The sequence below is a fragment of the Mirounga leonina genome, unplaced genomic scaffold (genome assembly GCF_011800145.1).
Source record: "Mirounga leonina isolate KUSES-001 unplaced genomic scaffold, KU_Mleo_1.0 Mir_94, whole genome shotgun sequence".
Lineage (NCBI taxonomy): Eukaryota > Metazoa > Chordata > Mammalia > Carnivora > Phocidae > Mirounga > Mirounga leonina.
This window is the reverse complement of record NW_023270855.1, coordinates 4445682-4586252: the sequence shown is the minus strand read 5'-3', so window position 1 is coordinate 4586252 and position 140571 is coordinate 4445682. Positions and strand designations below refer to the sequence as shown.

General features: G+C 53.7%; 2 protein-coding genes across 6 annotated transcripts; one reads left to right on the top strand and one right to left on the bottom strand.

The window, feature by feature from the left end:
* Positions 1–4097: 4097 nt before the first annotated feature.
* On the top strand, positions 4098–46770 carry GRIP2 (glutamate receptor interacting protein 2). Of its 3 annotated transcripts, XM_034996861.1 has the most exons (24): positions 4098–4180; positions 17786–17866; positions 18137–18272; positions 19124–19269; positions 19908–19994; positions 20497–20572; positions 21754–21899; positions 22774–22921; positions 23035–23204; positions 25334–25459; positions 25814–25963; positions 28382–28568; positions 29060–29205; positions 30005–30085; positions 31271–31337; positions 31430–31575; positions 32452–32596; positions 34423–34562; positions 35245–35424; positions 36448–36622; positions 38279–38384; positions 42172–42315; positions 43079–43225; positions 44252–46770. In XM_034996861.1, the coding sequence occupies exons 1-24, from the start codon at positions 4141–4143 to the stop codon at positions 44408–44410; spliced, it is 3129 nt and encodes a 1042-aa protein (XP_034852752.1). In that variant the 5' UTR covers positions 4098–4140; the 3' UTR covers positions 44411–46770. The 3 variants fall into 3 exon arrangements, with proteins under 3 accessions (XP_034852752.1, XP_034852753.1, XP_034852754.1); XM_034996862.1 differs by lacking the exon at positions 25334–25459; XM_034996863.1 differs by lacking the exons at positions 38279–38384; positions 42172–42315; positions 43079–43225; positions 44252–46770 and adding an exon at positions 37981–38155.
* A 2100-nt stretch (positions 46771–48870) lies between these two features.
* SLC6A6 (solute carrier family 6 member 6) lies at positions 48871–133016 on the bottom strand. 3 transcript variants are annotated; one of them, XM_034997607.1, is made up of 15 exons: positions 132739–133016; positions 120781–120818; positions 92217–92459; positions 90386–90520; positions 89051–89285; positions 79078–79210; positions 71433–71567; positions 70144–70247; positions 69890–70014; positions 65964–66076; positions 61367–61504; positions 59957–60059; positions 59291–59391; positions 56565–56735; positions 48871–53376 (listed from the first exon to the last, which is right to left on the bottom strand). In XM_034997607.1, exons 3-15 carry the CDS (start codon positions 92443–92445, stop codon positions 53236–53238), a joined length of 1863 nt encoding a protein of 620 aa, XP_034853498.1. In that variant the 5' UTR covers positions 92446–92459; positions 120781–120818; positions 132739–133016; the 3' UTR covers positions 48871–53235. The 3 variants fall into 3 exon arrangements, with proteins under 3 accessions (XP_034853498.1, XP_034853499.1, XP_034853500.1); XM_034997608.1 differs by lacking the exon at positions 132739–133016 and adding an exon at positions 132607–132709; XM_034997609.1 differs by lacking the exon at positions 120781–120818.
* Positions 133017–140571: the final 7555 nt, after the last annotated feature.

Here is a 140571-nt window from a genome sequence, read left to right as displayed (position 1 = left end):
GGCTCTGGGAACTGGCAGGTGTCTGGGGCCGCAGCCTGGGAGCAGCCCGCTGAGGTGGCACTGCCCCTGAAGCTCTACCCAGCCCTCCCTGAAGTCAGGTGAAGGACAATGGGGTGCGTGTGGAACAGCTTGGCTGGAGTGGGGGCTGCAGCCAAACAGCACCTCCTAAGAGAGGGTCGGCTAGTGCCTCCCCTGCGGCTGCTGGAATCACAGACCGGGTCTCAGTTTCCCTATCTGTAAAATGGGGACCCACCTTGTGGAAATGTTTACCAACCAGGCAGGGGGCAGCAATTGTCCTGGCCTGGCCTCTGGGGTGGTGTGAGGAGAGAGGCAGGAAGAAGCAACAGAACAGCAGTAAAGGGTTTCTCTGTCTTGTCTTCAGATCGCCGTCTCTGCCTCCTTCCCACCCAGACTTCATTTCCGGCTGTCAGTCAGGGGCGGGGGGGCGGGGGGCAGGATGGGGTGGGCTCACACAGCTCCCCTTTGGTTATGGTGGACTCAGCCCTGGGGTCTGAGAGAAAAGGCGGAGGCTGAGGTCCAGGCCCCGCCCCCCGTGTTGGCGGGGGTCCCCACATATGGCCCCATCTGGATTTCGGTTTTCCCATCTGTGTGGCATGGGGTCAGTTGGTTCCCAATTGTGGCTGTCACTGTCCCTGGGGGAGGAGGGGCAGGGATGCCAGGAGTCCTGCGGCGAGTCCTTCAGGGACAGCCTGGCACACCAGAGAACATGATGCCCCGTGGAGCCCCATTAAATGACACCAAGAAGGACCCCGCAGGCCTGGCTCCACGTAGGGAGGAGGTCAGGAGTACGTGCTGGACAGTCACAGTCTGCAAAGCCCTTTCAAGTCTCTGGCCCTCATGGGCGGGAAGCGGAGGCTCATGCAGAAGTGACTTGCCCAGAGTCACATAGTTTAAGGGTGGCAGAGCTGGGATTTGAGCCTGGGTGCACCTGACCTGTGTGCTCAGCCACCTTCTGGTCTGTTTCACAGTGTTGGTATGAGAGTCTTGACAGGAGGATGGATGGATACGTGCTTTCTGACTCATGAGTACGTAGCCTCCCCATCCCTAGAGCGTGGGTGCTTTTAATTATCCTGTTGTACAGCGAGGAAGCTGGGGTCCAGAGAGGGTTGGACGCATGCTCCTGGTCGCCCAGCAATCCGTCCTCCAGTTGTCTCACAAAACCTGAGGACGTGTGGGTGTCAGGGCCTCTTCTGAACATGGAGGTGTGCCCACTAGCTCAGTGGCCCTTCCACCTCCCGTACGTGGTCCAGTCTCCCTCTCGGCCCATTCACAGTGTTGGAAATGCGGGACAATCCAACGCTCTGACTGGGAGATGCTGTGGCCCGGATCCCTGGCAGGCCTGGCTTCCAGCCACCTTGCACACCCAGCAGCAATCTGTCCCCCTCTTCCTCTGCTTCCCTGAAGTTTGGCAGCGTTCGTTGGATGAGAGGGGTCGTCTTTGGAGCAGGACCAACAGCAGCTCCGCCTGCTCTCGGCTCCCAGAAGGGACCCTTGCTGCTAATTGCCAGGCCCCCCTCCTTTCTCCCTCAGGTGGTGCTGCCTGGCTGAGGTCCTCGCAGAGCCTTCTTACTCCCTGGCTGTACAACCATCCTTGGCTCCCATTGCCTGCAGGATGAAAGCCAAACTCCAAACAGAGCACTACTCAAACTTCATTTGTGTCCCCTGGGGAGCTTGTTCAGATGCAGATTCTGATTCAGGGGGCCAGGGTGGGGCCTGAGAGTCGGTAGGCATTGCTGAGGAGCTCCCAGGGAGGCTGCTGCTTGTTGGCTACCCTTGGAGGAGTGAGGCCTTACTAGGCCCTTGGTGACCTGGCTGTCCTGGGACATGTCCCTGTGTGTATGTCCCACTTGGTGTCCTCACTGCTCACACAGGACAGCGTGCCTGGGCGCACACCTACAATGCATTGTCCCTTCTTTGACTCATTCCCTCTCATCCTTCAAAGTCAGACTCAAAACACCTACCTCCTCGGTGGACCCCCGACAGAGCTAACTGCTCCTCCTCGGCACTTCCAGACCCCTTTATAACCCCTGAAATCCTGAGAGGCACACAGCAGTGCCTTTTAAAAGAGACCTCTTGGGTGTGAACCTGGCTCCACCCCATAGCCAGGTGACCTTGAGCAAGCTGCTTAACCTTTGTGCCAAATGTTTATTTAAACCCTGCCTTATTCCAAAATGGACCAACAGTTGCTTCCAAACCCACTCTTGGATAAAACCAAGTGAAAACGTGCTCCGTGGGATTACAGGGACAGAGGGCAGGGGGAAGACACTGTTTCCCACGTGTCTCCTGGTTTCTCGGTCCCCAGTGCCTGGCACAGCAGGCATTCAGAGAAACGCTGCATGGAAGCTCTCCCATAACCCATGGCGTGACCTTTCCAGGAGCTTCTCATCCACAAAAGTAAATTCCAAAGGAGCAGGAAGAGAGACAGATCACCAATCTTAATCGCTCATTTAAATGCATCTGTAGGGCGAGCAAATATTTTCTTACAAGAGGGGACGGATGTAGCTCTAAAATCTTGTGCACCAGGCAGTCCTCCACCCTGAAGGGGCTGTAAATATGGGGTGGAGGGCTGCCTGGTGCACAAGACTTTAGGGTAAGAGACTGGGGGTCTATTAAGAGCAGTTTACAGGCTGACAAGGGCCATGTCCCTTCCTGCCTGGTGTGGAGCTGAGACAACCCCGAAGTGGCCCTTCGTGTCCTGCTGATGGTCAGGGTCCTCACTGAGAGCTTCATCCTGACTATTGCTGGGCACCATAAACCACACTGAGAGCCTGCACCCCCTCCCTGCCTGCCCCCATTCTCCCAGCAAATTCCTCCCAATGCAGGTCCCCTCTCTCTGACCCAGTGCTCACCACCCCTTCCATGGCTGAGACCTTGACCTCACTGCCGGCCCAACAACTTTGCCTGGAACCTGGAGCCTGCCCCCGGGACATATGTGAAGTCACCCAAAGAAGCAGGCACCCTTGGAAAGTAGGCAACAAGAGGGAACCTAGAAGGGCACCCAGTCCCTAACCACAGTGCTGTACATTTTCATTCACTGCAGAACACGGAACAAATTTGAACCCCACTTGTTCCCATGTATCCAAGCACTCCACGGGAGCTAGGACCTCATCTGTCTTGCTCTGCCTGTATTCAGCAGGAGGGGACGTATAGTCAGGTGTATGGGCTATTGACCCTGTGTGGCTCTTACCCACCCTTCTTCCCAGCACCTACGTGGTGCCCGGCCCTCAGCTGGTGCCCACACACACTGGTGGGATGGGGAGCACAAGCAGCTGGACAGCTGGAGGAGGGGCCTTGTGTGTCCATCGGGGTTGTCAGGGTCAGTCCTGAGCTGGCGTGGAGGAATCCAGGAGTGTGCAGGGCTGAGGCCCAGCTGGGGCTGGAGTTGTGACCAGCTGCCCCTGCCCGTCAAGCCCAAGGCAGGCAGATCCTCTGCCCATCTTGCTCAGTGTTCCCCAAAGGCTGGGGGATGCTCCATGTGGCAGGCTTTGGGCTTATCCTCCCCACTCCCCACCTGACAGAAAAGGAAACTGAGGCCGGGAGGAGGTAGTTGGAATGTCAGCGGAAGAGCCCCAGGGGACTCTGAGCTCAGGGGCTTCTAACCTGAGACCTGCAGACGCTCTCTGGCATATGGCTGTACTTTATCTGGCTCATGTTCTGGCATTCTGTGCAAGATTCTGTTGGAATCTGCTACTTAAAAAAAAAAAGTTTGGAAGACACTGTTCCTCTTTTCTAGATGGAAAAACTGAGGCCTGGGGAGAGCAGTCACTTACCAAAGTCCCAGGGCCAGTTAGGAGCAGAACTGGCCCCCCGGGGTCTGTCTGCCTGGGGACCCAGCAAGAGGACCCGGGCGTGCCCTCTTCTGAGCTCCCCACCGAGACTCAGACTGTGGGCATGGGGGGGGTGTGTAGGATGACTTCCGAGAGCCAGCCACACAGTGGCCGTGTCCCCTTTAAGCAGAGAGCCGCCCGCTGCAGTGGGTGGACTCGGTGCCCAGCCAGTGGGAGCTGTGAGCTTCCCTCCCACAGCCCCTCCCTGGGGGAGGGTGAGGGAGGGTGAGGGAGGGCTGAGCAGCGTGGCTCCCTTGGGAGTTGGTGGGCAGCCGAGGAGACAATAGCGGACATGCTGTGTGGGCTCAGCCGGGAGACCCCTGGAGAGGAGGGTAAGTCTTGGGGACCTGGAGGCAGAGTGATGGGGCTGAACCCTCTGGAGCTCCTGCTCCCAGGGAGGAAACTGGGACGGCTACTCCCCAGAGACCCCAAGCCTGGAGAGAGTGCAGGGCCGCGACCCCTGAGCAAGCTGGGTGGGCGCACGAGAGGACTCTCTGTCTGACCCTGGCTGCCGTCCTGCAGTCCTGCGGCTGGACACTGAGCCCACCAGGCTGTCCCCTGTCCCGTGCGGCAGGGGCAGCAGGCAGGTCTGGGGTTGCAGAGGGCAGCGCTCAGCCCCTCCGAGGTGCCTCAGGGAGGCGCGTCCTGCCTCCGCATGGGAATGAGCTGGTGGGAGTGAGCTCCCTGCGCAGCGATGTGAGGGCAAAGGCCGAGCTCAGGCTGGGGCGGGGTGGGGGGCGGTGGGCTTCTGTAGCAGGCGGGAGGCTGGACCGGCTAGCAGACGGCAGAAGCCCTGGCCCAGCGTCTGGCTGGTGAGCCCGGGGGCGGTGGGAATGCATGCGGCAGGAGACCTCCAGCAGCCCCGTTCCTAGGTGGGCCCAGGGTTGGCCCCGCGGGAGGGGCTCTGGAGCAAACGTGGTTGCTCCATCCATCTGGCTGGCTGCCTGTCTCTCCAGCCTCATCCTGCTGGGCTGCCTTCCTCCCTTGCTCCCCCCTCCCCCAGCTTATCAAGAGCCACCAGCAGGTCACGCTGGCGCTACCCCTGTTGATCCCTTCCCACACTCAACATACTTTTGATGGTACCTCTTTGAAACAGTTCCAAGGGCAGGGGCTGTGGTCCCAATGGACAGATGAAGAAACAGGCTCCGGGGGTTGGGGGGCGTTGCCCACCCAAGGCCCCACAGCTACGGTGAAGCGGCCAAGCCAGGACTGGCACCCAGATGACTTTTATAGCCCAGTGAACTTAGTCTCCCACTCCACACCCATGGCCAGGGGCAGAGACAGGGCCACCCCCAGGTCCCCAGATAATAACACAGATAATAATAGTAGCTGACAGCTGTTGAGATCTGACTTTGTGCCAGGCTCTGTTCTAAGCTCTTTCTGTGCATTTTCTCACTTAATGTTCACAATACTGTGAGTTTGGTACTATTCTTCTCTCCATTTCACAGCTGGGGAAACTGAGGCATGGAGGTGTTAAGTGACTTGTCCAAGGCCACACAGCCAGAAGTAGCAAAGCTGGGATTTGACCCCATGTAGTCTGCCCCTGCTCCCTCCTGGGGACTACACTATTAATGGGGGCACTGCCTTCCTGGCCTGGATTTATCTGTTCTCTCGACCTAAGGCTCAGGTTAGTGGGGTGACCTTGTCCTGCAGTGGTCAGAGCCACAAGGTCAGTAGTGCCCTGGAGACTTCCTCTGGAGGACTACCGGGGAGGTGTCTTCCCCCACCTCATGGGCCTATGGCCTCCACCTGGGTTCAGACCTCAGCATTGCCTGCCTGGACCTTTGCCCCAGTCTCTTCCTTGGCCTTCTAGCCTCCACCCCACCTCCCCATGCTGCTCTGGGAGGGAGCTTGCTAAAACTCAAATCTGATCACAGCTCCTTGTCTTTTTTTTGTTTTAAAGATTTAATTTATTTATTTGTCAGAGAGAGAGAGAGAGAGCACAAGCAGGGGGAGTGGCAGGCAGAGGGAGAAGCAGGCTCCCCGCTGAGCAAGGAGCCCGATGTGGGGCTCGATCCCAGGACCCTGGAATCATGACCTGAGCCGAAGGCAGACGCCTAACTGACTGAGCCACCCAGGTGTCCCACACAGCTCCTTGTCTTGGCGTTCAAGGCCCTTCTTCATCTCCCTGGCTTTTTCTCTCTCTGTTGACTTACTTGACGCCCACCCTCACCACTGCAGTCCTCACCCTAGTCTCCTCCCCAGGCCACAGAACCTCATGATTACATCTGCCATAGTTGATGTCAGCACTGAGACTTTTTTTTTTTTAAGAAAAGTCCAAAGATGGAGCTTAGGCACAGTGGGATCCAGGTGCTCAGTTAACCTCATTAGGACTCTGGGTCTCTGCTTCTCTTTAGGTAAGCTTCATTTTCATGCAGACTCACTTCTCTCTTTGAGGTGCCCAGAGGGCCCTATAACTCTTGAGTTTAAGGTCAACCAGGTCAGTCATCTCTAAGGAAAGAGAACCTGTTTCCAATTGTTCCAGTAAACATCCCAGGGCCACTTTTTGTTGGCCCAACTTGGATCACATGCTCACCCCTGACCTGATCACTAGGCCTCTGATTGACCAGCCAGGCCTGGGGGTGGGGGGTACAAGAGCAAGGGGGACAAGAGCAGCCAACAGGTGGCCACTCCATACACTCTCCACATTTTGCAGGGAAGGCTGAGGCCCCGAGAAGTCAGGCCCCTTGCAGAGCTCCTCAGTGAGAGCCAGGCTTGGGGTTGGGGTCTGTGAAACGCACTGCTCAGTGCCCTTTCTCTGCCCCTGATGGACTCCTGCCTGCACATGTCCTGTCTTGCTTCTGGGAGCCTTGTTCACCACCCACTAACCCTAAGCCCCTGCGGAAAGGGATGTGACCAGGCTTGGGTGCACAGTAGGCCTGAATAGAGATTTTGGCAGGAAGCTCCACCCCCAGCCCCTCAGTGTTCACTCTCTGCCTCCCTGCCACAAAGTGGTCTTTGTTCTCAGGGCCTACTGGGCCTCAGTGAGCACCGGCCGCCCAGCCAGGTCCTGGGAAGGCTCAGACAGGCTGTGTATGCATGTCACGGGGGTAGGGGAGGGTAGTCCTTCCACTGTGGCCTGGGCCGCCCATCCTCTGAGGGACTCTTACCATAACTGCCTAGATCGTCAGGCAGGCCTGACCTCCTACCCCACAGCAGGGGCTGTGGCCACGGGGAAACCCCAGGCCCTTGATCACAGAGGCCGCAGTGTGGAACCAGGGAGGTCCAGCTTTGCATCCTGGCTCTGCCTCTTCCTGATTTTGTGACCTTGAACAACTTATTTCACCTCTTTGATCCCCATCCTCCTACTCTGTAAGTAGGAATTGAATTCCATATTATTTACTGAGTACTTACCGTATGCCACGCTTTCCATGCTGGACATGGTAGTGAGCAGACAGACGTAACCCAGCCTTCTGGACCTGAAACCCAGTGGGCAGAGGCGGATAGTAAATGAGATCATGACATTTTTTTAAAAAGTGAGGTCTGTTACATAGTGTTGAGTTCATGAAAAAGATAAAGCAGGAAAGGAGGGTTTGAGAGGTGCTAGAGGTATGTGTGTGTGTGGGGGGGAGGTTGTGCAACAAGTTTATTGGGGAGGACCTTCCTGAGAAGATGACATTTCCACAAATTCCTGAAGGACGTGAGGGAGGGAATTTGTGAATCCTGGGGAAGAGCCTTCTGGGCAGAGGGAATAGCCAATGCAAAGACCCTGGGGTGGGCACAAGTCTGGTGTGGGGAACAGTAGGAAGACCAGGGAACTGGAATGGAGCTGGCGAAGGGGAGAGTGTTAGGAGGTGATGTCAGGGAGGCCGAGGGACTGTCAATTGTGGTGAGAACTTTTGCTTTTATTCTTCACAGAGTGAAATGAATCTTTTTACTGCCCCAGGCAGCCACCGTCAGGAAATAAAACGGTTCCATTGATGACCCAGTTTTAAGGTCATGCTCCTCAATATTGCTGGTTTCAGGGTGAGGCGGGAGAGCCTCGGCCCAGAAGAGGCAGAAGGCCAAGGCCTGACTCGAGCCTGCACCCTCATCCCACATGATGTTGGGGTCACCGTGGGCTCTAGGGCCATGGCAGGGATGTCAGCCTGAGCGTGGCTTCAGGGCCCAGTGCCAGGCGTCCCACACACCTCATGGAGGGGGGATAGTGGGCTGGCAGGCTCTTCAGATCATGCCCACGGCCCCTGGTACTCTGCTGTGCCCAGCCTCTGGGTGCTTGACCTCGGGGCCTCCTGGAGTCTGGCCCTGGCTTCCCTGGTGCCACTCCTTTGGGGTCCCTTAGCCTTGTGTTTAGAGGGCGAGCGCACAGCCGAGGGGTAAGGATGTGGCTTGCTGGGAGGCCAGAAAGATCTGGACTCCAGTCCTTCCTCTGCAGCTCACCAGCTGAGTGACCTCTCTGGGCCTCAGTCCCTGCATCTATAAAATGAGGAAGTCGGCAAGCTTCTCTCCCGACGTTTTCGGCAGAGTTAAATGAGTTAGTGCATGGAAAGTGTGGGCCTGGCGCTCCTTTTTCATGTTCTTTTTTCTCAATCCTTGGCAGCAAGTGAATCGGGCATCTACTTTTAAAATCTCTTGGTATATTTCTTGCTTCCCTTAAAAACATGCATTGAACAGAAGGAGGGGTCATGCTGTTGCCAAGTTGATCTTTCCTTGCTTCTCTCTCCGTGGGAGGCAGCCTCTGGAGAGACTTGTCAGCTGTGGGGATCAGGGATCGGGGCTGTCACTCCGAGGTCAGCCTGTACCGGATGTGTCTCCATCCAGCTATCTGCCCTGGTCTAGCCTGCAATGGCCTGAGGGGCGTCCTTCTGTGGGCAGTGCCCAAAGGAGCTGGGCTGTTGCCTGGAGTGCAGGGATCTCAGAGCCATAGGCATGACGGCGGAGTCTCCCCAGGACTGTCATGGCGTGGGAGGAGGAGGCTGGAGGGGGCCCATGGCTCTGCCATTTAGGAGTTGTGTGACGCTGGGAAGTTCCCTTGACCTCTCTGTGCCTCCGTTTCCTCATCTATCACATGGGGATGATAATGGCACCCACTACATAGGAGTATCGTGAGGATAAAGTGGTAATCATTTTAAAGGTCATAGAACATGGCTTGGGTTCAAATCTCGACCCTGCTCCTTACCATTGGAAGTCAGTTAACCTTTGTGTGCCTCGGTTTGCCCCTCTGTAAAATGGGAATACTGATCATACCATCGCAGAAGGTAGTGAGGATGAAACGAGACAGTGCTTATGAAGCACCTAGCACAACACCCAGCGCTTAATCAGAAGGAGTTGTTACCATTATTAATCTACGAAAACCTTTCTAACAAGGTCAGCGATGGGGGCAGGGAGAGAACTCCTGAGTTTCATGGCTTCTGTGTATACCCCATGATCCCACTAATTCCTCACACCGCCCCAGGAGGTGAGCCCTCGCACTGTGCGGAGGAGAAGCCTGAGGCTCAGAGAGAAGTGACTTGTCCTGGATCCCTAGCCAGTGGGCAGCAAGGTTTAGAATCAGAATCTGAAGCTGGCCTAAGTCCAAAGTCCATCCTTCCTTTTCCCCCCCGCAATGCCTGCCGAGGTGGAACAACCAAGCTGGGACTGGCAGATCCTTTGGGGGTGTGCCGGCACAGCGAGCAGCTGCTGCCCCCGGAGGTGGCCGTGGGCCACTGGGGACAGTTGTGAAGGGTGGACCCAGGAGCCCCCTTCTTCTCCTCAGCGTGGGGCTGGGCTGGCCCTGCTGGTGGCTGGCCCTCCCTTCAGTCATTTCCTCTTCTTCTCAGGTTGAGCCTCTGGGCCTTCGTTTTCTTAGTACCACCCCCCGCCCCCCCAAGATGCGGAATGCTGCCTCCTTGAGGCCCAGAGAGCTGGGCTCAGTCACTGCTGAGTCTGTGGCCCCGCCCTCCCGTGCCCCTCTCTTGCTGAGGCAGGATCCTGGCAAAGGCAGCCTGGCCAGGGGCAGACTTCCTTTTCCCTTTGTCAAAGCTCAATAGCTTCCTGGGGCCCCAGAGAGACGGGGATAATGAAGGCAAATTAGCAAAGCTTTCAAGAGAAATAAAATAAAAAAGAAAGGCAGCCGCCCACCCCTGGCTGCAGTGTGGGGCGGGGGACCAGGTGTACCCTGTGTTCTCAGCACTGCCTCGCTCCCTTCGGCTCCCCCGACGAAGGGCCAGCCCGCATCGACGAAGGGCCAGCCCGCATCTGCCGGGCCAGGCTGGCATTGCTGTGGAAATGCATTTCCCTCGGAAGCGGGTTCTTACAGGACGGATTGACTGAAGGCAAAAGCTCATAATTGCCCATTGCTGGAAGGAGGAGACGGGGAGAAAAGAAACACGCGGATAAAAATATCTCTGTTTTTATGCACGTTTCCAGCTGAAAATTGGTGGGAAAGATGTTTTTGAAAAGCCTTCATCTCTAAGCATATAATTACCAAGTCCCAGAGCAAAAAAGAGACAGAGGGGAGAGAGCGAGCAGGTTCTGTGAGGGAGGAGGACTGGGGTCTGAACCCCCATGGGGTTTTCTATAAATAAAATAATTCCCTCAAATTCTCAAGCCTGGGCTGGCTGGAGCCTGCAGTGGGGGGGATACACCCCTATTTTATGGATGGAGAAATAGAGACTCAAATCATACAGCCAATTGGAAATTCCGGCCCTGCCTTGATTCTTGGTTTGAATGCTGCCTCAGTTTCCCCCCTCCCTGGGATGCTCATGAAAGTGGGGCAGTGTTGGTGAACAGGCATCTGCAAACAGGGTAGCATTCCTCATAGGGTGCCTTCCTGAATATGGTAGGGGGTCTTGGATATCCAGAAGCCTCTTATCTAGCAATTAGCTGTCCCGAGTGGCCTCAGTCTCCAAGAGAGCTCATCAAAGCCGCACACTAAAATGCACGTGCCTTCCCTAGAGAGGACTCTCTCCACTCCCTATTTCTCTCTGCACTCCGGCTCTTTGTCTGCACGCAGTTGTATGAATTCTGGTTTACAGCACACAGTCAGCCTGCCTGACGGCCAGGAAAAGAGATGCTCACAGCCTGCCCCCAAAGCCAGCAACAAACTGTAGAAAGGAGGGAGTTGGGGTCACTCAGTGTTGAGATGAGCACACCGGACACTTCTGACCCAGTGGAGTCATTGCAGCCCAATTCAGCACCGTGCACTTCCGTGGAGCAAAATCCGAATATTGAGGTGTAGATGGGGAGGAGAGGCAGTCTGGAAGCCAAATGTGGAGGACACCTCAGAGACACCCTGGACATGGGTCCTGTCTTTCAGAGCCAACATCCTGCAGGCTCTGGGGGTCCACATTTGGGGATCCCACTGTTCCTCACTCTAGGTTTCTGGATTTTTTTGTTTTTAATATCTGGGTTCCAAACACCACATTTAACTCACTGTTGTTTCATGCTCCATTCTTTGGGATCCTACTGCTCTGAATTTGGTGAACTTGACCCTCTGCTTTCTTGTCCTCTCCTTAGGAGATAATCTTCCCCCTCCCCCCTCTCCAGACTCAAACCTGGAGCCGGCAAGCTTATCTCTGGTCTTCCCAGGACAGCCCAGGAGAGAGGGATTTTCCAGTGGCAGAATCTCATTTGCAGGGGATAAGACAAATTTTAATTCCAGAATTGCCCACGTGAAATACCAGAGATGTTCGCTGTCACATAGCTGATAGAACCCAGTCTTTTTAATTTTATTAGCTAACATCTTGTTGAATCTAAATGAAGTGCAAATTAGGGAACCGTAATGGGAGGCATTATACTTAATGGCGTGTTGCCTGAATTGGTGGCTGGTGTGAATAAGGGGCCTGGGGGACAAGGTGGAGGGGGGCTAGTGAGCGAAGCTGCTGGGGGCCCAACTCCAGGGGCCCTGGAAATGATTCTGGGCTTAACTGCTGTCTGATTTGTTATTAACTACCTTCTGGAAAGCAAAGGGAGCCTAGCCTTGGTCTGCAGAAGCAGAGTGCTGGGGGAGCTGGGTGGTTTCTCAGTGGTTAGAGCTGCAGGTGGTGAAGGGTCTCATCTTCCTGAGATCCTGGCTGGGCCATGATCCTGACCTCATGCCAAACCTGACCCAGTCCCAGCCTGGGCCCCACCCAGACTCTAGAGCAGTGATTGTCAAGGCGGGGGGTCGGGTGGAGAAATATTGCTCCCCTAGGGGATGTTTGGCGGTGTGTGGAGTTATGTTTGGTTGTCATGATGCGGTGGGGTGCTACTGGCATCTAGTGGTTAGAGGGCAGGGATGCTGCTGACCATCCTGCAATGCAGAAGAGAGCCCCCCCCCCCCCCCCCACGACGTGGAATTATCTAGCAAAAAAGATGTCAGTAGTGCAGAGGTCGAGAAACCTGCTGTAGTTTGAACCCTGTCCCTGATTCTGACTGAGCCCTGACCCTGACCTCAAGCTGAGCCCTGACCTTGACCCAGGCTGACTCCACCCCCCACTGAAATCCAATCTGATCCTCTCTCTCCTGAAAAGGACCTGGCTGGGATGGGATACTCAGCTTCTGCCCCTGGCTGGGACTGATTCCTCTTCAGCCCTGCTTCCTCTCCAGCCCTGCTTCCTCTCCAGCCCTGCTTCCTCATGCCTCCACCGAGGAAGGAAGATAGGTCCTGCGAGTTAGGTCTCGCCATGGCCAGAGACTTGGGGAGAGGAGTGGCCTTCCCACAGCTGGTGAAGAGCTGAGCCAGGGTCTGCCCTCGGGCTGGGCTGAACCCTGAGCCCATCATCTTTACACTGGGCTAGGGTAGAGCTGCAGGGATGAGGGCAGCTGGAGAGTTCTTCTTCCAGAACAGGCGGGGGCATGTGCAGGCTCAAGTGAGGCTCAAGGAAGCTGTGGAAGGCCAAGGAGCATACCTGGTGCAGGAGGGGTGGCCCCCTGGGGCAGCACGGGAGAACCTGCCAGCCTGATGGTTTGTCACTTGTCTTTGCTCAGCTCAGTCCTGTGCTGAGAAAGGACCTGGAGAAGGAGTGTGAAAAAAATAAACTGGTCCAGAGAGTCTGGAACATGGGGTGGCATGGGCAAGGGGCCTGGGGTCGGGTCCTGGCTTTTTGCAGAAGCTGCCTTGGCTAAGGACTTTGCCCCTCTGAGTCACAAGTTTTCTCCTCTGTCAAGTGGAAGTGACGGTGGTAGCATCTGCCTCCTCCCAGGGCCACTGTGAGAAGTGAAGGAGATAGAAGGGGATAGTGTGGTTGGTTGGTGCATGACGCATGAGCCCCCTTCCCCTTACCTGTCAGGGCATTCAGGAGAATCCAGAATATGCATGGTGCCTAAGACAAGGAGGTGCTGAGGGGAGGCAGGGGCTCTGGCATTCTCACAGAGCAGGTAACCTGAAACCTTCCAGCTTCAAACTCCTTTGAGATGCACAGATGAATTCACAGGAAATGAAGAGGGTGAGCTGGAGAGGAGATAAGCATGGTCTGTATAACCACTTCTATCAATTTTGTACTGGATGTCTTGCCGGTGCAAAAAGGCAAATAACAAAAATAAAAAGTATGAAGTTTAGAAAGTAAGAAATAAAATTGTCATTTTTCACAGATGACAGAAAATCCTGAAGAACCTACAGATAAATGATTAGAATTAATATGGGGATTTTAAAGGTCAGAATACAAAATTAACTGTATTATTATATGCCAGCAACAAATGATTAGAAAATTAAATTTGAAAAACAATCCAATTTACAATAGCATTAAAACACTTCAAATATCAGGGCGCCTGGGTGGCTCAGTCGTTAAGCGTCTGCCTTCGGCTCAGGTCACGATCCCAGGGTCCTGGGATTGAGTCCCACATCGGGCTCCCTGCTCTGTGGGAAGCCTGCTTCTCCCTCTCCCATTCCCTCTGCTTGCGTTGCCTCTCTTGCTGTGTCTCTCTCTGTCAAATAAATAAATAAAATCTTTATTAAAAAAAAACTTCAGGGCGCCTGGGTGGCTCAGTTGGTTAAGCGACTGCCTTCGGCTCAGGTCGTGATCCTGGAGTCCCAGGATTGAGTCCCGCATCGGGCTCCCTGCTCAGCGGGGAGTCTGCTTCTCCCTCTGACCTTCCTCCTTCTCATGCTCTCTGTCTCTCATTCTCTCTCTCTCAAATAAATAAATAAAATCTTTAAAAAAAAAAACTTCAAATATCTAGAAATATAGTTAAAGAAAGATGTACAAGATCTTTGCCCATGAAAATACATAATATTCTTGGCAGAGATTAAAGAAGACAAAAATAAATGAAAGAATAGACCATGTTCATTGATTGGAAGACCCAGTATTGTAAAGATGTCACCTGTCCAGATTGATCTATAAATTCTATACATTTCTCATCAAAAAACAAAGAGAAAACTGAAAAATGGTAGGATGAGTGTAGGCTGACGCTGAGGCTTCCCTTTTGGGGTGGTAGCAGGAATGAGGGTGTTAGCTGGTCTCTAACCAAGGGCTTGGGTTTTAATACCTTAAGGATACAGGAGATGATGCCCCTTATACTTTCCCCAGTTGGAACTTACACCCCAGCAGAAAGCCAGGACCTTTAAAAAGATATACTCTCAGTGAAAGTGGGGATTTAGAAAATATCCGTGCATCTACCAAAGAGAGAGCCTGTCTGTCTCAACTAGGTCTTGGGTGGTCTCCTTTTGAGAATTTGTGACCTGAGATGTGCCCCTTGGTTCTGTCGAAGGTTGTAATTCACACTACGCCCCTGGTTCCAGAATCCCTGAGCCAAGGTGTTGGTAATGATGCCTTGGCAGACACTGAGGGGAAGGAATTGCAAATGCTCTCTGGACCCTGGAGGGACCTGCTCGCAACCAGGCTGAATAAGATTCCCACAGATAGGGCGCCTGGGTGGCTCAGTTGGTTAAGATTCCCACAGATAAAGCCCCACTAAAGATGAGCTCACAATCTAACAATTACCAAACACATGAGGAAATAGTTCCCTGGGAGGGAGAGTCATCAGATGTCCCAGACAGCAGAAACAGCCCTCAAGAGTCTGAGATAATAGAAGACTGAGTAACAGATGAACATTGAAAAGATTTAAAATTATTAGAGACATAAAAGGCACAATAGAAAAGGACAGAACAGCATATGAAAGCAGAATGAGAATATAAGCAAAAGGAACAAACAAAGCTTTCCAAAACCAAAAATGTACTCGTTGAAATTAAAAGCTCATTGGAATTGGGAAGATTTGAATATGGAGTGGGTATTAAATTAATAATTAAGGAATCATTTTAATTTTATAAGGTGTGATAATGGTATTTTTGTTGGATAAGAAATATGTTCCTATTTTTTTTAATGCATACTGAAATATTTAGAGGTGTAATTTCATCATGTCTGGGGTTTGTTTTAAAGTATTTCAACATAGAGGGGAGCCTGAGTGGCTCAGTGGGTCAAGCGACCAACTCTTGGTTTCAACTCAGGTCATGATCTCAGGGTATGAGATGGAGCCCTGCCTTGGGCTCTGTGCTTAGCTCAGAGTCTGCTTGAGACTCTCTCTACCTCTCCTTCTGCCCCTCTCTCCTGGTCACACAAACACACACACACACACACACACACACTCTAGCAAATAAATAAATAAATCTCTAAAAAATAATAAATGTAATAAATAAAACAAAATATTTCAACATAGATAAAATATATGGAATAAATATGACAGTGTTAATAATTGTTAAAACTAGATGTTGGGTAAATAGGACTCATTATACCAGTGGTTCTCAAACTTCAGTGTGAACAGTCACCTTTGCCAAACACAGATTATTGTATCTGACAAAGGACTTGTATCCAGAATATATAAAAATTTGATAACAAGAAAACAACCCAACTTAAAAATGGACAAAAACTTTGGATAGACACTTCACCAATGAAGATATGTATGGATGGCAAATAAGGAGAAGCATACGACATCATTAGTCATTAGGCAAGTGCACATTTAAAACCACAATAAGAGGGACGCCTGGCTGGCTTAGTCGGTGGAGCATGTGACTCTTGATCTCAGGGTTGTGAGTTCCAGCCCCATGCTGGGTGTAGAGTTTACTTAAAAAAAAAATCTTGGGGCGCCTGGGTGGCTCATTCATTAGGCATCTGCCTTCGGCTCAGGTCATGATCCCACAGTCCTGGGATCGAGCCCCGCATCGGGCTCCCTGCTCAGAGGGAAGCCTGCTTCTCCCTCTCCCACTCTCCCTGCTTGTGTTCCTTTTCTCACTTTGTCTCTCTGTCAAATAAATAAATAAAATCTTAAAAAAAATCTTAAAAAAAGCCACAATAAGAAACTTCTATATATCTATTAGAATGTCTAGAATTAAAAAAAAACCCTAACTAATATTGCCAAATGCTGGCGAGAATGTGAAGCATTCATCCATTACTGGGGGACATGCTCCCCTCTATGTTGCAGCCACTTTGAAAACCAGATGGGCAGTTTCTTACAAAGTTAACCTCTTCCTTACCATATGACCCAGAATCCCATTCCTGGATATTTACCTAGTGGAATGGAATGTGATGTTGAAACAAACACTTGTATGCAGATATTTATTACGGCTTCCTATGAAATCACCCCACACTGGAAAGAGTGGAAATGTCTTTCAACAGGTGAATGGCTAAGCACACAGTACATCATCCCTGCAATTGAACACCAGTCAGCAATAAAGTGGAACAGACTACTGATCCATGAAAAAACATGTGTGAATCTCAAATGATGATGCTAAATGAAAGAAACTAGACTCCAAAGCCCACACACTATGATTCTATTTATATGGCATTCTAGGGAAGCCAGAATTATTTAGAGAGAAAACAGACCATTGGTAGTTGAGGGTGGGGGTGAGGCAGGGACTGTCTACAGAGGGGCAGCAAGGGAGAATTTTGGGGGCGATGGAAATGTTCTAAATCCTGACTGTGGTGGTGGTCAGGACACATTTCCCAAAACCCAGAGAAAAGCACACCACAAAGAATTAATTTTAATGTCTATAAGATTTTAAAAATAGATGAAAATATAAGTTAGGGTAAAACACTAAAACATACGCACCTGCAGATTGCTGAACCCCACCCTCCAAGTTTCTAATTTACTCCGTCCTAGGTGGGGCCCAAGAATTTGCATTTCTGACAAGTGCCCAGATGATGCTGGGCTAGGGACCCTCCTTTGAGAACCTCTGCGTTGTACTAGTCTATTTTCCTTATGTTTGAAATCTGTGACAAACTTCTCCAAGCATTAAAAAGGCTAATGTTACTGCAAATGAGACATCCCCAAGAGAGACAGAAGTAGGAAATGTGATAGAGAGAGGTGATGGGTCGTGGGAGAGAAAAATGCAAAGTCCCAAGGAATATCCATTAAGCGTTTCGTAAGAGAGGGAAGGAAACAACACTTAAAGAAATAATAGGAGAGTGTTTTCTAGAATTAAAACTAAAGGAGACAGACTTATCTCTGGCTGCCTAGAATGTCTGAGAATATGAATTGTAAACTCTAAAGTTCAGTCCTCAAGAAGAAGCACTAACTGGGTCCGTTCAAGATTGAGTTCGCTCACGGTGGGCCCTGTCTCACATGTGCGGTGGGACCCGTGCGTGAGAGAGCTGCCTGTCCCAGCGGGCATGCAAGCACGCCCCAGGCAGTGGAGTCCGCAGACCTGCATTCTAATTCAAATTGCACAACTCCCCAGCTGTGTGCCTGGGGGCCTGAGTAGTCCTGCTGGGATCCTGAGCTCCTTTATTTGTACGGTGGAATAATCCTGCCCATAATTACGTTGCGGAGATGGTTACCCACAGAACAGCTGTGAAGCTCCCTGTATATCATCGCTGTTCAGAAGGTTATTCAGCCCAAGGGCAGAGATGGAGCCTCTGGTGGGGGAGGTGGCGGGGGAGGGGGGAGCCATGAGGATGCGCCAGCGGAGACTTGGTGGAGCTGGTGGCAGAAGGAACCCCCTCTTCCAGGCCACATTGGCGAACCAGAAGATTCCAAGGCTGAAAGGGTTCTCCTGCACTGAAATGAAAGTGCAACTCGGGGCTTTTTCTCTTTCTTGCCTGCAGACGATGGGCCTTACTCCAAAGGAGGCAAGGATGCGGGAGGGACGGACGTGGCCCTGGCATGCCGCAGACAGAGCATTCCAGGTAAGGAGCCTCCTCTCCTTCCTCCTTGTCTGTCCGGGAGGCACGGAGAGCTCAGAGTCGGGGTCAGACGGCATTGGCTCTGCTGCTAACTCGCTCTGTGACCTTAGACCAGTCACTTAACTTCACTGATCCTCTGGTGTAAAAGGGAGATGATCTTACTCAGCATTTTGTGGCCAGGTGCCCCATTTACCAAGTGTTGGTCTCAGTTGTATTGGAGCTGGGGGTCCGGAATTGCCCCATGCTGCCTGCTCACCCCCCATCTGTTGACAGAGGAGTTCCGCGGGGTCACCATGGTGGAGCTGATCAAGAAGGAAGGCAGCACGCTGGGCCTGACCATCTCCGGTGGCACCGACAAAGATGGGAAGCCCAGGGTCTCCAACCTGAGACCGGGGGGGCTCGCCGCCAGGTGAGGAGGGGGCTTGGTGGGGCAGTAGGAAAGGGCCAGGGGCCAGTGGAAAATGGACCAGGGCTGTAGGCAAAGCGATTAGGTGGGTGTTTCTAGGAGCACCCAAGTGCTTCTCGGAGGGAAGCGTCCAGTGGAGGCTGTAATTCTAGGCCCCAGCTTCTCTTCCCTTTACGTAAGGGGCTGACTTGGCCACAGCATCCCACTCTTGCCAGGCCCTCCAGAACTTTGCACGTGCAGTTACCTTCTCGGAAGGCCTGTTCCCCACTGGCAGACTCCTATTCACCCCCACCCACACCCACACTGCCTCTGGGAGGCCCCCCATCCCAGGGCAAGGCAGCTGCCCTGCTCTGCTCACACGGCCCTGGGTGCCACTTCTGGACACATTGCTCTGGATTTTCCTGTCATCTTACCTATGTGGCTCCCTTAGACCATGAATTCCATGAGACCTAGGGGTTAGCCTCTCTGGGCCTCGTTCAGGGCAGGCGCTGGTAAGTGTCCGGTGGAACAGAACAGATTAGTAGTCAGAAGCCAGGGTGAGTGCTTTAGGAACTAGCAAAGGGGTAGATGATCTGGCCACTCTTGCAGGCTCCTTGGGGCTGATCAGAGCCTTCATCAGGAGGGTAACACCCCAGCAGGGGAAAATGCCAGGCCTGGGTGTCAGACAGGTCCAGGTTAGAACCCACGCTCTCTTACTAACTCGCTGTGTGACCCTGGATGATGTCTGACCTCTCTGAGCCACAGCTTCCCCATCGGTAAAATGGGGATTCAGAGATCAAAATGATTCAACAGAAGAGCGGGTGTGGATGCTGGCACTTGCCACCATGCATGTGCTCTGGCCTCCTTGCTCCCAGGAGTGACCTGCTGAACGTGGGCGACTATATTCGGTCAGTGAATGGGATCCATCTGACCAGGCTCCGCCATGATGAGATCATCACCCTGCTCAAGAATGTGGGCGAGCGCGTGGTGCTGGAGGTGGAGTATGAGCTGCCCCCGCCCGGTGGGTGCCCTTGGACTGGGAACTTTCTCCATTGCCTTAGTCGTGGGTAGATACAGCCATCTCCCCACCAGCACCTGGGTGGTGGGGTCCATGCCAGCTGGGGACCTGGGTGGGTGGGACCTGAGGATTGGCCACAAACATCTAAGCCACACCTAGGGACTTTGCCTACAATTGCAGTATGCTGTCACCAGGAGGTGGCAGGGCCCTGTTTATAAACCAGTGTCATTTTGTATATTTAGTGCTCAGATGCTTTTCCTTCAGGGGGGAAGGTTTGGGGAATGTTGGCTAAAAAAATTGTTCCCTGTCCTACTGCTCTCTCCACCCTACCAGCCTGCATTGAGTACAGTGGCCTAGGGTTTAGCCTAGGTCTGAATTTTCAAAGTTGGTCTAAAGTCTTAAGATTTGAATAACTAGAATTCAACCCTGGCCTGAGCCCATAGCCACGGACTCAAGTCTGAGTTCAGCAGAACTCTTGAAGTCTTACTTGTCCTACCTGTAAATGGGTGGGGGTGGGGGGAGTTTACCCTCCCTGTAATCTCTGTGACTGGTCACCCAGCTCTCCCGGAATGAGCTTTGGGGATGTCTGTGGCTTGGTGATGTGACTGAGGGACTCAAAGGAGCCCTCCATTTCTCCCCAGCCCCTGAGAACAACCCAGGGATCATCACAAAGACAGTGGACGTCTCCCTGTACAAGGAGGGCAATAGCTTTGGCTTTGTCCTCAGAGGTCAGTGTAAGAGAGTCACACTTGGGGTCAAGGGGAGGGAAGGAGGCTATTGCCTATTCCATGTGTGTTCTGTTTTGCTTTATATGGATAGATAGATTAATAGATAGATAGCTTCTTGCTTCTGACTTTAAAAAGTGAGGACCATTAAGTCAAATGTTAAATGGAAAAATTTGCCAAGAAATGAAGTGTGCATGATTGCTGGGAGTGAGATTGAGAATAAAGTTTAGAGCTGCCTTGGAACCAGGGCAAAAAGGAAAATAGGGTGGTGTCATAGGAAGGGAAGCAAACCATTTAAGAGAGAGAGAGGATTTCAGTCATGTCCCTACTTTCTGTCACACTCTGGGGATTTATAGTTGGAATTTTATAAGAGGGCCTGTGAATAGCAAGGACAGGTCCTCAAACAGATTTAATGAAGGGAGCCTGCTTAGGGCTGAGTCAGGTCCTCTAGGTGTCAGGGAAAGAGTGGGTAGATGACTGCCACCTCCTGTTGAATTCTGTCCAGGGGGTGCCCATGAAGATGTACACAAGACCCGCCCGCTTGTCCTGACCTACGTCCGGCCTGGTGGCCCCGCTGACAGGTGAGCCTGAGCCGGAGGAAGCTGGAGGAAGCCTTTCCCTGCCCTGATTATGCCCAGATCCCCTGTGAAGAAGGCAGACCAGAAGCCATTGTGCCCATTCTCCTGATGAGCAAACTGAGGCCCAAAGAGAGGATGCCCGTTGCCCCAGAGTCACTCAGAATTGTTGGTGGAACCAGGACTCCATCCCAAATGAGAGAGACCCCAAGCTCTTTCCTCCCTGGCATCCTACTGTCTCAGGGGTGGGGAGGGAAGCAAGCCTTGGTGTTATGTTGTTCTTCCCCCATCTGTGGAATGGGTCTGATTCTGCAGCTCCTAGGAGTTACCGTGAGAGATTTGGGGCACCGTGAGCAGTACCACCGTGGCCTCTGTCTTGCAGCCTCTGAGTCCTGGCTGTGCCATCCCGCCTGGTGCTGCCTGGGCTGAGCGGACAGGGCCAAAAGGAGAGAATGTGGGAGAGGAACATGTCCAGTTCCCAGCATCCGACCCCCTGACCTCCCCAGTGGGAGATTCTTGGCCATTTTAAGAGAAGCCTGGAACAGCCTCGTCAGAAGTCTAAACCCGTTCTTGGGACGGGGCCCTGTGACGAGCTATTCATAGAACCTCCCAGAATAGCTTTGGCCACCTGTTGGAACAAGCATTCCAGGGTGGGGATTTGACCCAAACCGAGGTGAACCCCTGCTTGGCCCTTCTCCGGGGGCCCCTGCCGAATTCGTTCCCAGGCGCATTTGTCACCGGGCCAGACTCGCTGCTGAGAAACCAGTGAGAAGGGACCTCAAGATGGACAGCGCGAAGCCTCCAGGCCGCCCCACCCCTGGCGCTGTGTGGCCCTGGCAGGGCTGCTGTCCTTTCTGGGCCCTGGCAGTCCCCAGTGTCCCCGGGGCATCCCCACGCAGACATTCTTGGGTTGAGCTGGGGCTCTGACTGTATTAAGCATCGAGCAGGGTGGGAGATGTCAGAGCTGGTCCCAGCTCTGTTTGCATCCCCGCTTCATTGACTTAGCTGCTCCCCCAGAGCCTCCCCCATGCGCTCCTTCACTGCGCCACCCCTTCCTCCTTCACCCACTGCCTGCTCCTCTCCGTCCCCTGCCACCCCACCTTTCCCAGCGGCCTCTCGGCCTCTCACCAGGGCTGTGGCTGGTGCTCGCACGGGGCCGGGCTGGCTGACCGCGCCCTTCCCTGCAGGGAGGGCTCCTTGAAGGTGGGGGACAGGCTGCTCAGCGTTGACGGGATCCCGCTGCACGGGGCCAGCCATGCCACTGCCCTGGCCACGCTACGGCAATGCAGCCACGAGGCGCTCTTCCAGGTGGAGTACGACGTGGCCATCCCAGGTGAGTTGGGGGCCCGAGGACTTGGGTTGGGGCAGGACGAGACCCAGGGCTTGAGGGAGGGGGTAGCGGGCACAGATCCTCACCACTGCAAAGGCGGTGTGACCTGGGGCCAGTCACCTAGCCTCTCTGAGCCTCTCTGGGCAGTAAGCGCTATGTGCCAGTTGACTGTTGGAGGCCCTGGGGAACCAGGTGAGAACGATACAGACGAGATCTCGGTTCTAATGGAGCTCACCGTCTGGTGGGGAGAGAGGGACAGTAAACAGAATAAATCAAATACAGAGGCTGTCAGATGGCAGTAAGTGCTGTTGGGGAAAAAAAAATGAGGGAGGGAAGGGAAAGGCTGGGGGAGAGAGAGGTGATGGGGGCCCCACCAGGCTGGTTGCCGAGGAAGTACAGAAGGGTCGCATTCAGGAAATGATGAAAGTCAATGGGGTCTGATTTGCTGACATGTGGACCCGGTGGCAGGGGTTGGGGGGGTGAGGGCGGGCAAGAGCAGAAAGAGCTAGGTTTTGCTCTCAAGCCACCAGGTGTGTTCCTGGGGGTGTGGTTTCTGAGTGCAGAAAGGTGGTAGCGAACATGCAGCTCGGGGCCGGCGAACTGCAGGCTCTCCAAAACTGTGAGCATGTTAGTGTCGTCCGGCAGAGCCCTGGGGTCAGAGTCCCTCAGAGCCGAATCCCTGTCCCGCCTCTGCTGCTGAGGACTTGTGTGAACTTGGACAAGGCCTTTGCCTCCACATGCCTCAGCTTTCTGATCTGTAAAATGGGTGCAACAGTCCCTCCCCAGCAGTGAGGATAATACCGAGCTAGCAGAGTGAGGCTAGGAGGCAAGTGCTCAGTATTTGCATTTCAAACCCTTCTGTCCTTCCTTGTGCCAGATACGGTGGCCAGTGCTTCGGGGCCCTTGGTGGTGGAGATAACCAAGATGCCTGGGTCAGCCCTGGGGATCTCACTCACCACTGGCTCCCAGCGGAACAAGCCAGTCATCACCATTGACCGCATCAAGCCGGCCAGCGTGGTGGACAGGTGAGGCACACACTGGGTGCCACCACCATAGTGGGCAGGGATACAGGGGGAGAGGCAGCCCAGAGCTCCCTCTGGCTGGACCAGCCTCTCCCTTCACTCTCCCGCCTGGCCAGGAGTGGGGCCCTGCATGCTGGAGACCACATCCTGTCCATCGACGGTACCAGCACGGAACACTGCTCGCTGCTTGAGGCCTCCAAGCTCCTGGCCAGTGTGGTGGAGAGAGTGCGGCTGGAGATCCTGCCTGCACCCCAAAGTCGGCGGCCCCTGAAGCCCTCAGAGGCAGGTGGGTCCCCTTGGAAGGTCTCAGGACCCAAACCTGACAGCTGATGGGGAGGGGTGCACGAGGTCCCAGAGGCCTGGGACCGAAGCCCTGGGCAGACTAAAATGTATTAGAACAAATGTCCATTCCTGTTGGGAAGCTCAGATTGTCAAGTGCAGCAGCTGAGGGTGGGGAGGTGGGGCAGAGGAACAGCCTGAATGTTTGAGTTGACAGTCTGCTGGTGTGGATGCCCCAGAGCTAGCGCCATCACTCTTTGCTAAGTTAATAGAAGTATAAGGGCTAGCTCGAGGGAGAGGACAGTCCTATGCTCAGAGCTTAGATCTGGGGCTCAGCTCCGGGGTCCTCAGCAGGTCCAGAGGAGGCAGCCAGGGAATCAGGAAGGCCTAAGGCCCCCCCTACCTTTTGAGGAGTTGGGGTCTCCCAGACCAGAGCAGGGAGCTGGGGGCTAGGCAGTCTAAGAGCAGAGGAAGCCGGTGATCTAAGAGACCAGAGGGCAGAGCCGAACCCGGGGCAGGGTGGTCACAAGGAGGCAGCTTCCCGCTCAGAGCCTGGAAGTGCGTCCAACATTCCAAACCTTGGGCTTTGGGTACAAATGCCAGCCCTGCCCCAGCTGAACAGGTGCTTTATGCCTCTGAGCCTCAGTTGCCTCATCTGTAGATGGGAGCGCAGCCTTGGGAGGGGTCAAACAAGGTAGAGGACAGAGCACAGCCCAGGACTGTGGTCTGGGTGGTCAGGCTGTGAATTCCAGCCCTCGGGACACCGTGTATGGGCAAGGATGGAGTCAGTCCACCCCATCCTTTGCAAGCCTAATTGATCATCTGGGAGAGAAAGATATCCCCCAAATAAAATGTGGGAGACAGGCCTTGGGGACGGTCCGTCTCCGTGGCTCTGTGCAGACACATCTCTGCCGGGGTCTGCAGAGGCCCCATCAAGCCACAGCCAGGGCCTGCCACAGGAGGCTTTGGGGCTTGAACTCGAGTGACTCATTCTCGCACCATTTACAACGCACCTGCCGTGAGCTGGGCTCAATGCTGGGGCTTCCCATGGGTCACCTCTTTTCATCCTCGTGACAAGTCTGTGAGGGCGGTTTTGCTGTTACCCCACTTGACAGAGGCGACTGAGGCTCAGAGAAGCACAGTGCCTTATGAGGGCACAGGGCTGCGACAGTCTTCCTGGCCCCCATTAAGTGGCCTCAGCTAGGTGCCAGGCACTGCTCGAGGCACATCCTACATCTTAACTCACCCAGATCCTTCCCATTATCCGAGGAGGCAGCCATTATCTTAGTCCCATTACACAGATCATGACAATGAGGCACAGAGGGGCCAAGGGACCTATCTCAGGGACCAGGCAGCTGGCTCCCAGGCTGGCCAAGCCCCTCAATCCATCTATGGATACGCTGCACCAGCCTGGACCCCTCAAAAGCCCCGAAGCTGAAGGAAGAGCTAAGACGAGACCTGGGGAGCCTGGGAGAAGGTGTTGCATGGCAGGTGGTTGGGAGGATCAGGTGGGGCAGGTGGGGGAGGCAGGATCTCTGGGTCCCGCGGGAAGGGGATGGAGAAGGAGCGCAGAGAATTCATCTGGGCGGAAACCGTGTGAAAGCTTGGAGGGGAGGAAGCCAGAGCAGCCTGTCTGCAGCGTAGGTCTGAGCAAACTTCGGCCAACCCCACAGGGGCCCTGGAGCATAGGTTGCCCCGAGGGCCCCGCGGGGGGCGGGGGGCAGAACCGGCCAAGCCCTAGTGCCCCCGGTGCTTGACCCCTGGCCCCTGTGGCCAAGGCTGCCCAGGCCACAGCACTACTGCAGATCCTGAAGGTGCAGGGGCCCTATGCCCTCTGCCAACTGCACTGCTCAAAGCTGATGCGCCGGGTCTCAGGCCGGGGCTACTTTCCCTCCCGTCCCTGTTGCTGCTTGGCTGAGCACTGAGCACAGTGCCTGGCACATAGTGGGCGTCCGGGACACGCAAGCAGCATCTGAATGCCTGGCTTGGCTTGGCTTGGGGGAAACTCAGGCTGTCTGGTCCTGCTTTCCTCACTTCATCTCGCAGATGGGAGCGTGGCTCCAGGGGGCCGTGCTGAGTCCCGACTCGCTCAGTCTCTAACGCCTGCACTTCTCTCTCCTCTTCCTTGGGCCACAGTGAAGGTGCAGAGGAGTGATCAACCACACCGCTGGGACCCCTGCGTGCTCTCCTGTCACAGCCCCCGGCCCGGCCACTGCAGGACGCCCACCTGGGCCACACCTGCTGGCCAGGACCAGAGCCGATGTAATGTGTCCACCTCACTGTGGCTTGTGCATGTTTCATAGGGGAGGAAACCAAGACTCCGAGAAATTAGGAAGTCTGCCCAGCATTACCTAGCACATTAGTGATGAGATGGGCCCCTATCCCTGGCAGCTGGGTTTCACCATATCTGTGAAAACCCCGCGGTCTTTGAGGCCCAGAGCGGGCGAGACCTGTCTGAGGTCACACAGCCAGTGTTTGAGGTGAAAGGGGGAAGGCGTCCCAGTGTCTCTCTGCGTCCCAGTGTCTCTCTTCTGTGGGGTGGTTGCCTGGCACCCACTGTGTGGCAGGGTGGGGGACCCTTCTGGGGTTCACGGGGCTGTGCTCTCATCTCCCCAGCCTTGTCCTCGACTCCCTTTTCCTCGCCGACCATGAATCATGCCTTTCCCTGCACCAATCCCAGCACCCTTCCCCGTGGATCCCACCCCATGAGCCCCCGGACTACAATGGGGCGGAGGAGGCAGCGAAGAAGGGAACACAAGAGCACATGTAAGTAAGCCATGGTCTCTTCCCTCCTCTTTGGGCTGCCTGTATGGCTGAGAGATTTGCCAAAGGATGGGGGTATTTGGGACAGGGTCCCAGGTGTGTGTAGGCTCATTAAATAGCATGAGTGGCCCACCAGGCTGCCATGGACGGTTGGGCAGGTTGTGTGCTGCACAAGGATGCACCTACCTGAGGGGTGTCATTTTGTACATTTTAGTCTTAATGTACAAAATGTCATTTTGTACATTTTAGTCTTATATTTTGATTGTGGAAAACTTCCAGCAGGTGATGACAGTGTCTCAGGAAAGGATACCTTTTCAGATGTGCATAAACGTTTCACAGTAACTCCATTTCATTTTCTTTCATTCTGTGATTCATTCTGATGCATTCAAAGAGAAAGTCTGAGTGTGGTGTAGCTGTGTCTGTACCATTTCTCTGACATTTTTTAATTTCCCCTAAAACAAAGACACATAGGCCTGAGACTAGCCATCCAGGATGTAATAGTTTATAATAATTTTCACTTTTATTATACATATCTCATATATATAGTGTATATATGAACATGTATATATACACTACACTCGTGTATATATACACACATACACATACACACATATTTCTACTTCCCTTTTGTTTATAGGCATTTCTCTTTATTTATGATCACTATGTCTATAATTCCCTTTTGAAATGAAGGTATTTAAGAATTTTAAAAAGTGAATAAATGGAAAGACAAATAGTAGTGAATGATAATGTGGAGGTAGCAAAAGTCACGAGAATGCCAAGAATTTTGAAGTCTCCTGGGAAAAGTCCTTCCTTTGCTGATGTAGAGAGTCTATCCAGCTTCCTGCCATGTGAACTGCAGAGGCCTCCAGGAAGGATGAAAGGTCAAACTGGGCCATTTGGAATTGAGCCAAAAGAGGGAAACGAGGAGTACAAATCACCTGGCACCTGAAATATGGTCATGAGCTTCCTGGAAGCCAAGGTGAAAAGGGAAACAGATTTCAGAGTCAGATGAGAGGTAAAATATGCCTTTACCAACCACCTTTGTCAACCACCAAACCTGGGAGTGTGTAGGTGAAAAGATTCAGAAATGCTGTTCATAGGCAGGGGCATGTGGAGGCTGGGGGCTCTCGGGACCACTTATCTGTCCTTTTCCTAGGATGGATGACTAATAAAATGTTATCATTATTATTGTTGATGATAATTATTTAACTGAACAATTTGAACACCCCCTATGTACCAGGCACCATTCTTATTATTAGGGATGTAACTGTGAAAATATAATAAATATAAATACAATAATGCAGCATATGCAACAATATAATATATCATGTGTATTGTAATGTGTAATATAAATATAACAGAATAGTAATAAAGATATAATAGTTTAATATAATTAGTAGTAGAATTAAATATGATAATAAATTATATTTAATAAATGATATCCAATGTCCATGTTAATAATACAAATGTATTTTATATATGGAATATAAAACGATATACATTAAGTAACATATCAAATAGATAGAAAGTTTTCATATGACCCAGCAATTCCATATCTAGGTATACGCCCAGGAGAAATGAAAACATATGTCATGTTCACCCAAAAACTTACACATGAATATTCTTAGCGGCATTATTCATTTTCGCCAAAAGGTGGAAACAACCCAGATGTCCATTAAGAGATGAATGCATAAATAAAATGTGGTGTATTCATAGAATGGGATATTATTTGGCCATAAAAAGGTACGAATTCAGAGACATGCTACAATATGGAGAAACCTTGAAACATTATGCTTAGTGAGAGAAGCCAGACACAGAAGGCCACAGATTATAGGATTCCATTTATGTGGAATGCCCAGAAGAGGCAAATCTACACAGAAGCAAATAGGTTAGTGGTTGCTTAGGGCCAGGAGAGATGGGAGGATTTGGGGCAATAGCTAAAGGGACCAGGGTTTCTTTTTTGAGGTGATGAAAGTGTTCTACAATCGATTGTGCTGATGGTTGCACAACATTGTTAATATACTAAAAAACCACTGACGTGTTCACTTTAAAAATAGGTAAATTGTATCTCAATAAAGCTGTCACCAAAATTAGCATACTATGTGGTATTATGAGAGCGTTCTGACAAAGCTAACATCACGTACCAGCACAACCCTCAGAAGCTCTGTTTACAACGTGGCAGTCCCAGGAGCTGGTTTCCTTCATCCTTGTCACGGCCCTGCTGGGTGGGACTCAACCGCGGGCCAGATGGGGAGAGCACGGCTCAGAGTGCACTCTGACTCTGCACTCTGCAGGGCGAGGCAGGGCTCCCACCCACTCGCCCCTCTGACTCTAGGTCCTTGGGCCTGGGCGTGGGTTGGTGCTGGCAGGAAGGGCTCTCTGGGACTGTCCACCTGAGAGCCGTGCCCGCCTGTCCCGCAGTGTCACTGGCCTCCAGCACGGTGGGGCCTGGGGGACAGATCGTGCACACGGAGACCACAGAGGTCGTGCTCTGCGGAGACCCCCTCAGTGGCTTTGGCCTCCAGCTCCAGGGAGGCATCTTCGCCACCGAGACCCTGTCCTCCCCGCCCCTCGTGCGCTTCATCGAGCCCGACAGCCCGGCAGAGAGGTGAGCCAACTGCCCCCGCCCCCTGGGCCTGCCACTCTCCAATTCAGGGGGCTCACAGACAGCCAGGGAAACTGAGTCACATGCCAAGCCTGGCTTCACGAGGGTCTCTCACCTAACCATCCCATCCACTCCATCATCAGCCCCACTTTACAGATAAGGAAACTGAGGCACAGAGATGCTGATTCATTTGCTCAGGGTCACACAGCTCATGAGTGACCCAGGACTTGAACCCCTGTCTGTCTGAAGTCAGCGTTCTCTATACACACATCTCGTAAGGCACAGTGTCACCCCCCCTTGGACAGACAGAGAAACCGAGGCCCAGCAGGTTTACCCCCTTAGCCAGAGTCACGGGGTTAGTTGCCTGAGGCTCTAGAGCCGGCCCAGGGCTGAGCTGTGAGTCAGACCCAGGCCTGCCCACACATGGCATTCCTGTGCCCCAGGAATAGCCGTGATGGTAACGGAGCTGCTTCTTTCTGTGGGGCTGGGTTCAGGTGTGGGCTGCTGCAGGTCGGGGATCGGGTCCTGTCCATCAATGGGATTGCCACCGAGGACGGGACGATGGAGGAAGCCAACCAGCTGCTGCGGGACGCGGCGCTGGCCCACAAGGTCGTGTTGGAGGTCGAGTTTGATGTGGCAGGTGAGTGAGTGTCCCTACCCACCTCCTCATGCGTTGGGACCCTGTGCTCCCTCCTCTCTTTATCCTGCTCCTGCCCGGGGCACATGCTCTTCCAGCCCCATCCCACTCCCCGCCTGGTGACCCTCTGCCAGAGCGTTTGCGGTGTGTACCTGAGGACTAGTGGTGGCAGGGAAGGCCCTGGCAGGGGAGGCAGGAATCCCACACGCCAGTCTGAGGGTTGATGAGGGATTTTTGTGCCAAAACAGGACCTAAGGGAGGGCAGAGGGGGGCTGAAAATATCCCATGCCCCTCGGCAGGCCTTAGGTAAAGAACCCCAAACACAAACTCAGGTTAGAACTCTGGTCCTGTGATTTGGACATTCTGTGACTTTGGACAGGACTTTCTTGCCCACCACCATCCTCAGTTTCCCCAGCCGTGAAATACTGAATAGAGTCCTTCTACTACAGTGGATATTGTTTGAGTTAGATGAGATCAGTTGTGGGAAAACACCCAGCTAACGCCTGGCACATAGTAGGTGCTTAGTAAATTGTTGTTGGATCTGAACTGGGTTGGGTTTGCCTCTGAGGAACCCCTGGATGGCAGTCATGGGGTCTGGGTGCCCGCCCCAAATCTGCTCTGACCGGATTGATTGTCTGAGACAGATGTCAGCTCACCATGCCTCAGTTTCCTCCTCTGTCAGGATAGGGTTGGGATGGTGACTTCACATTCTCTCCCAGCTGGCCTAGAATGGGTGGGGAGCTGGGACTCCCTGCATCTCCTCCCTTGGGTCTCACACACGTCCACGTGTGTTTGCATGCAGAGTCCGTCATCCCGAGCAGTGGCACCTTCCACGTGAAGCTGCCCAAGAGGCGAGGCGTGGAGCTGGGCATCACCATTGGCTGTGAGTCCCTCCCCGCGGTCCAGTCCCCAACCCCAGCGAGCCACACCTCCAGCCTGGAGGAGGGGGATGCTCCTGGTGCAGCCCCTTCCTACCCCAGACTCCACAGTCAATGGAGGTGGGAGTTTAAGCAATCTGGGAGGGGAGAAGCTGCTCCTAGCCCAGGAAACTCCGGATAGGGCTGCCAGGTACAGTTGCACAAGTTGTACATGACACGAGGGTGCCCATCTGAGGTAGACTTACCATTTTATTACATCATTTCCTCAGTGGACTAATTGGAAGGGGCGCCCTTGTCTTATCTGCAAAGATGCCACATGGGCTAGAAAGGGCTCCTACCATCTGGTCACTAATGGGAAAACCCATTAGCCCAGATGGACTTTTTTTGCAAGAAAATGTAGCTACTCATGTAGCACCCATTGTCTTAGGTCACATTCCCCCAGAAAGAGCTTCTTAGACAAAGTTACATTCGGGGGGGTTTTACTGAGAAGGGCCCTTGGAATCAACACCTGTGCCAGGTGAGGGACGTGGGACTGGGTGGACGGAGAAGCTGGTTGTGATGCAGCCAGTCCCACGGAGAGCTCTAGGGCCAGGAAGGCTTTGGAAGTTGCCGTGAATGAGGCTGGGAGCCAGGCCTTTGCACCACTGCGTGGACCAGGCCACACCCAGGAGCTATGCAGCCTTGGGTGAGGCCGTTCTCTCGGCCAAAGGCAATTCCCAGAGAGGGAGCCCCCGGGAGCCATTCAGCCAGCACTCCCGGCAGCTGGGAGAAGGGAAAACTCAACTGTGGATGGGTCGCCTAGTTCTGGGGCCCACCCTGTGCTAGGTGGGGGTGCCAGCTAGACACAGCCCCTGAAGGGGCTCACAGTTTGCTGGGGGATGGGCTGAGCAGAAGGGCAAAGGGCTGATGTGGACTGAGCACCTACTATGTGCCGGGATCCACGTTAGGTTTTGCCTTGTCTAGTTTAATCTCGTGACATCTCCATGAGTTCTGTGGTGCCACCCCCATTTTGCAGTGTTCCCGGGAAAGTGAGGCAGAAGGGGGGCTGATTTACTCGTGGTCACCAGGCAGGAAGCAGTGAGAGCAGGGCATGTGGCTCAGCATTCATGCCCCAACTCCTGGGCCCTCCCAGCCCTCCTCCTCGAGGCTGAGGCCATCAAAGGTTGGATTCATGGCTTCTTTCCCCCCAGCGACCAGCAGGAAGCGAGGAGAGCCCCTGATCATCTCTGACATCAAGAAGGGCAGTGTGGCACACAGGTAGGGATGGCCCTGGACACAGGGTAAGGGGAGCCGTCCATGGGGAGTGACATGTGCCAGGCTCTTTGTGTCCCCCACCCCTGCTCCTGCAGGACCGGCACCCTCGAGCCAGGCGACAAGCTGCTGGCCATCGACAACATCCGCTTGGACAACTGCCCCATGGAGGACGCTGTGCAGATCCTGCGGCAGTGCGAGGACCTGGTGAAGCTGAAGATCCGGAAGGATGAGGACAACTCTGGTATGGCCCTCACCCGGGCCTGCCACCTCTCTCGGTCCCCCCACAGGATCAGCAGTTTCCAGCTTGCAATTCGGGGCTCCCTCTGGCCGAGGAGGGAGGGTGGCAGGCTGCTGGTGGAGACTCCTTGAATGAGCAAATGCAGGGAGGCAGCCCCGCGCTCGGATGTCTCCTGGTCCCCGGGGCTGCCTGGATCCTCCATGGCTAGCACAATGCCTAGCAGAGGAGGTCCACAGGGGGCAGCAGTGAGCAGAGGGGTTGGTGGGGCAGGGATGCCGCAGGGGGATACATGCTGCGTGGGTGATGTGTGAGTGAAGAAGTAAAGGCTGCCAACTCTGACACCTCTGAGGCCAGACAGGTGACAGAAGTGAGTGACCTGGACAGAAGGTAAGAAAAAATGATGCAGGTTGGGGAGGCAGAAGGGAGGCGTGAGGCTTGTGGCCCCTGGAGAGCCAATCCCTTATTCAGAGGGGCAGCTGCCGACTCCTGCCCTGGGAAGGATGGTCCCTTGTGGGCAGATTCTTCTTCTTCATCTTTTTTTAAAGAAAAGCTGGAAGTCTGGTTTCTTCTTATCCTCATGATTGTTATTTTGTGTCCTGGGTGAAATCTATAGTTTAGAATGTTGGTTTCACGATTCTTTTCTTTCTTCTTTTTTCCATGGGGTTTGGGTGCAAGAAAACATTTGTGGAGGCAGAAGGTAGCCTCAGGATCCCTGGGCAGTGCCATCTGAAGTCATGGCACGAGCAGATAGGTGGATTAACGAATGAGTGGATGGATGAGTTTGAGGGATAAGTACATCAGGACCCTGGGGGCTGGGGGCATCCAGCTCCCCTGGGTCCTGCCCCACTGCGCTCCACCTGATGGCTTCCACCTTTGCAGATGAGCAGGAGACCACAGGGGCGATCAGCTACACAGTGGAACTGAAACGTTACGGGGGTCCCCTGGGCATCACCATCTCGGGCACAGAGGAGCCTTTTGACCCCATTGTTATCTCAGGCCTCACCAAGCGTGGTCTCGCTGAGAGGTGAGCTGGGGTTCTGTGGGGACACACAGGGCAGGCCTGGGGACCCTCATGGGGCAGGGGTTGGGCTTTGGGAACGGTCAAAGTGGATTCTGACCTCGGTTCCAACGTCGATGTCCTGGGTGACATCAGGCCTCGCTGAGCCTCAGTTCCACAGAGGCAGACCAGCCCCCCTGGCAGACCTCCCTCCCAACCTGGAGATTCCGCGTGTCTGGAAAGTCAGCACTGTGAGCCATTTTGGATCCCCTGCTGTGTGCCTTCAATCCTGGCACAGCCTGGGGCTTTTCGGGAGGCATTAGAGGCCGCCCTTCTGTCCTCTCCTCTGGGAAAGCTGTGAGAAAGAGGGTGTCGCAGGCTGTCCAGACTGGGGGGAGCAGGTGAATCTGGGGCCCAGAGGTGGAACAGGGCCCCACAGGGGTCACAGGGATGCCAGGCCTGGGTGGGACAGGCTGGGCCCCCCGAGGAGGATGAAAGCAGGAGGGCCCACATGGTGGTGGTCTGCAGCAATAGGATGGAGGGGACTGAGGGTCGGTGGAGGGCTCCCTGTTCCTGGAGCGCCCCCTGCTGGCCCACTGCAAAGGCCAGTGTGGACGGTTCCTATCTCAAGTGTGTTCATCTACTCCCACCTTGACTGGGTACCTACCGGGTGCCAGCCCGTTCTGGGAGCTGAGGACGCAACAGACAGTGCCCTTGCCCTCACCGGGCTGATCTAGCTCAGTGCTGACCAACTGCAATGTAATGCGAGCCCCACGTTTCAGTATAAACTTTCTGGGGGCCATATTAGAAAAATAAAAGAAAAGAATAACATGAATCTTAAATACGTATTTATGTTAACATGTGTAGTCAATATACAAATTATAACGAGATGTTTTACATTCTTTTTGTCATACTGGGTCTTCAGAACCCGTTGTGTATTTTCTATAGTCAAGCCATCTCAGTTTGGGCCAGCCACGTTTCGGGACCCAGTAGCCACATGGGGCTGGTATCTCACGATCACCTTCCCCAGCCCAGTTCCCAGGGATACCATTTCATCGGCCAGGGGTCAGGGCCAGGCAGCACACATTTTTAAAAACGCTCCTCAGGTAATTCTAATGGTGTCCAGGTAGAGACCCCACTGGGCCAGAGCAAGGCTACTGCCTGGCCCTATCAGCCCCTAGCACCCCCTTGTGAGGTCAGCTGAGCACCCTGTGCTCATTCTCTGGGTAAGAAAACAGGCCCAGGGAAAGGAAAGGCTCCCCATGGATTTCTGCTGGAGGGAAACACGAATCCCTTCCACCCAGCCATCTTTCAACTACAATTAGATAAAGTAAGTTTATCACTCCCATTTTACACGTGAAGGAACTGAGACTCAGGGAAGTTGAGAAACGGGGCCCCAGATCATGCTTGACACTGATTCCAGAACCTGACTTTAGAGTCAGGCAGAATAATCCCCTCCCCCGCCCCAAATTCTAGACTTAATTTTTTTTTTATTTTTTGTTTTTTAGAGAGGAAGAGAGTGGGAGGAGGGGCAGAGCGAGAGGGAGAATCTTAAGCAGGCTCCATGCCCAGCACGGAGCCCAATGCAGAGCTCAATCTCACGACCCTGAGATCATGAGCTGAGCCAAAATCAAGAATCGGACGCTTAGCCGACTTAGCCACCATGCATCCCCCAAATTCTAGACATTATACCTTTTTTAATGCCACCTTAAATGACACTTGCTTTTTGCTACAGCTGGGTTTAACTGAGGTCAGTCAGGCTTGTGCCTTGGGGTTCCTGAGTTCCCTGAGGGCAGACCCCCTCCTGGAAGCCTTGAATGTCTCTCATTCTCTGTCCTGTGCCCTCTCCCCAGGACTGGCGCTATCCACGTTGGGGATCGTATCCTGGCCATCAACAGCGTTAGCCTCAAGGGCCGGCCTCTGAGTGAGGCCATCCACCTCCTACAGGTGGCTGGCGAGACTGTCACACTGAAGATCAAGAAGCAGCTAGACCGTGAGCCTCCCCCCCGCCCCCCGGGGCCATCCACCCATTTAGGAAGGGAAATCCCTCTGTGCCTCTGTGCCAGGTTCATGTGCCCAACCCCATGGCATCCTCACCAAATCCTATGCAGGTGGGAAGACACCTGGGACAGCTGAGGAGGCCAGACTCAGAGAGGGGAGTGGTGGTCCTAAGGTCACAGCTTGTGTAGGGCAGAGTCTGGGTCTGAACCACCCTCTCCATCGCCTCCCGCCTCTCAAGGCTGCTTGTTCTGCCTTAGGGCCGAAGTTTGTACATTCCTCAGTTCCCCTGAATTTGCACCCTGTACCTTGGCAGGGAGACCACCACCTGCAAGGGAAGGAACCTGAGCTTTTGGGTCTTCCTTCTAATCTGGGCTCCACTGTTGTTCACCATGTGACCTTGGGCGTGTTGTGCAGACCCAGAACCTCAGGGACTCCCCAGGGCCCAGCTCAGAGAACTCAGCCTCAGTTTTCCTGTCTGTGAAATGGGTTTGCCCATTAGTGTGCCCCTTCTCCTCCTATCAGATTGCTCAGTAGCAGGCTCGGGAGTGTGGAGGGGGCGCTCAGTGCCTGTGAGTTCCCAAACCAGACTGAAGTGGGGAAACTGAGGCTCACTGAGTGTCTCTGTGTCTCTGAGGTCAGAGGCCAGTGGTGGTGACACCCCTTTTCTGTCCCAGGCCCCCTCCCATGCCGCAAGTCGGGCAGCCTCAGCGAGACCAGCGATGCAGATGAGGACCCACCAGAGGCACTCAAAGGAGGCCTGATGGCAGCCCGGTTCTCATCCGCTGTGCCCAGTGTGGATAGTGCTGTGGAGTCCTGGGACAGCTCGGCCACAGAGGGTGGATTCGGGGGCCCAGGTAACGCCTCGGGGCCCTAGGCCAAGTGACATGCTCTCTCTGGGCTGCCCCAGCTGCCAGGCCTTTGCAGGGGCTGTTCCCTCGGCCTCATCCTCCCTCCTCCTCTCCCTGCTCCATCCTTCAGGGACACTTCCTGGAGGCAGACCTGCCTGGGCCCCATTAGCCATTCTCAGGGCCCCTTACTGCTCAGAGCATGGACCCCAGGCCTTCATACACCTTTTGATTAGCATCCATAGCACCATGGAGTTCCCCATCTTGAGGTTAGGGACCAAGCTGGCTTCACCTTTGTCTTTCTCATTCCTAGCCTGGTGCCCTGTACACAGCAGGCGCCCAAGCAGTGTTTATTGCATCCAGTTGAAGATAGGAAGGCAGAAAGCCCCTTCCCACCCTGTCCCGCAAGACCCTGCCTTAAGGTGGACACATCCAGGCTGCCCTCTGAGGACACAAGCTCCCCTGCCCGGGCATGTTGAGACTCATGGGTGGCCTCGGGGTTTGGGGGGCATTTGAATCTAGCAGCTGGCCTTCTGGCCTCTGTAAGGCCCGGCTCAGAGAACTAGTGGAGCGAGGCCTCTAAGTGGCCTCAGGTGGCTCCCAGCCCTGGTCCTCACTGGCTGTATATCTATCTGCCTTCCCTGGGTCTCTGCTTCCCCGTCTCTTGTACTTGATAAGCATCTCGTAGCTTACCCCTGGGGCAGGGTCTTGAGAGCTCCCAAAGGCAGGCCGAGAGGAATGGTTACAATGGTGAGCCTCCTCCCCAGGTAGGAGGCAGCCAGGCTAAGCCCATGGCATGGAGCCGAGACAGGGTCTTAGAGCCCTGGCCATGAACTCCTCTGCTGGGTGATCAGGAGTTCTGGGGGGTTCTGGGGGTAGGGACTAGGTGGCAGGGCCCTCAGGGGACTCTGGGTAGTCATGTAAGGCCAGAGGGGGCCAAGACCTATCCAGGGTCATCTAGCACAGCTGGAAAAGGGGTGGGAAGGAGGGCAAGCCGAAGTGGAAACAGACACCCACCTCTCCACCTGGCAGGCTCCTACACTCCGCAGACGGTGGCTCGGGGCGTGACCCCCCAGGAGTGGCGGCCCAGCCGGCTGAGAAGCAGCCCCCCACCCACCGAGCCCCGGAGGACGAGCTATACCCCGGCCCCCACGGACGAGAGCTTCCCCGAGGAGGAGGAAGAGGAGGATTGGGAGCCACCAACTAGGTCTGTGGTGGGAATGCCACGAGGGAGGAGGCAGTCATGGTCTCCCGGTCTCCATAGTGGTGGGGCAGCAGAGGGGTCTTGTCCAGCTCCTGAGGAGGGGCGCCTCCCAGGAGAAGGGAGGAAGCATCGGGCAGAGCTGCCTCAGCCAGGCTGAGATGGGGACAAGGGTGTGCCAGGCAGAGGGCACAGCAGTGGCAAAGGCGTGGAAGGTGTTTGCCTTTCCAGAGTCTGGTAATCTCCCATTCTCAGAACAGCTCAGAACTTGAACCTGACCCTCCTAACTTAGCCCAGATTGCTTGATGGCCTCCTGCAAGAGCCCTCAGGTCCCAGGCACCCGCCCTGGCCGTGGATGTGGTGGGTTTGGTAGCGGTTGGCTTTGAAGGACACCGCATCACTCCTGGAGGAGGCTCTCGCAGAGAGCAGGCCCTGTGGAGAAATGCTGTTCCTCACCCAGCCCTAGCCACCCCTCCTGTGTCTGTGCTTTGGATCGGGCACTTCCTTCTGCCTCCAGTGCCCTTCCCTCTCTCTCCTGGCCAAGGCCTGTGCGGCCGTGCAAACCCAGCTCACATTCTCCCGCCTCCTCCCGGAGGCTCCCCCGGCTTTCTCAGACAGAAGGCATCCCTCTCTCTGCTGGTCCCCAAGCCGCCACTGCGAGCCTCCTCGTGGCATTGGCCGCCTTGTGCCCACCTGGTTCACGACCTGGCTGCGGTCCCTTCTGCGTAGCGCCCCTCGTTGAGTGCCTGGCACCCAGTGGGGACTGCTGCACACTTTGTGACTGAATTATCAGCTCCTTGAGAACAGGGGCTACACCTTACTCACTGCCGTAGCCCCAGGCCCTGCGGAGCCCTGGCCCGGGGAATGTTCGTAGAATTGGTTTGAATGGAGAGAATATCCTTCAGCCTTAGTCTTCTCATCTATAAAATGGGAAGGACAGGAGGCAACTATTGCCCATCATCCTCCCTGAGTCTCCCTAGGAGAGAAAAGCTCGTGGGCCTTTGTAAGAAAGTGCTTTGCAAACCATCCTTTCTAAGCGGCCAGGACTTTGTAGGTGGCAGTTGGCTTTGTGAACTATGAAGTGTGCAAGTGTGACTTGTTACCATTCTAACGAGCCTCGATTTTAGAGCTGACGATGGGCCCATACAGCCTGTGATGGAACCTGTGGGGTGGCCTGGACCCTTCCCCAAGCGCAGATACACTCTCCTTTCCATCCATCTGTGTCCTCGCTGGCTCCAGCTCTGTCCCTGTCACTGTGCTATGATGCCATGTGTCTGGGTGGGGCCAGGGGCCGTCCTCTGGGGCTACACCATGGATCTCCTCTCTGTCTGTCTGTCTGTCCGTCCGTCTGTCTCTCTTCCCAGGCGTCCTGTGTCACCGCTCTCCACCCCGTCTCATCTGCCCCTGTTCTAACTGGCCACCGACAGTCCTGGTCGCCCCTAACTGCGTCTTCCCCCCATTCCGTGTCACCAACCACTGCCCCGGGGCCCCAGCACTGCCACCGAGGACGCCCGCCTGCCTGCCCGCCCGCCTGCCCGCCCACCCTATGGCCCCTCGAGCCCAACGCTGGGCCCCGGGGCCCCGAAGACTCCTCAGGCCCCAGCCCGCCTGCCCACCCACCCGCCTGCCAGGAGTTGACACTCTCTGGTTCCTACGTTACAGCCCAGCCCCTGGCCCTGCCCGTGAGGAGGGCTTCTGGCGCATGTTCGGGGAAGCGCTCGAAGACCTGGAGTCATGTGGTCAGTCAGAGCTGCTGAGGGAACTGGAGGTAGGGCCACCCACCCCACAGACCTTCCTGGGGGCCCCCGTGCATGGACACACCGACGTGCGTGCCCGTGGGAAGCAAGCATGTTGACGGGATCCTGTTCATGTGTAGTGTGTATCATGCACTCACTCGGCACCCTCCGTGTAAAGGCGTCTTTACCCACGTGCAGGTGTGATTGAGAGCACCGTGGTATGGCACGTGGAGGTATGTGCACATACGGACATGTCTGGAATCATCATGTGCGCACCGGGGGCATGCGTGTGTGCATGTGTGTGAGCATGCTCATGTATGCACAAATGCTGAGGGTATTTTCAGAACAGGTGTGTCTGAGCGCCCATTTGGATGCTGAGGGGCAGTTTTGGGGGGGGTGTGTGTGTGCAGGTGCAGTCTGGGGACGTGGTTGTGGGCATGCTCCGTGGAAGCATGTGGATGTGAGCATCAGGGACAGACAACACAGGGGATGAGGGGTCAGGGGACCTGAGAAGTGAATGCAGCTTTGTGTGAGGTCAGCATGGCCCACTTTGGAACAGGCTGCCCGGGAAGGTCTAGGAAGGATCCGACTGGTCATTTCAGAAGCTCTTTCATGCTCTGAGAGCAATAATTTAAACTTCCACTTTATCTGTGCTTTTGCCCCTAAATTGTTGATTGGTACCATTTTTTTCCTCCATCAGTCTTGCCAATTACTAGGCTCCTCAAAGAACTGATTTTTGGCTTTGTTAATTCTCATTGTTTTCTTTTTTTTTAGATTTTATTTATTTATTTGACAGAGAGATAGCAAGAGCAGGAATACAAGCAGGGGGAGTGGGGGTGGGAGAGGGAGAAGCAGGCTTCCTGCCAAGCAGGGAGCCCGATGTGGGACTCGATCCCAGGACCCTGGGATCATGACCTGAGCCAAAGGCAGACACTTAACGACTGAGCACCCAGGTGCCCAATTCTCATTGTTTTCTATCTTACTCATTTCTGTGTTTAGCTTCTACTTTATTTGTGTTATTTAAATAACACAAATGGTTTCTTAGCTCCTTCATTTTCAGTCTTCCTTGTTTTCTACCATAGTGCACCTTAAGCTATGATTTTACCCATAAGCACGGCTTTGGCTGCATTCCCCAAATTTTGATTTGTGATGCTTTCGTTGATCATTCAATTCCAAATATTTCAAAAATTTCTATTACGATTTTAGTTAAGCCCTTGAATTACACAGAAGTGGAGAGTTTTTTTTTTTAAACCCACATTTTAAAACCAATTCATATTTGCTTTTAATTCATATGTACTGTGGCCAGGAGATATGTTAAGTTTGCTATGAATTCTTTGGAGTTTGCATCCTTATGAAATGTTATATGCTTTATCTTTATAGTTTTTTTTATTAGCGGTATAATAAAATTCCCGTCATGAGTGGAGATTTGGCAAGTTTTTGACATTGTCAATTTTTGTTTTCTATCCCTTGAGGTTATATTGTTAGTTTCATATAAATTCATGCTTGCTATAAGTTCTTGGTGAATTTTTCTTTTTATTATTAATCAGTATCTCTATCCGGATCTATGTGCTTTCCACTTTAAATTCCATTTTCCCTCATAATAATATGGTTCCATCAGCTTTATTTTAGCAGTGTTTCCTGTCTTTTTTCCAATATATTTATTTACAAGCTTACTGTGTTACTAAGTGTGTACATTTATCATTTTAAATGTATCTGTTATATGCTGTATGTAGCTTATTTTTCCCCCAATCCAAGAGTCTCCTTTTTAAGCTAGTTCATTTATATTTATTGTGATTACTAATATAATTAAACTTAATTCTAGCATATAATTTATACTTTCTATGTATCCTACTTACTCTATACTTCTGATCTATCTTTCCTATTCTTGTATTGATAAATCTTTTATTCCTGTTTACTCTCTCCACCACCAAAATGGACATTTTGTAATTTTATTCTTTTAGTGATTATCCTTAATTCATTTAATACTCAGTTTTTAAATTTCAAATTTTTTATTATTACAGGAGCCATATATGTGGATGGTGCAAAATTAGATAAACAAAATAAAATCAAAACTAAAATAAGCAAAATAAAACATAAGAACACAACATTCCCACTACACATAGATCATGACTGTTACTGCTTCAGTGAGTGTATATGTATTTTTAGGATAGTGAAACCATGATGTACATGCTCTTTTGTACATTTTTTCTGTCAGCTACCCCATTTTTTCCCACATATGGAAATAACCTTCTGATACATTTTCATTTCTTCTAATACCAAGGTCATATGCAGGTTTTCACGGTTGACCCCAAATTTCCCTTTATACCTGGTCTGGCTAAGCTGGTGCCCAATCAAAGCTTGGCACCTCGTTGTTATGCTTTTTCAGTCTCTCTTAATTTTAGTCCAGTGCCTTTTTAATGATGCTAAGTTAAAATTTTTGTTTACCAAGATAAAACTCACATAACATAAAATTTACCACGTTAAAGTAAATTGAATATTAAAAGCAAAAAGAAGTAGGGGTGCCTGGTTGGCTCAGTCAGTTAAGCATCTGCCTTCAGCTCAGTCATGATCCTGAGGTCCTGGGGTCCTGGGATCGAGCCCCACATCGGGCTCCCTGCTCAGCGGGAAGCCTGCTTCTCCCTCTCCCTCTGCCTGCTGCTCCCCCTGCTTGTGCTCTCTCTCTCTGTCAAATAAATAAATAAAATCTTTAAAAAAAATAAAAGTAAAAAGAATTAATTAAGGATAATCACGAATAATTCAGGGGCTTTTAGTGTTTTCATGATGTTGCGTATACACGACCAGAACATTTCTAACATCCCAAAAAGAAACCCCACATCTCCCAACTGCTATCTGCTTTCTGTCTCTATGGATCTGCCTGTTCTGGATATTTCTTATAAATGGGGTCATGCAGTATGTGGCCTTTCGTGTCTGACTTTTTTCATTTAGCCTGATGTTGTAGAACATATCAGTACTTCATGCTTTCTATGGCCGAATAATATTCCATTCTATGGATAGACCATGTCGCTAACTTTTTGAAAAGACTAGGCGCAACTGACTTGGCCTAGAATTTTCACTATCTTCGCTTTGCTTTTTCTAGCAAAGTCGAATCAATGCCTTTGGCCCCCCTTCTGAAGGAGACAGGGCCTGTAGAATGCTTCCATTTCCCTCTAAACTCTCTCCTCTAGTCTCCCTGCTTGTTTACAAATTGCTCGAAGTTAGTTAATGTGGGATTTTAGTCAGTACTCATTAGGGTTGTAGGCAATTAATTTCTTTGCTCACTGTTGCTTTTTGCATTCTACTTTTTGCTTCTGAGTTCATCTTTAAGATCTTTTAGTGACAATCTTGGGGTGGTAAACTCTTCTAGGTTTTGTGTGTGATTTTATCTTATTTATTTTTATGATCAGCAAGATAGCAGAGTGTTAAGACCCTTGACTTTGAAACCAGATTCTGAGTTGAAATCATAATTTCTCTTAGCCTGGGTTTCCTCACCTGTAAAATGGACCCCCAAAATGGTATTTGCCTGTCTTTCTTGTAGTATCGTAGAGGACAAAATGAGTTGTGTGTGTATAGTGAGTGGAACTGAGCTCAGCACAGAGTAAGTGTTAACCATTCAGTGCCAACAATTAGTATTCTGATCGTGGGTGTGATCGAGGACCGCCCCCCCCCGCCCACGATCAGACTGGAGCCCCTGGAGAGCAGGGACCCTGTCTATGCTGTGCACCATTGTGACCTTGAAGGCTGATACATAGTAGGTGTCCACAGATGCTGATGCAAACAGCGAGCAAACAAGCATCCGAGTGAAGGGCTCTGTGTCCGCAGGCATCCATCATGACGGGCACGGTGCAGAGTGTGGCCCTCGAGGGCAGGCCCAGCCACCGGCCCTGGCGGAGGGGCCAGGAGGCACGAGCGTCCCCTGAAGAGATGCAGGAACTGCTGCTGCCGACACCCTTAGAGATGCACAAGGTGGGCGCTGGGGCTGGGCCTGGGAAGCCTGGATGCGTGGCCTGGTGTCGTGAGGACCCACCAGCGGCTCCAGATGGGCCCACCCCTCCTGGGCTTCATTTTCCTCCACCAAACACAATTTTGTACTAGGTGGAACTTGTCAAATTCTCACCATTTGGGTGATACACACACACCCCTGTGATGCACACTGGGCTGCTATGAATATTTTTCTTTAAGTAGACTTTTTCCCCACTTAAGATAGTGTGTGTGTATATAAAATAGGAACACGTTTATATATGATACATGTATATGTATGCGTGTGTGTGTGTGTGTATATATATCATATATATCAGTTATCAGTTCCTTAAAGGAGAAGCCAGCCTCCCTTGCCATCTGTAGGTTACTATATAGAAAAACAAGGGAGAAGAAACCTCTCAGCCAGTAGCCCTCAGAAGGCTCAGAGCCTCTTGCTATTTGCGAGATGAGCAAGTGTTAGAGGGGTGAAAACCCGTCGATACGCCACCGAGACTTTCTCCTGGGGGGAAGGGAGAGGACTGAAGAAGAACGGAGAAGGAACCCCTTCCCCGGCTTCCCACTGTGACTGGTGCCGGGAACGGGAAGTTGTGCTGCCAGGGAGGACGCGAGGGGGCGCTGTGTGGTAGTGGCCGGGAGCCGGCTGGGCAGTGGGCGGGGCGTGGGTCCCACACCAAGGGACGTGGGCTGCTGTGGGGAGCTGGGGACAAAGGTCAGAGCTCCAGGGACTTCCCCCTCCTTCTGTTCCCAGGTGACCCTGCACAAGGACCCCTTGCGGAATGACTTTGGTTTTAGCGTCTCTGACGGCCTCCTGGAGAAGGGTGTCTATGTCCACACTGTGCGCCCCGATGGGCCAGCCCAACGTGGGGGCCTCCGGCCCTTCGACAGGGTTCTTCAGGTAATGCTGGGCTGGGGGCACCATGATAGCGTGGCCTTTCCTTGCCTCGGGGGAAAGAGCCCCACTTCCACCCTGGCTGAGTGGCCTTAGGCCGGTCACCTTCTCTCTCTGAGCCCCGGCTTCCTCATGTGCGAAGCGAGTAACAACACCAGTCCTATGGGCCCGTTAGGCTCAGTTATGTTGCACTAACAACCCCGAATCTTAGTGGTTAACACACGAACCTTTATTTGTCCGCTGGGGGGCGGCATAGGCTTGCTCCGCCAGGCTGGTGGGGGCTCTACCCTCTGCAAAAGCCTTCGACCCTGTGACCTAGGAACCGAATCTGGAAAACCACACGTGGGTTTTTTCCTGCCTCCACCCAGAAGCAACACCGGCCACTGCCCTTTATGGCCGATTGGCCAGAACCAGTCACGTGACCTCGCCAACTGCAAGGGAGCCTGGGAAATACGGGTGAGCCCAGGGAAAGCTCTGGGACAGCCCTCGCCCGGCCACGCTGCGCTGCTCTTCCCTCGCCCCAGCTACTTTTGTTCCTTTGGTGCGATTTCTGCTATGTTCGCGCTACACTTACTGCATATGTTTCCTTTAAATTGGTGGAGTTTTTCTGACTTAAATTTATTTTGAAAAGAAGCTTTTCATGTCATTTAGGAATGAAAGACCAGCACCCCTTGCTTGACATAGAAGGTCAGTGTGAAATAAAAATAAAACAGAAACAAAGCAATGTCACCAATTCTAGGCAGGAAGCTGAGTGTGTGGTCTGCTCTTTCATGAAAAAGGGAGAGAAGTAGGTGTTAGAGGAGCAGGAAGGATGTCCTGGCACCTCCTTCGGGGTTTCTCTTTGATAAAACCTAACCAGAAGGATTGAAAGAGAGCTCGATGAAGGAGGACTTCTCTTTTGAGTGTGCTCTAGGTTTACCCTGTATGTGGGCTGGGGCCGGGCCCACACTGGAGGACATCTCAGTGATTCCTACCTTCTTCAGCCCGGGCGCAGCTGATGCCCGTCTGCCCCCTTGGCTGTGTTCCCTGCAGGTCAACCATGTTCGCACGCGGGACTTTGACTGCTGCCTGGCCGTGCCGCTCCTGGCGGAGGCAGGTGACATCCTGGCGCTGGTCATCAGCCGCAACCCACTGACCCAGAGTGGCCGAGCGCCACGAGCACCAGGCCCCAACAGCCCCCGGATGCTTTGAAGTCAGCACGTGGTCTGGACACCCACGGGCCTCGGTAGTAGGTCCTGGCCCCCAGACCTGTAACTGGGCTGGAGACCTGGCCACTCACTTATCCATCTGTCCGTCTGGCAGGCTCTGAGCCACGGACTGGAATCTGTCTCTATTCTCTGGTTCTCTGGTGCCTGAAGTACCAGGCAGTGAGGTCCCTGCCCCAACTGGAGTGACATCTAGGTCTTTCTCCATGTTGGGACTCCAAGATGTCCAGAGGAGCCCCACTCAGTTGGGGTTGAGACAGGCTGCTCAGCTGGAAGAGGGACCCTGGGGGCTAGGGAGCCCAGCTACTATAGGGAGTGCTTTCTCCCAGCAGAGCTATGGAGTTGCCAGGGAGGAGTGAGCTCCCTGTCACAGGAGGTGGGCAAGTGGGAACCGGATACCCCCAGTGCATTCATGGACTGAGGTGTGAGGCATCCGGGCAATGGGTCCACACAGGCTCAGGTAGTTAGCTTCCCCATAGGGGGAGCATTTAGGGTGCACCTGGGGGGCCACCTTTTCTGGACAGCCTCCCCCCAAGAGGGATGCCACTCAGGGTGGCAGCCTAGCCCCTTCCCTACTCCAGAATTCTGGTGTTTGGGGCTTGCTGGCATCCCCGCTTAAGAGGCTCTTGAGCTGGGATGGCTGAATCCCAGGAGACATTGGCCTGTTGATTCTGAAAGTGAGTGATTCTTTCATTTTGGCAGCTCTGGTCTGAAGCCTCCGGGATTTGAGACCCTCAGTTCTGGGCCCTTTGGGCCAGCTGGGTGTCAGGCTTTGGGCTCTCAGCCCCTCCTCCTTCTTTTGTAGGAGGGGCAGGCAGAGATCCATATGAATACACCCCTCTCAGGCCAGGCCCCTCGCAATGGGAGGGAGTCATCTGGGACAGAAGACCCAGGAGTTTTCGTTCACCATTTCGGTGGAGATGGGAAAACCATAGAAGTATCACATATAAGATGATACAGCTCCTCTTCGATCTCCAAATCCATGAAGGAGGAGAGACAGGGAGAGGGAGGCACAGAGACAGACGTAGGCAGGCAGGAAAGCGATGGGCCATTCTCTCTCCTGCCCAAAGGTGACAGTGTCCAAAGAGGTGATTTAAGAAAGTTTATTCCCACTTGAAATCTGAAAGCACCAGCATCCCTTAAAGTCATTGTCCTCATTTTCCGCAGACCAGAAACCCTTTTGATTTTGAGAAGGGCATAGGCCTTCACCTGGTGGTCTGGGCTGCAGCCCCAGGGATGGAGGTGGGCAGGCAGGATTCAGTCAGGGCTGGGGGGTTGCTTTGCTCTTAACGGGGGTCTCAGGAAAACGGGGCACCCACTCCCGCCTGCATCCTTCATGCTTCCGTCCCTTGGAGGCCCCCAAATCCTCTTCCACTCGAGGGACAAGATGGGGAGTCAAGAGGCTTGTTCTTTTTGCTCTGTGACCCCTCTCAGTCTGCCCTTCTCTGGACAGTCTAGGGGTGGATAGTCTTTCTGAGCAGGTACGGGCCTCCCTGTCAGGGCCAGAACCATGCCCACTGGGCACCCTGCTCACACTCTCCCTGAGGGCCTGCATTCCCTCTTCTCCCTCCACTTCCCCACACCCTGCTGCTCCCTGCGTTCCCTGGAGAGCCCTCCATGCCAGGGCTGGACTGCCCAATGCCTCTGCTATCTTGGATTCCTGTGTAAACACCCGCCCCAGGGTGAAAAGGTACTGCCCCCCCATCACAGGGGCACCGAGCAAAAGCCAAGAGCCCTCAGCCTGGGGGGCCAGGGGGTGCCACAGCAGAGACATGGCCACTGGCAGCCGCAGCTGTGTGAGCTTAGGCAAGTTGCCTAGCCTCTCTGGGCCTCTGTCAAGTGACAGGGCTGGACAGGCCGCACTCCCAGGGCCTCTCGGCTCAGGAGAGCTGCGTTCGACTGCCGGTGAGAAGAAGCATCCCCTCCCCGACCAGTGCCCCCTGCCTCCTCCGGCTGAGGCCTCTGCCATCTCCCAGACGTATGCAACCAGGCCCGGCAGGTGGCCCCTGGCCGTGGCCAGCCTTCTCATATGCAATATTCTGGCTTCTCATGGGGGTCATAGATCCCAGACTTGACATTTCCCGATGCCCGTCCCCGGTGAGCGTCCTGCCTGCCTATGCATTTTGGGTACAGCTCCTGTGACCTGCCCCTCCCACCCCCAAAAGCTGTATTTTTCTCTGGCTGAGATTAGAGCATATTCCTTGTAAAGTATTTTTCTACGTGGGGTTTTCTTAGGGCTCTTGGAAACACAGGCCAAGGGGCTGTGTTGCAAAGGCCATTTGGGGTCTCTTTGGGGCCCGTGTATAAATCTGTTCTGCCAGGGGTTGCAGTGACTTAGGAGCTGGGGGGGGGGGGGGGGGCTGCTGTTGGGGTGATTTTTTTAAATAAAATTATTTAAAAGCAACTAGATTGTGGTGTGTGCTTTTTTTTTTTTTTTTTTTTTTTTAATCATAGACTGGCAATAGTCAACTTCTGTTTGGATCTTATGACATCTTCCCTGCTTTTAATTAATTCATCCATTCCAAAGGTCTGCTTGGGCTCTGCATCATTCCAGCCCCTGGGATAACAACATGAACACGACGGATGAGGGAGGTCCCGCCTGCATGGGGCTTAGATTCTCCGGTTGAAGACAGACAGTGAACAAGGGAGCAAATTGTAAAGGATTATTTCAGGAGGTATGGAGTGCAGTGAAAAAAACCCAGTCATGGGGATAAAGTGGGGGACGAGAGCTTTAGCTCAGGGGTCAGGAGGGACTTCTCTGAAGAGGTGATATTTGGGCTGAGACCTTCAAGACAGGAGTCCCTTGGGAAGACTGGGAAGAACAGTGTCCCAGGCAGAGGGCACAGCAAGTGCAAAGGTTCGGAGGTGAGAATGAGCTTGGTCGGTTCAAGGAAGAGAAAGGAGGCCCAGAAGCAGAGTGGGGAGACCAGGTTGGAGGTTTGCAGGGCCCAGTGGTAAGGGTTTGGGTAGGGACTATGGATTTTGTTCTGTCAGCAGGGCGAAGTCAAGGAGGCAGGTGAGTGGTGGGTCTGCTGTATGGAGCCCCTTTAGCCTGGGTGTGGCCCCATCGATGCCCTGAGTCTTCACAGGGCAGCCAGGGCACGATGAGCCCTGAGGTCATGGCCAGGCCTCCCTGGGGGACCACAACTCTGTGTGGGCAGAGGGAGCGCTTCTTCCCATCAACCATGCAGGATGGAGTACGCGCCCCCATCTCTGGAGGTGTGCTAGCCTGGCTGGACCACGCTGGGGCAACGACGTGGCTGGGCCAGGGAAGCCAAAGGCGAGCTGTGCATGGGTCACTGCGGCTCCTCCCAGGGCTGGGCGATAGGTTCAGGGCCCTTCCTCAAGGGGGACAGAGGTGTGGGCGGGTTGTGACCAGGAGAGGCCCGTCCTACACACCGGCTTTGTGCAGGCATTGTTCTGCGTGCTTTTCAAGAATCCCCTGGGTCCTCCTGCAGCCTTCTGAGGGGGCTCTGTTATCATCCCAATGTTCTAGGTGAAGAAAGGAGGCACAGAGAGGTTAAGTAACTTGCCCTAAGTCACACGGGGAGTAAAGGATGGAGCTACAATTTGGACAAGTTATGTGGCCAAGGCACACAGGGAGGAGGAAAGTGGACAGAGGCCATCAGAAAGGCCAATAGCCAGAAACAGAGCTGGGGGAGTGGTATTTTATTCTAACATTGTCTATAAATAATGAGTTACCAAGAGACCTTTTTTTGGTCTGGGAAGTTGGGGAAAGGACCCAGCAGCCTCCCCTGAACTTGCCCACACTCATTGATCTGCCCAAAACATCGACCTGCCCTGTGACCCCAGCGAGGCTGAGCCCCTCTCCCTGCCTCAGTTTCCCCATCTATAACAGTGGGTTGGGTACATGATTCCCAAGGTGGAGGACGTCTGTGCCAACCATTTATTTTCTGGGGTCCTGCGTGTCCTCTCTTTTGAGGCCCCAGTGTCTGTGGCATGATTTCTATTTGCATCCCTCTAGGGCTTACCCCCTCCCTGCAGCCTGCCCCACTCTTGGGCTTGGCAATCAGAAAGCCCCTGCTTGGGCATCAGTAAGTGACTACTCCTGGTGCGTCACCTCTAATCAGCCCAAAGCCTCAAAAGGGGCAGTGGTTTATTCCAAGTGGGGAAACTGAGGCTCGGGAGACCGATGTGAGCGGCCCCGCAGGGCTGGGTGTGCGGCAGGTGGGCTTGTCCCAGCGTCGGTGGAACCAGCCGGAGCAGACTCAGGAGTCGGAAGACAATGCTTTCACAGACTTGCTGTGTGCCCTGGAGTTGACTGCATCCCCTCTGTGATCCTCCGCCGCTGCCTCTGTCTCCGACCATGGATGACAACACCACCTTTGGGGAGCACCCTGGGGCAGAACTGAAAGCCTCTGTAAACTGTCAGGCGCTTGCCACACAGAAGGAAAGAGAGCCTCATCAAAACTGAACCCACACGTGTTGGATTTTAAAAAGGAAATGTTTATTTTCATGTTATAAGGTGATTACAAACTCCTCTAAAAAAAAGCAAAGATGAATTTAAAATATCGATATACATATTTATCTAAAAAGCAAAAGAGGAAAAGAAAAGCCCTGCAAAATACAGGGATTCATATCATAAAACATTTATACACAAAAGCTTGTATACTGCAAGACTGAATTACACACCAAGGATCTTATTCAGATACAAATGTTCCTCCTCAGAAGAGTCTCGTTGGTTGATTTTTTTTTTTACAAAAGTTTAAAATATCTTAAAAATATTTTGAAGTTTTAAAAAAAAGTCCTGATGAGCCAGACATATTTCTGGAAGGAGGCAAGACCCACGTTCTCAGCTTTCTCTTGTGCTAAATACAGAGTCACAGTTGCTAGGGATTCGAAAATTAATTGGGGAAAAAAAAAGAAAGAAATGGAGCCAACATCTCAATTTGAAGCCAAATATATAACAAGATGCTCCATCCTTCAGGGAACTGTCAGAACACGTCTGTAGTGACACCCACAAGAGAACAATGAAACACAGCTTCCTATTAAAACAAGAGCGTTCTGAGGGCCAGGCGTCAACAGGGTGCTGGGGGCGAGGGAAATGCTGTTCTCTGGCTTCCGGGTTGCTCACGCCCCTCTCTGAGTTTTCATATCTGGGACTTGGTTTGGTTTGTGCTTGTTGGATTTTTGCACGGTGCTATGTACAGCATCCACGTGGACAGCCCAGCCTGGGGCTGCCTGACACTGGGGTCTCGGGCCGGAGGGGCCTCGATGTTTCTCTTGGATCCTTCCTGGCCTGTGTCTGAGGCTTGAGGGGAAGGAAGGCACCTCTGCCTTTAGCACTGGCTGCCCAGAGCATTGCCTGGTCCAGAAGGGCAGTGTTGGGAAGATCCCGACTGGGCCATGGACCACTACGTGGTGGCACCTGGGTGACACTGATCACCCCGTGCTAGGCTGAGGCTGGCTCACTCCCCTTGTGCTTCACCACCTTCTCTGGGGGGGGGGGGCGGTGTGTGTGCTGGGGATCTGGGGTGAGAATGAGGGAACAGAGGTACAGAGAGGGGGCTGTGCGTCACCCAGAAATCCCCCAAGGCCACTTCTTGCTCCCTGGGAATGTCCTGCATGGCCTCAGGCTAAATCTTGCCTAAGGGATTCTGCCTCTTGTACACCAACTGGCTTCACTGGGCCTCAGTTTCCTCACATGCAACCGGGATCTCAATTCCTAGCTCAGAGGGTTGTTGGGTGCAGTCACCCGTCCCACGGAGCCGCAGCGTGAGGTCCGGCGGGCCCGAGGATGGTGAGAGGGTGGGGGTGCTGCTCTCCTCGTCCCTGAATGCTGGGGGACAGAGCGCTTTCCTTTTTCATAAAGGCTCGTCTTTGGTCTTCCGGGAGAACCATGGGGAGCTGCACTCACCACTCGCCACACACCCCTTGGAGAACTGGAGCAGCTGGAACTGACTGCAGACAGTCTGGCTCCAGTCCCTGCTCTCTGTGCCCAGTCTCTTCCTCACTCCGGACCTCATTTCCCCCATTTTACAAGGGCGTTGATGGGGAGGCATTGACCATGCAGGAAGGTCCACTGCAGGGACTGACACGACCCGTGTCAGGCTCGCTGAAGCATCTCCCTGGGTGAGATTTATCCTGAGGCCCTTACCCATTTCTGAAGCCTCAGAAAGTTCTTTAACCATCTCCCTTGCATCCCTTCTCAGAGCCGGCCGACTGGGCTACGTGGGGGCACCAGAATTTCTGACCCATCCCAAGGCAGAGAGCGGGCGGAATGCCTGTTCTCCAGAGACAGGAGGACCAGAGTCATGAGCTCCAAATACAAGTTTCCTTTATGTGGAGACATATAAAAGTCACGCATCATTACACCTTGTACTCACAGAGCCAAGTTCTGCAGATACACAAGGGCTAGGGCGGGTAGACAAGAGGGTCCAACCGGAGACAGGTGCACCGGGAGATTGTCGAGGAGCGGGCTTGGGTAAAGTGGCTGACCTTCCTTCCAGGCAGGGCCTGGGGACTTGGTCTGCATGTGTCTTTGGTCTAGAATTTGGTCTGCGAATCTTATAGGAAGAAGCCTTTCTCAGGCCATTTCCAGAATGTTGCAATTTGCCTACCAACCCAAAATACTGTAGCCTTTCACCGGAGGGGAGATATTGTAGCCTGAAATGACCACAAATGCCCAGGCAGCCACAGTTTGCCAAGCCCCCCTTATCACCACCTATCGCCTGTCCCCAGTCGTCGACAGTGGTTAGTTTACTAAGTTCCATGAGACAAAGGAAAATAGGTCACATTGCTACTCAGTAAAATTAGGAAACAACAACAAAAATAAAATCAGACACAGCGGCAACCATAAATACATAGAAAAAAAGGAACACACAATTGTTAATGGTTTGGAATAGGACTGGGTATTGTTTGGCAGAGTACATGCTTTGGAAACAGTGAAATGTGAATGTTTGCCGAAGAGAAGAGGTTCAGGATTGCCTCTGCCCCGGGGGAGGGGGACACCAGAGGCTCCTCCCCTCCCGAATTTGGGGAGAGGGTTCCAGGATTCAGAGAGCCCCCGCTCTGAAAACCCGAGCTGGACTTCACTCTCCACACCCCATGAGGCAGTCACTGTCGTCTTTGAGTGACAATGTTTCGGTTTAGTTTAGACTCTGAACTTGGAAGTGACAGTTTAAATGGCACAGTTTAGGTCCAAATGGGGGCTTGGGTGGAGACACATCCGTGTCAGGATTTTAAAGGTGGAGTACCTTCCCTCCTGGTTCAGAGGGGAATGCCACTCTCAATCAGGCTCTTGGTCAAACCAGTTCTGGGGTGCCAGCCCCCCGAACAATCCCACCTTTCTAAAAAACACTCCCTCACCTCCTCTCCTCGGTCCCCATGTAGTGTGCATCTAACACCAGCTACTGCAGGGGTTGTGACGTGAAGGGCCTCACCACCTCCTGAGTCGTCACCAAGGGCTGCTTTTGTGCCCGAACGGGGAGGAGGGTTTGGGAGCACTTCACCGAATCCAAGACTCGGGGAGCCTCCAAAAGCACTCTTGGCACTCCCAGCGAGGAGCTGGGGCAGCCTGGGCGGGGAGCTTGTCAGGAGTCTCCCAGCCTCTGGGAGATGAGGACAGAGCTGAGGGGGTAGAGATGAGGAAAGAAAAGCACCCCTCCCTGACACCAGGCCTCCCTGAACGCCTGGGCCCACACCCTTTGGTCCACCGGCCCACCCCTCGTCCCTCACCGAATACATCATGCTTCTCTCCCCCACACAGCTGCAAGAGATGTCAGCTGGGGAGTGGCCAGGTTCTTTAAGGTTAAAGAACCCCATTAAAATGCAACAGCCCCATCTGTGTGAGGTTTGGAACCCCGAGACCGCAGCTCCTGCTGGGCGGGCCTCAGACCTCTACCTGGGATGCCCTGGGCGGCAGCCACGCCGGCAGCCTCCTGAGGGCTCCTGAATGTCGGGGCACCATCCTCACCAAGCCCTCCTGCGAGCTCTTGCCGGCCCCCCCCTCGGATGAATGGTTCTGACAATCTGTCGGACGGTCCTTCTGACTATCCACCCTCAATCTCAAAGTATTAGGTGGGATTTTGCTCTTGGTGCAACGGTTTATAGAGAATCAGACTTTCGCTGTCCGGCCTCATCTGTCTGCTTTAAGTCAGTCCCTTGATGTGAGGGGTGGATTCATTATTTTGGCATCTCTCTTCTTGGCTAAGACAAGTGTAATGAAGCATCTTCTCGTGGCCCTCCTTTCTCCAGCCCCTCTGGGTCTGGCCAGCTCGTGGGGCCTCCCCTTCCCCAGCTGTGTGCTTCTACGTGAACCAGGTTGGGAAGGTACTACACCTTTAAAATGGGTCTGCTGTCCAGGAAAATCCCACCCTGTGTTTTGGGGGGCAGAACTTTCTGCCAGCTACGCAAGCACCGAAGAATTGCTTTTGAAAACGAGATCTATTGCTGGCAAGAAGATCAATTCAAGTGGTAAAAGTGTATGACAATCTCTAAATGTATATATAATTATACGTAAAAAAAAATACAAAGAGAAATTTACCAAGTTCCCATAAAATACATCTAATTCAATACGAAAGCTCTGCCTTGCCCCGGACATCTGCCGGTGGGTTTTCTTTTTGTACAAAATATCCCCAAATCAAAACAAAATACACATACGCACAATACCACACGCACACACCCCCCCCAACACACACACATACGCGCGCGCACACACACACACAGAGTAACATTTTCTGTGACAATTAAAAAAAACAATCCTAGTGCAAATAGAAAGCTCTGTAAACCTGGTCCTATGAGAATCTAATGTTAGTAAACAGCAGGGAAGCAGCCCGTCCGCCCGAGAGCTCACATCATGGTCTCTACTATGATGTGGGTCGGTTTCATGAGGGCGCCGTTCACAGCCAGGCGGGAGCTGTAAGGCGCAGCCCCCTCGCGCTCCACGGCCCAGCGGTTGGGTTCCCTCGGGGTCAGCAGGTACTTGAGTCTCTGGAGAAGCAAGGGGACGGGAGCAGAGAGGAAAGTCAGGCGGCTGCTTCCCGGCTCCGCCACGACCGTCTACACCCCCTGAGTCGGGCCAGTGTGCTGTCTGGCCTTTGGCGAACTAGGACCCTCTCTGGCCCCGCCAAGGCATCCACTGGCAAACGAAGGAGTTGAACTAAGGTGCTTCTAAGGTCCCTCCGGGCCTTGAATCAGCGCAGAATTCCTGTCAGTAGTTCCCTTGGCCAACCCCTGCTTGCCCACCTCAGGGACAGGGGACTCACACCTCCCAGCTCCGACTTCTTTCTCCCATGGAGCTGAAATATGCCTCCTTGTAATTCCCATCCCCTGACTTCTCTGACTTGCAAAGCAGCCCGAGTTTCTGCAATTTGTATGCCAGAGGTTGGATAACTGTTGTGAGCCTCCTATGGCCCCCACCTTCTCCAAGGAGAAACTCCAAATTCCTCAGCTGCCTGTAAACTGCATTTCCTGCCTCTTGCACTAGGGTCCCTTCCCTTCCCCACCCCGTAGGTATCCGGTTCTCCCTGCTCGGGGCTCAGAGACCACTGTTCATGTCCGAGCTGCATCTTCTGACAGAGAGGAGCCAGAGGTTGGACTGTACGAGAATCATCCCATCACTTTTGGGCAGGGTGAGTTTTGTCCTCCTGGCTGGTTGCCGGATCATGGACTCAGTGAGGCAAAGAGCCCTTCCCAGGACACCCAGAAAGCCAACAGTGGCCAACTCAGGGCTCGTGACTCCCAGCTCCCCTCCTGCCAAGTGTCCATTCAGAGACTTCAGTAGGAAGCAGTTGTGAAGAAGAAACCTTTCTCCTTAGGCATTTACATTCCACTTAAGTCTATTACAATTTTTTTAAGGTGCTTATTAAAAGCTACAGTATTTCACTTGGAAAATCCAGATTTCCATCTGTTCTTCAAAACTTGCAAGATCTGGCAACCCCAGGGCCATACACCCCCTCTTGGTCACAGCAGGCCAGAGCTGAGGGCCTGGCTGCCTGCCGCAGCTCTGGATCACCTTCTCCAGGTCCCTCCCAGCCCTGCCTGACGGCTTCCCTCGCCTGGATTCCCTGCCTGGTCCTGGGGGAGCTGGCCTGGAGGCCCCAGGTAAAGGGCAAGGGATGGAAGGGCGGCCAGAGAGCAGGCTCAGCTCCCTTCCACCACATTGCCTCTCTACACAGGTGCACGCCCAGAAGATGGGACAAGAGGTAGACAACGCCAGGCAGCCAGCGGGGCTCCAGCTCTATGGGAGGTGCACACGGAACTGGAGTCCTCCCAGGACAGAGCTCTGGGTTTGCAAACCTGGCTCAGAGAGACGCTCATTGCTGGGAGCACAGCCGGGAGACAGGTCGAGGGGCCCACAGCAAACAGATCGATGGGGGCTCCTATGCCTTCAGAGGAGGGGGCTTCGGTTATCCACCCGGTTTGTAGGTGCAAGTTTGAGTGGAGGCCTCACCCACACCCTCTTCCTTCCCCCACACAAACCCCATTCTCATCAAACCTCTAAACTTGGGATGGAACACTATTTTAAGATTAGGCTTTGAAGGGGGGCGCCTGGGTGGCTCAGTTGGTTGAGCGGCTGCCTTCGGCTCAGGTCATGATCCTGGAGTCCTGGGATCGAGTCCCGCATCGGGCTCCCTGCTCGGCAGGGAGTCTGCTTCTCCCTCTGACCCTCCTCCCTCTCATGCTCTCTGTCTCTCATTCTCTCTCTCTCAAATAAATAAATAAAATCTTTAAAAAAAAAAAGATTAGGCTTTGAAGGGACACAGTTAGCGTTAGGTGTCCCCCCTCCACGGTTGAATCTCCAACTGCTGTGGGCACTGACCTATCGGTACAGACATTTAGGACCCTCTGCTGCGCCCCAATCACCCCTTTAGTTTCTTGGTAGTAGGGACATTCTGGAAATTGCCAGGGAGGGGCTAGGTTGGCATAGAGTGTTTGGGGGGGGGACATGTGGAGGGCTCAGGGCCGTAGCAATTGCCCATCTGTCCCCAGACCCAGTAGTTCAGGATTTTAACAAATCATAGGGCCTACCAGTATTCTGGCTGAACACTGGGGTCCTTCCCTGTATCCTGACAAATTACAATGGGTCCGCTGCTGCAGGAACCCCCAAGGGCCCCAGGGCTGTCCTGGCTCAGACAGACCCCGGCTTCATGGCCTGTTTTCCTCCCGGGCACGCCCCCGCCTACTTCCTCTGTCTAGGGCAGGCTGCTCCCTTTCTGCCCAGGGCCGCCCCTCTCCCCCTCCCACCACCACCTCCAGGCCATTCCCCTGCCCACAAGGAAACTGGCCCAGCCCGAGGGGGAGCCAGGGCCCCAGGACATCCTGGCTCCAGATTTTTAAGAGAATAACAATAAAAACAGCCCAGAACAAAACAGTGTAGTCTTGGAGCAGGCCCAAGCCCAAAGGTTAAGGGAGATTCTAAGAAAAGGGTTTCTTGGAAAGAGCCTCAGCTTTTGCCACAGCCTGGAATCTGCAGTATTGTTGGGAGAAATTTCTGAGGGGTTGGTGGTAAGGAGGGAGCCTCGGGGTGGGGGCCTGGCAGGCACAGGGACCTGGGGGCCTGAGGTTCTGTCTCCAGCAGCAGACGGGGCCACAGATGTGGGGAAGGGAGGGACACCACCATGGGTTGGGCTTATCCAAACCTTGGCTTCAGGGTAAGAGAAGGCCTCTGGGTGGAGCTCAGGCTTCCTTCCCGGCTCCTTGTCTCTTGTCTTATGGCTTCAGCAACATGGCCCCCACTGCTCCCAGGATAAAGCCCTAGCTCCGAGCTTGGCATGCAAAACCACAGTCACCTGTCCAGAGCCATCACCCACCCCCCAGAACATGTCACTGCTGCCCAAGTGCTGTCACACGTCCTTGCCTGTGAATGCACCGGGCATCACGGCCTTCCATGTCTCATTCTCTGCCTGGCAAATTCCTCCTCCTGCCCACAGCCCTGCTCCGAACCTCACCACAGAGCCTGTCCCCGTGAACTGTTCTTTTTTCCTGTTCCCCCATGTGCCTGCCCACAATCTCAACCCCTCCACAGGGCAGGCAAAGGGTGCAGGACCCAGAGAGGCCAGCGATGTGCCCAAGGTCACACAGCAAACCGACAGCCAACAGCCGGTAGCTGACTTTCACCCTTCCCCCCTCTCACCCTCCCACATCCCCCACATCCAGCCTCGGCCCCATGTGCTCACCACGAGGAACGGCCCTTCCGTCTGGCAGAGGCGGATGACCATGACCAAGGGGACACACATCATGGAGGACAGGGCCAGACTCCAGCCCAGCCCGATGGCCCAGGTGGGGTACACATAGACTTTGTTGTAGGTCAGAGGGATGTACTTGACGAGAGAGAAGATAAAACATCCCTGTGGAGAGATGGCACAGTTAGGGGGGCCCTGGGCATCAGGGGCACAGAGCTTAGGGGACCAGGGCAGCCCCCACCCGAGGGGCCTCATACCCTTCTCCACTCTGCTGCCTGAGGACCTCCCTGGGGCAAATCTGATCAAGTGGCTTCCCTGCTCAGGACCGTTCTGGGGCTTCCCATCGCTTCAGGACGCCATCTAAACTCCTCAGCCCGGCCAGCAATGTCAGCCAAGAGCTGTGCCCCTTCACCCCTTATCTACCCACTACGCCTTCTTCCATGTCCACACCCCAGCTGCCCTGAAATCCTCCCAGCTCCTCAGCCACTTGCCCCGGGGCCTTAGAACAGGCTGTTCTCTGAATAGAGCCCTTCACCCTTCATCTTCTCATCCTAATTTAGCTCTTATGGTCCTGCCTTACTTGTCCAGGCCCTGCCCAGACGCAGTCAGGTGCCCATCCTCTTCCTTCCCGGGAAGCATGTGGTTATAATTACTTCTTCAGCACACTCTCCCTCACCCAACTGAGTCAGTGAGGACAGGTGGGGAGTCGGTCTTGTTCTCCCCCGGTTCTCTAACACCTGGTGCAGGTCCCGGTGCACACAGTGGGTGCATAATAAACACTAACTGCATGGCTGAAAGTCTTTCCTCCCCTTCCCCAACTGCCACCCACACATCTCTATCCCTGAACCCCAGGCCTAGCTTCCCAGGACCTGGTGTGGACCTGGGCCTTGCCCAGTTGGGTGTCCAGCCCCAAGCCCATGCCAAAGGCCGGTGGCTATCAGCATCCATGAATGGTGGGGTGCGGTGAGCTCTGAGCCCAAAAGCCTATGCAAAGTCCGTATTTCCCTGAGAAGAGCATGTAAGGCTGGCTGGGAGGGCCCAGGACTTCTGCTTCTTGTCAGAATTCCAGCATCTCAGTGTTGTCGTAGTTCATCCACAGTGTAAACATGACTTAAATCTCCACTACCTAATATCTGGGGTTTGACGGGAAGACAAATCTACAGAAATCAGAATTAGTGATGGGGCAAGGGAGAGCATTAGGCTGCAGACGTCTCCCACTAGGCATCTACTGTATGTCTGGCCCTGTTGTTGTTCCTGTCCCTAAAGGTGGGGTGTAGCTTAGACAGGGAGAGGCCCAGAAGAGGGCTGCTCTAGGCTCTCCCAGCACCAGGAAGCTTGGGACCTGCCCATTCATATTCCTCTTTCCACCAGGGTGACCTTATCCTACCACCTGGGGATGCAGGCTACCCCTGATCTATCCAACTCCTCGGGGAGGAAAGGAGGAAGAAACTGATGGTCGGAGTGGTGAGAGGAGTTTCTCACAAACCAACGTCAAGTGAGGACGAGAACAAGGGCTTTGAACCCAACTAAATTCATCTCCAACAATAACTCGCCAATTGTGGTTCCTGGCTGCTACAATTTACTGAATTTTGTGGGGAAAATACGCACGTCAGATGAGAAGACCACAGCCATATTCAAGGGCAGCAGTAACAACCTAAGGTTGTCAGCTGCCACTCACCTCCCACCTGCTTTATGATGGGGTAAACCGGGGCCCCGGCAGGTAAGGGACTTGCTTAAGGTCCCACACAGTGAGTTAAGGGCAGTATGGATTTATTCTGGCCTGGGAGTGGGGTCACTGAGGGGAGGATCCCATTAATCTCTCAGCACCTGGTTCCTAAATGTACAGAACATTTCTGCCATTTGCACTCCCCACGGTATGAGCTGAGAATGGCATAGCAGATGTCTTCCCCTGCAGCTAGCTCCAAAGCTCACGACTGGTTTCAAACAATGACAGGGAAGCAGAAGACTTCCCTTTTGCCAGAGCCTCTGAGTGGAAGTTTGAAGTGGGGTGCCTGGGCATGCTCTAAGCTACATTCCAAGATGGCGGGCAAGGGAACCCTGGTGGGAAGAGGAATGTGGCACATCACTGCCTTTGGGTCCTGGGTGGGAACGAAGCTTCCTTGTTCTTGGGAGAGTCCATAGCATCTCTTTGTTGGGACTTCCCACAACCCCCACCCTGCCATGGAAACAGCACATTTCCAATGTCTATGACCTGTCTCCATTTGACATCCCAAAGGCCCCTCAACTTAATCAGTGACCCAAACTGAGCTCATTGAGTCCCAGAAGTGCTTGGGCAAAGGTTATGTGCTCTGTTGTGGACCCCCTGAATTTCTCAGCATGCCCCGATACACCTTCCTCTTTCAGAATGCCTTGCTTTGCCCATGCTGGTTCTTCTGCCAGGAATGCCCTTCCCTTTTTCTCTTCCTGACCAGCTCTTATCCTGTATATCCTGGGCTTGTGTATCGGGGCATGTTGAGAAATTCAGGGGGTCTACAACAGAGCACACAACCTCCTGCCCAACCTGACTCATCCGTCAAAACTCATCTCAAGGTAACTTTTGGGAGCAGCCCGTGGCCCCACCTCTCCCAGGCAGAGGTGTCGCTGGGCTTGTCAGAGGCCAGCATTTGGCAGAAGCTGAGTGAAAGATGGTTTAGCAGGTAAGAACGTCAAGCCCCGAGGAGAAAAGGCTAGCACCCACAGAAAGGCAGGGCAGAACTCACAACACAGAGAACTGGAGTGACCACGGCCCAGCTGTACTTCATCCACGGCCCAGGCCGATAGCCAATCATGTCCTCAATACCGTCATAAAGGTTATCGCTGCCTAGGAGAGACAGAGGTAGACGGATGGTGACGCAGTGTCCAACACTAGCATCTGAATTGCACAGAAGGGGCTCAAGGGCCATGAGGGGGTCCCTGGGGTCTGCTCCAGATCCCTGCTACTCGACACCACAAAGACCCAAGAGTGGCAGGAGTTTATCTGAAATTACTTGAAATTCAAATGTAACTGGGCATCCTATATTTTTCAGGCAAACTTAGACAAGCCCCAAAACCTGGTGTGGCCAATCCAAGGTCTCAAGAGGGTTGAAATGGACCATGCCTGGATCCCAGAGCAGTAAATCATAGGGAGACCCCCGCATAGCCAAATTCTGTGTTTGTCAAAACAAACAGTCATGCCCTGCATCTTCAGCAAGGGGAGAATACGCAGTGCGGCCACAATGGTATGATTTCTGTAGGGAAGGGGCAGTCCGGAGGGGAAAAGTCCAGATAGGGAAGGCCTTTGTGTTCAACTCAGAATGAATTCCCCTGAGAATTCTGTTTTGGAAGCTTCTAAATACAGAGACCCAAAGCAGAGACTTGAGGAAGGATATACAACAATCTGTACTCACCATATATCCAGGCAATAACAAAACATTCAAAGAATGCAACCCACAAAAGGCATACACCGCTAGCTGCATAGTAGTCAAAGAGTTGAAACACATACATGCCACCCTGTGAAGAAAAAAAACCAGAGAACGTTGGCTTGCTATTTGGTATCCAACTCCCTTAATATATAAAGAGCTTTGGCATATCATTAAGAAAGAAAAAACCCAAGAGAAAAATGATGACCAGATACATGTGTAAAAAGATGCTCAACTTCATGTTTGACAAATTTAATTAAAAACACACACTCAGAGGCACCTGGCTGGCTCAGTCGGTGCAACGTGTGACTTTTGATCTCAGGGTTGTAAGTTCGAGCCCCATGTTGGGCATAGAGATTCCTTAAGAAAATAAAATCTTTAAAACACACACACAGAAAAATGAAAACAAAACATGTTTTCCTTAGCAAAAATGATGGGTTTCCTGAAGCCTGCTTCCAAAGGAGGTGCTGAAAACTAACTGGGGCCAGCAGAGAATACTTCAGTGATACTGAGCTGCTCGGTGTGGACCTATGATCTGCTTTTGGCGTGTGTGTGTGTGTGTGTGTGTGTGTTCCTTAGAGGCACTCTTAGAGAAACATTTATTTGTATTTCTGGTAGGAAAAAGTGGGGATGGGAAACCCAAATTGAGTTTGGGGGCAAATGCAGCAATTTGCTGGAGAATGTGGGAAGGTGGGTGGGCAGGGGCGCATGAGACAGCAGGCTATGCCAGGCTTCCATGCTTCTATTATTTAGCACAAGAATCTCTTTCTTTTCTCGCCTGTCTCTTCTTAGACAGCTGATCCACTGTTGCCTTAGACACTTCCGGCTTCCTTCCTCTCTGCTTCTTTCTTCCCATTTAGATGGATTCTCCTTGTGGCCCCTGCCCATCCTCTGAAGAGCGCACACTCCCGGTCAACCAGACAGGCCCGGGCACTGCCTGCAGTGTTTACCAGGGGGTCTGCATTTACCCTCTCGAACGTCTCCACCACCCCCCAGGCCTGAGAAGGGCCACTGCACAGTCACAGATGAAAAGAGCTGCTATTAAAATGGATTTCAGCTCAAGTACCTCTCCCCCAGGCCTCCTGGGAAGAAGGGGGGACAGAGGGCAGGGGGTGGCCATGGTGTTGCCACGCTAACAGGAGAAAGGGCCCGGGAGTTTGGGTCAACTGCTGGGTCCTGAGCTGCCTCCTGCTGCCCACAGTGTAGGCCAGGTCCCCTGGGCAGGGTGGGATCCCTGAACTGGGTGGGGCCAGGTCCCCTGTCCTGGTCCTCCCGCCTAGCCACTGCCTTCACTGGTGGGGGTCAGGCCAACCCTGACCCGATCTTTGCAGCGTATGGAGGTCACCAAGAACCCTGCAGAGAGGATGGTCCCTCGTGCCAGGTGAGAAAGCCACCTACCTCCGTCACCATCGCCAGCCCCAGCAAGTAGCTGATGCTGCACACGAAGGCGATGAAGATTTCCCGACGGAAACCCTTCCTTAGGAAGGATGGGTAAAGATCGACCAAGGACGTGACCTGTCCTTCGACTTCAACAAACTGTGGAGGAGAAGAGAGTGGTTGAGCCCCAGGTGCCCAGCACCTCCCCTCTGCTCAGAGAGTCCCCAGCATGCGCAGAGTAGCCTGGGGGGTCAAGTCCAAATGTATAAACCTGACCTGGTAGGCTCTGCCTGGGGAGTCCTGCCTGCTGGTCAAGCCACAGTGGGCCACACACAGTTCTCCAAATATCCCACACGTCCGTCTCTTTGCTTAAGCTCCTCAGAATGCCTTTCCTTCATCCTTCAAGACTCAGCTCAAGAATGACCTCTTCTCTGAAGCCAATGTTGACCTTCCGCCTTAGCCCACTGGCTGGAAAATATGTGTTGGCACGAACACCTCCCCCCATTTCAGTCTTGGTCCTTTCTGATGCTGAGGGCAGTGTCCCCTCATTTCTGTGCCTTGAGTGCCCAGATGGGCCAGGCACGCGTGGCTGCCCAGCAGACACATGAAGAATGGGGAGGGGGCTAACTCAGGGCAAGTCTGGGCCCCACTTTCCCCAACAGATTCACACGGTGGGGTTTTAGCTCCGTGGGGATTGTGGATCCATGAAAGAATCCAAGTGCCCACATGTGTGAGCCAAGGGCTCACCGTGCCCCCGGGAACCCATTCCTGGGCTCCCAAAGGGAAAGAAGCCCATTTGAAGGGGCCCCTCCTTGGGTAATGTGCTAGGATCATTCTCAATCCCTCTAAATCTTTCCATCTTTGCAATTAACAATGTAACTTGGAGACTGATCCATATCATTACACGGAGAGCTGCCTCTGTTTTAAATGGCAACACGAAACTCTGTCCTGTGGACTCGTATCGTCATGGGTCTGACCGATGCCCAGTGGATGGGTTCCAGCCTTCTGCGGCTGCTGACCTGGGCAAGGACTCTTCCTCCCCCTCTAGCTGTGGTGCGTAGGTATCGCAGCTCAAGCCGGAAGCAAAGCTTCAGGGGTGAAGGGCACGTAGAAGCATTTTACATTTGGGTAGCCACAGCCAAACTGCTCTGCCAACCAACACACCCTCCAAGGCCTGCCCGTCAGATTCCTTTAAAAGTTGAAAAGCTAAAACCTTGACCTTTCTGTTCTTTCATCTGTGAGAGGCATTTGGGAAGGATGTTTCCCCAGCATTCCTACAAGAAAAATCCAACCACTTAACTCCTTTGGGATGCATCACAGGAGGATCAAGGAATACAAACAAGGAGCAAATCCCTTTCATGGCCGAAAGGGGCTGGAAAAATGATTCTTCATTGCCAGGAATTCAGGGAAAAGATGAGCAAGAGGCTCTTGAAAGGGGCCCAAAGAAAAGGGGCTGATGGTTTGACCTCTGATTGGTGTGTCAGCCAACGGGGTTTTGACCCTAAACTGCCACGGAATTATAGAAAACCAGCTCAAACATCAATCTTCAAAAGGAGTTTAGAAACAAAGGTCCTTTCCTTTTTGAGATGGGGAAATTAAAGACAGGAAGGAGCAGTGTCACTGTGAGTCAGGGTCAAGACCAGCACAAGCCCCTCATTTCCAAGTTCCCTGCCTTTCTGGAGAACACCGTCCCCACCCCTCAGTCCTGCTCCACCGGCCTCTTCAGACCTCCCTCACTGAACAGCTATGGGATCTGATTTCTCCAAGCGTCAGTCTTCTCCCCTGTACCATCGGGGGATCTTGCCTACTCAGTAGCAGGGATGTTGAGAAAGATGTGAAATCATGAGAGAAAAACTGGCAATAGCGTGATTGCTGTGAACCCAAGTCAGGGGCTGAGTGAAGTGCGGGGAAATGGGGCCAGCTCTCTCCTCCTCCAGTGCTGTTGGCTCTCTCGCGCAAGCGTCTGCCTCCAGGCGCATGGCATCCCTCCTCCACCTCACCAAGAAATACACAATGGTACGACGGATCCTAAGCCAAAGAGTGCTCCCCACGGATGCTAGGCATTTGGAGGGCATTTCCTTTACGTGCAAGGGTCACACTCCATCAGCGAGAGGCCTCTGCCTGAGGCTGCCTGGGGATCTCCGCGCTTCCATGGGAGGAAGCTATTTTGGGGGAACTCCAAGGTAAAGCCAGGGGGTATGAATTAACAGGTCAGGGAACGGGTGGCCCCAGGGGCAAGCCCATTCCTTAAACCAGCTCTGCATGGCCTCGGCGGAGTCCTTGTCTCCCTCAGCCTCGGTTTTCTGGGCTCGACAGGGCAACAGCTGTGCCCAGCTCTAGGAACTTGTGTTTAATGGGGACAGAGCTTAGTTTGGGAAGACGAAAAAGTTCCGGGGATGGAGGGTGGTGACGGTCACACAACAGCGTGAATGTACTTAACACCACTGCACTGCATGCTTAAAAATGGTTAAGACGGTCCATTTTATGTTATGTGCATTTTGCCACGTGCAGGTACATCAAAAGCCCGGCATGAAGCCTTGCCCACAGGAACGCCTCGCATGACAGAGCTCCGACTGTATTCACAGTGCATGAGGCAGTCACCGGCATCTGCAAAACCTTCCCCTACAGCCCCGAGTTCACACAGCAAAGAGATGCAAAGGAGGGATTCCAAAGGAGGCCATCAGACTCCTGAGACATCATGCCCTGGCTCCTGGGGTTCAAATCCCCATCATGCTCTTCTTGGTATATCAACCAGGCAGGTCATTTAAGGGCTCTGAACCTTGAGTTTCATGTTCTGAGCGGAGAGGGTACCAGCTCCCCCTGAGGCTGGCTTTGAGAACTGGCCACGATGCCCCGAGCCTGTTGGCCACCACGAGGCCTAGCTCAGAGGTGCAGATCCCCAGCCAGGCCCCCCCTACCTCCCAGGGGAAAAACCTAATGAATAAACCACCTCTGCTCACTCAGGAAGCAGCTTCCACAGCCCAAGAGGCCCATTTGGGGCCCATGGAGATGTCATGCTTTGTCATTTATTAACCTCTCTCTGTTTTTGTTTTTTGTTTTCACTTAGAGCTTTGGAAGAAGTTATAAAAGCCATTTGCTTGGGGCCTCCGAAGGCCAAACTCATTAACGAGGGATGATTAATGGAGTCCTCTTGCTGTTTATACAGCTCAAGCCCACCAACAACTGCACAAGTATTTTGTTTTCAGGCTCCCAAATGTTTCCACTCTGTCTTCTCTGCTAATCCTGATCCCCATCCTGCCAAATCCTTCGCTCTGTTCTTGACCTCGCTGGCAGACTGCCTCCTCTCCTCTGCTCGACCTTCTAAGATGCTCCTCCTACCTGCTTCTGAGTCCACAAGGACCCAACCCTGGGCCCTGGTGCGGAGGCTGCTGCCCACAGGTAGGTGGTGAACCCCTCTCCTGACCTGGCAGCAGGCCTCACCTCTCACAGGGTCCCAGCTAACCAAAGATTTCCCAGGAGGCGGCCAGAGACCCAGACAACACAGGAGATGGCAAAACGCCGCCCTTTCAGATGTTGGCCCCCCGGGTGGCACGGCTTGTAGGGTTCTGGTCTGGGCGTACCACCAGCCCGCCCTGCATACCCGAACTCCCCGGTCCTGGAGTCATGCCCGTGCTCTAAACTGTCCTCTTGAGACACCCCCAAGGTGAATACACATATCTCCAGGAGAACGTGTCCAGGAGTTCACTCTACTGTCCTCCAAGCACCACTAGCTGCTCTGTGTCAGGCACTGTGCCTGGTACGTCATACAAGGCAGTGGAGGTATAATCATACCCATTTACCAGATGAGAAAACTGAGTCTCAGACAAGGGAGGCAAAGTGCCCAATGCCACACAGCAGCGTGGGGGCTTGCAGCTGTGACTCCAAAGCCAGACTCGGCCTCTGGTTGGCTCTCACCGACATACCCACTGGAGGCCTGAGCCCTGGAGGGATGGGATGTAGGGGTTAAGACGTGCAGGGCAACAGCCACACGCAGGTGGTGGGTATACGAGAGAGTCCTGCCGTGGGAGGGCAGAAGCCAGGAGGGCCAGAGGACAGGGCGGGTCTGAGCGAGGCACCCCAGTGCTTAGTTGTTCACCGAGCACTGGAGGATCACAGTTTCACTGCATGGGGAACAACTCCCGGGCTCCAGGCCTCACTGAACACCAGGTGGGGCTTAGGCCTCTCTGGCTGCACTAGGACAACCAGGGACGGCCTGGGCCGTGACTGTCGTCCCCGGCCCGAACTGCCTATCTGCCGCGTCACTCATGGGCCCCCACGGGACCCTCCGTGGGAACACATCATCAGCACCTGGTCTTGTCCTTCTACTTCCCGTCTATGGCTTCGTTTTGACCACACCCTTCAAGTGTCCGTTTCCCCCTGGCTGGGGTCTAAGACTCGAACTCTGGGCCAGAGGTCCTCTTCCTGCTGCCCTGAGGCCTCTTCACCCCCACCCCCCGGGGTCCTAGAGGAAGCCTCGCTGGCTGCAGCTGGTGCAAGTCTGATGTGAGGGTGGGAAGGGGGTGACCACCTCACACACGGCACGCTGAAGGGGGCTTTCCCAGAACCCTGTTCCCCATGGGTGAGCCCTCCCCACAGCGTCCCCTCGACCCGTACCTACCTGGCTATCCAGTCCAAGCAAGAGAAGCATAATAAAAAAGAGAATGGACCAAAACGTGGGCAGCGGCATCATGGTCACGGCTTTTGGGTAGGCAATGAAGGCCAGGCCAGGCCCTAGAGGGAAGAGAGAATGGGGAGGGGCAGAGGGGGGGCACATTAGTGACTGAGCCCCCTGGAGCACTGGAGCTCACACAAAGACACTCGGGACTGAGGCGGTGTCCCAAACCCCAATGCAGGGAGGAGCCGGGTCTGAATTCCTGCCTGGGGGAAGCGCCCAGGCCTGCCTCCCTTTGGACGGGGCGCGCTGGGGCTCGGGCGGGGCCCCGTTTTAGCATCTGTCTCCTAGGCAGCAGCACCCGTGGCCTCACAGAATCCGGCAGGCACCGGGCATTTAGGAGAGGGAAATGGGACTGAGCCTGGGACTGGGAGTCCCAGGGAGCCTGGGTTTTGGGACTGGGACTGAAGTCTACCGGCTTGAAAAAGGAGCCCCCCTCCCCCAAACCAGAGCAACCACGCCAACGTCTGCTGGAAGGAAGCAAAGGGGGAAAGATCTGGTTATCTGAACTACTGAAGCCCCCGTTTGCAAAGAAAAGTTTTCGACTTCTGAGTTAATGACTGAAACACTGTGAAAGAGTACAGATCTCTTCAGGGGTGCATCTGCGCACCCCACCTGAGCAACGCCACAGCCAAGGCCCAAAGCTGAAGGGAGGTGTGCGCAGGGCAAGACCCCAGGCTCAGGAGACCATCCGTCATCTCCTCTTTACATCACCAAGTGCCCCTGCAGGGCCTCAGTTTCCCCACCTGGGAAGTGAGGGGCAGGATCCCAGAAATGCCTCCCAAGGAGCCTTCTTGTGCTCAGATTCTCAGATGCTGAAACCACTACCCTAGAAAAGGGCTTCTGGTTTCTAAAGAGGGGACCCTGGCAGAGGCAGGGTGTGGGAGATGGGAGCCCCGCCAGCTTAGAGGGCACCTTTCTGACTGGAAACATTCCAGAGACAGAGGGAAAAGTCTCCTCCCGTCTCCAGGGGGCCTGAGGGGAGAAGCCAGGGGGAGGAACCGTAACTGAGGCCCGCAGGTGCAAGAGGCGGTAGGAAGCAGCAAAAGAAAGGAGGCCTGAAAGGGGCTGAAAAAATAAAATCCACAACTTAAAATAAATAAATAAATAAATAAATAAATAAATAAATAAATTTTAAAAAGGTCAAGAAATGTGAAGACAAAAAAGGGCTGGAGGGCAGGATATTTAGAGCAGATATCAGAAACCCAAGGACTGGCTTAAGTATGAAAAACAAAAACAAAAACAAAAACAAAAAAACTGTAAAACAAATTGGAGCCAGAAACCACACCGTAGGGCGTGAACCACAACCGTGGCAGGCAGGGGCGAGCCCTACTGGCCCGAGTCTACCCGACTGAGGAAAACCCGACTGTGACCTGGCGTTCCCAGGCTGCGACGGTAGAAAACCCCACGAGAAGTGGGGGAAGGGGCGCTTGTACCAACCCCAAAGCCCAAGTTGGAACAGAAGCCGCGTGGGCACCTCGGCTGGGGCCCACGGGGCCCCCTCCACGCCAGCTCTGGCCCGACTGGTAGGCATCAGTGCGTGGGGATTCGAGTCCAGCCAACTGCGAGACAGATGTAAAATGGGGCCCCCCACCCCCCACCTGCCGCCCGCCACCCGCCACCCGCCGCCCACTGGGGCCTGGTGGAGGTTTTCTCAACGCGCTCGTTTCTGTATTTCAGTTTTGCCTTTGTCAAGCCAGCCTCTGGGAGAGGGTCTGAGCATCTTTCTCTAAAAGCGCACGGTGAACTATAGAGAGAGAAGTCCATGTGAAGGAACGCAGCCGCTCCGAGCACCAACGCAGGCCTCTCGGCGAGCAGAGAACGCGCCCCTGCCCGCACCGTGTGCACTCCGTTCGGCTAAATAATGATCTGGTTCAAATGCACTTCGCTCAATATGGTGCTTGTTAAAAGCTTATTAGAGAAATAATCATCCTTGATGTGTCAGCTGTTCAGACATCACCGTGGGGAATAAACGACAAGGTGTTTGAAGTGGACAGGAGGAAGAAAACAACTTAGGGTGATGATATAGACAGATATAAAAATACCTAGTTGTCCACGGAGAAAGATCTATTTTTTTATCCCACCACCAAATTCACTCCACACTCCTGGCAATCACAACTGGTTTGTAAGCCCTCGACTGAAAAAAAGGCACTGCAAAGGAGCCGCAAATCGTCTCCCCCCTCGTCCTTGGAACTGTCACACTCCCAAGTGGGTGTGGATCTTTCTGGAATTACTTTGTGTCCTCAGTCTCCGGCCAGCCTCTTGGGGTAGGAAAGCTACGTTTGACGGTCGGGTCTGGGACTGGGGGCAGTGGAGAGATGCGTGAGGCTGAGCTGTGGACTTGCCACCCTTGTCCTGCAACACTGGGCGGGGGGGGTGGAGGGTGGCAGAGAACATCTTCGCTAAGTGAGGATGAAAGCAGGGCCCCGGGCTCGGAGGTCAGAGAAGGTCAGAGGAGCTCAGGTGCATTCTCACACAGGGAAGTCCAGAGCTGTTACGTGCGTCCAGGGTGGGTGGGGAGGCAGGAGGTGGGGGGAGGTCCTCATGTCAGAGGGGCCTGTCCAGGAGACCCCAGCTCAGACCCTTACCAGCCCGAGCAAGGCCCTTGCTCTCAAGCCACTGGTCTCCTCATCTGCAGAACAGACGTCTACATGCACAAGGCTGAGGTATCCCTGACCCCCAACGCTAGGGTGCTGTGGCTGAGGAACCAGGACACCGCCCAGTTTCCCACGAGGGCAAGGGCTCCAGCTGCGTCTGACTCTGGTCCATGGTAGTCCCTGGAGTTAGGACATCAGGCTCTCCTCTGGGCCTGAGAGAAGCCTCTGCCCAGGACCCTCGCCTGCCTCCATGTGGTCCCAGAGAGGTGGTGAGAAATCAGGAGGTCGGGTGCAGCAGAGGACGTGTACAAAATAACCAAACCTTGCACGCAGCTGATGACCACCCGCCAAGTGAATGGGCAGGATAGGAGTGAGGCGGAGAAGGGGCAAAGGTGGAATCTGGGGATCCTGGGAGCCTATGGTTCTTGTTCCCATATCCAAACCACTGCAGTTATATAGCTGCGGTTCTAGGACTTAGAACATCCAGGGGCAAGTCCTAGAATACTGCGGTGCTGAGGCTCTAGGATTCTAGCAACTGAAGACCTCATCATATTCAGGTTCCAGAGCCACCTTGCTGGAGCTCCAGGATCCCAGCCTGGAATCCCAGGCTTTACAGAGTCCATCATTCTAAGACTCTTTCCTCTACTTCCAGAAGGAGCACCCCACCAACAGGGCCCACACCCTGAGGGAGTGACACTGTCCCCCCCAAACTACCCCCAAATTGGATCTGTCACCGTCCCAGAGGGCGGCCGGCATGCCCACTGTCTCTCCCCCACCCGCCGCCTACGGTGGTGACTGACACAGGGCAGACTCTGTTAATCAAGAACATCGGTGGAATGAATGAATGGGTTTGCTAGAGGGAGCGCGCTGGGAGCAAAGTGCAAAATACAGAAACCAAAGCTGAGAAGGTGGTGATGGAATGCCGACTGGTGGCTGGCTTGGGCCTGAGTTAGGAAAGTGGTTTCTGTTGCTGAAACCAGGAGTTTGCAGGGGGAAGGAGAGGGAGGGAAGACCACACAAAAGTAGCTAAATAGTCCCCAACTTAACCAACCCCCACGTTCCTGCAGCCCCTTGGGCCAAATTGCAACGAAAGTGCTTAAAGTTTAGCTCTTGTGCTCTTTGATACTTTGGGGACATCTTGGTGGGGGGGGTCCGTTTCGGAAACCAGGCTCGTCCCCCCCCCAAAGCCCCCTGGGGTCTGGCTTCATGCCTGCAGTACTCGGCTTACACACTAGGTGGCAGTGCCCACCACCACTGCCACCAATACCACCATACCTGACTCAGCCACATCAGCAATGTCCACCCCTTGCTCTTGTGCCATGAAGCCCAGGATGGAAAAAATTGCGAAGCCAGACACAAAACTGGTACCACTGTTCAGGCATCCCAGCAGCATACAGTCCCTAAGTTACACATATGTCAGGGAGCAAGTTAATTCACAACACAAGGAAGCCACGCTCCCTACTTCTTCTCTTTTTTCTTTAAACATCATCATTTCTAAGGTCCACCGGGCCCGCTGGCGTGACACTTGCCTGTACGAGTTGTACTTGTACTTGTTGTAGCTCCCCAGAGAGGTCATGGCCCCCAGGCAGATGGCATAGGAGAAGAATATTTGGGTCCCAGCATCAATCCACACCTATGGGGGTTGGGGTGGGGGTGGCAAGGAGAGAGAGAAGGGGCCAGTTAGAGCCAGCTTCCTGGAGGAGACGGTGCGGGTTCCCGGCCACCTGAAGGACTGCACCTCAAAATGTGCAGATTCTCGACGGCAATCAGAGCATTCGTGCTGGAATCCAAGGTGTCTTTCAAGGCAATATTGAGTTGCAAGGAAGCCCAGAAGTCGAAGAAACCCCTAGTCACTCAGTATCAGGATTATGAGGAAAGGCTTTTGGAGCAGATGGATCTGAATTCCAACCATGAAATGATTGTGAGCAAGAGGACTCCCGCCCAGAGCCTCGGTTTTCACATCTGTAAAATGGGCTCTGCTGCACTATTATGCAGGTTCTAAGAGTAAAGATTTAGCCCAGTGCAGACAGGTGGTAAGACCGTTAAGTCAAGGCTGCTATCAGGACTGTAATTGCTATTGTCTGGAGCGGGAAGGAATTCCCTAACGGATCATGCAGGCAAAGCTGCTCTCCAGAACCTTCATCCAGCAGCTCCGGAGGGCCACAAAGCTGCCTTCCCAGTTGTCCTCTGATGTTGGCCAAGCCCCCGCCCCGGCCCCCCCATCCTGCCCAGGGCAAGAGGGCAGTGAGGAAGAGAACCAAAGCAGCACAGGACCTTGAAGGCCACCTGAAGGCTGAGGATCCTGGAGACAAAAGGTCCTCAAATGGGTCAATAAACATCCCAGGGCTTTCTCCAACCCCTTGCGGTCACGTGGCCGAGTGCCCGGAGCTGGGCGTTCAGTATCTGCCCCTCGACCTTCCAAGAGCTCAGTACCCACTCTGAATTCCAACGTCAGCCAAGGAAGCCAGCAGCGCTCCTGGGCCAGCTCCCCCACCCCCATGATGCCGCCCTCCTGGCCGCTGCGGGCAGAGACCAGGGCCAAGGAGGAGACTAGCTCCTAAAAAGACTTCTCCCCCCTTTCCTGGCACAGCGCCTGAAGGAGACTGTGGCTGGCCTCAGCAGTCCCCCACATGGAAAGATACACACACAGCTGGAAAGGCCCACGAGCATGCTAGACAACCTGCCACAGCCCAGCGGAAAAGTACTGGGCGCTGATGGCCCGACTCGATTTGTGCCCCCAAGACCGTCGGCCTAGCTTTCCCCGCACCCTGCCCTGCCTGGCCCTGGGTGGGAGGGAGGACGGGCTGCCCTGCGGTACCTGCGGGTCCTCGAGGCGGCTGATATCGGGGTACAGATAGAACTTGATGCCTGCGCCTGCCCCGGGCAGCGTCAGTCCACGGACCAGCAGCACCAGAAGCATAGCGAACGGGAAAGTGGCCGTGAAGTAGACGACCTGTGAGGGCAGAGAGTGATTCAGGGGAACCCCGGCATCAACCGCTGCTGTCAAATTCAAGCATTCTCCCCGAGGCCAGGGGTCTGGAGCCGAGCGTGCTGTTTCCCTTGCTCTGTGACCTTGCGCATGTTGCTTAACCTCTCTGGGCCTCAGTTGCCTCCCCTGTAACCTGGGTATAATACCAGTACCTGCCTCACAGATTTACTGAGATTCAATGAAAACAATCCTGTAGATATTTACTGAATATCTAGGCCTTGGAAACAGAGTGGTGGACAAGACAGAAATCCCTGCCCTCACAGAACAGACATTTCTTTTTCTTTTTTTTTTTTTTTTAAGATTTTACCCATTTATTGGACAGAGAGAGACACAGCGAGAGAGGGAACACAAGCAGGGGGAGTGGGAGAGGGAGAAGCAGGCTTCCCGCTGAGCAGGGAGCCCTACATGGGGCTCAATCCCAGGACCCTGGGATCATGACCTGAGCCGAAGGCAGATGCTCAACGACTGAGCCACCCAGGTCCCCGGAACAGACATTTCTAATGAGTGAAGAAGGAAAATGCAAAATAAGAGTGTCAAATATCAAGTGTGTATGAAAAAGGCTTAGCCCCATGGTTGGCATGTGACACCACGTATTAGCTAACATTACAACTGTTAGTATGACTCTTAGGGTTACGAATCAGTCAGGTGAGGGTTCAAACCCCAGCTCTGTCCCCTCGCTTGCTGTGTGACCTTGGACGTGATGCTTCACCTCTCTGGGCCTATTCCCTTATGTATCAATGGAGACAACAGTAATAGAAGATCTCCATCAAGAGGGGAAGTGAGGATTCGATGAGATGGTATTTGGAACACCATCGAAACAGTGCCTGGCACGTAGGTGCTCAAGAAATGGGGCCTGTTGTCGACACTGATTTTGTAGGAAGTGCACACGGAACTCCTGGGAGGAAATGAAGCTTCTAAAGCCCCTTGGCCAGGAGACTGGGAAGGGCCCCCCCCAACTTACTTGGGGCCTTCGGGAGGCCCCACAGCCCTCCCTGGATCACACAGCACATCCCGGGCAGCCCAAGGTCAATTGGAGGTGGGGACCCAGAGATGGCCCAGGCTGGGCTGTTCCATCGCCAAGGGCCTGCCCTACTTCCTCTCCTTCTCCTCTCCCGAAAGCGCTGGTCTCCAAATATCCTGTACCCTCAGTTCTCTCGGATGGATTTTTCCCTATCTTTTCATTGACTGTGAGGCATTTCCAGGCAGGGTTCATGCCTGGGAGGAGCTCAGAGGTGCGTGGCTCTGAACGGACGGCGAGATGCTGGTGTTTCCAGCAGGGCGCTGGCCGAGCAAGGACGCCCCAGGCACAAGGCCACTTGGTGCTCACCGCAGCCCACAAACTGGCGTGCTGGCCACCGTGCTGACAGAGGAGGAACGGGAGCTCAGCAGGGCTCGGAGACTTGCCTGCGTCATTCCCAGGGCGCGGGAGCTGTAGTCAGGGCCCGTGGAGGGTAACCACCTTGTTCTGAGCAAAGGCACCAGGCATTTTCACTTCCCCAATGCAGCACATACAGAAATTGCCTGTTGACCACCTGAAATGCTAAGACTGGGTCGCAGAGCCCCTGACTCCCTCAGGGCCTTGGGGGCCAGGGGACCAGAAAGGAATGACTACACAGCCAGTGTATCCATTTTACAGGTGAGGAAACCCACACCCAGAGAGCAGGATTAACGTGTCCGTGTTGCTGGGGGCTGGGGGCAGGGCCAGGTTACTGCAGGGCACTTCTGGGGCCCACGTAGGTACCAGACACCGATGGAGGGTGACGGAGCCCTGAACCCCAACTATCTAGCACAGAAACCCTTGCTGGAGCACAATTCTTAGACAGCCAACATCCCTGTGGGTAGAAACAACTAGAAAGGGGCTTTGGAAAAGGGCAAGGAGAAAGCTCTCAGGGCCTGCCTGGCTCAGCTGCCCTTGGCCAGTACCACCAAACAGCATTTATTGAGTGCTTACTGTATGCCTGGCACTATTCCAAGTGCAGTACTTCTGTACTTAGTTGGTCCCGCCCTAACCCTTTGAGGCAGGTTTCATTACTAGCCTCATCTTGAAGGTGAGGACGCCGAAGCCCAGGGAGTCGCCAGCTTGTCCACAGGTCACACAGCACTTAAGTGCCCCAGAGCGTGCCTCCAGACAGAGGCAGAGCAGTCAAAAGCCCTTCCCCGTCTGGTACTTTATTCGACCCTTTCAACAACCAGAGGAAGGCTGGACTCCCCAAGGGTGCAGGTCGGAATTCAAGCTCGCTGTCTGGCTTGCTGTGAGACCTTGAGCAAGCTACTGTCCCTCTCTGGGCTTCATTTTCCCACCCGCGAAGCGAGAAGCTCAGACCAGATGAGCTCTGGGGTTCCGTCCAGCTCTGCCGCTCTGGGCAGAGGGAGAGAGTGGCAGGGAGAGCCCACTCGGGGTCACCCGGGCTGGGGTTTGGATCCCACCTCTGCCACCTCCCAGCTGGGTGGCTTGGCCTCAACTCCCATCTGTATGAGGAGGAAAATGAGGGTGCTTACTTCACTCGCCATCCTCAAGAAACCTGAGCAGTGAAGACTCTCCTGCTGATCCCATTAGGCTACAGGGCGGGCCCTACGCCTGCCTCTGTGGTTCCCCTCCAGCCCCCGATGCCTTTTCTCCATCTGGGCCTCAGTTTCCCCAGCCACCCCCTCTTCTTCTCCTGAGGCAGAGAACCCTCCCAATTTCCCAAGGACAAGAAGGCAGGCTTGGAGGAAGGGGGCAGGTCAGGAAGCCACAGAAGGGGTGAAAGAAAGAAAACCAGCATGCCCCCACCCCTGCCCCCCAGGCTGCTCCTCCCTTCCTGCAGACAGGCCCTCCACTGGTTCCCACCTCTGGGCCCTGCTGTGGACCACACCAGGGGCTGGTGGCTGTCCCCAAAGCCAGCCGGGCCCCACTGGGCTGGGCAACCAGGCTCTGGCCAGAGGGCTTTGTGTCAGGGACACAGGAAACCACCCCGGGATGGGGGTGGCTTCCCTTTTTTTCATGTATTAAATCTGTTTAACAAGCACTTAAGGAGCACTTACTGTGTGCCAGGCTAAGAGCTTTATGTGCGTTAACTCATTTCATCCTCACGACAACCTGAAGAGGTAGGGAAGTGAACTACCTGCATATTCTAGAGGAGAAAACAGGCCCCAAGAGGTGACGTCAGGTGCCTGGGGTCACGGCGCTAGTAGGTGGAAGAGGTGGGACGGGACCCCTGCCAGCTGGCTTCAGAGTCCCGGGTCTTTTGTGTGTGTGTGTGTGTGTGTGTTTGCGTGTGTGTGTGTGTGTTTGCACGCACTTTACCACGGTTCGTCCCCCGATCCAAAAGAGGACAGCCCCACCTGCTCACACAGCCCTACCTGGTCACGCCACCTCATCTGCCTCTTTGGAAGCCACCCTTGTTTTGCAGAATTTGCTGCTGAGGACAAGCCCCTGAGAGCCATTCTCTCAACTTTTCCGTGACTCCCCCGGGATCCTCACAGGAGAAGTTGATGCCAGCCGCCGCCAGTGGGCCTCTAGTGGTGGCCCAGCAGGCCTTGCCACGGGACATGGTATTTTTCCACTCTTGCTGGCAAGCCTCTGTGGTTCCTCTGAGCCCTTGACCCAAAAGCCCTGTGGCCCAACTGCCCTGGAAACTTGCAAGGACAACTATTCCTCATTCCCCTAGGGACGGCGGGGAGAGAGTGGCCCACAAGGCAGGAGGGAGATGGGCTAGTCTCCCACTGCCGCCCTGAACCTCCTTTGGGGGTAAAGGCCTGGGCAGCAGGGGTCACTCATCCCAAAGATGGAGGCTTCTAGAGGTGGGGCCATGGGTCTGTGCCTAGCACCTAGGCAGGCCCCGAGGGTCTTCACGGCACCCCTGTGTGTGCGAGGGGGGCATCACTAACTCCTTTCACATTAAGGGGAAACCAAGGCTCAGAGAGGGAAGGGGACGTCCCCAAAGTCATGCAGCTTGTGGGAGCAAAACTGAGATCCTAAACCAGGTCCGACTCTGACTGCCCCCCCCCCCCGCTTTGTTTTCAAGTGTGAGACGGAAGAGCTGGGGCTGCAGCCTCAGGACATGTCTGTGCTCATGTCCGTGATGACCGTACCCCCCTTTGGGTCCCCAGCACCGTACTTCCTGAGCGACGGTCTGGACTTGGCACCTCCCTGGCCTCATGCACTGGAGCAAGGACACGCCTGCCTCCCGTCCCCACGGTCAGGCTAGCCGAGGGGGAGGGCAGGCAGCAGGTGATGCTTAGGAGGTGGAAGAATGCAGGGCACCAAGGTGGGGAGCTGGGTTGCCTGGGTTCAAATCCCACTTGGCCACCGACACCTCAGAACATGAGGATGATGGAATGAGCTGTAATGGACAGCCCTGAGACTGGGGCCTGGCGCCCACGCATGACACTGCCTTCGCTGCCGTTATCACTGTCTGGTGTATGAATGAAGCCCCTGCAGATGCTGGGCCAAGGTTCAGACCCTTGGAATGACGACAATTACAAAAAGGGGAACTGAGGCTCAGAGAGGCAAAGTGACTTGAACTTGGGTCCTGAGCCGCCCAGGCCCTCCCTCCATCCACCCCCAGCTGGACCAGGGTCAGCCACTGAAGCACGGCCAGGGCCAGGATGAGGCCCGTCCTGATGCCCATGGGCCCAGCCCCCACAGTGGCCGTGAACCTGGTCTGTGGCCAGGGCTGGAAGCCATGGTTGGCGGCGGGCGGCGGGCGGGCAGGCAGGCCATGGAGCTCAAGGAAGTCCACAGAGCCTTACTGTGTTTGTCTTGGCTTCTTGGGGCTGGCCCAGGCTCTGCTATTGTTCTGGGAGCCATGCCCGCCCCTCAGGGGCCTGGAGCGTGAGGAGGAGATTGTCTCCAGGGGCGGGGTAGGGTAGGGGGACCTCTGTCAAGTCACGTCTTCAACTGGCCACAGTTGCAGCCCGGTACCCTCTACTTTTTGATTTGGTTCTATCCTCCTGCCCCCTCTATTGTATCTTAAAGGTTGCCTGCTGTTTCTGGGAAACATCAGCCTCCTCCATCAGACTGGGGGCTCCCCCATAGGTTTGGGTCAGATATACCTCAGGGCCTTTGCATTGGCTGTTCGCCCTGGAATATTTTCTCCTCCAGATACCCACGTGGCTTACCCTTCACTTCCTTCGGATCTGTGTCCCAAAGTCCCCCTTCTTGGTGAGCCTGCCTGGCCACCTCATTTAAAAGTGTACCCCAACACTTCCCGTCCTCCTTCACCACGTTATTCTTCAGTCCACACCTGACTCCTAGATATTTTACACGCTCACCTTGTCACAACCAACAAATCTGTCAGCTCCCGCACCACAGAGATTTCGGTCTGTTCTGTGGACTCCCGAGTGTCCCCTGGCCCTAGTCCTACAACAGTGCCTGACGGACAGTAGAGGTTCAAAATGTATGAGTGCATCAGGAAATGATCATGTCTCCAGCATTGTTTGGGACGAGTGCTCCACAGAAACTTCCAGATAAACTCACCTCCACATGGGGAAACGGGAGGCACAGTGAAGAGAGCACTGGTGTTTAGGGCCCTGTCTGCGCCAAGCACTGGTGCTGGGTGCAGAGCACACCTTGTTGGAGCCTTCACCTTCACCCTTCTGTAAAAGAGGAAACCAGGGCTTCGAGGGGAGGGCGTGCCCCCGGACGAATCACTTCACCTCTCCCAGCTCAGCTCCCTCCTCATTTGAAGAAAGGCAGTAAGGAAACGGTTTGCACACAAGACAGAGGAGGAGGTGGGCCAACACTGGTGGACGAGCACCCCAAGGCTCTGTGGGGACTGCTCGAGGGGCCCCCTTCCTGCCTGTCCTGGTGGGACAATGTCAGCCTCGCCTGCTTCCTTTCCAGACTGGGTTTTAGGAACAGGCAGAGGGCCCTGCTCCAGACTCAGCCCCATTCTGCCTTTGCAATCCTAGAGACCCAGATCTTGCCCTGAAGTAAATGCTGGGATCTGTTCAGATCCACGATTTCACTTAAGGGGCTCTTCATCCAGGAGAGCATGGTCCTTAATGTAAATTCCAGTGCAGCAAAGGCCCCTTCTCCGAGTGATGTCACCCCTGCCCGTCACCGTACCTCAAATGCCACCTTAACTTACTCTTTGGACCTTCGGGGGCTTTTAGACCTCAAAGAGATGTTCCCCCTGCCAAGATGAGTGATAGGAGGGAAATGCTAGGTGGGGGCCATATAAAGGCAGATCGGCCAACTCCTTCTCTCTGGCCTAGAGCCTTGGGTGCAGGCTCACACCTCTGATCACCACAGACCCTTCCGCACTGACCACATCACAGTGACCACGATACCGGCCAGGGTCTTGGTTCTTGGGTAATTGTTCAAGTCTAAGTTAACAGGAAGTGTTTTAGTTATAGGCTGTTGTTTTCATTATGGGAAATATACCAGTTATACCTAAAACCTCAATGATAACCTAACATTTTAATGATCAGCTACCACCTTGGTTAATAGCTAACGTTCTAGGGTGCCTGGGTGGCTCAGTCATTAAACGTCTGCCTTTGGCTCAGGTCATGATCCCAGGGTCCTGGGATCGAGCCCCACATCGGGCTCCCTGCTTGGCAGGAAGTCTACTTCTCCCTCTGCCACTCCCCCTGCTTGTGTTCCTGCTCTCGCTCTCTCTCTCTCTGTCAAATAAATAAATAAAATCTTTAAAAAAAAAAAATAGCTAACGTTCTAGTCATCGTGTAACATATTAAATCAGCCGCGAATATTTCAGTGATGGCTAACAGTTTGGTTAACAACTAACATCTTGGTTACGAGCAAATGACTTAATCATCACCGAAAGCTTTCCTTAATAACTAACATCTTAGTCTCCAGCCCAAGTGTTAGTTGTGAGAGAATTCGCACAGACTTAGCATCAGCAATCAGACTTAGCAGCCAAACTCCAAGTCTGTGCTTCTCAAACCTCCAGGTGCATTTGGATTATCTGGGGATAACCGTTCAACCGTGGGTTCTGATTCTGTAGGTGCAGGGCAAGCCCATGGGTCTGCATGTCTAGCAAGTCTGTGGGGAATGCTGATGCTGCCCGTCGGGGCACACTCTGCCAAGCAAGGGTTCGTGTTGTGGGTGGATCGCTGGTAATCAACAGTAAGTCACCAGGTCACCTTGCTACCTGCTAGCTTATCAACGCCAATGTTTGTTATCTGCTAACATCTGCACTACCACCACCAACATCTTGATATGGGAACCAGTGGTGTATGGGAGCTTGTGCAGGCTCCAGAGAGCCCAGCACCTGACTTTCAGGAATCTTGTTAGCTAGTTGTTAAACCATCGGTAACTTGAAATCAGACATGGTGGGAATATTTACACCATGAAGTGGGCAAATGCAACAGAGCAGGCCTTATTTTCTTTCAGAGGACTGCTTTAGCAACCTATGCTGGCTCTTCGGTCTGGGTCGGTTTCAAGCAGGAGGGCCTGGGGGGATGGGGATAGAGTCTCTGCTGAGGGTAGACCCCCCTGAGGCAGGGGAGGGACAGATGCACAACTCACTTTCCCCGTGGACTTGACGCCCTTCCAGATGCAGAAGAAGCAGACCAGCCAGACAAGGAGAAGGCAGAGAGCAAGGTCCCACTTCAAGGAGCCAGGGTCGTCGATTCCTGAAGACAAGCTCAGCACGTTGCGCCTTCAAGCAAACAGAGCCACAAGTCAGTCGGGCCGGGCCCTGGGGCAGAGAGAGCTGAGGCCAGGGCTCCAACAGCCTGGGGTTGAAACCCTGGCTCAGGCACCGTGTTTCCACAAGCCCCCTCGCCTCTCCAAGCCCTGGAATCCCCATGGGTCTCTGAAGCAGTACCCATCCACGTCACAGGGTTGTGGAGAAGTCAACAAGGGGATAGATTCGGACTCCTACCTCAGGTGAACCTGGGATCAACCCCGCCTGGCCTCGGGCAAGTTAAGTACATCTCCAAGCCTCAGTTTCCTCATCTGTAAAATGGGTACTAATTCCCATGTGATCGATTCTCAGTAGACCCTTCTTCAGTGCCCATTTGGGCCAAACAATGGGTTCAAACTAGGCTCTACCGTGTAAAATCAATGGCTTTGATTTACACTCTCTGTCCCAGTCCTCTTTTATGTTATTCACCCCTGTTTCTTATCTGGGTCTCCATGAAAATGTAAGCCTCAAGAGGGCAAAGTGTTTGTTCTATATGTGGCCACAGAGCACCTGCCCACCTCTTTACAGGGATCATTGTCAAGAGAAAACCCACACAAAGTACTAACGATAAGATCCGGGGTGAAGCCAGCACTGGGTAAACCTTATTGTTTCCATCCTAGCCTTGAGATGCCCAGAGCAGCTCTCGGCACCTAAGCAGTGCTGGTCTCCTGCCCCCAACTCCCTGCAGGATTGTGAAGGTCTCAGGAGGAGGCAGGTAGACGGTCTGAAGGCTAATCGGCACAGAGCAACCACCAGCCCTGCCCAGCATCACGCCGCAGACGCTGGGTCTTTGGAGTCCAAGAACCTCGCTGACCTGCAGAAGACGCCTATGGGCACCTGCTCGCAGACACATCCCTGAGGGGCCGAAGCCATCTGAAGTCGGGGTGGGGCAGCGCAGGGTGCTGGCAGCCAGAAGCCACAAAACTCAATGCCAAGAAACTGTCCCCATGGTCCCAGAGCTCTGATACTGAAGCAGTGACCAAGGGCGGGCGCATCAAGCACAGGGACGTCAGCCCGGCCCCCCACTCCATCAGGGTCCCCCGTCCCCTGACTCCTAGGCTGCTGACCACGGGAGACAGGCAGTTTGTGCTCCTCTGGGAAAAGCGGGGATTCCTTCTGACCAAAGTTAGCTCCTGGTTTCAAGGCCACACTCCAGCCCAAGAGGCAGAGAGAGGGTATGACTTCGTGCCCCAATATCCTCTTCTATAAAACACAGATAACAGCTCCTGCCCCCAGGCTGCTGCCTGGGAATGCATTCGAGACCATTCCCTAGCTCCCAGCCAGTCAGTGGTCAGGGCTCTGGGTCTCGGAAACCCCGCTGGACCAGGACACTTCATTGCTTTTCCTTTTTTTTTTTTTTTTCCACAGAAGCTTCAGCATGTGGACCTTGAATAAACCCAAGATCCCCATCTCAAGTGGCATCCAAGTGAGGCCTTTCTTTGGGCCGCCGCCGTGCTCCCAGCACCTAGAACGACACAGGGCACATAGTAGGGCCTCAGTAGATACCTGTTGAGTGAATGAACCAAGGACTCAACTGAGGTGACCGGCAAATTCACATGGCACTCGGAACCAAGTCATGAAACATTTCCATTCACCTTAAAAAGGGGCAGCATTCCTGTCCTTTTTTTTTTTTTTTGGTGAGAACCCCGACATCAAGGGGCTCCCCTCGGGCACCTCTGACAATGTGTGCTCAGAACATCCACAAGGCCTTTCCAGTTTATCTCATCTGATCCAAGGACGAAAGGCCATTTGCCCCATTTTACAGACGGGGAAAACCGAGGCCTGGAAGATTCAACCGCCCACAGACACACAGCCAGCGGTGGGCAGAACTAGCACCCTACACCCAAGCCTGCCAGACTCCCAAAGCCACTGCTCTGTGGACTCCCCCGCACTGCTCCTCTGATAAGCAGGGAGAATAGAGCCTAAACTTTGAAAAGAATCTGCCCCGTCCCCCTGCTATGGGCCAGGGTCCCCCTGAAGCCTCAAGCCAGGGGGCATCCCCACGGGGCAGGCCGTCCGCCAACCGCGCCCCGGCTGGGGCCCTGCCAAGCACGTGGGTCTGGCGGCGGTGGCTGCTTAGAACAAAAAGGCCTTCCCCGTGCAGCCTCCAGCGCCCGGCGCCTTCAATGAAGGCCCGGGGCATGCTGGGCAGCGGCCAAGGCTTCCTTGTGAATGGGCAGCGTCAGGGAGAGAGAGTGCTTCTCCACCTCCACACCTTGGCGCCTGCGGCAGCCACACGGTCCTCGTGCTGCCAGGGAAGCCTTTCCTGCCGCTCGGCGGACACCTGACTGGAGTCCCCGGCCGTCTCCCCGGCCACCCGCTCCCGCCAAATGTCACCTTCGGGTGAAAAGGCTGTCTTGCCCACCAGCCTCCGGACGGCCCGAGGACAAGGATCTCACAGGCGGGCACCCAGCAGGTGCTCAGCTAATGCTGAGGAGGGGCCCCGCCTTTTCTTTTCTCTTCAGGCCAGGTCGGCTGAGAAGCTTGAGTCCGCAGAGCTCAGACCACACCAAGCCCCTCGGTTCCCGGACACCCTTTCTGCCTTCTCCTACTCCTGCGCTCCGTAAACCAGCCGGGCCAGCCACAGATGGCAGGCAGGCTGGCTCTGGGCAGCTGACCAGCTACGGAAGCCACAACGGGGAAACCGAGTCTCCACCGCTGGTGGCCATCTCCTTGGAGGAGCTCATGACACCTCCGGGTGACACTATAAGGCATGTTCTCTTTGACCCAGCAATATGCCACTCCCGAGCCTCTCTCCCATGATAACTCTTGCACGTGTGGCCAACGACGGGGTCCAGCCCGAGCTAGTCATCACAGCACTGTCTGTAGGAGCAAAAGACTGGAAACCACCCAAACGGCCATCAATAGGGGCTCAGCAGCACAGAGAACACACAGTGGAATGTCACCCGGCCCTCGAGGTGGTGGGAAAGCTCCCTGCGCGCAGATTAAGAAACGGTATCCCGGAGATAAAGTAAGTATATAAAGCAAGGTGAACCGTGCTTATGGCATGCTCCCTATTGTGTTAAAAAGGGAAGGGGGTGGATGTACATTTGTGCTTGAATGCGCACAGACTATTTTTGGCAGGACACACAAGACGCGCTGGTTGCAGTCAGTCGCTGCCTGTGGGGAGGGGGGACCTGGTGGTGGGGATGCGGGGGAGGGGAGTGCACTTGGCCTTGGGTATCATTTTTTCTACTTGTTTTTCTCTTTGAATGTTTGATGTTTTTAGACGAATGATTCAATGTTTTTAATAGCACCTTTATAAAAATTATTTAGAAGTCTTGAAAATGTTTGTAATGGGCCGTGCAGACGTTCTAGGAATGGAATGAATGTGTCTCATCAGTCAGGGGTTGTCAAAACAGAGCCCAACGTGGGCTCGGGGCCAAAGTGACCGACATCCTTTCCAAAGATAGCCTTGGGTAGCCGTGGAGGCCGGAGTGCGTGTGCGGCCATCCGAATCCCTTTCTGAAGGGACCCCCGCGTGAAGGACCCTCCACAAATCCCTCCCGCGTGGGACTCCCACAGCCTCAGCCCCAGAACAGCAGACAGGGATCTGTTGGGCCTTCCCACGGTGGTGCGTGAGAGGGCTCAGTAAACTGTAGAGTGCTGTGCCCCAGAGGGACAGCCATGGCGCACTGCCCCTCAGCAGTCTCCTAACCACCCCAGGATACTGCATGGTACCCCAAATCCAGCCACATGTCCCCAGCACTGCCACCACTCCTGTCTGGACTCCCACTGCTTCCCAGAGCTTTTTCAGTGGCCTCCCCACTTGTCTTCCTGCCTCCACGGTCACCCTCCCCCCCAGGTCTGTTCTCATCGAGAGAGAATCTGTCCAGACCCAAGATGGGTCACACCACTCCTCTGTCCCACATCCTCCCATGGCTCCCACCTACCTGGCTAAAAGGCCCCCCTAACCTGCCCCATCCCTTTTGGCCTCCCTGAATAAGGTGGCCAAATACTCTTATCATTCAGACCTATTAATAAGGACACTGGGACCACAGGTATATAAATGAGACATGTCCAGGACAAGTTTATGTATGCTTGTCCCATCTTGAACCTCATCCCCCATATGGCCCCTTCAGCCAGTGTCTTCTGGTATGATCTCTGAATAGATTGAGCACATTCCTGCCTCAGGACCTTTGAACAGGTTGTTTCGTCAATCACTTGTTATAGGACATGCCAACTGCCTCCCTGTGTCATTTCAGGTCTCTGTTCAAATGCTACTTCACTGGGGCAGCCTCTCCTGGCCATCGTATAAAAAGTACCCCTGGTCACTCTCCTTCCCCTGCCCTGGCTTTATTTTTCATCATTTGTCATCGCTTTTATATTACAATTATATTTGTGCTATCCATTTAATGTCCGTCTGTCTTACTAGAATGCCATCTCCACGGAGGCAGGGCCTGTGTCTGATCCCTGCTGGATCCAGAACAGTGCCTGGCACAGAGTAGGTGTTCAATAGGCATTAACTGAGTAAAGTAACCGTACCCATTTGGTTGATGGGGAAACTGAGGCTCAGAGAGGTTCAGGAATTCGCCTGACATGACCCAGATAAAAATCAACCCTGGGCCTGGATCCCTTTTTCTGATGCTGCCCTGAGGACCAGCCACCCATATGCCTGGTCCTATTCTGCCCTTCATGAGGGCCCTCAGAATCCCAGGCTTCCCTGCATCGCTCATACAGAGGGAGGAGAACCAGAGGTGAGCTGCATTCTTGTCCAAGAATAGTAATGATTCATTCCAGGGTGGGATCCAAAAAAGAATCGCCTGGACGTCTGTTGTGAGTCGGCCGCCCCGCTGCCGTCCAGCCGGCACTCAGATGTAAATACGTCCTCCGAGTGGGCCAAATCGTTTCCTTTTGACTGCCGGCCAGCCATTTATTGGCCATGGCTCTTCCCTGGAGACTGGCGGAGGCAACAATTATAAAAGAGCCCGTCCGCCCTGAGCATGGGGCCACACAAGGCTTTCTCCACCGCCTCCTCCTTCCGACAGCTGCAGAGGAAGATTGGCTGAGCACGGCTTGTTTGCAAATATGACTCATTTCTTTGATTCTAATAAAGTCTAATGATACGTGCTGAGCTCCCAGGGGGCTCGGGAGGAACCAGGGAGGAAGGCATGGCTCCGGACAGATCTGGCCCCGCCTGTCTTCCAGGGCTGGGGTGAAGCAGGACCCTCGGGACAGAGCGAGGACCCCAGAGCAGGGACCAGCAGGATGAGGTTAACCGGGGGCAGAAGCTCTGTTTTCCATCACAGAGCAACTCTGAGTCAAATCATAAAGCTAGCGTGAAATGACTGTCTCAGGGGTCCCGGTGGCTTATACGGGGCTCTATAAGAGGACATCTCGCCGGCTCCTGCTGACAATGGTGCTTTAGTGTTGCAGATGAGGTGGGTCCACACCAAGAGAAGACCCCCGAGAGTGGGTCACACACACACGGCACAATGTTACCTGTGGCCGTGGACTTGTAGCTGGTGGGGACAGAGATACCAGTGTTGGAGGTGAGGGCTGGGAGCTCTGTTCTAGCTAGCTGCTTGTGTAACCTTGGGCAAGTCACTTAACCTCTCTGGTCCTCAGTGTCATACCCAATGAGCCATGACTGGAGGCCCTGTCCTTAGCACATCACTTGTCCTAGCTCTTTAACTCGAGCCAGACTGTGAGGTGTTGGAACCATGCTATCCTCAAAGTTTAGAGAGGTGAGGTGACTGCCCTGAGGTCATGCAGCTGGGACGTGTGGGGGCCAGAGGCAGGCTCCCTGCTCTAAGGGACCGGAGCATCACCCATGCTCCCAACTCTCTCCTCTAGTAAAACAAGAGAGGGGGAGGGCGGCTGGCAGGGATGATCAGCAAATTCCTTCCCTGTCCAGGGCCATAAGGAAGTCTCAGCTTTCATAGTGCCGTGTTATCTTGATTCCCAGGGAGCTCCCAGACACCCGTCGGGTATTGGTCCACCTCAAGGACCCACACGTCTGCTGCAGGTGAGAGAAATGGAGATAAACATCGGCTGGGGCTGGGCTTTGGCTCCAGGGGCATGGAGACCAGCACTTTGAGAGTATCCTCACTGTTCTGCAGCCTAACCTGGTACCAGTCACTGACACCTCAGTAATGTCCCCGTGAGCCTCTCCTAATGGAAACCCCAGAACCAGTCACTGTAGGGCCAGTGGCTATTTTCGGGGGAAATCATAGAAACTGTTTCACCCCGGAACCCAGACCCACTGATGGCTGAACCCTCTGAGGCCCTGTATACAGTTGGTGCTTAATATATGTCCTAGTCTCTCTCCCACTAGTGTGTTCCTTGAGTAGATTCAATCATGTCACTCCCCTTCTCGTATACCTTCCATGGTTCCCCCTCCTAGAGAACAAAGCTCAAACTTACCAGGCTAACATTCGAGGCCTCAAACCTTCTCCTGGTCCCATGTGTTCTATGCTCTGGCCAAACTCATGACTTAATGGTTCCCAAACACTTGTGTGTGTTCAGAATGCCATGCCTCGGCATGGGCTGTTCCTTCTCCCCAGAATGTCTTTTTGCTCTCCCTTTCAGCCTAGTGAGCTCCTATTTGTGCCTCAGAGCCCAGCTCATATGGCCCTTTCATTTGCAGATGAGGAAACTAGGCCTGAGAGGGGTAGTTAACTTGCTGCTCCAGGCTACAAAGCCAAGTGGATGCAGACATGGAATTAGTAAGAAGAATCAGCATCCAGTGAGCACTCACTGTGTTCAAACACTCTCACTTAATCCTCTCTGGCTGAGCCAGATCATAGTATGGGAAAAGCCACGAGAGGGTTCTGAGCTGAGAAATGCCATGTTTGGATTCACGCTTGTTGACTTCAGAGCTGCAAGGGTAAGGCAGGGAGAGGACAGTCCAGTGCTGGGGTCTGGGGGAGTGATGCTGGGGGTCTCATGGAGAGGCGGGGGACTGTAAGTGGGGAGAGTAGTCAGACTCTGGGTATACTTGAAAGGGAGAGCCCAGAGCATCTGGGAACTGGATGTGAGATTTGAGGCAGGCAGGAGTTGGGGAGGATTCCCATGTACTTCCCTACCTGAAGGGTCTCTGCAAAGATGAAATGCCAAAGAGAGGGACATGTCCCTGGCACAACGCTCATGGGAGCTAGTTATTCCACATTAGTTCTCTTTCCCTTCCCCTCTTTCATGTGCAGGAGAAGGGAAGGCTCTGGAAGGCCAGGGACTGGGCCCTTCTCACCTGTAGGGCCTGGCCCAGGGCTGCACTGAAGCCCCCAGCCCTACTCACTGGCCTCAGCCTCTGCTCATGCATGGCGGCGGGCCTGGTCTCCTCAACTAAGCCTGCATTCCAGGCTCTTGCTCTGTGGACCCCAGTCCTCCCCAGGGTTCCAGAAAGAGGGCAAGTTCTTTGTGGATGTTCAGGTGGGCTCACAAAGTTCAGCTAGGACCCGAAGGCTGGAGTGGGAGGTGAGCACCAGGCAGGTGGCCAGTGCTCTGTGGGCTGAGAAAGTCCATCCGGATCCTGTGGGCCCTGGGAAGCTGCCTGCAGGCCCAGGACATTTCCAAAGATAAATCCTGTCTTCACGGCTACCAGGCCAGAAAGGGCAGCTTGGGTGCTCAGAATGGGGATTCTGGAAGGCAGGAGCCCGAGAACTCCCAAGAGGGCTGAGTGAAGGGGACAGCTGGGTGAGAAGGCATGGGGAACAACTGGACCCCCTGAGGACCTCATGGCTCACGGGAGCCCCTTCCCGAGAGCCCTCAGGCCTATGACAGCAGAGATGAGCCAGAAGGACAGCCCCCTTTGCAATGGCAGGGGCGGAGGGGGAGGGTATGGGCATTTGAGAAGGGGCCACTCTTTGTCCCTCTGAAGGTCAGGTCACTTGAGTTCCAAACGCCCCTGGAGGGCAGTTTGATCCACTACGAGGGCACTAAATAGATAATAATGGCCTGCATTTCTCAAGCAGCTTCTCAGGACTGGCCATGCACAGTCTCATTCAGTTAGGGCAACCCCACAACGCTGGGAGGGCAATGCTAGGATCTCCCCAAGCACAGGTGAGGCCATCGGGGCCCAGAGGGGCAACAGCACCTGCCCAAGCTAGAGGTGACAGACCGAGGGTTCATGAAAGCCCGGACAACCAACCCAGGCCCGAGGCAGTAAGGCTCCAGCAGGCACCCAAGTGGCTGGTTGAGTGCCAGTGTCCTGGGCGGGGTGGGCTGTGGGTGGTCAGTCTGTGCCAGGAACAGCCTAGGACAGACAGGGCTGTGGTTTCGGGCCCCATTCAAGTGAGAAGAATGAAGTGCCCGCATTTCTTTGTCTGTAAACTCAGCTCTCCAGAGGGTGTGGCATGGAGGGGGTGATGAGTGTGCTTGTAATGTGCTCTTTGTCTGCAAGTGGAAAATATGTACACACAAAGAAAGAGACCCTGTCCAAGTAGGCCTAGGGACTTCTGAGCATCGACCGCAGGCTTGCATGTCATGACAAGGACAGGAACCCCCTGACCGAGGGCCACCTGACCCTTGCTTGCCCACGATTTCCTGGCCCTGGCCCTCAAGCATGGCTGGGACTGGCCAGCAGGCCACCCCCTCTCTTGTGGGTCCGTTGCTGGGCTGGGTTCTCAGAGGTGGGAAGACCCTTGGAAGCTGCAAAGCTGACCCAAAAAGGAGTATCATCTCATGATGATGAGGGACCACCCCCATCCTTAATACTGTCTCCTGCCCCCCGCTATCAACTTCATCTCCAGGATCACTGGGGCTGTATGCAGGTGCTGAGCCCCGAGTTTCATAGATCATGAAGAGCAGGGAAAGTGACCCATGAGTGCTTTTGCGATTGGCCTCCAGGCACTGTGTTCAAAGGACTCCCCTGTACGTCGGCTAAGAGTTACCCAGACTTCAGGTCTCCACATTCCGCCTTTCTGATGTTTGTCCTGCGTCTATACTCCCGTAGCTGCTGACGACATGGTGGTTCTCCCCTCCTCTCCTAAAAAGACAGAGCCTCTCTCCCCACCTCCTGGATTGGGTTAGTCTATGGCTTTCTTTGGCCGATGGGACATGAGTGAAAATGATGCCGACAGAGTTTTGAAAAGAACTCCTGCACAGGGGCTCCCCCATTCGTGGTCACGTGCTGAGCCACCCGTGAACAAGCCCAGGCTGGCCCACTGGGTGATGGGCCCATATGGACCGGTTGTCCCTGGCACCCCAGCCAATAGCCAGCTAATCCCCAGAAGAGCTATCCTGATGTCCTACAGCTGACCTACCCACGGGGGAGCCCCGCAAAGACTGGCAGAACTGCTCAGCCAAGCTCAGTCCAAAATGCCAATCAGCAGAACCATGAGCCAAATAAATGGTCGTTGCTGAAAGCCACCAAATTTGGGGGTGACTGTTACACAGCAAAAGCTAACTGATAGATATTTTTTACTCTATCGACTCACCTTTTCGCTTGAGTAACTATATCAGCTTCGTATGTGCATTTTTCTCTGTGCAGTAACAGGTTTGATGTGCTAACTATATTTTTTTCTAAAATACATTAAGAAAACTATATCATTTTCAGACAACAGAAGTACATATACCTGCATACGGGTGTAGGAACGATTCATTCCCCTCATTTGACAGTTAAAGAAACTGAGGCTCAGAAAGGGGCAGTGACTTGCCGAAGTTCAAACAGCCAGTAAAATGGCAGAACGGGGATTCGGTTCCAGGCCTGTCTGAGACCAAAGGCATGGATTTATCTCCAAATCCGCACCCTCCCCCCCGCCCCCCACCCTGAGATAGTGACAACCACATCCCTGGGGAGAAGATGAGGGAGTGGGCTGTCCTCTCTGCCCCCACCCACGTCCTCCCTCCTTCCTTCAGCGAGGCTGGCCTTACTCCCAGAACTCGGTGACAGGCGAGGTGAAGTTGTTGGCGCTGAGGGTGACCCACAGGCTCTTATTCCTGCGCATAGTGTCTTCCATGCACTGTGGTGTGTTCCAGCTGTGGTTGCAGTGTGCCCAGGGCAGCTCCGACTGGAAGGACTGGAACAGGTAGTATGTGGCCCAGGCCAGGATGATGACGTAGTATATGTTCAGGAGGGACACGATCACGATGGAGGCGTAGCCGATGCCTGTGGGTGTGGGCAAGAAAGAGGAGCCTCAGGAGGGAGGCCAGACCTACCACGGCCACATAGTCAACCCTGGTATCTCTAGGCCTGGGGCCAGAAGGGGCTCTTCAACAAGGACCAGCAAATATTTGTAGGATGAATGGATGACTGGACAGATGATGAAACAATGGATGGTCCAAAGAAAAAAAAAAAAAGAATGGATGGTCCGATAAGGTGGAGGAATGGAAGGATGTATAGAGGAGGGATAGCTCAATGAATGGATGGCTAGGCACATAGATGGGTAGATGGATGGATGGTTGGTTGGTTGGTTGGAAAGACAGCTGAATGGATGGATGTTGGACTGATGGATGGATATCCAATTTGTTGATGGATGTATGGATGGTGGTTGGTTGGAAGGTTAGGTGGATGAATGGATGGATGAATGAGTGGATAGCTAGCCAGAAAGATGGATGGCTGGTCTAACCATTGACTAATGGAAGAAAGTTTACTGGATGGATGGATGGATTTATATAGATGAATGAATGAACAGATCCACACATCCTCCCAACCATGCCAATTATAACCGTAACAGTGATTATTTTATGGGTGCATACTAGGTGTGAGGCACAGGACTAAATGTTGTAATGATAATAAAGCTACCCTTATTTGGAGCTTACTACGTATACAAAGCACTTTTACATAGCTATGTCATTTTGTCTTCATAGCGACCCTATGAAGTAAGCACAGGATTTCCATTTTATAGATAAAGAAACTGAGGCCCAAAGGGATTAAGTGACTATTCCAAAGCAACAAGAGTTTGAGCAAGAGGAGGAAGTGGGACTTGCAGCCATAGACTCCTGATCTGAGCGCCTCTCTTCTGCACTACATTGCTAAGCAGCTGCAATCCTTCAACGACCCAGAGGTGGGAAGAGCCCGGACATGCTGAGCAGCTATGATGGGCAGCAGCATCATGGGAATAATGTGCCACCTGCTACCCTGGGTCAGGCACAGGCACAAGTGGACTTGCATGAGGCTCCAGTGTACCTGGCAAATAGCAGGTGCTCAATAAAAATATGCTGAACCGATGAACACCAGGCCCCGGGTGACCTTTGTCCCATACTCACCGGAGAACAAGGGGCAGATCTTTTCCCAGCAGGTGATGCCCCCTTCAGAGGTGTACTGGCCTATGATTACCTCTAGGAAAAACACAGGCAGGCCGCCGCCAAACAGGAAAATAAAATACGGTATGAGAAATGCACCTGCAGAGAGAGCAGAGTTGGTGAGGGTCAGGCTGTGGCTGTCACGGGGGCCGCTCCCAAGCCCTCCCAGCCAATGAGATCCAAGAGAATGAGTGAGGGACATTGGGATAGAGGCCAAACTCTTGGACCTGGTTGAAAAGTCTCCAGGCCTTGCCCATCTGTCCAGCTGACATCACTTTTCCAGTGGGCCTTCTCACCTCCTCCAGATGCACCAGGTGCTTTTTTAAGCCTCTGAGCCTTTGCTTACGCTGTGCCAACTACCTGCCTGCCTTCCCCACATCCGTCCATCTCAAACACGGCTTCCTCATGAAGCCTTCACCCGTCCTTCCCCAGGCCCGCCCAGGGCAGGCAGCTAAGAAGAACTAGCGAGGAAGGGTGCAGTGATGAGAAGCAAGAGGTGGGCATCTCCAGCTCGGGGTGGAGCCAGGGGAGGAGTGAGGGCAAAGAGCCAGGGCGAGGGTTCCTACCTGGTGTCCACTAATGGTTTCAGCGGGTCCATAAACCCTTTGAAACTGTGGGCAACTTGGGTCTATGGCTATGTGCTTTGTTCTCGGGAGCGTCTAGGGCACTCATCAGAGTCCCAAAGGCGCCTGAGACCTACAAAAGGTTAAGAAACCAGGCTCTAAGGCAGAATTTCCCAAAAGGTGGTTCTTCTAACTTGGGCGGCCGCGGCATGCCATCTGCTGCCATACGAGCCTCCGATTGAGGCTGTCACGAGGGCCGAGCCGTTCCTCCCTGCCCAGGGCTCTTTGAGCTCTCTCCTGCACCAGGGAGAAGGTCTCTGTCACATGCTGCCGGACTTTGACACCTCCAACAGGAGAGGATTCTAGCTCAGAGCCTTCAGCAGGTGTAAAAAACAAAAAACAAAAAACCCACAAAAACCCAAACCAACCAACTAACCAAACACCCAGACAGAGGCCTTATATTTTAAAAATGATCTTCAAAGGTGGTCAAAAAGAGACAACTTCAAGGTTTAAGTTCTGGGGACGTGACCTACCGCATGGTGACTATAGTTAATAGTGCTGTACTACATATTTGAAAACTGCTATGAGAGTAAATCTCAAGTTCTCATCACAAGAAAAAACGTTATAACTATGTGAGGTGATGGATGGTAACTGAACTAATTGTGGTGATCATTTAGCAATACACATATGTATCAACTCATTACGTTGTACACCTTAAACTAATACATGTTGTAAGTCAATTATATCTCAATACAAGGGGAGAAAAATTTTAAATTAAAAAGTACTGGAAATACCTTCACTGTATTTTTTTTTTCCTGGATACCTTTCTATCACAGCAAATGATACTGGTTTTCCATTTATCGGGGGGAAACAAAGCTTGCTTTTGAAGTGCCTTTGGGTTAAGTTAGAAAAAGCCAAAGCAAAAGCATATGGATCTGGGCGAATCTGTGGGACACATGGGCCTGGCCTCACTGCCTCTCTTCTGAGGGGATCAACTGGAGGGTCAGAGAGAGTCTGGGACCTGCCCGAGTTTGCAGAGTTAAGACACCGAGAGAACGTCACCTGACTCTCAGGAATGCTCATGTATTGCCTCTGAGGTGGGGTGGGATGGGGTGGGCACGCAGGTGTTCCAGGTGGGGGCCTGGGAAAGCGGGGCACAGAGAGAGGCCCCCACGGTCTGGCCCCTCCCTCTCCTCTCTGGCCACTCGCTGCCCAGCCCAGCCCAGGCTTACCTCCACCATTTTTGTAGCAGAGGTACGGGAAACGCCAGACGTTGCCCAAGCCGACAAAGCCGCCAGCCACGGAGAGCACAAAGTCGATCTTGCTGGACCACTTCTCCCTCTGAGGGGGCTTCCCCTCGGCCTCATCTTCGGGCCGCGTGCCTGGGCTCTTCCCTGGGGATGGCTTCAGGATGTCTTTGTGAAAGTCTTTCAGACACTGCAGCTTCTCCTTGGTGGCCATGTCCTCCTCGCTTTCTGTGAGGGACAAAACAGAAGCCAGCGTGCGCTCAGTAAGGGATGGCCTGTTCGTCTTCGGCACATCTCTTTTCTCACCCATGGGCTGGTGGGCTCTGACCAGCCCAGGCCTGTGGCGAGGGGCCTGCCATCCCGTCTGTCCACGGCTCTGACAACAACCCGAGTGATTCGGACCCCTCTAGGTGATCAGGGTCCTCGAGATTCAGGAACTGATCGGTTCCGCTCCCCAGGCACCTGCTCAACAGAAGCGCAGGGACCCCATGCCCGTCATCCCCACACGTCACATCGCATTCTATACCCGCAGGCAGAGAAGCATGAAGCCAACCCTCCCCCCCACCCCCCCGACCCTGGCATCATCTCTACAAAATATGACACACTCTGGGCAACTCTAAGGTAACTTCCCAATAACAGACTGTCTGCATTTTCTAGCAACGAGCAGATACCGTCTCTGCATCTCACATTTGCCTAGAAAATGATGGCTCCCGTTTCATTCAAGACTCAGCACAGTGCCTGGCCACAGGAGGTGTTCGTTCCGAGCTTTTAAAGAATGGATAAACATAAGTGAATAAGGAATGGGGTTTCAGGCTGAGGTAGGAACAGTATTTGAAAAGGAGGTTTCCACCAAAGTATGAAAAATGGGTATTTATGAAACATATTTGCAATTCATTAACCAGTCACATCTCTGCACTGTGAGGATTATGGAAGAATGCAGGTGAATCTTCCTTTGTCCATCCCTCTCTATCCACTCTCTGGCTTGCTCTAACCCGTATACCATCCAGGCTCCTTTGCCCTCTGACTCCCTATTGGGGTCAGCAATGCAAGGGCCCAGAGGAGGTCAAGTCTCCAAGCCTCCAGGAGCTGTTCAGGATCACCCTTAGCCCACCCCTGCTTAGGAAGGCTGCCACCAGCCAGGGCAGAACATCTCCTTTCTCTACTTCTCAGGTTCCCGAGTCCTAACCGCACCCCCCCCCCGCCCGCCCACACACACACCTCGGTCTTGAGGGCAAAAGCACATGAGTCACAGCCCAGGGGGAGAGGGTGCCTTTGAGGCTTTATCCCTACATGGCAGAGGCCACGGGAGACAGCTGAGCTGGGGGAGCCAGAGTTAGTGGGCCTACCCACCCCTCCCTGAGCCTCACTTTCTTCATCTGCAGAATAAACAGCTTGAAAGCAAAGGCGACCAACTCATAGTCAAACAGCCTGGGGTACTACTTGTCTTCATGATCCAAACCGTTGGCCGACACTGAAATAACAGAGGAAAGTGGAGATTTCTAGGTTTTTTCAAAACATGTGAAGGGCGTCGGGCCACACTGGGTTCACACTCCTTATGGGTTCCATCAGCTGGACCAGATGCAGCCCCGTCACCCGGGCACACCCGGGCCAGCTTGCCACCCGGCTCGCGGGACGTCTCCAGTGGGGATCTGAGTCTACCTTGTCAAAGTGCTTAGCACCACCCGATCATGTCTTGCTCGAGTCCTTGCTTCCTTGTTAACAGTCTCCCCCTCGACTGACAAGAACAGAGGCTCCATGGGGCAAGGACCTGTCTTATCTACTGCTGTGCCCAGAACCTGGAGCGCAGGAGGAGAACTGATGCGTAATGGTGCTCAGGGTGGAGTCTGCAAGCAGCTGCTGCTAAGTACAAACCCCAGGTCTGCCACTTCCCAGCTCTCTGACGCCAGCCATGTCGCAGCCTCCGCGCCTTGCCTGGCGTAGGTGGCGGTCGGGGCAGGGCGAGGCGGGGGCCGCCTGCGGACCTGGGGTGTGCAGAGAGAAGGTGCACTGGCCTGGCCCCAGCAGCCGGGCCCGCAGGGGCCTTGCTTGGAGGAGCACAGGCACAAAAGCACAACAGAATCCCCATTTCCCCCACGCCTCCTTCCTCTCCCTGGCTCGGGGTGGGGGACCCTGATTGTTTCGCTATCTGGCCATGAGCAGACCAAGAAAAGGCTTCCTGGAGCCGCCGGGCGCTCGCTGAGCCCTTCCTCTGTCTCCTGGAGCCCAGACTGGCGGCGGCATCCGCACAGCCTTTCTTTGCCCTGCTCCCTCGAGGCGACGTGGGGGTCCGGCCGGGCGTATGGCTACTGTAAAAATAGCCCCAGCGGCCAGCATTGTTCCAGCATTAATATGTGCAGCCCCCGATGGTTATCTGGGCGGCCCATTGTGGGCCGGCTGGATGGGAGCATAATTGGAGGATGTGGGACTCAAGTCCCTCCTAGTGAAGATGTTTTTCAGGGAATGACCCCTGAACCTCCTCACCAAGAGGGTCGGTTCCGCCCTTTCAGGCTCTCCTTGGATCTCGGGGCTGCAAGGCACTTCACAAGGTCAGACAGGAGGAGGAGGGAGGTGGCCGGCTTCTGCCCACATAGGCAGCTGGGATTGGCGAAGGTTCTTCCCCACTAGGACACCAGGAGCCAGGGTCTGCTTCCCTGTGGCTACGCTGAGAGTCCTGGCTCTGCCCTCTGGGCCCCGAAACCAACCGGCCAGGCTGGCGCTCAGAGAACCCTGCGGAAACGCGGGGATGGGGGTAGCAAGTTCCATGAGACCCTCTGCTCTGGCCTCTGGTTTCCCACGAGGGGAGACCTCCAGCCCCCTCTCCACTCAGGACCCCATCTTCCCAACGCCTGTGGCTGAGCCGGGATGTGGGATGGGACTTGAATGGGGCAGAACTGGGGCTTGTAACGCATCTGGCATTATGGGGGTGTCCCTGCTCCTCATCCCAAGTGCATCGAGGGATGGGTTCTTCTGTTACATCACCTGTCTCATCCACGGCTGCCACGAAACAAGCCCACGTGCCCTTCAAGAACACACAGCCAGCAGCCCTACCTCTGGCTCCCTCCCCACCAGGTCGTGGGCCATGGCCTCACCCAAGACTCACTCACTCATGCCTCTCAATGAGGCCAGATCCAGAGGCAGGCATCCCACCTCCCTCTCAAGGGACTTCTTCCAAGCCCCTCAGGGGTGTCTGACCAGCCCCATGCCTGCATAAGCCCACTGTAGAAAGCCCCTTGGCTTCTGCCTCCTGTACATTCCTGGCATCCACCCACATCTCTCCGTCACCATGGCAACCACCACGTCGGGGCCCTGACAGTTCTTGCCTGGGCATTCACGGCAACCTCCTCCCAGGTCTCCCTGCTGCTACACTGTACCAACCCCCCACAAACTGTTCTCAGCACAGCAGCTGGGGGCAACGTCTAGAGCATAATCAGTCCAGAATGCACCCCCCACCCCCAACCTTCCATCACTCCTGGAAGAAAACACAAACTCCTCACCGCAGCCTTGCCCCCATCTCCCCATTCTCCCCTCTCCTTGGGACACTGGCTCCACAGAACTGCTTTCGTCCATCCCACGCCTCAGGCTCAGGCTCCCTAACACAGCTGCTCCGAGCCCTCCGGTGGCAGCCTGACCCCTGCAGGAACTAGAGTGTGAGCCCTCGCCGAGAAGCTGACAGCCACTTCCCGGCTCCGTGTCTTCAGGCAAGTCACTCAACCTCTCTGATCCTTAGTGTCCTCATTTGTAAGACGGGGCTAATCATGCCCACCTCATGGGGATGATGTAAGGACTGAATGGTGGGGGGCGGGTGTGTGTAGAATGCATGGAAAGTACTTAGAACAGCATTTGGCAAGTAGCAAGTACTCCTTAAATATTACTGTTGTTACTGCCATAATTATCAGGGCCCACCTTGACCTTGGGGTATATAAGGCCTTAGTTCTACTCAGGGTGAGATCAGCTAGGCCCAGGGAGGCCAAACGACACTCCTGAGGTCATACAGCTGATAGTAACAGTGACCGAAACGTGCCTGAACCTTCAGCTCTGACCTACCCCTCTGTCAGCCCGGCCCCACCTCAGACACCACCTTCCCTGGAGTACTACCATCCATCTCCACGGACTCATGATGAGGCCCACCAATTCCCACCTGTCACCCCGCAGCGGCCTGCCCCCCCCCAACCCCGTGCAGTAAGCACTTAGGAAGAAGCCCCCCCAGGCGCTCCAGCAGCCCGCTGCCTTGCCGGCCGCCGCCGCCAAGAACTGTTTTCCTTGGCGCCAGGCCCAGGGCTATTTTGTAGCGACCGTGATACATAATTCCCCATTTTAAGAGCTTCCTCTTTGGTTATTACAGCGAGAAGCGATTAGAATAGGCATCAGAATCAGCCCTGATACAGAGGCTCCAGGATGAAGCCTCCCTCCTTGGCCAGCTGAAGTTCTCCTTGTCTCTCTGCTCCAGGGGTCACAGCCAGAACTGGCTGTGCCTGAAGACCGACCTGCAGATCACCTGGTCAGCTTTGGCACGTCCGTGGACAGATCCAACCTGGTGCCGGCAACACGTGCCAACAATGCCAAGGATTGGTTTCTCCCCGATTTACAACTACCAGATTTTTTGGTATTTACTTTGTGCTTAGCTGTCAATAAATAGTGTTCTATTTACTCCTCAAAGAGCCTTTTTAGTACTGTTTTACTGATGAAGGAAGTTGAAGCTCAAGCAGGGAAGTGAGCGGCCTGCCTGATGCTAAGCACCCAGGAAGACTGAAGTCAGAACTCCCATCTTGATCTGCCCAATGCCTAGGGCACCAGAGCAAAGTTTAGAAAGGAGGAGGCCTCTGTGCTGTTTGCAGATGGGGATGCTAAGGCCAGAGGGAAAAGGAATGCAGAGGTAGAGCAGGGTAGGGCTAGGGACTGGGTATCCTGCCCACATTCCATGCCCTCCCAACCCCCCTGGCCCCAGGTGCCCACACACCAGCCAGCTGGATCTTGAATCAAGTTACAGACCCTGCTGTGGCTGTGTCCCCCAGCATCTGCCACCTCAGTCCAAGGCTGTGGGGAAACCAAGCCCTTGCCTCTTTTTCCTGGATGAGCTGCCGGGAAGCTGGGAAATTTTCACCCTCCCCTGCAGAACTTGAACCTTCTCAAGTAAAAACAATCAGCTTCCCACAAGAATCTCTCTGGAAAAGAATGATTTAAATCTCTCGTTGTCACTGACTTATCCACTCACGAGCTTCTACAAGGTTTCCAAAATAAGAAGGCAGGTACTTCACTGTTTACTCTTTAGAATACCTCCCATCCCAAAAGTACTTAGCACACAGCCTCTAAGATTCATCTCTGGGCCTCACTGGACAGTTAGTGTTTCTCAGCAAACCTCTGGGGGTTAGGTAAGTGGCTCCTAGAAACCCAGGGGAGCTCTGGATGACCCAACTATTTTACAGCTGGGGATACCGGAGGCCTGGACCGCCCTGTCCTGTTGGGCTCTCTACGGAATCAAGCATTCCAGAGCAGGGCTTTATCCTCTCCTTTCCTCATTTCTCTGCCCACTCCAGAGCCAGAGTTTTGGACTCACTGAGGCCACAACCCAGCTGTGTGACCCGGAGCAAGTAACAACCTCTCTGTGCCTCATTGGTTAAAAGAACTCACCGCACAGGGATTAAATAGGATGATGACTGTAAAATGCCCAGCACAGGGCCTGGTACATACAAAGTGATTAATAAATATTAGCTATTATTGAAGAAAATAGCTGACCATCTTGGAATTTTATTAATACTGGGTGGCAGGCATCATAGCCTCAGTGTTTTAAAAAAGAGGAAAAAAGCAAGCTGCATCTCTTAAGCGATGACTACAGGCACGTTTATTTAGCACTGTGCTAAGGGCTTTGCAAGCATTTTCTTAGTCAATCCCCTCTCTGGGAGCCATTACCATCCCTGTTTTGCTGACAAGGCCTGGAGAGGTGAAGTCACTTGTCCAGAATCACACAGCAAGTAAAAGGCCGCTGGAGTTTCAAATGGCTCCCAGGTCTGGTTCGGCCTCAATCCCATGTTCTCAAGCACTCGGCTGTTTTGCATCACCTGCTTTAGCAAGCTGACAAAGTGACATCAGGCCTGGTGCCTTTAAGTTAGCTTCAAGCCGCTGGACTGGACACATCAGAGAAGTAGGTGATGGTGGACGGGGAAGTGAGGAGCCACAGGATACAGAGGTGACAGGGGCCCAGGGCCCTAGGGACGGGCTGGGCAGGCTGATGAAGTGGCATCGATAGCCAGGACACATGGCACTCTGGACCAGAGGCTTCCTCCAGCAGCCAGGGAGAGCCTCCCAGACTTCTCTGATAGATCCAAAGGGGCTCCTTCCAGCGCTGTGTCCACAAACTCCAGGCAAGGGACAGGCTCAGTGAGTAGGAGGGCTGGGATCGATTAGGAATGTCTGCCAAGGGCATGCTCCTTAGGTACCATCCTGGCCCTAGGAAGCATTTAAAAATTAAGCACAAAAATAAATAAATAAGCACCAAAATCCAACCAACCAACCAAACAAAAACATGAGGTGTGGTGAGAGCACTATTTTACCCTGGGCCTTAAGGGTAGCTGTTTTTGAAGAGAAAGTAGAAATGAATCAAAGACAGTTTTTTGTCTTTCTCATAAAAAGGTACACCTTTAAAAGATTTAATCATTGGCTTGAATCATGTGGTCTGTATCCTTCTGTCTTGTTCATCTGTTTGTATCTCGGGATCACTCATGCCTGAAAATCTCAATAGCCTTCAAGGGCCTGGCAGGCGAAAGACAGGGTACAGTGGGGAGGCCTCAGGGAGGAGGAGGGTCTGTGGCAAACAGGAGTCCGGGTTCCAGCCATGGGTGGCTCTCCTCAGCTCCCGTTGCCTTACCTACATTTTCTAATTTCTAAAACATTGTGTGGCCCAAACACAAACTATTGGCCTTGTTTGGGCACACCATTACCCCAGGTCACCCAAGGTGGCCACAGCAAAGGGCAGGGCAGGCTTGCCTGGAGATGCTGACCAGCCCAGCCTCACGGGCCCAACGGCTCGCCCCAGTGAGGTCATCCAGGAAGTCTGGCATTGTTTTGCCCGGAACAAAGCCGAACAATGAGCAACCACATTCTGATCCTAGTGAAAGTGAATTCTGTTTGGGGAATTGTTTTTCGCATGACATCTCTGGGGACAGGGCTTGTGATCTACATGGGGTTCAGTGTCTTCCCCTCCCCTGATCTAACTGCAAACCCCCCACCCCACAAAAACTCAGGTGTACCCTCAGAGACCCCTCACTTCTGCTGAGAGCACCTTGCCTGGAACATGACCGGCCCTCAACCCACGTCCAGTATCGACTTCTCCCCAAGCCTCACAGAGCCTCCCCCTTCACAGCTCAGGGTACTACAGCTTGGAGAAGGGGAAGGTCTGGCCCAGATCACACAGCCACGAGGCAGTGGGTCAGGATTTGCACCCAGACCCTGCCTCCATGCCCCCAGAAGGAGGTAACCTCTGGACAGGGACCTACCAGAACGAGTCCTACTTCTCAGTCTGTGGTTTACAGAGGAAAAAGTGGGTGAAAGTGAACAGGTTTTGCATAGAACTGGCCTCTGGGACAACACTGGTGGCAGGCAGGATGTGGGCCCAATGTACTGCCACCTTATGTTCTTCTCACAAAAACATTTACAGGTAAAAGGTCTTGGGGACTGGGTCCAAATATTTTTCTTATCTTGGAGGTGGCAGGCTCTGACCCAAAGCCCAGAGAACCACAGGCAGTCAACAGAGATGAAACAAAAAGAAGACATGCAAATGGCGTGGGGGTGGGGAGGAAGAAGGCGCCAGGCTAGGCTGGGGGAGGGGCAGAGTGAAGAGGGCAGGATGGCCAGGTGTGGCCCCCGGGGGTGGGGGTGGGGTGAAGGCAAGCAGGGCACCCACCATGCACAACACAGAGGCGCCCTGGGCAGAGCACCTGCCAAGCAGGCCAATGAGTCAGGGCAAAGGGCAATGGACTAGGGGTCAAAAGGCTGGGCCTAGTTCCGGTTCCACTGGGTCACGTGGGCCAAGTACTGCCCCTTTGCACCTCGGATGTCCAGGGTCAAAAACAGAGCAAGGGCAGCTCTGGCAAGCAGGGACTACTGAATAAACACTTACTGAGAAGCTACCCTACTAGGTGCCAGGAGCTGGTCTAGGAACCAGGGGCAGGGAGGTGAGCCCCCAGGAGCTGATGTTCCAGAAGGGGAGGTAAATATTTACAAGATAGGACCAGCATGCAGAAGACAACCAAGTGGGATGAGATGTAGGTGACAGGGACCAGGAGCCAGTGAGGCCCCTCTGAGGAGGTAAGGTTTCACTGCGGGGGCAGGCCTGGCCCTGAGCAGCAATTTCTTTATTCTTCTCAGCAGCGTGGATGAAGGAAGGAGGCCCAGAGAAGGGAAGCCACTTGCCCAAAGCCACACAGCTGGGATCTGAGCCCAGGCAATGGGCTTCAGGGTCCGTGCTTTCAACCACACTGAAACTGAGGTCTGTGTGGCAAACAACTGGGGGAATGGTGTTCTCAGAGCAGGGAATGGTGCGTACCAAGAGGGCCACACTGGCCCTGGTAAAGGAACAGAGAGAAGGCCAGTGTGGGACGGAGAGCAAAGGGAAACAGGGCATGGGGTGACCTAGAGAGGAGGCCGGGTCTGGAGGCCAGGATTAAAAGCTGTATTTAGCCAGAGGCTGGTGGGAGCCCCTGGAGAGTTTCGTGCTCAGTGAGGACTCCACCGTGTGGCTCCAGCCCCTGACTTTTCCTGACTGTCTGGCCAACTTCTCCCTTCCACCCTGGAGGGGGATTCAAGGACCCATGCCAGGCTTTTCCCTGTAAGCTGTTGCTAATGGGGACTCTCCAGTGGGGGCCTGGGAACCCCGAGTCCTTATCCCGGGCACCCCAGAGCCACCCAGCCCAGTCATGTGCTGAGCGAGTACCTGGGATGCATGAACAAAACAAACTTTTTCTTTTTTCTTTTTCCCCCAAACTTCTATTGAGCGCCAGCCACAAAGCCAGGGCTGGCTGAAGGAGGCTGCTGTTCTTTATAAAGAGGAATCAGCCAAGGATGGGTGGCGGGACCTCCTCCCCCGTGGCCAAGGGCCACACAACCAGTGCCACAGAGAAGAAAATACCCTTGTGTACGGAGTCTGGACCCTCACCTCTGCATAGGTGAAGTCCATGGGCTTGGGAAGAACAGGGTCAGCCTCTGATCCTAACCTGGGGGAGTGGGTCAGGCACTTACTCACCTAGGGGAGTGGGCAGGAAAAGCCCCAACTGTCCCATGGTAACTGAGCACCTACTACCCTGCTGGCCCAGGGCCACTGCAGGGGGATTCAAAGTCACCTTCCTGCCCTCACGGGGCTAATGTCCAGAGGCAGAGGGGAGGGGCTCGTTTTGTCAAAGTAGCCCAAAAACTATTCTGCAAGTTCAGATGCATCTGGTCAAGGGCGAATGAGAGGAGCTTCAAGGAGCAGGCCCCCGACACCCTCCCGGCTGTGTCCCGCGGACTGGCTGGGCCTGGACTCCCGGAGGACGCAAGAGTTCAGGAACAGTCCGGCCTCATGGACTCTGTCTGAGCCGGCTCAGCCCCCAAATGCCACTTAGGGAGATTTCCAGCATATGCCGTCACAACTAAAGCTTAGCTAAAGGAGGAAGTAGGGAGAGAGGGGAGGGCCGCCATGCTGCCTAAGGGGGGCCCTCAAGGGCCTGTACTGGTGCACAGGGCAGTGAGTCAGCAGGCAACGGTCTCCCGGCACTGAGTCACCAGCCACAGCCTGTCACTCTCCTCCTGTCGGCTTCCCCACCACCCCAGCCCTCAGCCTGGTTTGGCCGGAAGTGGGGGGGGGTAGGGTCGACCATGGTCCCGAGGCAGGCTCTGTAGGACCCAGGATTATTTCTGGAGGTCACCAAAAAAGAGACCTATGAGAAAAAAGAAAAGCTCAGTTTCCATTTCCTCAGACTTCCCTCACTGGTGGTGAAAAGCAAACAGGGCGGCCCCTCCCTAGCTCTATAGAAACTTGGAGAGAGATAGGCCCTCAGTGACAAGGCCAGCTAAGGGCACGCCTGTGGCCCAACACCCACTCAGAGCCAGTCACCTCCAACTCTGTCACCAGGGCTCTGCCGGAAGTCACATCTCCATGGAAACAGTGAAAGCACTCTTTGCTAAACGGCCTGGGAAAGTCACCTCTCTCAGCCTCAGTGTTACCATCTGTAAGATGGCCATAATCTCCCATCTACAGTGCGTGAAGCCTCCTCGCTCATTAAATGTATGTAAACAAGGTCCCTGCTATGGTTCCTCTTTTAAACATGTCTCTACTCAATGAGGAAGGACCTTCTTCCTTCCTAGCTGCACCCATACCTCACCCTCACTTAGAAATTTAGCTCAAGGGTTGTTTGCCTGTGGAACAAAGCAGGTTGGGATTTAGCAAGACTGAGCGGTGATGATCAAATAGCAATGTCTGCAGCCGGCGCCCCCTTTCAGAGCAAAGGGGCTTGTTGCCTGGAATTTCCTCCATTTATCTGGAAGTCAAGTCTCAGGTGTCCTCCACCATCTGAAGCCCCTCCACCACCTGAGACCCCCCAGGGGCTACCAAACCACACACACCCCAGGCTTTCTCACGCCTCCATGCCTTGGCTCATTCTGTCCTCCTAGTCTGGCACACTGTTCCCCAAGTAATGCACAGGCAATCCTCAAGCGATCCCCTAGGACAATGGCCCTGAGGACTCCCCAGTGCCTTCCTTGGGCTCCGTGGGTCACACCACCTCTGTCCCCATGCTCAGCAGCCCATACTGTAATTGTGGGCCAGCTTCCTGACAGCCAGTAGAAGGCCCAGCACTATCAATATTCGTCAAACAGAAGCTTTAGGGCTCACAACCCTGGAGACACTCAACATCGGGGTAAACGTGTGCTACCTCAGAGCTGCGAGGGCCCCTCGGCTCGGCACATAGAGCAAGGACAGCGGCGGACGCTAGGACCGGGCAGGGCTGCCGACAGAGTAAGGGTGAGCCGGACATCCTCTCCGGACAGGGGCTGTGTCCCCGGCAACTGAGCACAGTTCCCCCCAATGGTCAAAACTCTACAAAGCTTCGCCCTCTTTTGATAGATGAGCCCTAAACCTTCAGGAAATCACTTTTCATGAAACAACGTGTTCCCTGAGCATGTTCCAAAACGGACCTTGAAGTGAATGCTCCTCGGTCTCCTAAAGGTTTGCCAGGTACTGCTGCAGGCTCCTCGTGGATCCTGCACAAAAACTGCAAGGCACGAAGTGGGGGCCTTAGGGTATCGGCGCATGCAAATGCAAGCCCACTTTCTAGATGAGCAAACTGAGGCCCTGGACCCGTACCAGATGAACAAGAGCCACCAGCCTCTTTCACAGCTGGGCCATCAGCACTGAAGGAACCTCGTTTCGGAGGGAAAAGCGAGGTCGGAGGGAGGTGATGGAGGGCAGGGATGCTCCCAGCACCCCTGACCCAGTGGGACACAGTGGGCGCCAGAGGCTGAAAGTAAAGCTCTTATTGCCAACCTGACTGGACCCGTCGGGTTGGCAGATAGTGGTGCGGCGGCGGGGGCAACTCTCAGGCTACAAGATGATGCCTAATAGCAGCTACTGCTCAGCTAGATGAAAATTTAGCATTAAAATCCATACCGGGGGTGGGGCAGGCTCGAGGGAAGGATGACGTCTCTACATTGTACAGACCATCTCCCAGGGCAACCCCCAGATGGCCTCCACCTCCCTTCACCTTCCACTGTAATTCCACCTGCGGCCCGGTCGTGTTCACCACGAGCACGGTGCCTCCATGCGGCCAGTCACCCATGCGGCGACACAAAACGAGGCCACCTCAAGCACTGGAAACTCCCTAGAGGCATGCCCCCTAGCCCAGCCAAGCTTGTTTCTAGCCCATCCCACTGCCCAGCATGTCGCCTTCGGCTCAAGAACTAATGGTGGCTCCCAGCTGCTTGGAGAATCATCTCTCTAGTTCCTCACCTGGAATCCAAAGCTCATGGTACTCGACACTGTCGCTGGCCCCAGTCTCTGCCACCTTACCTCTCCTCCGGTCCTGCCTGAGTCTCGGGACCGCCTCGTTTTTTCCATCATTATCCCGCTCAATGCTGTGTTTTGTGGGCTCCCTTATGTTTAGGAGGATCCCACCCACCTTTAAGACCTGGTCCAGTGTCATCCCTCCAGAAAGCCCTTCCTGCCCACCCCATGTCCCCCCCTTCTCTCCTCCTATGGCCTGTGTCACCTCACCATTCACCAGGTGCGGGGCTCTTGCTCAGACTTCAACCCTGGACAGAGCTCAAAGTTCTCCTTGAGACAGCTCAGTTTCTTCATCTGTAAAGTGGTCTCCATAATCTGTGATACCATTCCTTGCCGAAGTCTCTGGGCCAAGCCGGTGGATGACCACGGGCTGCCTGAGCATTGGCATTGCCTGGGACTCTGGCTGAAAATCCAGATGCCTGGACCCGCCCCAGACCTCCTGACTCTGAATCTTCAAGGTTATTAAACCAACCCCCCCCACCACCACCGCCGCCGCCACCAAGTGACTCTTAGAATCAGGTGGTTGGGAAGAGTGGTGCTAATGAACTGGGAGAAGCTCGGTAACATGTAAAACAAAATCAGCCAGTCAAAGAGACTGTTACTGGCTGACGATAACGCACACGGGCATGCGTAGCTGTGTGCACACACCGTCCTCGTGGGCCCACAGACAGTGCTCCTGCCAGACTGGGAGCAGGTGGGGGCTGGGCCCGGCTGGGGTTCATTTCGGCCAGCCCCAGTGAGTCCGGGGACGACCCCAGAACCATGTGCCCAGACTTGACAGTTTGCCAAAGGCTCCCCATTCCCTCTTGCCCACTGCTCCTTATAGTAGCCCACTTTACAGATAAGAAAACCGAGGCTCAGAGAGGAAACAGGACTTGGCCAAAGCTACCCAGAGTGCAAGTGACAGAATCTGAACCCGGGACAAGGCAATACTCCCTCTATCCACTTGCTAAAGTTAAAAGGAGTTTGAGAAATCAAGGTTGGGGCTGGCAGGTGGATTACCTCGGGCTTCCGGGGCAGGGAGTTGAGTGGGGTATGTGATCCTGGGGGAACAAGTCAGAGACCGCCCCACCCGGCCCAGGGGCAAAATCCAGCACAGCAGACCTCAGGCAGCATCTCCAAAGAGACACAAAGTACAGGGCATATCGCCTGGGACTTGGGGGTCCCCAGGTGTCACCCCTGCATGGGGGGGCCACTTTTTCCCTAAAGTGGAGGCAGCGGGTGGAGCCTTCCCCAAAGGAGAAGCACCTGTCCCTAAAATGCCAACTCCCCAAACCCAAGGAACAATAGCAGGAAAGGACCCAGGAGGGCCGGGTGAGGCCCAGGTGAGGCCAGCTCTGCCAGTGACCACTGCTCGATCAAGGCAGCACCCGGCCTTCCCTGGGCTGGGGTTTCCACCAGCTGACCAGCAGACCCTAACAGCTCGCGAGTGCAGGATCCCAACCACCCCTCCCACACACAGGGGCACCCAGGGGTACACACACGCACGCGCACACACACGTCTCTCTGCAAAGGCAACCTCTCCAACAGAAGAAAATACACACCATAAATACACCTGTCTGTACCTCAGTTTCCTCAAACACAGAATGACGACAGCAATAGTACCTACTTCTTAGGGTTGTTGCGAGATGAAATGAGCTAATAGGTACAGGCCACTTAGTACTCGAACAAAGCATGAGCTATCAGGACGATGACCCTGAGACGGGCGACAGCCTGGAAAGAGGCTGGTGGCCCTGCTGGGCCTGTCCTGTGCACCAGACCTGCTGGGCACCTTCCGTATCCCCTCACAGAGCCAGGACCAGGGTTCGAAAGCAGGTCAGCCAGTTCTGAGATGTGGGGCATCCCCCAGCACTCCTGCCTCCTCCCAGCTGCCCCTTCCCTTCTATCCAGCCTCCACTCCTCTTCCACAGTGGGTGGAACCAGGGGACCCTGGGGGACCCTCCCAGGACACCTGCTGACTATGGGACGATGTAGGTCCTGGGGGCTGGAGGTTCCATGGGGATCTGAGCATGGATGTGGGCCCTCCTGTCACCTCCTCTACCTCGCCTTGGGGTAGGGTCAGGAGAACAGCTCAGGCAGCTGCCCCGAGCCGGGCAGCCAGACCAGGGCCTGCGGCTCCCCAGACCAGGTGTCAATGCCCCATGGGCGGCGGTGCCTGCCAAGCTGGGGGGGCGGAAGTTACAGGGCGCGGGGCCTGGCCTTGAGAGCCAAGCTTGTGCCACAGACACTGGGAAACGGGCTGCAGAGCGGCCCCGACAACCGTGGCGGAAGTGCAGACCAGCTACTCGGAGCAGATGACCAAGCAGCCTCCCTCCTTCCTTGCGCAGCCGTGAAGAAAACCTTTGGGAGAAGAAGCGGCTTGGTGGTATCCCCCAGATTGGCTGCAGCTCTAGAAATCAGATTCTGGGACCGCTCAACTCCCAGCAGCCTCAAAACCCCAAAGGTCCTAGCTGGAGGTCCCTGGGTGCCCGAGACCCCTCAAATGGCCATCAACGAATGACAGATCAGCCCCGGATCCCCAGGGCCCAGAGTTTAGAGATAAGCAGACTGAGGCTTAAAAAGAGGAGGGGGCTTTCCAGGAAGCCCCGAGACGGGCCCTGCTGTGGGACTCCGGGCAAACTACTGTGCCTGTTCCCTCATCCGTACACTGTGGCCGAGGACGGCACCAGCCCCTCAGGGCGCAGGGGTGCTCACGTGAGCTGATGCAGATAAACCACCCAGTACCGGGCCAGGCGCACAGACGGGTCCTGCTAAGACGTCGCAGTGTGAGGGCGAACACAATTCATGTTGGAGCCAGTCTTAGGGAACTGCCTGCTAGTAGGAAGGCAAGACAACAGCAGTTACGGTAAGAGGTCTGCCAGCGCCAGGGTGGGCTACTCCAGTCTTCAGCCCCAATTTGTCCTGGGGACGTGTACTAGTTCAGGAAATCTGACACCATCATCGGGTCTAATGTCCTGTTTTACTGGTGGGGAAATTGAGGCCGAGGTGCAAAAGCTTCCGTCTCCAGTGTTTCAACTGGGGTTCTAGGCCTCCAGTTCCCCTGCCCGCTCCTACTATTTGGATGCCTAGGACCAGCTCAACTCCTTACTTACTTGGGGAGCTCCTTGCCAGGCCCAGGATACACAGAGCACTAATCCCACAGAGGTCTTTGACCCCAAGGGAATGCCCTGCGTGTTTACCCGGCAACCTACCTCCGGTCAGCTCAGGGGCTGAGAGGCTCTATCAAGCGAGGATCTGGACGGAGGCGGTGGGTAAACAGAGGGTCCCACTGGTGGTCTGTGGTGGGAGGCTTGGGTGAATAGTTCTTGGCAAGGGGAGCCATGGCCCACTCCAAGCTGGACGCCCCTGGGAAAGACCTTGTTCCCACCAGGCCTCCGGCCGGACCACTCAGGTCAGAGCAATGAAGAGCTCCCACATTTGCCCTCTACTCCCTCCCTCCTGAGTGGACTCCCTGGACACTGTTTCCTAGGTAACTGCAGCTGTTGGGGACCCCATAAGCTTGAATCACAGAAGGCTGCCCAGTAAGGTTCTGTAAGGGGACCGAGGCTCTGTGAGCAGATAGGGACACAGGTGGACATGCAAACATGACTTACCCCAGACACTGGGAAATTGGGTACATCAGAAGCCCTCGAGAGTATAAAAGATGCCCAGCACCTTGGCTACGGCCCTCAGAATATCCGCTCACGAGGTCACAATACCCCTTCCAACACAGCTCAAGTGCCCAGAGAAGGTGTACTCCAGAAAAACACCAGTGATTAGTATTGTCCCTTAGCAGAACTAAAGCCAGGGGAAGTTCTTTGGTCATAGAATTTACTGTCTCTATATGTCATTGCCTGGGAGGCCCTGGGCTTTCACAGCTTAGTGCATTTTTGCAGGCCATTTCAGGCCCCGGAATGCACACCCCTGCTCTTCTCCATTCTCAAATGAGACCTCCTCCAGGAAGCCTTCCCTGACCATCCCCTGTCCATCTCCCAGCAGAACGAATTGCTCATTCCTCAGCTATAGTCCTAGTTTCTTCCTCCCACGGTCAGAGGATGCTCTAGGGCAGTGGGTGGGCCTCCTCCCTGGAGGCAGCAAATGAGGAGGACCCTGGTGTATCATTGTCATAGCAACCTTTTGTTACAGTTCCAACTGTTCTTACATCCTGGAAACAAAGATAGTTGCAGCTAACATTATGTGCCTGGCACTCTGTTGGGCATTTGATATAATTCTAGCTCGTAGTAATTTTTTAATCATGCTAAATATTTTTCTTATTGCATTTTAAAGCACTTTTCACTGATTATGGCTGCTTGCTTTTCTCCTATAATCAGTCCAAAGGTAATGAGACTTTATGACTTTTTCAGAGACTCTCACAGAGCAAAAAAACCCACACTCTAAATGCCTTAAAAGTATGGAAAGTGCTCCAACCGCACAGCCAGTTCCAGAGAGGAATATCAGCTCCATGGGTTGAGCGACTGTGTGTGCCCAGCTCAGTGCCGGTCACTTGGGTGCCGAATTTTTACCCGGTCCTTACCAACCATCCTATGAGATGAGCAATCTTACCCCATCTGAGGCTCAGAGGGGTTGAGTGACTTGACCAAAGTTGCACAGCCAGGAAGAGGCAGGGTTCCAGAATCCTGGGTCCCCAACCACTGGGCTCTGGGGCATCTTCTGGCTCTGGCCTTTGACGCCAGGAAGTTCCCCTCTTCACTTGACACAGGAAGAAACTGAGGCCAGCAGTAGGTACAGGTGTCATTTTGCATGTTAACCAGCTGGGACTGGAATCCAGGTCTCTTGAGCAGGCCCGGATCGCAGGTCCTGGGCCAGCCTCAACTGCACAACAGCAGGAACAAAAACCCCACCCCTGCAGAGGCTTTGTGCTACAGGCTCTGCAAGGACCTTTCCATTTCATTATGTATACCTGCTGGGATTACTAAATGCTGGCCCCTCAGGCTAGAAGAACTGTTAACCATTTCACTTCGGGCTACCTAGAGCAATTGCTCTAGGCGGTTAATAAGGAATTGGTGAAGGGAAGGGACTGAGCCCTGGGCTCATCCCCGCCCCCACCTCCTCTGAGCTTGCTCTCACCCTGACGCTCTCACCCTGACCCTCCCGCACTGTCCCATCCTCTGCAGCAGCCGGGGACTTAATCAGCTTATTCACCCTTTAGAGAGCCTGGCCGATCAGAAAAAGTCTCCTTTTACTCCTTGGGGACAAGGATACCTGGGATTTAGGCCACAACTATAAATAGTCAAGAAATCCGTCCTTTTAGATGGACTCATCTATTGATTTGGTCAGTTGGTTCCCACTGACCCCCAGATGGTGGAATTCTACGTAATTCCTCCCCAGTATTGTCCGTGGAGAGGAGTGGCCCTCCTGGCCTCTCCAGCTTTGTTCTCTGAATTCCCCGATGGGCACCACCCCCTGCGAGACCCTGTTCCCCAAATCCCCTCTGCCGGGTTCCACTTTTGCCTCTGCTGCGTCACCTTAAAAGGTTTTGGTTGGAAGCTGACTCTGTCACTTGTCTGCTGCTGCAAGCAGTGCCCTCAGGAATGTCACTTCCCCCTTGGGGCCTCAGCTGCATCATCTGTAAAATGGGCCATCCCGAATTCCACAAGGGAAGGCAGGGGTAAGTGCTTCAATACATGAGTGGATTTGCTCTCAGGAGAAATGCCCGGGCGGTTCATTTCATGCGGTTAATCAACAACAACACTGACTGGGGGCAGAAACAAGCACCCAGAGCTCTTCTGTCCCCCAGGGCAAACAGCAGATAAACAGTTCTCCATGCGGTGTTCTGTGACACACGAACGGCCCGGGCTGCCGGCACTGCCACCCCCTCCCAAGGCATTTCGCCTGCTCCCCAAACCACGTGAGTCATCAAAACTCGGTAGAGTGGGTTTCCTCCCGGGACCTCTGGCATTGCCTGCAATGCTCCTGCAAGCCTGTTTGGGTGAGGGCCCGGCTGGACTGTTCTTCTTCCCAAACAGAAACCAGTTGTCCAAACAACTAAACAAGTCACCACCACCTTTAAGGGGGCACCTGGCAGCATTAACTAAGGACTTCAGATTCCAGTCTGGCTCCCCAAAGTGAATCAAGACCCCAGCACTCAGCAGGGCATTCGGGGTCACCAGCCAAGACCTCCCTTCCAGCTCCTCTCCTGGCCCCCATACCCCAGAGCGAGACAGGGCAGCCCAGCCATGCCGCTGATGGCATCGGGAACTCTCTGCTTTCCCTTTTCAGGGTCGCTTCCCTTTACCAGTAAATGCCCTTCCTGGTTTGTGTCTGTCTGCCTGGCCTGCTTTTGTCTTTCAAGGCCTCTGGGAAAGTTTTGTGAACTTTGTGTGCCCAAAGCATCTTCAAGAGACCCCACTGATGAGGCACAGCCGACTTGTCTTTGGGCTGGCCCGGCTGTTCCAGGCGGGACAGAGAGAGGCTCAACTCTGGGTTCCCAGGGCATGGTCGGGGCCTGGGCCACAGGAAAAGTCCACAAGTCTCTGATGATTGCATGAACAGACTTTCAATTCTCGGTTTTCAGATGCTTACAGGTTTTCCCCAAACTTCCCCAGATATCAAAGTTTCTCGCCTGGGCCTTCCCCCACTCAGCAGGGCTGGAAGGGGTTTGAAAATATATACACTCCTCAAATGAACCATAAAGGCCAAAGGGAAAACAAAAGGTCTGCCCCCCATGACCTTTCAGAGTTGGGAGCTACTGTATCTATGAGAAGGTGGATGTGAACACAATCTGTTGCGGTCATCACTCCACCACATTACAACAAACCATCACACTGCATGCCTTAAGCTCACACAGTGATGTATGCCTTTCGTTTCTCAATAAGACAGGGGGAAAAAGCTCACACTAAATTGTAATGTAATTCATATGTTCACCTACATCTCACTCACTAGATTGTACGTTTCTAAAAAATTGACACTGTCTTTTATGTTTGTATCACTAGCACCTGTCATCATGTTTATGAATATGAAATAAAATTAATTTCTTTAAAGAGCTGGGGGTGGTCCCTTCCCCCCAGAAGCACGCAGCAGGCTCAGCCCTCAGCCATGAAGCTTTGAGGCCTGGCCACATGGGGATCAGCTGACCCAGACAAGGCCAGAGATGTGGATGGGCATCAGTACCTCGAAGCAGCCCCTGTCCCCAGGGGCCTTCCAGAGCTGCGGCTTTTCTAGATTGTTTCTTTTAGGAGGAAGTTTACTCCATGTCTGGACTTTTTAATGTGACTAAATCATCCCTGAGAGCACTTTAGTACAGCCATTATTAATAAAACACATTAATAAGAAATATACCAAACTGCTCTCTCTTACTTGCTTAAGCCAGTTAGCCTGGTGGGCATCACGGGCTTCCCTTTACAAATGGGGCCACTGGAGCCCAGGCAGGAGATGGCACTGGCCGGCGGTCACACGGCCAGGAAGCAGCAGAGACTCTTCTCTCAACAGCACCAGGACAGAAAAGATGGTTAGGGGAGGAGCGGAGGCCATATGTCTTATGGTGATGTGTGACCTTGGGCATGTCAATGCCCTTCTCTGAGCCTCAGAACGCTCCTCGTGAGGAAGGATGGAGAGGAGGGTGGAGGCAGACAGGATCATGTTCCCAGATTCTTCCCTCCTCCACCCTGAGACAAGCCCTGGCCTCCTGGTCAAACACACTGACTGCATGCATTTGCGGCGGTGGGGGGTGGGCGGGCAGGCTCCACTTTGCAACCGAACAATGGTTTGTGTGCTCAGTTATGTTGTCTCTCCCTTCCTGCCTCGTTCTTCACTCTATCCCCACTGCCCAGCACTGTGCCCGGTATACAGCAGGTGTTCCACAAGTACTCAGCACGTGAGTGAATGGACACGTGAATGCTGAGAACATGCGCCAATTCATTCGGTGTGAGCTCCTTACAGGACAGGGGATCTGGAGGGAATAATCCAGAGGAGCAGCAGGGCCCCACTGGGCAGCTCCCCCATGGAAGGGGGGCAGGGCGGGGAGCCTGGGCCCAGAAGCGCACCAGTCCTGTCTCCTGGTCTGTGTGGCCGCGGCAGTATCGCGGGGCACCTCCCTGAGCCCGGCTTCTTCACCCATGAGGCAGAGAACATCAGAACTTTGTCACAGGACCGTCTCATGGCGGGGATGAGGATATGACCATCAAGTTCTCGGGCGTCATAGGTGCTCAGTAAGCATCTCCAGGTCAAAATCAGACCTCGTATTAAGTCAACTAGGCTGACCCTTCTGGTTGCCTGGAGGAGGACATAGATGCCCAAGGTGGCAACACCTCAGGGACTCACAGCAAGGAGGGCCAGGGCTGGGACAAGCGCTGCTGCGACTGGTTCGCGGGGACATCTGTGACCTCAAGCAGCGGTACGACCCGGCCTGCGGGCATGACCTCCCGGGGCAACTGGATAAATGAGCTTGCGGAGGTAAGCTTGTCGGATGTACTCATACTGCGAAGGACATACTTAACTAAAAACATGACTCAGTTTATCTAATTTAACTGGACGCCCTGTGTTTCATCTAGCAACCTTATTTAGAGTGTCTAGAGGGATCCCTGTTACACACACAAACACACACACACACACCACATCCCGCACAAAATATGACACCCAGGACATAAGAAGCATCAAAGACTCTGGGCTCCTGGTCTGAAAACTTCAACCTGAGTACAAATTAAAGATCCTGAGACTTCGGGGTCACACTCTCCCACAGGCATGCTCCGTTGTTTCTTCCCACTCAGAGGAAGCTGCTTTGCCTGGTACCTGCACAGACCTTTTGGGGTCCTCTCAGCTCCTCCCTGTTTCCACAGTTTTTGCAGAGCAGGTGTCTACTCCCAAGGACTTTCCGTAGTTCTCACCTCATCGAGGCCCCCAATGCCGCTTCCACCCATCCTGCTCCCGAAAGACATTGCTAATCGATCGTGGCATCCTTCCCACAGATCAGGAGCCAGCCTTAGAGTCCTTATCAAAACATTGTCTCTCTCTCTGGGCCTCTGTAACTTAATGGATAAGAGAAAGCTCTCATGTCGGGGGCGGGGGGGGGGGGCAGGCAGGATGCCCAGAGAAGACTAGGAAGGAATCAGACAGAAGGTCAGAGCACCACTTGACTTGAAAACATAAATGAGAACCATGTCCCCCTCACTGTGGCAGGAGGGAGGGAGGGAGCCATGGGCCCTTCACAACCTGGCAGTCCTGACGGGACCCTCAGAGCAAGAGTTCAGGGGTGATGACAGGAACAAGGATGGGGGAATTTGGGGGTGAGAGAAGCCCTGTGCAATGTAATGCAGGAGCCGACTCAGGCTGGGGATGAGGGGCAGAGGAACCAGTGACTCAAAACTGCCTCCTGCTACTTAAGGATGAAGGCCAAAGGTTTAGGGGTGAGAATCCATTATGGGAAGCCGAGGTGTCCAAGTATATAGCCCCACAGAGGGTGTGCAGGCCACCAGGCTGCCAAGCACACAATAGACCCTGCGAGGCATGTGCACTATGTCTGCTTTATAGAGAACACCCAGCCCAGAGAGGGAGATCATCACAGCAGGCACTGGCTCCTAAATGGCAGAGCTGATATTCAAGTCCAAAGCTGTCACCCCAGGAGCTCCTCTGGGGAGATGATTCCAGACCCTTGTTTTTATGCATGAGGAAAATGAGGGCCCAGAGAAGGGAAATGACTTGCCCAAGGTGCCCCAGCAAGTTGATGGGGAAGTGGGTATATAAAGGTGGTGCCGTGGGGGACCCTTTGAGCAGCTGGATCTGAATACTGACCCAGGGCACCCTCCTTCAGGGGTGCCCCAGGGAGCCAACCCCTCCAAACCCAGAGGTATCTCTAGCCTTAGGATCCAAGAGCCTCCTGCTTTGGGGAGCGTGGGTTTCTGGACTTACTATCTGCTGGCTGAGAACAGACTAACAGATGGGAATACCTCCTCTAAACCCTTCTCAGGTTTCACCTCAGCAGGAAGCTCTGGTCTTTGAAATGCCCTGCCAGTTTCTGAAAACAACAACAACAACAACAACAACAAACTGCGATATTGTGACTTATAATCAATATAAATATGTATTTGGTCTTAGGTGATGAGAGGGGTGGCTGGGTAGCTCAGTTGGTCAAGCGTCTGCCTTGGGCTCAGGTCCTGATCCTGGAGTCTTGGGATGGAGCCCGGGTCAGCTCCCTGCTCCAAGCGGGGCCTGCTTCTCCCTCTCCCCTCCCCCCCATGCTCACTCTCTCCTGTGCCGTCTCTCTCAAAAAAAAAAAAATTTCCTAAGTGATGAGAGTGAGAAAGGTGTCTTTTGTTATGTTAACGAGTGACTTTTAGAAGGCACCTAAGGCTAGGGGCTGGTTGCTAGGAGAAGCAACTGCGTGATTAGAAGGTTGGAACTTGCAGTCCCACCCCCTGACCTCCAGGGAAAGGAGGGGGGCTGGAGATGGAGTTCAATCACCAAAGGCCAATGATTTAATCAATGGTGCTTAAAGTAATGAAGCCTCCATAAAAATTTAAATGAGAGCTTCCAGACTGGTGAACACATGGAGATTGGGGGAGAGTGGCACCTGGGGAGGAGGATATGGAAGCTCCTCGCCCCGTCCCCATCCCTTGCCCTGTGCATCTCTTCCATGTGGCTGTTCCTGAGTTACGGCCTTTACTAACAGACCACTAATCTAGTCAATAAAATGTTTCTCTGAGTTCTGTGAGCTGCTCTAGCAAATTAATCAAACCCAAGGAGGAGGTCATGGGAACCTCTGATTTCTAGCCAGTCCGCCAAAGCACAGGGGATGATCTGATGCGTACAACAGGCGTCAGAAGTGAGGTGGGAGTAGGGGGTCGGCCTTGGAGGGCTGAATCATTAACCTGCAGATCCAGGGAAATAGTGTCAGGAGTGAGTTACAAGGTAGGACATCCAGCTAGCGCTGGAGAATCGCTTGGTGGTGTCGGGGGGTGGGGGGCACCCCACACATTAGAATTGTAACCTCTCTCCTTGAAAAAACCCGTCTGCCCACTGTTGCGGCTAGGCAAGACAGGAAAATCAACCAAGGAATCTTCTCTCCACCAAAGGCCCAAGCTTTCCCACCACAGGTGAGGCCAGAAGAGGCGGTTGCCCTGGTCATCCAGAGGCCCCAGCTTCCAGCAGCTGCGGCGTGGAACAGACGACTAGCCGAAGGCATGGGCTAAAGCCCAGGTTCCCTGTGCTGACACATGGCTGACCTCGGCTTGGCCGCTGCCCTCTTGAGCCTCAAATTTCTCACCTGTTACACAGGGACATTAATAACTGCGCTATAAAATAGAGGTGTTAAAAGAAATCCTAACCGCCCCAGTAAGAAAAGCAATCACAACCAGCACGTACTGGGTAGGGGCTGTGTGCCGGCCACTGTGCAAAGAACTTTCGTAGTTCTTCTTCCCTGATTGTCCAACCAGAGAGGAGAGAGTCTACATCATGTCTATTTTGAAGAGGACCCAAGGGCCCAGAGAGGTTACGTGACCTGCCCTGGGTCACACAGCAAAGTAGAGGCCAAATGCCATTGACCCCTGGACTCTCTGGACAGCTGAGCTGAGGTCTTAACCACACCTCTCCTCTCTCTAAAGGGTAGATGTATCAACCTCCAAGTCTGGTTCGGCATTCATAACACATCTTGTTTACGGACTTTTTATTTTCTTCCCCAAAAGAGGAAGGCTGGCAGACCAGCTGCTGCTTCTCTGGGATGGGTTGTTTTAAATCCACTGCTCCCCAAGCCCTGAAGGCAGGGGCTCCCCAAGGAAGTGGCTGGCTTCACTCCCTCTTGAGGCCCGCGGGCTGTCACTGGTGATCCTCAGAGACTTCAGTTAGGGCAATTCCTGAGGGTCAGTGATTTGGTAGCAGGTGCCCGGCACCTTAAAAATGCACACCCCCGGGTGCCTGGGTGGCTCAGTTGGTTAAGCGACTGCCTTCGGCTCAGGTCATGATCCTGGAGTCCCAGGATCGAGTCCCGCATCAGGTTCCCTGCTCAGCATGGAGTCTGCTTCTCCCTCTGACCCTCCCCTCTCTCATGTGCTCTCTCTCTCTCAAAAAAAAAAAAAAAAAATGCGCACCCCCTTTAGGCTAGCAATTCCAATTTTCTGGACCAGACCAATGTGTAAAGATGCCCAGTCAGGGATGTTCACTGCATTTGGTTTTACAAGATGAAAAAGTTCTGGAGATCGGTTGCAGGACAACGTGAATACACTTAACACTCCTATACTATAGACCTAAAAATGGTCGAGATGTTTAATTTTATGTTATGTATATTTTACAATTAAAAATAGAAAGAAAAAAAAAGATGTTCACAGCAGAGTGGTTTACATGAAAGAGAAACTACCAATGGCCAATCTCTCAATGCTAGAGGATTAATTAAATAAATGATGGTTTACCCAAACAAATCAAAACTAGTAAGAAGGGAAGGGCGGGGGGGGGGGGGTCAGCAAACTTCGACCCCTGGACCAAATCTAGCAGGTTGTTTTTGTAAATGAAGTTTTAATGGCATAAAACGACACCCACTCATTTGCATTCTGTGCTACAAGAGCAGAGATGAGACCATATGAGATCAGTGGAGGCAAACCCACAGGCCCCTAAGCCCAAATACATCCTATCCAGCCCTTTAAAAAACTCTGCTGACCCTGACTTAGAAGACCGAAGACCCAGAAAAATGCTAAGAAATATATTGGGGGGTGGAGACAGGAAGTTGGCTCCCCAGGGTCACCATAGTGTGAGTTCAACTTTAAAAAGCAAAATGTAAATAATGTATATTTACCCACGCGTTTATAAATGCAGTTAGATGGTTCTGTCTGCATGGCGGAACAGGATGAATTTTATTGTCTTCTCTTGACTTTTCTGTGCTCTCCAAGCTTCTGTATTAAAAATACATTACTTCCCAACACTAGAAGAAATGATAATCCTGTGGCCCAACAGAAGCGTTACCTAACGCCACAGTGACAATCACATGTTGCAGTATAAATGTATCAAATCCAAATGTTTTTAACACCTTAAACTCACAGAATGTTGTAGATCAAATATATCTCATTTTTTAAAAATGTATCACTTTTGGGGCACCTGGGTGGCTCAGATGGTTAAGCATCTGCCTTCAGCTCAGGTCATGATCCCAGGATCATGGGATCGAGCCCCGCATCGGGCTCCTGGCTCAGCGAGGAGCCTGCTTCTCCCTCTGCCTCTGCCTCTCCCCCTGCTCATGCTCTCTATCTCTGTGTCTCAAATGAATAAATAAAATCTTAAAAAAAAAAAAATGTATCACTTTTATTATCAGGTCAGACAAACAGTAAATACCATTTTCTCACTGACTTGGCCCCTCCAGGGAGCGAGTGAGGAGGGTGAGGCTCTCCCTGGATGGGTCACAAGTCCATTGTATGAACAACCCCCTCCCCTGCTGGAGTTTACAACCTGGAGGGGTCCGGGAGGGGGTGGGGGAGAAGGCCCCGTGGGAATTCTTATAACAAGCCCAGAGAGGTGCCCCTCTAGCTAAAATGACCAGACACCCAAAAGGGTGGATCTGATTTTCAGCTGAGGCGAGTGCGGGGGTTGCTCTAGGGGATCTCGCCAGGGAGGTGAAATTAGAACATGTACTGGGGGTGCTGGGTCCTGACTTCGTTAGGCCTGTTGAGTGCTCAAAACTCCACCCTGATGACAAAGGGACCGTTACCCCCGATACCATACTCGCTTTCAAAGCTTCCTGGGTGCCCTTGCTGCTCCATCTTACAGGTGGGAAAGCTGAGGCTCGGAGGAGTTCAAGGACTCTCCCCTCCAGGTTATGCAGCGGCATAGGATGGAGACAGGATTTGAATCCAGGACTGTCTGACTCTCCAGCTTCACAGACTCTCCACGATGTGGGTTTCATCCCTGTCAGGAATCAGTTTTTCGGCCGGTTCCTTAATAACTCAGAGTCCGCTGAACAACGGACAAACCATCCACATCTCAGCCACCTCCCAGCTGTGCACGCCCTGTCAAGGGCTAGAGTGAGTGATTACCGTCCCTGTTCTCAGATGGGAACCTGGAGGTTTCAGTGAGGAGGGCCACACACCTGCACACCTGGTAGTGCTCCAGCTTCAGAGGGGACAGCTCCTGTTCCCTAAAGATGACCCCCTCCCAATCTTGCTGCCTGCCATATAGATGGCCAGGGAGCCCTTCCAGAAAGCATAAGCCAAAAGGGCCACGTGGAGGAAGCATCATACGGGCCTGAGAGCAAACCCACTTCTCAGCCTCCAGGGCATCCTCTGTGAAATGGGCTCCCACCAAGTGTGGATGGATCAGCAAGCCTCGGAGGAGAGAACAGCAGCTGGTTTCTATCTGTGTATTGTCTCTAAAGCCACCAGCCCAGATGGGGGCTGGGAGCCTTGCACAAGACTCTTTATCTGGAAGCAGAACTCAGACTCCAGCTTTGCAGCAGGCACCTGGCTGCCTGGGCTGCCCCAGGCTACTCATTAACGAGCGCAAGGCCTTGGGAATGGGCCTGCCTAGGAGTCTGCTCCCAGCCTGGGGGGAGGGAAGAGCCGTGCTGGATGATGTGGGCGACAGGGTCAGAAAGTAGGTGGGGTTCAAATCCTTCCTTGCAGTGTGACCCTGGGGAGAGTCAATTCACCTCTCTGCGCCTCAGTTTCCCCATCTGTACAATGGAGATAATATCAGTGTCTAACTCCTAGGGCTACTTTGAGGACTGCATGAGTCTGTAAAGTACCTAGCAGTACCTGATACACCGTAAGTGCTCAATGAATGTACCTGCAATTTTTACAGAAAGAACAGCAGAGCCCACATCCTAAGACTGTTGTGGGCTAAAATGCACCACTATACATTAAACCTCTCCGTGCCGAATCGAGCATGCTAGTAAAGAGTTTAATAAGTGCTCGTGATTATTCTTACTGACATTTGTGACCAGTATGGCAACGACTCTGGAGGCTGACATGGACTAGAACAACTCTATGCCCACTCAGCCAGGGAAGTGTCCTGAGCCACCAGGGATACGCCTGCCTAATGTCACAGCATAAAGAACCGGAGGTCTCCATGGGGTCACAGGGCCTCGGGGGGGCGGGGCTTGATCACAGGGATGGGGTCAGGTCCACCATGGGTAGCAGTGGGCCAGGGTCTTCAGGGCCTTTCTCCTAGTCCTGGCTTCCTAGGTGACCCCAAATCAACCAAACTCCAAGTCCTTGGTCAGGGCACTACCTTCCCTCCTGGGAGAAATTTCTGCCTAAGAAGCCAGGATTTTCACATTCCAGAACAGAGTCTACTAGGGGATCATGAAATCAACTCAAAGGGTCAGGAATATCACTTTTATAAAAGAAAACAGAATAGAGCAGAGCCCTAAAGATGCTGAAGATGTGAGTTATCATTTTGCGAGACGGGTTTCACTTTCAAGCGTGTGTGGATATGTGAGCACAGGTGGCATCTGTCGTAAAATCTATTTCTTACCAAAGGTCATAACAAAAAGACTTTCAAAACCCCAATAGTAAGGATGTTTTAGATCAAGGTGAAGAAGTCATCTGCAGAAAAGTCAGGTTCCTACCCCAGGAAACCCCTTTTAAAAACACTGTGATCCTGAACTGGGGGAAAAATAAAAGCTTCTGTAAATATGAGACAGTCAGCAAAATGTCATTAAGGTCTGTAGATTAGATAAGAGAATTGTGTCAATGTTAAACGTCCTGGGGTTGATAATTGCGTGTGCTTATATAAGAGAATGAATGGCACTGCTCTTACGAAATACATAGGAAGGATTAGGAGGAGTAAAGGGGCATCATGCCTGTAATTTACTCCCTGATGAGTCAGCAAAAAAAAAAAAAAAGTTTTAATGTGACTATTTTTATAGCATATAGAGATGAAGCAAATGTAACAAATGTTAACAATGGGAAAATCTCAGTGAAAGGTATACAGGAGTTCACTGTATTCTCCTTTCCACTTTTCTGAAAGTTTTCAATTTTTTAAAAAGAAAAAGTTTAGGGGTGCCTGGGTGGCTCAGTCGGTTGAACAACCAACTCTGAGTTTTGGCTGGGTTGATGATTTCATGGGTGGTGGGATCAGCCGGGAGGGGCTCTGCGTTAAGCAGGGAGTCTGCTTAAAGATTCTCTCCCTCTGCCCCTCCCCTCACGCAGGCACTCACGCTCTCTCTCTCTCAAATGAACAAATCCTTAAAAAAAGACCCAAAAAATAAAAAGAGTTTAATAAAGAGACAATTGGGACAGTAGCCCCAAGTCCTGATGGGAGCATCCTATCTGTGCTGGGAACCAAGCATCTCACCCTTTTACATATGTCTGAGCCCAATCCTCAGAACTAACTCAACGAGGCCCCATCACTGCTCGGTGGCAGAGCCAGCATGGAGTCCAGGCCAGACTCGAAAATCAGTGCTCAGTATTTGTAAGGCTGTCTCCCCGGCACAGGGAGGCGGAGGGGGCCGACCCGGGCCATGAAGCCACCACCCCGAAGTGACATGTGGATGAGGCCCCGGAGCCCTGGGGGTTCTGCTTCCTCCTCCTCAACCCTGGAGGAGACCCTGAGAGCCCAAGGACCGCACATCGGGGAGACGCCAACACCACTGAGAGGACAAATGCCACTTACGTTTTGGAGGCTCCTCAGCAAGGGCTGTTGTTCTGGACCTAATACAACGAGAGGAAGCAAAGAAGGAAAGAGAAGATCTGGTCAGATTGTGACTATACGCGGGACTCGGAGTCTTCTTGCACGCTGGGAGGGGCCAAGTCAACAGCGGGCTGCCCAGGCAGCCGTGCACACACGCAGACACACACAGACCCACGTGTTCACACACACACACACACAGAGGCTCCCCCCAGCTGCAACCGTAAGCCACTGCCCGGCCCCAGAGGCCTGCACCAGAGCAGCCTAGGCATGGGCCCAAGTCTGTGGAAGACTATTCCCTGTGAGCTCAGGGACACACCACGGCTAGACGGAGGGGCGGAGGGAGGCCCTGGGGGCCCCAGACTCTTGGAGAAGACGATAACTCATCGACTGGTTAAAGTCTCCAAGAATCACCATACCAAGGGAATCTGTTGAACTTTGCTGAGTCAAGCAGTCCCCAAATGTGAATGACCCCTGAAGCCTGGTTTTTTTTGTTAGTTTTTTTTTTTTTTTTTTTTTAATAGAACACCTCCTGTTCTCTGGCACTCAGTTTGGGGAAAAAATGCAAGTTGGGGTAGATCACCGCTGTCTCTCATCCACCAGCAGAGCTGTGCTGGAAGGCTCCCCTGGTTTCCTAGAATATGAAAATGCAGAAAACCAGGAAATGGCTCCTTATCAACCAGGATCACACATTTCAATGAACAGGTAAATGGATTAGCAGAGCAGGGAAGGGGGTAATGGTGGGAGGGCAGAAAGAGGCCTGCAGCGTGGACAAGTCTTTCCTCAATGGACCTGAGGCCCTGCCCTTGCAGCCCCTTCCTCAGACTCAGAAACACGGCCCCAACAGTCTGCAGAGCTCCCTGTCCCCCAAATCAGACAACCTCATTGCTATGGCAGCGCCCCCACATTCAATGGGCTAACCTAGGTGCCCAGTGGTCAAGGCACTGTGGGGTAGGAATATTCAGTCAGTAATCTGTTAAGGGGCTCCTGGCTGGCTGTCAGTAGAGCATGCGACCGTTGGTCTCAGGGCTGTAAGTTCAAGTCCCACGTTGGGGGGAGAGATTACTTAAGAATAAAATATATATATAGTATATATATTTTTAAAAATTTCTTGAGCACCTACTGTGTGCCAGGCACTGTTTTAGGTCCTGGGAACCCGGCAATGAACAACACAGCCGAGGTTCTGAGCCCAGAACCCCATGGTAAAGGCCAACATGCGACACGGACGCCACGGAGGCTTTGTTTTCTGGGTGGACACGTGGCGCTGTGAAGGCGAGGGTGGGTTAGTAATGCCTGCAACAGGCGTGGGTGCCAGGGTAACGTGTAACTTGCTATCCTGGACTATACCAAGGGAAGAGGGACAAAGGGAAAGATGAAAGTAGCATGTTTAATGCACATTTATAGGCATAATGGTAAAGGAACCAGGAAAAGGAGCATAATTCTATCTGGCGTGAGACCTTAGCAGTTGACTGAGGGCAACCCAGCTCCAAGAGGAGGATAAGAATGGCACTAAGTCCCCGTGGGTATAGCCTGCTGGCACCCATGCCCCTTCTTCTGGGGACAGCCTCACATCCATTCTACCTGGACACCCACGCACATCCACTCTCAGCCCACGGGGTTCTGGGTGGGCATGTGAGCCAGGCCTAGCCAATCAGAGGGGCTGTGACAGTTGGCTCAAGGACAAGCACCTGACCAAGCCTGGACAATGAGAGTGATGACAAGGGCTCGTGCTAAGAATATTGGGGAAAAAAGAAGGCTCTTTCTAGACTGAGATGGCTATGCTGGGAGGGGATGCATCCTATGCAGCTGAGAGTAACCAACACAGGAGCCCAGAAATGGACAGAAAGAAACAATCCTGATGACATATCTCAGCACCTGGATCCAGCCATGCCTGAAGTATGACCCTGGGGCTTTTCAGTTAAGAGTCAGTAAATGTTCTTTCTTTTCTTTTCTTTTTCTTTCTTTCTTTTTTCTTTTTTTCTTTCTTCTTTCTTCCTTCCTTCTTTCTCGCTCTCTCTCTTTTTCTTTCCTTCCTTCCTTCCTTCTTCCCTCCCTCCCCTACTCCCACCCTCCCTTGTTTTTTTAAAGTTAGTTTGAACTGATTTCTACAACTTGCAACTCTAAGAATCCAGACCTATGCCCTGTCTCAGATATGCCGTATAACTTTATGCATGCCCCTTTAACTGATGTTCAGGCCATCAGAAAAATGCGGCACAGATAAAATGACATCTGAGGTCACCCTGCAGCCCTGGTACTCTCAGCCAGTAGCAAAGGTTAGGACTGACCCTCCCAGACCCCTGGGCATTTGGCCGGAGCTGGAGAAATCAGCCCTTCTCAAAGTTAAGCCTGGAGGGCTTCTTAAAACTTGCTAGGCCCCACCCCCAGGGTCTGAGTCAGCAGGTCTGGCGTGGGGCCCCTGATTCTAACGAGCTCCCAGGTGATGACCAGACCGCACATCCCGTGACCACATTTCGAGAACCTAGACTCTAAATCTGTTCTACACTTTCCAGTTGCTTGGGGCACGTGCCCCGTGTAAAAATAAAGCCCCAGCCAAGCAGAAGATCTCTGCAACCTCAGTCCTCAATGAGATCCCCGGTTGCAAGGATGCACCAGTATTTAAACAACTGACGCACCAGGTCCCAGCGTCCATCCATCCTACTGCGATGCTTCCAGCCAGCCCTCTACCCTGGGATTCAACTAAAAAGTGAGGCTGTGTAAGAGTGAGAAGGCGCCTTCTTGGGTTCCAGCAGGCCCCACGCTGGTGTTCCAGGAGCTGCGAGCATCCCCCGACGGCTCCCCACACCAGGCAGCATGCCAGCACGAAGTAAGTCCCACTTCAGACCTGATCCTGACACACGGCCTCAGGCTGCCCTGCTGTCAGCACCGCCTGGCTGGCCCTGGGCTCTCCCTGATTTACATCCGACTTGGCTGCCTCGAAACGCCTCCTGTGGCTTTTGGACCGTGGACACTGTTCAGTGGAAAACGGCTTCCCCACCAGCATCCTTTCCAAAGTGGCGCTGGCCCAGAGGGCCTGGCCTGGCCTGGCTCAGCCGCCTCCCAACTGTGTGGCCTTGGGCGAGTTACCTGCGGTCTCTGGGGCTTCAACTTTTCACATGCAAAATGGGAATGATGGTATCTGTTGGGATGGTTGGGGAGATGATGCTGACCAGGAAACCGCCCTGGTTTAGGAAGGGTTGCAGGTGCCCAAGAGCTGGGACTGACCTCCTTTACTCCAAGTGTGGTCCCCAGACCAGCAGCCTTGACAACGGCCTGGGAATTGGTTAGAAACGCAGACTCTCAGGGCCCAGTTCAGTCGTCCCGCATAGAAAGGGGCATCTTAACAAGCTCTCCAGGGATGTCTATGGCTTTCAAGTCTGAGGAGCACCAGTATGTGTCATCATCATTGCTGTTGCTGCCATATCCCAGGACCGGGCCAAGATGTAGCAACGACCCCCAGGCTGGGGCAACGGCAATCAGGGCTCAGAGGTAAGGAAATGTTGGAGAGGGCAGAAAGCTCCTCCCGTGCCTCTGAGCCTTACGACTACCGAGGAGCCCCTCTGGCGCCCTGCAGTGAGACTGAGCGAATAGGTACCGATCACCGGACTGCACTCTCGGGCTCAGCCAAGGTAACAAGATACACTGAAAACATTCCAGGTCTCAGATTTAGGGCTTCCTTCCAGCAGAGTATGGCTGCCTCTGAGCCTCTCTGCAGAAGGCTGAATCTTTAGCATTCAAGGGGGCAGATTACCCTCCCTGCCTGGAGCCCAAGGCCCAGAACCCACAGCAGAGGCTGAAAGCGGAGGGGCTCCCAGGGAAGGTGCGGGTCTCAGCCTGATGGGGGGGTGCGCCAAGCCCCACATGGAGCGCTGGGGGGGTGGCCTGGAGCTGCCCCTGGGAAAGCGCTAAGGGTCCCCACTGGCGGGCTAGAAGCGGACTAGAAGCCCCGGTGAATGAATGGAGCAGAATGCCTCCCCCTGCTCAGGATCCACTGGCAACTCATTTCCATGCCCCGGGCCTGGCCAGACCTAACCGAGGAAGCAGCCGGTGGGGGGGCTGGAGGGGGTTGCACTGGGGCATGCTGGAGAGTTCGAGGGGGGCTGCCAGGTGGAACAGCAGTATGTCCAGAGCAGTATGTTCAGAGACACCAGACAATGACCAGATGTAGAGGCAAAAAAAAAAAAAGAAAGAAAAAAAGAAGAAAAAACCCCACATTGAAAAATACAGGCTTGAATTCTAAAATTCTAAAACTCTGTCTATGCGGACAACACAAAACATGCCTGTGGTCCAGAGCTGCCCCTGGGAGACCATTTTACAGCAACTGGTACTGTTTTTTCAGGCCTGGGACTTGATCCTGCATCCAAACCCTGGTGCCCCAGGCCGCTGGGATAATTCATTCGACTATTTTATGGTCAGCTCCATGAGCGTATGGCCATGATTTGGTCGTCTGGTTCACCTGGCACATCCCCAGGGCGTAGAACCAATAAGTATGGATGGAGATGGGTGAATATTATTTTCAAGCCCGGACCCACAATAGGCTCTCATTTCAGGGTAGAGGGGATCAGACAGCCTTTATTTGTGTCCTGAGCACCTACTGTGTGCCAGGCTGGACACTGAAGCATCTATCCCTCCCCTGATGTGACCTCAGTCAGGTGAACAGATAAAAGGCGAGACCACAAAGATCTGAACTCTGCCCTACAGAGGAGGCTCTGAGCAAGGTGAGATGATGTATACTTTGTCTCACTGGATCCTTTTTGAGTCCTTACTATGTGCCAGGCACAGTTAAGGGGCTGAAGGAAAGCTTCATGAAGCAGGCAGCTTCAAGGTGACCCTTGAAGAAGGGGAATAAGAAGAGAAGGGAGATGGGTGCCTGGCGGGTTCAGTCAGTAGAGCATGAGACTCTTGGTCTCAGGGTTTTGAGTTCGAGCCCCACGGTGGCATGGAGCCTACTTAAAAAAAAAAAAAAGAAGAAGAAGGGAGGACGGGCCTTGTGGCAAGAGCATGGGCAGAGCCAAGAGAGCCCGAGGCTCGGTTTAGGAGCAGAAATCAGCCAAATCACGAGGAGGTGGGGAGAAGTGGCAGCAGATGAGTGTAAACACTGGCCAGAGGCCAGAACCTGCAGGGCCTCGCATGTCAGGCCAAGGAGTGTGAACCTGATTTCACAAAGCACTAGGGAGCCACTGAAGACCCCTGAGCAGGAGAGTGGCATGCCCACGGACGGTACAGAGGGGTGCCTAAGAGGCATGGAGGCTGGCAAGGAGCCTATTGTCTCAAGCTGTAGGGCTATCCCCCCAGAGAGGAGATACCAAGTGCCATCTGGTGAGAGCACGAATGTCCTTGAAATCACGGCCCGGGTCTTCCATGAGGCCTCGGCAGCCATCATCCCCAGGTGCCAATTGGCTATAGGGCAAGAGGGCAGAGCCCTCGGGACCACCCCCTTCCGGTGCCCTTCACCCACTAAGCATGACTTTGCTGGAATCCACTTCACCCCTCCACCCTGCACTGCTTCACCCCGAACCTGGCTTGGGTTAAGGACTTTCTGCTGGAAAGGGGATGGTGGAACCTGGCAGCGAATGGCTTAGCACTTTTCTTTTGTGTGCAAAGAAGAGCTAGGGGGGAAGAGCAGGTCTCTCCAAATGTCCATCCTTGGGATCCCTCAGAGATGTGGTCCAAGCTTCTGCTTAATGGGGAGGGTAAAGCTCCAAGGGACTAGGGAGGACCCAAGTGAGCGAAACCAGAAGAACTCAACTCTCCTGCCCTCCAGCCCTCTTGCAAATTGCCTTGATTCTATCCCGCACCACCGCCAGGAGCCAGAGCTGCCCACAGGAGCCAGGAGGTCCTGCTGTCCAGGACCCCCCACCCCGGTTTCTGCAGGTGTCTCCCGGGCAGCCAAGTCCTAAGGAATTTTTTGGATTGGTACAGCTTTGTCCTCTCACTCCCCCTTCCCATTAGCTGTGTTAAAATTAGCATCTGAATTGTGAACATTGTCATCAAGAGTTCCAGGCAGAGGTAAAAACACGGCCTCGAGATTTACCTGTTTAACAGAATCACTGAATGGAGCCTGAGTCTGGGGAAGAACCACAAATTTGTGAACAATGGCCCTTTTGATAGCTTATCAGCCTGGCTTGGACCTCAGCCTCCTGATCCCTAAAATGGATGGCGGGGAGCCTTCACTCAAAGATCCCAAAGTCTCCACACTCCCTGGCCAGAGGACCACTCTCCCTCAGACCTTCCCCACTTTTCCCTGCCTGGACCATTGCCTGCCCTTGGCAGAAGCCACCTGGAATTGTTCATTAACCTCTTCCTGATACAGATCTTCTCCCCTCCCGTGAGACTGAGCCACTTGAGTGCAGGGGCTGTTTTATTTACTTATCCCTGCCCTCCTGGCCTTGGCCTTCTGCCTGACACCCCGTAGGTGCTCAGTGCGCATCTGCCATGCCGCTGGGGGGATAAGGACGGGCTCTGGTTCTAGTTCCCCTTCCTATTCAATCTCAGCTGTGTGAGCTGCAGCAAGTCACTTTTCTGAGGCCGGGTGAACTCATCCAGAAGATGGGGGTAAGAACCCCTAAGTCAGGCACAGGCCTTAAATGCAGGAAGGGAGATAAGGCATCTGGGGTGCTCCTTCCCATCTCAGAATGCTGAGTGGCCTCAGCCTGCTTCTTTGCCCACCTTCAGGGAAGTTCAGAGTCACCGGGTGGGTGCTCTGCATTCACTGAGCTGGCAGCGCGTGTGGTGATTAAGGCAGGCCAGACTAGGTGAGTGATTCCCAAATGCAGACTGGCTGTTCAGAGTGGCCTGGCAGATCTGTATGTTCTGACAAGCGGCAGTTCCACAATGGTCCATTGTTTGAAGAGTGAGTGGCAAAACCAAGAACAGTATGATGCCATTTTCGGTAACACTAAAACAAAACTACAGTTAGCTTGCTGAACATGTCCTAAATAGCCCCAGATCAACGAGGAAATCCAAACTGAAATGAAAACTGATCTAGAATGTAATAAAAAAGTATATGTTCCTGTAGACAGCCGAGAGATACGGTTAAAGCTGTGTGCAGAGGAAAATGTATAACCTTACAGGCCTTTATTGTTATTGGAGAAAGAGACAGACAAATAGACAGACTGAAGATTAGAGTGCACTTTTTTTAATGATCTTTGAGGATCACTTTTAGTTTATACAGTTTTGTATTGCTTGAGGTATATATATTTTTTTGAAGATTTTATTTATTTGAGAGCGAGCGAGCACCCAAGAGCCAGGGGAGGGGAAGAGGGAGAGGGAGAAGCAGGCTCCCCCTGAGCAGGGAGCCCAATGTGGGGCTCCATCCCAGGACCCTGAGATCATGACCTGAGCCAAAGACTGACGCTTAACCAACTGAGCCACCCAGGCACCCCGAGGTGTATTATTTTTGTAACTAAAAGAATTCTTTGACATATTCTCATAAAGTTAACATCTATGGACCCTAGGACCGAGCAGTCCCACTCCTAGAGAAATGTACAATATAAGCTCACTGAAACACTTATACAGGAATGCTCACAGCAGCTTCATTCATAATCACCCCAACCTGGAAACACCCCAATGTCCATCAACAGGTGACTCCATACAATGGAATACTATTCAGCAATAAAAGGAATCACCTCGTGATAAACTCCACAGCATGGATGGATCTCAAAAACATCAAACAGAAAGAAATCAGACACTAAAGAGTATCCACCAAACAAGTCCATTTATACGAAGTTCTAGGCTTGGCAAAACTAATTCAGGGTGACAAAAATCAGAAACTCCTCACCTCCGGGAGGGGAAGGGCATGAGACGACTAACTTTCTAGGGGAGCTGGAAATATTCTCTATCTTGATCTGAGTGGTAGTTACACAGGTGTATAAATTTGTCAAAATTCATCAAACTGTAACAGACTCTTTGCATTTCACGGCATGTAAATTAGATCTCAATTTAAATTAAAAAAAAAAAACAACACATGATTTTTTTATACAGATTCCCAGGCTCCACCCCATGGGGATTGATTCAGTGTGTCCATGCTGGACCTGGGAATCTGAATTTGTAAAAGAGTAACTCAAGTCATTCTCTGCCTGATTATAGAGTTACCACTGACCAACCCCTGGCAGCTACACTCCCCTTCCCTTTTATTGTTTTGGGTGATTTGTTGTTTGTACATTGATTTTTACAAGAGAGTTGGGTGACTCACAGAGCTTTAGAAACAGCACAGCAGTTTCCATTCTTTCTGCCCTCTCTGGGCCACTCATAGCCCCTGCCCCTCAGCTCAGGTTTCCAAATGAAGCCTCTGTGGGAGGGGAAACCCCAAAGCCCTGTCCAGGGCAGACATAATTCACCCTAAAGACTCCTGGGCTTCATGCTCCCTGGGAGGTCAAAGCCAGTAAGCTAATGGCCTGTGTACCTATTAAACAGCATGTCCAGGCCTCCACCTTGTGTTTACAAAAAGAGCTCAGGGCAAGATTCACTGGCATGGAAAATGCTTTGCGCCCTGACCAGCGGTGGCCTGGCCACCCTCGGTTTCCTGGACCCCAGCCTAGTTCCCCATCTACCATCAGGGGTCTTCTGGGCTCCTGGGTTTAACTAGCTTTGCCACTGTTGCCCCTAAACCCAGTCTGATGCCGTTTCTATCCCTGCTGCTCTAGAATAAAGCTCAAGCCCGTTTACCCAATGCTCAGGCCCTTCTACCACCTGGCCCCTGTTTTCTCCAGCAGGAACCCTGCAAGGTTTATTCTACAAACATGCTTGGCTATTTCATGCCACTGTGCCTTTGTACCTGCTATGTCCCCTGCCCAGAACGCCAGCCCATACTGTTCCTCCGCTCACAGAAGATGCCAGCTCTGACATCACCTCCTCTAAGAGGCTGAAGTGCCTTCTGCCTATGACCCCGCCATCGGTGCATCGGTGAGTCTTCACAGCACGCCTCGGATGGCATGGTCAGTGCCCTATCTCCCTCTGGACTTTGAGCACCTCGAAAGCCAATATTCTACCCCAAATCCAGTGCCAGGCCAGAGCTGACCTTAGCAAGATTTATTAAACAACTAGAAGAGGCACATTTAAAAAGAGCTCTCTTTCACACTCGAAGGCCACCCTGGGCATTTCCACAACCACAGCTCCTCCCCAGAATCCATAAATTCAAACAAACACTTGCGCCACGATAAGTTGGCCAACGCAGAGGAGTGAGATGTAGCCCCAAAGAATCTGACTCTTGCTTCTGACCTTCTGCAGAAGTGAGTGATCAGCCTGTACCTGCCAGGGTGACCCTGGGCTTCCAAGGCCAGCCCTATTCCCGCCCAGACCCCCTCCAGCTGTGGCTAAGCTGCATTCTGGGCGCTCCTTGTAATTTATTTGTCAGCTCTTTCCTATATACAGGAATGTGTTCAATGACTCACAAGTGTCTTATCGTTTCGGGACCTTTGGAAAGACTTTCAGAGAAGTACAGCTCCCAAGTCCTCTGACAGGCTGACAGGCAAACAAGTTGGGGGTTAGAAAATACCATCACCAGCGCCCAAAGCCTCCTGTGGACTTGACACCTGTGTAGGAAGAGTGGCAGGGCTCCCCGAGAAGGCACACAGAAGGGAGAATGCGTAACGGGGGACAGAATCGAGGCGCCCGTGGGTCCCGCGCTCTCTCCCTCCAACCTTGAGGACTGGAGGATCTTTGTCCCTTGTTTTCCCCAGGTCTTGACCACAGTCCAAGTTCACCTCCTCAGCACATCAGTGACTAAAGCTCCATGGGGCCCAAGCTCAGTTGGCAGAGGAAAGACCTTGGAGGCCCACTCCTGCCACCGTCCGATCAAGGCAAAGTCCCCTGGGCAGCTCTCAGTTTGCCCATCTCTAAAATGGGTACTTCCCACTAAGGCCTCCCGACTCTGCAAAGCAGATGTGACCCGATCACTGCAGGACGAGAGGAGAGGAACGGGGCAGAGGAGGCCCACTGCGACTGCATTATGGGCCAGCACAAGGGTATCCCTGAAGGACAAAAGCTCAAGAGTGCACCTTGGCCCTGCCACATACCAGTGACCTGAGACCTCGTGACACCCTCTAATCAGCAGCTACGAAGCCGAGCCGGGCTTTACAGCTTACCGCAGGCTTATTCATCCTCATCTCCCTCAATCCCCTCAAGGGCGCAGCGAGGCCGGCACTGGCGTCCTTGCTGCCCAGACAGCCAAGCTGAGGTTCAAAGAGGCCAAGAGAATCACCCAAGGTCACCTACTGACTAAGGTAGAGTAACTGAGGCACAGTAACTGAACTGAGCTCTCTGGGGACATGCTTCTGCCTCTCAGTCCCCATTTACCCCATAACGAGTCTACTCCACCCATTTTACAGATGAGGAAACTGAGGCCCCCCAAAAAAGGTTGCGCAAGGTCAACTAGGGACTGAGCCAGCCCTAAGACCTCTAGCCATTCTGCCAATCCCATCTTGTGGTGGGTTCTCAGCCAGTGCCCTCCGGCATCCCTCTAATCCCCCCAACACCATCCTGATTACATTCCTTCCCCCACCCACCGCCACACCTTTCCATGCCCACCCCACACTCCCAGGATGACTCCCTGGTCGAGAGAGAGAGGCAGGCGGTTGCTAAGCACTCACCCGCTCTTTCTCACAAAAATAAACTCCTTCTGGCTGGGAGACTCGGGATGAGATCCCCTCCCTTCCAGCCAAGAAAAAATTAAAAAGAAATTTTAAAAAGATCTCCTCCATGACATTTATTTAAACGTCAGCAGTGCCAAAGCGTGGGCCAATTTACCGAAGTCCAAACGGAGCCAGCCACGCGCCACTAAACCTCAGCCCAAAGACCCTCCGTTCAAGTGTCTGGGCAGTTACGGAGCTGATTTATTTCTCCAGGCAGGAAATGGGGGCCTGGGCTGCCTCCCAAGGCTTTGGGGCTAGTCCTAGGGGACACCAGGATCTGGCAGGGGCCAGGCAGTGACCAAAATAGCCAGGCTGGTGGCCCTGCTCAGCACACACCTCCCTCTGAATGCCGGGGGCAGGGGGTGGCCCACAGGTCCCCCCTCCAGTTTAGGCTGAAGATTTGGGGCGGTCGCAGAAGGTCCCTGAGATTCTCTATCTGGCTTTCCTGGTGGGAGGGGGACGAGAGAACCTCTTGCTCAAAAGAGGAACCCTCAGAAGGAAGGAGAAAAGGCTAGAGGAGGATGTGTCCCGCTGTCCCTGCCTGCTGCCCATTTGGCCCCCAGCTGTCCCGTGGGGCCTCGTCCTGCCACTCAAGGCGGCTGGACATTGGCACTGCCACCTGCACGCCACACACGGGCAGCACCCTTGGAGCCATGCCCCCCTATCACCTCGCCCAACTCAGTGCCTGCCCTGGAGAATCAGCTCCGGCTGGCCGGCCCTCTAGGCACCAGGGACACTCCCTCAGGTACAGCCAGGACACACAAGTGCCTGCAACCAGGGGCCCGGAGACACAGCCACGCTCAGGGACACACACGTGCACAGCCAGGTACTCGGAGACACAGTCACATACAAACAGGTTCACACCAGACACACGCCGGGACACACAAGTGCCCACATCCTAGGACACATTGACACAGCCACACGCAGGTATCACAGACACGCCAGAATACACAGACAAGCACAACCCAAGACACAGAAGAGCAGGCAAACACTGGGACACACGAGTGCATATTGCTGGAGAAATGAAGGAACAGCCACCCTCGGAAACACAGGCACATGGAGATACATGGAGACACCCGGTGAGACAGAGACACCGACACACACACACACACACACACACACACACCTGCCGCCGGCACGAAAAGCCCAAGCCCTTTCGCTGGGGAAACAATAACAGCCCCACCAGCGGGTCTGCGCGGGCGACCCTCCGTCCCTCCCTCGGTGGCGAGAGGGGCTTGGCGGGGAGGTCCGGGCTGGCGGGAGCGCAGCGATAGGGAGGGGGCTCCGCGCGCCCGGCTCCCTGTCCCTCGGGTACCTGGGGTGGCCGCGGCGCTGCGCTCGGCTGCACTCGGTTCCACTGGCCGGGGGTGCCCTCCTGCTCGGTCTCTGGCCCGCGGGCTCCGCGCTCCGCGCTCCTTCTCCGCGTGGCTTGGGTCTCTGGGCTCGCGGTCCTCGGGGCTCGGAGCTGGCGAGCGAGCGGGGCTGCGGCCAGGGCCCGGAGCTCGGCGCTGGCGGCGGCGCGGAGGAAGCGGTAATTTATAAGCGGCTTCTTCCTGACCTCGCGTGTCTGTTGTCTGAGCAGGCAGCTCTCAGCATCACCCATCCTGCTGGGTGGAAAAATACCAGCTTGGCCGGGCCGGGGGCGGGGCCGGGGCGGGGCCGGACGCCCAGCCCCGCCCCCCATGAGGACTCACACAGACACACACACGCGCACACACATACACTCGCACACACCACACACGCACGCGCGCACGGGCTCGGACAAAGAGCCCGGGCTCGCCGAGCGCGCGCGCACACACCCTCGTGCTGCGCGGCGAACACTCGACCCACTGCTTCCCGCATTAGAGAGCACTTTTCGAGGAAACCCTTTCCCTGCAAATGCTGGTGCCAAGTGATACAGCCGGTCCTCAGCCTCCTCCTGCCTCCGGATGAAGAGCAAGGGAGCCCCCGGCCTCGATTCACCCCCTCCCCTAACACCACCCGCCAACCCCCACCACTCGCCCATCCACCTGGCTCATGGGAGGGGCCTGCGGCTCGGCTCCTTGAGTGGCCGGGTCCAAACTACTCCGACGCCTCCTTTCGCCGCCTCCCTTCCGGCGATCATGCAGGTTCTCGGAACCGCGGTTTGCTCCTCCGAAAAATGGGCACAGTAACCCTGCCCCCGCTGTCTCCCCGGAGGCACTAGGGTGGCCTGAGACTGATGTGAAGCGGTCAACAGCTCCCGGATTCTTGGCTTTGCTCCTGCTGGGTCACCTTGAGGGAGTTACTCAGGCTCTCTATGCCTCAGTTTCCTCATCTGTTAAGTGGAAATAAATGTAATAGAACCTATCTCCTCTGGCTGCTATGAAGAGCCAAGGTTAACAGTGTAAAAAGCTCAGAACAGCACTGGGCACTTAGGAAGTGCCAGGCGTCACTGCTGTGACTATTTTTAAATGAAAATGGGGAATGTGCCATTATTCTTGTCCTTATTTGCATGAGCGGCTCCTCTGAGACCATTTTTCACACTCATGCCCTGTGTGGGCATGAGGAGAAGTGCTGTGTGACCTCCAGCAACGCCTGCCCCTCTCTGAAAACTCTCCAGTTTCTCCTCTCACTCCCTCCTTCTCTGCACCTGGGAGGCTGTGTGGAGAACACGTGCCTCCTTCCACCTTTTAGACTGAGAATAAAAGAAGAAATACATGCTCCACAGAGAGCCATCCCCCACGTCATACCTGACCCAGCCTGGATCCACAGCCTGGAGGGGCTTCTTAAGACCCTCTTTCTGAACAGCCCCAGAGGGAGGACCAGGGATCCTGAGGAGCAGGGTTGGAGAGATGACACTTATTCTCTGCCTGGTTTCCTCATTGAGGACCCCTGCTATCTGCCTCCATCTTGACCTTCTAGCAGGCTGCAGCTGAGCCAGACTGGGCCCTCTCAGCACATACCCTCCCCTGCCTTCCTCCAGGGCCTCCTCCTGCCCTTCTCTGCAGTCCTCAGCTGCCCCTTCCTCCAGGAAGCACCCAGCCACCCCAGGTGGCATCCACTTCCAGGCTCGTCAGCTCGGTCCTTCAAGTTCATGGTGACTGCACCCCTTTTATAGGTGAGGAAAGCAAAGCTGGAGAGGAGAAGCAACTGAGTCCTCACATCTCTCCCGTCCTTCCCAATGCAAGTGAGGCTCTTCCATGAGCTGGAGGAGCAGATGGCAAACAAAAACTCCCCAGCCTCCCCGTGTGGGTCACCACACACAGTGCAAAGTGGCAGGTCATAATGCGGTTAAGTGACTCTGAAGAGGCGGCTTTGCCTAAGCCAAGGGGTTGAGGGGAAGGGAGGGAGAAGCAGAGAGAGCTGTTGTGCAAAAGCTTGTTGGCAAGAGTGGTTGGGCCCTAAGCAAAGGTGATATGGGCCAGCTGAGGGTCACAGAGAGTGAGCAGCGGAGTTCGTGGGAGGCGTGAGGGGGAGTGGCCACATCCAGGGCTGTGATTTTGGAAAGGCCCATTGGATCGTGCGAACTCCAGGCAGGTCGGCATAGTGCAGACTGTGCCGGCATGGGGCCCACAGATGGGGCTCGTCCAACCCTGTGTCTTCCTCCTCTAGAGTGTAAGTTCCATGAGGGGTGGGCTCTTGTCCTTGGTGCCCCCGTTGAGCCCTGGGGTTCATCAGAGAGCCCGGCACATAGTAGACACTCAATAAATGTTCGTCGCACTTACTCTATTTAGCAGACCCTTAGATAGAGAGCACTTGGCTGCATGCCAGGCAGGGCCCAAGACCCTTGTGTATTTCAACTCACTGACTCCTCCCAACAACCCAAGGAGGTTCCTACTATTAATCTCCCCCACTTACAGAAAGGAAAACTGAGCCACAGAGAAATTAAATAACTTGTCCAAAGTCCTTCAGTGGGTGAGTAGTAGAGCTGGAGTTAAAACCTAAGCCAAGAAGGAGAAGAAGCAGGGAAAAGGGGAAGGAGGAGAGGAAGGAGAAGAGAAGCCAGAAAGAGCTTCAGCCTCAACCCCAAGGAAAGCTGGCCCGAGAGGTGGAGAAGGGCTGGGGGACAGGGGACCTGGGCCAGGATAGGGTGGACTGGAGAGAGCTGCCCGTGGAGGCCACAGACCCCCAGTCTGCATTTCCCCCTCTGCTGCTGCCTGCGTGCCCACTCTCTGGGGGTCAGCTTCCTCATCCCTGATACGTGACCGTGAGTCCTGCCTCACTGAGCCATTGTGAGGAAAGGTCTCAAACTGGAAGGCCCTGCACTGAACCCAGATGTGCTTTTTTTGGCTTTAAAATATTTTTTAAACATTTCAGTGGCCATGAAGAAAAACTTGGAAGATTTCACATTGTACAGATCTGAAGGTCTGGTTGAGAGATTCACATTTAGATAATGGTAAGATGGAGCCATCTTGGGCCCATTATCTACCTGTCCGCCATCCCTTGGAGCTGAGTGACATCAGCCAGCCCCTCACATGGGGATGTGAGACACCCCCCCCCAGGGTGCCAGAGTCCCCACCTGGCTCGTTCCTTCATTCACGTCACCCACCCGGCCCTGCAGGGAGCAGACTCTGAGACCCGGCATATACTTTGTGTGCTGGCCCTGCCCCTTGCTCCTGGCACCTCCAGGAAGAGACTATGAGCACCAAGGAACCAAAAGCGCTGGCAGCGAGGAGGGAACTTCAAGGAAACCCGGGCAGAGGTTTCCTTCAGAAGCCACATACTAGACTGAAATCCCGTTGGGACTAACTCCTGCCATTTCGAGAATGAAAATCAATGGCTGGATGGAGGGCATGTGAGGAAAGGCAGCCAAGTTTCAGGCTGCAGTCCGCCATCCTTAACTTAAAGGCAGTGAATGTGATTTTGAGAAAGTTCCTGATAATGCTGTTTTCAGCCACTGGCAATAATAAAATAAAATCGATCCAGGACTTTGGACAAAACCTTTAGTCCCTTGCCAAAGAATCGTTTGTCTCATCTATCAGGCAACCAACAAGAATTGTCGAGATGCTTGCTGGCTGGCGGTCTGGCTATGCTGGGCCATCTGGCCAGCCCAGGGCAGCCCCTCCCCCCCCAGCCCTGCCGAGGGTTATCTGCTCAGCCTCTCAGAACGTCATTCCCTAGAGAGACAAAGGTACCGTGATGGGACTGTCGAGTGGTCCCCATCCTGGGCACCTTCGCCTAGGCACACCCCATGTGTCCACGCTGCTGAATGTGTACAGATGGACCCCTGTACAATGGAGGCTTTATCAGAGCATCTGAACCTTCAGGAATCTGCCTCCCATCTTCCCATCCTCCTCTTGCCTGTTTGTACCTCCCAGTTTCATCTGTCATGGGCTGTGTGACATAGAATCATGGGAAGTCACTCTGTGCCTCAGTTTCCCAATTTGTTAAGCTAGGCTAACCATCGTCTCTATGTCCTAGGGGGTTGTGGGAATGAAGTGGGGGAGATTCATACAAAGCCCTGAGCCTGGTGCTAGGCACACAGTCTAACGCTGGGGTAACCAGAACGCTCACTGACCTTCCTCCATGTGTGTGCTCTGAGCATTCCCACCTTCCAGCCTTCCTCCATGCTGTTCCCTTCCCCAAAGCACATTGCCCTCCTGCAACCCGGGCCTCAGCCACACTTGGAGCCCCAGACTGGGAGCACCCATAAGCCAGGTATCCCCAGCAGCACCTAGCAAGGGGCCTAGAGCGCAGAAGATCCCAGGAAATGCTTGCCCGATGTGGCCTGTAGGTGGCAAGCCTCCAAGGACTCACTTCCTCCTCTCCCTTGACAGGAAGGGCAAATCTGTCCCCAGGGCTGAGGGACGTGTCGGGGCAGAGCACAGACATTCAGGGTAGGGGTCCCATGTGCGTGTTTATTCAGTCACCGATGCAACGCTGCAGCCCTGCCTCAGGCCGAGCTCCTGCGGTCTCCCTTCTGGTGACTGCAAGGGCCTCCTTCCTGGCTTCCTGGCTTCCTCTCCTACCCACGGGCCCGTCTCCACGCAGCAGCGGGAGGGAGCCTGGGTCCCTCCTCCACGGCTGGTGGGGGAATGGAACGGCCCCGCCACCACCGTGGAACACAGCTCAGCAATTTCTTATAAGGTTAAACGTCCGCTTCGCCTATAGCCGACAATTCTAGGCCTAAGCATCGACCGAAGAGAAATGAAACCAAGCGGCCACACAAAGACTCGGCTAAGAATGTGAATGGCAGCACTATTCGTAATAGCCGAAAAACGGAAACAGTCCTGGTTGCGTAACACCCACAGGAGAACGGAAAAACAGACACACAGATGAAGGACTCCTGAGATGTGTAAAACCATAGAGAGATCTCCAAAACACCAGGCCTGGTGAGGGAACACCACAGACCACGCGGACGGCTCAATCAGGCCAAGTGCGTCTCTGGTCTTGGGCACGGGAGCCCGGGTTGGCTCTGGGGGTGGGGGAGGGACTGGCCAGAAGGACCCCAGAGACCCTCCTGAGGGCTGAGAAGGGGCTTTATCCTGAGCATCGTGTCCTTTAGCTAGGTGCATTCCACCCAATGCAGTGTATTCCTCAGTAAAAAATCAGAAGATCCTCAGACTCACTCCCTTCTTCCTGCTTTGAACCACTCCACAACCCCCACCACACTGACACTCACTAAGCCCACACCCCTCACAGCCTCTGAGGCCTGCCCCCCCCATCTCCCCACACTCCTCTCCTTCCTCCTGCTCCCACCACACTGGATTCCCTGGCTTTCCCTCAAACCTAAGCTCCTTCTGCTGCTGGGCCTTGGCTTTGGCTGCCCCCACCCCCACCCCCCAGAATACTTCCCCTCAGCCCTTCCCAAGGCTGGCTCCTTCCCATTCTTTAGGCCTCAGCGCGGTGCCGTGGCCTGGTTTTATTTTCATCCTAAGTTGGATAACAGTGTGAATATACCTTGATCATTTCTATGTTGGCCTGTTTAGATCTGGTTCCACATCGAGGCTGCCCACTTTACATGGGCAGGGCTGCATCGGCCAGGTCCAGTGCCATATTCCCAGGGCCCAGAGCAATGCCTGGCCCGTAGTAGGTGCCCAGGAAATGTCTGCTGAATGAATGAATGGTTCTGTAGCTATCTACAGTTGCTGGACACATCCACAGAAGGGATCACCCCATCCTACACACACACACACACACACACACACACACACACCGCAAAACTATTTGTTTAGCTGGGGGGTAAAGGGGCCGGTCTGCAAAACTGTGAATTCAACTCTACCCACAGAAGCTCCCTCCCCTCCCCTTCCACCCTGGAGAGACCTGGATCCAAGCCCTGAGGCATCCTGAATGGTTCTATAACCCCCGAGGGGCCTTCACTTCTGGGTGCCTCAGTCTCCCCATCTGTAGGGGGAAAGGTTAGCCAACGTGACCTCGCCTGGCCCTCCTCCAGCTGCAAAGTGCATAGAGTCACCTGGGAATTCTGTTCACAGGCAGACTGATTCCACTGCACTGTCTGGGGTGGGGCCCAAGATTCTGAATTTCTGACTAGCTCCAGGCAGATGCCCCTGGTCCACAGACAACATCTTGAGTCCTAAGAGTGCAGAGGAGAGGTTCTCAAAGTGTGGTCCCTAGGCCAGCAGCAACAGCACCTGGGAACCTGTGAGAAATGCACAGTCCTAGGCCGGGCGCAGATGTCCTGATTCAGGAACTCCGGGCTGGAGGCCCAGCAATCATGTTTCACAAGCCCTTTGGGGGGCTTCTAATGGGCTGCTATGGGCAGCACCTGCTCTCAAACCTGGGCTGCCCGTTACAGTCACCCGGAAAGCTTATAAAACCCCTCTGTCTGAGTCCCACCCTTAGAAATCCTAACGTAATTGGGCATGAGGCTTTTAAAAAAGTTCAGTTCTTCAGGCAATTTGAATGGTTCATCAGAGACGAGAATCCTTGACCTAGGGAGTGCGGGGGCCTCTGGGAGCATCACCATCTCCCAGACATACCCAGGCAGGCCTAATTCCTCTGCATTCCTGCCCGGGCTTCTCACTGGCTGCCTTCTTATATTTGGTTATTTTTCCCTCCCTCCCCAAACACAACAATTCAAAATATTCCCAGCTCCCAGACAATAAACAAAGCCAGAGAGGCGAGCTCCCTGACTGTTTTGTTCCCACTTATGGCCTGATCCAAGGCTGGCCTGATTGGGCCCTTGGGACTGGTCATCTGAGCCAGGCAGGGTGGGCCCCAGCTCACAGGCCACCCCAGCTCTACTCCTGGAATCCCAGAATCCCCCAGCTCTGAGTGGCCCTAGGTGCCCTCTGAAGCCATTTCCCCAGGGAAGTGGAGGCTCAGAAAGGGTGAGTGATTGGTCCCAGGACACACAGCAGTGCTGAGAAGGCCTCTCTCATCTCTTGCAGTCTGGCAGGGGGAGGGAATGAACATTTTCTGAGCTCCCAGGTTCATAAGCATGATCTTGTTGACCCTTCCCAGTAACCTGGGAGGAGGGGACCCATTTCATAGATGAGGAAACTGGTGCCCAGAGGTGATGAGCCACAGACTTGCGGCCACACAGTGGAGCTGGGATTTGAATCCAAACATATCAGACTCTAAGCTATGAGCCCTGCTCCTTTTCATAGGCCAGAGCAGGCAATGGAAGTTAAGAGAAGAGGGAGAAGTAGAGGGAGGAGGAAGAAGATGAACTCAGGGTCAGAACAAGGGTGAAGGAGATATCTGGTTTGGGAGATGTGCCCCATGACCTCAGTTGCTTAGCATGTAATGGTATGTGGCAGGATGTGGGACAGCTGCCTGCATGGACCCTGATTTTCCGTATAGATGATCCAATGGAGCAAGAAGAGACAAATTTTATAATCATCACTTGCGTTATAACCCTTCGTGCAAGCCAATTTTTACCCAGATCCAGTTGCTCGAAGCATAGTAAGAATAATCCTGCAGAGCCTTCACTTGGCTATAACTTCTATGGGATTAGAACACATAGGCTGTGTCTGTGTGCTCGGCCTTCAGAGTTTCCTGCCCCTGCTCTGCATCCATGTGCTCAGCTCCTGGCCACCCGGGCATGACCCGGGGTTGCTGGATGGGAACGAGAAGTCTTTTCCTGGAAGAGCACATAGGATTGCAGCTCAGATCCAGACTTGGCCACCGATGCTGTGTATCCTTAGGCAAATCACTGAGCTTTTCTGGCTCCATTTCCTCAAACATAAAGGGAAGATGGCAGGGAGGGGGCATGGCCATCCCT

Excerpts from the sequence above, each read along its gene's own strand:
- GRIP2 (XM_034996861.1), top strand. The coding sequence starts at position 4,141 with ATGCTGTGTGGGCTCAGCCGGGAGACCCCTGGAGAGGAGG. Across the intron at positions 4,181-17,785 it reads GGAGACCCCTGGAGAGGAGG|ACGATGGGCCTTACTCCAAA; the intron begins GTAAGTCTTGGG and ends TCTTGCCTGCAG. Across the intron at positions 43,226-44,251 it reads CCTTCGACAGGGTTCTTCAG|GTCAACCATGTTCGCACGCG; the intron begins GTAATGCTGGGC and ends TGTTCCCTGCAG.
- SLC6A6 (XM_034997607.1), bottom strand. The coding sequence starts at position 92,445 with ATGGCCACCAAGGAGAAGCTGCAGTGTCTGAAAGACTTTCACAAAGAC. Across the intron at positions 70,015-70,143 it reads TACAAGTACAACTCGTACAG|GGACTGTATGCTGCTGGGAT; the intron begins GCAAGTGTCACG and ends TGTGTAACTTAG. Across the intron at positions 61,505-65,963 it reads TGCTTGGACTGGATAGCCAG|TTTGTTGAAGTCGAAGGACA; the intron begins GTAGGTACGGGT and ends TCTCCTCCACAG.